The sequence below is a fragment of the Tachypleus tridentatus genome, chromosome 3, assembly GCF_004210375.1.
Source record: "Tachypleus tridentatus isolate NWPU-2018 chromosome 3, ASM421037v1, whole genome shotgun sequence".
Lineage (NCBI taxonomy): Eukaryota > Metazoa > Arthropoda > Merostomata > Xiphosura > Limulidae > Tachypleus > Tachypleus tridentatus.
The window spans coordinates 21,034,393-21,178,571 of record NC_134827.1 but is presented as its reverse complement, the minus strand read 5'-3'; the positions used below and the strand labels follow the sequence as shown (position 1 = coordinate 21,178,571).

Below are 144,179 nucleotides of genomic sequence, written 5' to 3'. Positions count from 1 at the left end.
CTTTAGAAATACAATCCTAGGATGTACTTGTATTGTACCTGTTAATTTTAATTTCATCAAAATTTTACCTAGAAACATGTAGTAAGTTGTAAACATTGCGCAGCATTTGTTAATAAAGGGCTACGGTATAAATATTCTCACTTCATTGGCCAGTAGAGGTTTTATTAAATGTTATTATACATTTAAAAAAGACATAAAGTTCGATAAAACGTTTTTTTTGAATGCTGGGATGTTTATGTGCATAAATATTAAAAAGTAGAACAATACAATGGATAACAGGTTTGGAAGAACACAATGAAAATTTTCTAAGTTTGTTTTACATATTGAAATTATATATATTCATTCTTAGGACGAAACAAAAATCGCCGAAAAGGAAATCCAGATAACAGTCGATGAACCTAAGGTAAGAAACAAATTGATGTAGAGATATTACAAAATAGTTCACAAATGGAATAGTTTTTATACAATTTGATTAAATGTTTTAGCTCTAACAGAGATTATCAACTATAATAATTCCAAGTTATATTTGACAAGTTTTTCTAATAGCTTATTTGTTTTTTGTTTGTTTAGGAAAGAATATTAAAAAAAAATAATTGAATTAACTTTCAGCCAATCGTATGCTTTCTTCCTAACGAAACGAAAAGACACGCATGTTAAAGTAATTGGTTTGGTTTGTTTTGAATTTCGCAAAAAGCTACACGAGGGCTATCTGAAAATTGATACACACAGTTTTTGTAATAAAAATATATTTTAATATACAATCAATTACAAAATGTGCAATAATTGGTATTACAAATAATTATTAACCTACAAAGATTTTCAAAACTTGCAAATAACAGCGAGACTTTCAGACCATGATAAAAGAACTAAGATCAAGTTGATGTAGATACGATTCACTTGATATAAAGCTAATTCTTTGTTATTCGCTTTTCACACGTCGGGTTTTTCACCTCTGAGAAATATATTATGTGTAAGTAAAAAATAGTTATGTCCGATGTGAATCCCCTGAAGTTAAATGATTTTTAATATTCAAAATCTATAAACATTCCTTTTCAGATATCTGAAGTTACCGATTAATAAGTGTCAATCATAGTTTTAGTTTACGAGGTTTATATTACACCAACCCTAGCAAAACAGTACCGTATACTGTCTTATGACGTGACACGTTTGTTACATTTATAGGCGTGACGTGAGTTTATGAACAATACATTAATGTTCAAGTACATACATATATTGTTGAATCTTACTGTCGAGAATCAACTACACATTTAGTGAATTGGCGGGAATTTCGCAATACAGATTTAACAGTATCAGTTGTGTACATTTTAAATATAAATTTAAATAGGTATATTGTAGTAAATCTCTCACAAGAAGTTATAGAAACACAGAATTAGCTTTGAGAAATATGAGTTTCTTTATGTAAAAGTGGAACATATAACACTAATGTTACTTCAAATCACTTCATTGTTTAAGTTTTAAGAATTCCAATTCATTATTTTACAATAAATAGGAGTATGTAGTGCAGCCCAAAGACGAAGGAAGATTCAGGGGTGACATCTTATACACAGTGGATGAAGTTCCTCGTTGGTACCTGTGTTTCGTACTTGGGATCCAGGTGAGAATACGAATTTTAATGTAGTTATCTTATTATGTAGTATTACTTGAATAAATAATATTTAACGTGATTAAACACATATAAAATCTTATTATATGTTATAATTATTATTTTTCATTAAACAATTCCACATTTATTCATCCTCACAAGACTCACCTGTTGATGATACTCGTCATGTTTAACGATGATGATGAGGTTTATTAACACAAATTATCTAAATATTTCGTATTATTTTTACAGTACCATATGTTATTGATAGCGAATTTCACTTAGTGAATCGTTTATTTTTTTTTCCAATACTGCTTTAAAAGAATATCTCAGCTGTAAATATGATGTTTCCACTGCAACATTTCACTTTAACATTAGTATTTCCTTAATTAATGCAATTCTTCATTCCGACTTTAACATTGTTTTTCTTTGTAAATAGAGTTTGAAACCAACTTTATTTTGAAAAGTCACTTTCCTCTGTATTCTTACTACCGGTTTCTATATTTTAGTTTTCTGCTTCTTAACTTTACTATAAACTTATAAACCATAAAGAAGTGAAACATTCTACTGTTTCCCGTTACTACAGAGCTTATATTGATCTTTTCTTTGTTTCTCTTTAGTGTTACCAGACTTCACACAAATAATTTTTTAATACAAAACGTTTTACTTTGTGTTTTAATAGAGATTTTTTAGTGAAACATCTATCTTTAACTGAAGATATACTAATATTTTAATTGTTTGTGTTTATGAAGGTATCTCGTTGAATGATTGTCCTTTGTCAGATAACAGGATATAATTAGTTCTTTGACATATCAAATAAAACACGCATAGATATAATTATAATGAACTACACGTATCACAAAACATGATCTTAGTACGGGCCTTATTCTTCGTTGATGTGAGTTTCTTTGTTTCAACTCATAAAAGCGTGTCATACACTGAGCTCTCTCAACTATTACATACACTGTGCACTATTTTAAGTGCAATTACTATACTTTACTATTTATTTTATACGTAGTTTTATTAAACGAAGTTATGTGTACGTTAATTTGTTTGTTTAATCGCGTAAACATTTTTTTTTTCCAAAGGGTGTGTGTTTTTTAATAGCAAAGCCACATCGGGCTATATACTGAGCGCACAGAGGGAAATCGATCTCTTGATTGTATCGTTGTAAATCCGAAGACTTACTGCTGTACTAGCGTGGAGATGTTTTCAAATAAACCAGGATTTATTTATCTAGTATGCAAAGCCCCTAAGAAAGCTTAGTTTAAACGCCAATTGTGGAAATGAGAAAATAAGGAAAATTCGAGCAAAGATCACAGAATATACTGCAAATGTTTTATAATTACAGATCTTCAACTGTACTATTTTCGTCGTATTTGTTGAAGATTACGAGTTTCGTTCAATCAAAGGATGGTCGACTGTGGATATGGGATTGAAATAATGTTCTTATATACTCACCTAGTTTGTAATAATCCATAAAGGTCTATATTAAGAATGCAATTTTATAAAATATAATAGGCTTAACGTAATATCTTATACCAGTGTAACTGATTATTATTATATTTCTTGAGCTACTGAAAGATGGTTAAACTGTATTAGTTAACATTATAATGCAAACAACCAACGTAACAGTTGCCATTTTAATTATAATATATATAAATTAGTTTGTTTATTGTTACATGATGTTGAAACACCAACATAAAAATAGTGTAGTTCTCTTCACTAGAGTTTAATTAAAGTACCTTACACTTTTCTCTATTCCTAGGAACGGTTCTGAAATAGTATTTCATTGAAATATGAATAAAAAACGGTGTTTATTGGTTTTGTAATAATAGCAATATCTGATGATGTTCGGGTCGATTGTGGCATATTCTTACTTAGTCACACCAAAGCTCTGCATCCAAGAATCTGACCCTGCTAGAGGCTACATAACATCAACATTATTCTTTGTGTCAGGTTTAGGGTCCCTAATCCAGTCAACATTCGGTACAAGGTAAGAGTCTAAGTCATATATCTAACTTTATAGGCATAAAGTTTGAGACATTTGAAATGTCATAAAACTGTAGTATTATGGAATGATGTCCTTGTTATGTACTTACACTGACGTATTGAATCGCGAAATTATATTACAACACTATTTATTAACTTATATTCAAATATATAAATGAGAGAAATTCGGCCAATACTTTCTAAAGAAATGCAGTTATTTTATGCTACAGAATGTGTTATGTTACAATAAAGTTTTATTAAATTTACTTTAACCTTCATGTGCAATCCCCTGACAAAGTCCATTTTGTATCAGAGACGTTTGCAACGTAGATATTTATACGTTTAGTTTATTCAGTTATTTGCGGTTTAAGGATCTGGAATTAATAAGATGGGAATATTATCATCAGTTGATGACCTTGATAAAGTTTTCTTTATTTATTTGGAATATCTCACAAAGCTGCACGAGCGCTATTTTCGCTGAGGGTGTGAGAGGAGGCAACTACTCATCATCACCATTCGCAGATTATTGAGCTACTTTTTTACTAACGAATAGCGGAATTGACCGTTACCTTATAGCGCAACGATAGCTGAATGAAGAAGTATATTTGATGTGACGAAGATTCGAACCCGCGACCCTCAGACTGCCAGTCGAGCTCACTATCTAACTGAAAATTTAGTTAACAATGAAAAATAGACATTTCAAATGTTGGAAGTGGAGTAGTGGTGTATTCCAATAATTCAATTTTTCAGTCAAAAAACTCCAAGTAACACAGCAGTACATCTGTGTATTCGCACCACTAGAAATCAGGTTTCGATACCCGTGGAAGGTACAACACTGATAACCTATTGTGTAGCTTTGAACTTAATTCTAAATAAAAAAAACAAAATTATTGAAAATGTATTGGCGAGAGGGTTTTTAATTAGTAACAAACACAAAACGTGTGTTAGAAATGCTATGAAATGTAACATACTTACACAAGTACCTTATTTAACATATCATTTCTACTATCACGTGCAGTAGAAAATTAAAATTGCGTTAAAGATATTCCTTACGAAGACGTATATATTAAGACGGGTAACGTACCGTCTATGAATTTCCACGTTTTCAGATTGCTTAAAGAAACGTTAATATCCTACCATCTACTCTAGATGGAATATGGTAAGAAACGAGGAAGAATAGAGAGCTTTGAACACGGAATCTTTGATAACTTTGGGAGAAATTCAAACGAAACAAACAAAGCAAAATGTATAGCTTTATATTCGTCACATTCTATAAACTACGCTACATGATTACTTACAATATCCAATGTCATTTGATAAAATATAATTAAATAAACTGTTGAAATTTGAAACCCTTTTTGATGTAACGTTTACAAAATGCGTATTTGAAAGAAGCTGTCTAGTGAAAGGTTAATAGAGAAAAATATAGTTTTATATAGAACCCTGCACCTGTTTTATATCTTTTTCTATAAATATACATATGTTAAAGATAGTTTTGATATTGTTTATAGTCGCTTGAACTCTCTGTGCAATTATAAACAGAACTGATTCAGTATTTACATGTAAAAACTTACTCAGTGTTTTTTAATAGACTTCCGATAATTCAAGGCCCGTCTTCTGTCTTTCTGGCTCCGATATTTGCTATTTTGAGTTTACCTCAGTGGAAGTGTCCCAGTAAAGAAGAAATGTTGTCGGCTACAGAGGAAGAGCTACAGGAAATCTGGCAACTCCGGATGAGAGAGGTGAGAAATTATATCAAAACGGCTTGTTGGAATATTGTGTATCCGACATAACAAATAAGGAGTTTATTAATTAACGTTAGAAAACTTATCACTAAAATAATATATTCTTATATTCATTTTTTACTCATTAGTCAGTACTGTCAAAAATTCGGCGGGCAGTAATATTGACAATCACTAGTATTTTATATTTACATGTCGTACAGTGTTGATTCTTATGATCGAGAATCTTTTAAAAAATTAGTGACAATACAGGTTATTCGCATTACATATTTAACAATATATGTTACATGCACTGAAGTGAAACAGTCATAAATGTAAAAGTAAATGTATACCAGTAATTCCGTTATTCGCTTTAAATTCAATAAGTAATGGCCTGGCATGGGTACGTGGTTAGGGAGCGTGACTCGCAATCTGAGGGATGCAGGTTTGAATCCTCCTTTCACCAAACATGCTGGTTCCTTCAGCTATTTGATTATTATAATGTGGCAATGAATCCCACTATTCGTAGATAAAAGAGTATCCCAAGGGTTTTCAGTGGGTGGTGATGAATATCGGTCTTCCCTCTCGTCTTTCAAAATTAAATTTATGAAATCTAGTGCACATAACTTTGGTAGAAATTCAAACGAAACAAACAAAGCAAAATGTAAAGCTCTAAATTCGTCACATTCTATATTTTTATATATTTTTTATATATTAGCAAAATCATTAAGCAGTCTATTAAATAATGAAATAAAAATCCTGTTTAAGTCTCTGTGACGGATTTAAACCCAGATTTAAATATGGATTTCAGACTTTTTTTTATTAAATGAAGTTGTTATAAGCACTTACTTTAGAAAACACAAAAATTAATCACGTTGGTCATGCAGTTATTTTCTGATAAAATTACGATTTCCTTTTCAGAGAGAGAGAACGACAAATTATTTTTTTTTAGATTTTTGAATAATTCCTAAAATAAACCTGAGAGACACTTCACTAATTACTTATATGAAATGAACTATAATATATCTTTGCAGATATTAAAATATCGTTTTTCATATATTTTTCTAGATACAAGGCGCTATCACTGCGGCATCAATCTTTGAAATAGTTATTGGATTTTCAGGCGTAATAGGAATAATGCTTCAGTGGTTAACACCATTAGTTATCGTCCCTACCATCTCGTTGATAGGACTTTCACTCTTTGAAGAAGCAGCTTCTACAGCTAGTAAGAACTGGGGAATAGCAATATTGTACGTCTTGTACTACAATGGACTTTTTTCTTATTGACAGTTTACGTATTTTAATTTTATTTTATCTGTTATTGTATATTTAAGACTTAATAAACAAATGAAACATGAAGTGTGATAACATTAAATTGTAATAAGTAAATCATGAGAGTATTCTAGTAATAAGTATAAATTGTCGATCTTTTTGGGAGCTAATACTTTTCGGAATTCCAGTGGTCTGGTGTGACCCTAAAAACCACAGCAATGACTGCTATCTTTGATCATGTATCGTTCAAGTCTACAACAATTGAAATTTAAAGGAAATTTCTCATCCGAATCTTCATTCTGCTTTAAGGCCAACAAGTGATGTTGATGGACCTGTTTGTCCTTCATCAGAGACTCTTCATACAGTTTCATGTGATTCTGAATCCGATGTCCATAGAAATGATGATAGGGACGCTATTCAAACTGAAATATCTGGTTATGTTAGTGATTTCACGAGGGAATTGGGCCTTTAGAGATTCTGGATATATGTTTGCAGGTACAGAATTCGTGAGAAAACGATTATACCATTCTTTTCGCAAGAAGGCTCACTTCTTAATCGCAACAATATTACTGAATTAATACCAATGTTAGGAGCTGCACTCTATGATCTAAGTGAGTGGGGACTGTTTATTAATTGCACCAAAAGAAATCTACAAGATGTTCTCCTATACAATGGTAACATATATGCTTCTGTTCTTATTTCTGATTCAGTTGAGGGAAACATATGAAAATGTCGAACTTTGTTATAAGGTGAAGTACAAAGAACATGGATGAAAACATTGTGGATATAAAAATTATTTGAATGTTGCTGGGTCAAGAAACCGTTCAAACAAAGTTCCGATATTTTTTTTTCTGTTAATGTTACAGCAGAGCACGATATCAGCACAGTATAAAGAAGCAATGCTCAATCTGTCTGATTCCAAAACCGAAAAACATCAGGGAAAGTGGAATAACAGTATGAAGGCTGATCGTTGAAATGAAATGCTCCAGACGCCATACATATAAAAGACCACAAAACATGTTGTTTTATAATCACTAGAAAAATAGAAATTTCTCTCTAAAAAACGACATACAGACAATCAAGGCAAATACTGTTTTGGAGGGATACAGATAAAGATAATCATTAACTTACCATACGCTTAACACTGTATTAAATGCTAAAATCAAACTTATATTAATTATTGCTGTTAAACAATCAAATAAAATACGTTACAGTAAGTGATTTTTCCAGTTTAGTATTCAGTGATCTAACAACACTGTATTAAGATAACCGCATCTTGTTGTTGTTTGTTTTCAGAACAATTTTCCTTCTTGTGCTATTTTCCCAATACCTCGAAAATATTAATATTCCTGGATGTAGCTACAGTAGAGAAAGAGGATGGAAGATCGAACATCTGCCAGTTTTCAAGCTTTTTTCAGTAAGTATTGGCTTAAAACACGGTTCACACACATTTCAGTTTTATATAAAAACACACTAAAGCCTCAATTATAAAGAGTATTGTCAAAAAAGAAACATTATCCAAATAACTAAGAGTTACTTAGAAATGTTTTGTTGCAAGATTCCTCCCCCCCCCATAAAAAAACCTTTTAAGAAAATGAACCTAAACATAGATGACTGTTACTGTTGTTAGGTAGCGCAATAAAACAGGTGGAAAACACAACAAACGTATCATGAAACACGTGCCACAAGGGAAAGATACAAAAATTTGTACTTGATGTACGAAAAAAGTATTAAAGCAACATTTGAAAATAAGTAACTTTAACTTCATTTAATTTTTATGTATCACGTATTTGTATTATAAAACACTGTAAATTTGACATTAGTTTTACTACGTACTAAAGTGTTCATGTGAGCCTCCTATTAAATGTCAACTATTTTATTTTTTACACATTCAGTAGGCATTGTTCCTAGTCTTCTATCTACACCAATATCAACTGGCATAAATTTAAATGCTAATATAATGGTTTATGGTTTATTTGAGAGATTAATACTAAAAGTAAAAATACAACAAATGTATAATGGTTAGCGAATTAATCTTAATGATGAATAAGAAGTAACTCCAAGACTACTTGCAGGTCATACTTACAGTAGTTACTGCGTGGGTTATTTGCTTCATACTAACTGCTGCAGATGCTCTGGGACCAACTAACTCAGCCAGAACTGATCTTCGTGTACAGACGATGAACTCCAGTCCTTGGTTTAGATTTCCTTATCCTGGTAAGTAGTTAAAAATATAACCATTCATATTTAGATTTTTTTTTATTTACGTGGGGAATTTATAAAATTATCCGTTGCTCAATTCCTTTAAAATACGACCTTGTTATTCCTTCAGTTATAATGAAACTAATTTGTTTAAATCCCTTCTAAACATTTATTACGTTGAAATCAATATTATACTAATAAAAAGTGACAATGTGAAAGATGTATCAGTTTTATGTTCTACTGTACATATGTTTTATTAAAGCAGTCGATACGTATTTTAAGAATGTTACATTTCAAAAAAGGGTAGACAATTTATATTTTTATTTTGGTCATGCAGGACAGTGGGGTTTACCAACAGTCACCATCAGTGCTATTTTGGGAATGTTTGCAGGAATATTAGCATCGGTATTGGAATCAATAGGAGATTACTACGCATGCGTCCGACTAGCTTGTGCACTTCCTCCTCCACCTAGCGCAATAAATCGTGGAATATTTGCAGAGGGAATTTCCTGTATCATCTCTGGAATTTGGGGATCTGGATGTGGAATGACTTCTTATAGTCAAAATATTGGAGCAATCGGGATAACCAAAGTATACCCATGTGCTGCTCTTCCAGAGTAGATTTGTATTTCAATTTTGTATATGACTGTTAATTGCTTAAACTTATTCTATTATTGTGATATATGTATGTATAACATAACTGCTGATATTTTATATGTGTATATGTTGTAACGGGAGATATTTTAGAATCTTAGAACTCGGTACACTTTTTCATTTGTTTGATTTTCACACTGATAGGTGGCTAGTCGTCGGGTTATTCAGTATGGTGCTGTCACCATGATGATTTTTGCAGTTCTGGGGAAGTTTGGAGCCTTTTTAAACATAATTCCTGAGCCCATCATTGGTGGAATCATATGTGTTATGTTTGCATTGGTTACGGGAGCTGGACTATCCAATATCCAATTTATCGACCTTCACTCATCGAGAAATATTTTTATCCTTGGAATTTCTTTATTTATGGGGATTACCATTCCAAAGTGGTTTAGTGGCCATCCTGGTACTATTGATGTAGGTACGTACACTTATTAATGTGATTGGGAGTTTGGTGAAAGAAATTTGTTGAACGTTATGAAACAGTTTCTGAAATCATCTGTTAGATAATACAGACTGTTGAATATTACACAAATTACAAAATATAGAGTATCTAATGTGAAAAAATTTATGAGAGTGGTTTGTGTCACACCAACTGGAAGATTCTTATAACATTAAAAGATGGTTGAGAGTTATCTAAATATTAGAGAACCAGATCACTAGTTTATAAACTATTCTTTAAGTTACAACGGATTGGTAAACCTTAATGTAACTTATTTTTAAATTATTTATTTTGTTTTATTTAGGGAATGACGTAGCAAACCAACTCATTACAGTTTGAACACCAGTGTATTTGTTGGTGGACTCATTGCGTTTGTGTTAGACAATTCTATACCAGGTAAGGGATCATTTTGTCGAGAGCTCATGAATAAACCAAACACATGGCAATGTGATATGTAACTCAGTTAAAATATTATGTTAGGGGTTTATATTATATTAAGCCTCAAAATAATCAGTTATTTTTGTAGCTTATACTAGCTGTATAAAACATTACAATTTTATACTGCATAACTTTAAAAAAAAAAAGGTTCCATTTGTAACATGACTTTTCTGACAATTCATTAATCTAGTTCCATGTTAGCTGGTTCCCCATCTAGTACAGTGGTACGTTTACGGATTTAGAATGTTAATATTAGGGGTTTGATTACTCTGGGTGGACTCAGCAGATAGCTCGATGCAGCTTTGCTATAAGAAATACACACTCCCTCCAAGTCCCACAGGGAAGATTAATGCCTTTTAATATTACAATAAGAACGACCACAATGGCTGCAGAAACGAAACGTCTTGGAAACGTTAAAAATTTCTACAATTTATAAAGCCTAAACAGATAACACATCAACTGAAAATCCACTATGATTAAATATGTATAAACATATTACCATTGTCTAGAAATTTGTTTCCGTTACTGATGTCAATCACTAAGGTACATAATGGGCCTTCTATGTAGTAGTTGTTATGAGTATCAAATCAGGAGTTTTAGCAACTTAGATTTGTTTCAACCTCTGGGAGGCTTTATATAAAGCCATGTTAACACGGCGTAAAACATTGATCATACTCCAACTTGAGAAGACATCAACCAAAGGGCAGATTGTAACACATGAACAAAAAGTTAATAATAGGAATACACATCAGTACTAATTGAAGGTTCTGTAATTTGTATTTATGGTCCAGAATAAGAATGAAATCCTCACTGGAGGAATACAGAAGTGAACATCACATGACGATCACTGAAACAAAACAATAAGTTATAACTGATTCCTTTTTTAATTTGACATTAGACAATTTAGAAACATTCCTTATAAAAGTTAGTACAATGGAATACTGTATGTTTTACTCGTTGTTTCGTATTGTTTAATATATTGTTCTGTATTTGTAGTTCTTCGCTAACAGTAATTTTGCTTCTTATATTTTTTCATCGAAAATATATCCTTTGAAAACATCAACAAAAGTGTTTAAAAATCTTTACGAATCCTCTTCACCATTGTTTCACATAATATTCATTTTATGTTACAGTAAAATAGAACTTGAAAGGCCCAAAGACTCAACATTAAGCCTGATAGTTAATAGAGCTAAAAATCAGGTTTAAATATGTTTAGTAGACACACTGCAGACAGTTTATTGTATAGCTTTGTACATAATAATAAAGAAAATTAAAAGTTAAAATAACCTCTCTCATATAAGAAACTAATTTTCCTCCATATTTCTATTTTTTGTCTATTATGTCGTATTTGTACTGACCACAGATATAGAATCTAAAAAGAGTCTGTTTCGTTCTTTTTTGTTGCCAAGTGTCAAATGTATAGAACGACCTATATATCGTGTGTTTAATATTCACAACCTACATATGAGTAATAGGAGATAATATTATGTCTTTTAAAAATAAATGTAATATTAGATATAAATCAATAAACATCTTTTTCAAATACATCAATGAAAACAAATAACACATTTAAATTACTCTCAAAGCTAAAAATATATAATAAGAATGTATGAATTTCAGGAACAGACGAAGAAAGAAGACTTATGAAATGGAGAGAGCAAGGCTTTGAATATAATGGGTATGAAGATGATCAGATGGCATTGTCGTCACCTTCAACCTATGACCTCCCATTCGGCATGAACCTAATTAAAAGATATAAAATTTTGAAGTACATTCCTATCAGTCCAACATACGATCAGAATAGTTTATTTGGTAGTGTAAGATCATTGTTTAAAAAAATTACACCTCAAATCAATTGTAATCGTAACATCGACTGATTGTCGAAAGGACATGAAAACGTTATCATCCTTTTATAATTTACAACACTTGCAACAAGAACTGTTGAAAGTAAAAACATGTCGTGATCGTCTCTTCACTTACAATATTTACAGAAATGTCGTCATAAGTGTGTATTAGTTTGGGTATCTTCCATGATTTGATACGTTGTTCACAGACAAGACTCAAACAAAACGCAATAATTACTTAGTAAATCGCTTCTACTGAATAAAGACGACTTTCATTTTACTTTCATTAGTTTGATTAACAGTTATTTTAATAATATTTACTTGGTTATTCTTTGCAATATTTTGTTTGTTTGTTTTTGAATTTTGCACAAAGCTACTCGAGGGCTATCTGTGCTAGCCGTCCCCAATTTAGCAATGTAAGACTAGAAGGAAGGCAGCTAGTCATCACCACCCACCGCCAACTCTTGGGCTACTCTTTTACCAACGAATAGTGGGATTGACCGTCACATTATAACGCCCCCACGGCTGAAAGGGCGAGAATGTTTGTCGTGAACGGGATGCGAACCCGCGACCCTCAGATTACGAGTCGCACGCCTTAACATGCTTGGCCATGCCGGGCCTCTTTGTAATAAAACAACACGAAAAGCAAAATGAAAAGACATAATTGAGGTTATTTCATATTATTTGATATATTCCTTTTAAACCTTTGGAAGGTTTAACTCTCTGTCACCAGTTTCACACCACGTGTAACAAATCCTAATGAATAGTTTTCTGCTTCCAAGACAAACTTTATATCTGTTACTATTGCATGACCATTAGATCGTTTTTAGTATAATCACGATATACAGCTATCTTTTAAACTCTAACAACTCTTTATAAATTTTTGGTTTAACACTTGAAAATCGGAACTATAAATCTAATCATTTTACTTATATAATGTTTGCTTTATAATATTGTTTTGAATGTAGTGTACTTTGATCATATTAATAAGTTTAAATATAAACTGATCTACGCGATTGAATATAACTAATTTGATCATTAAGTACTATATATGTCTTCATTTTGTGTTAAATAAAGGGCTTTTGATTTTAAAAAAATGTTAAAACCTTTGTCAGCATATGTAGCCGCAATAATGGGAGTGACAGTTTAGTTCATTATCTTACGTTAGTTTATATAGAAAAACATTTGAAACCATTTGCACTTATTTTTAATGTAATTTAAAGTGAACATTGGAGATCATTTAAAGCAATAAAGAAGGTAGAAGTGGTTCATGTGCTAACCACATGACTACGGCCGTTAATATATGGATATTTAGTACCAACATCTAGAGTGCTTCCTTTTAGTGATATCAGGCAGCATTAATAGTACTATGATGTAAGAACTAAATAGATGAAAAATAGTGAAATAAACAAATTTAAATATAATTCATTCAATAAATTAAAAGTTTGCAAAAATAAAATATTTTTAGTTCAAATAAAGGATTATGTCATTCTATAATATCTCATATTTAAGATATATTCAGGCCTCTACGAACTTGACCTTATTAACAAAAATTATAAAACGTTTCAAAACTTATTATTTCTATATTAATAAGTATATTATTTACAAACGTAAATATCAGTGTGTTATTCCTAAAACATCATAACCAAACTGAACTCACAAGTATGCCTTGCAAGATTTTCTAATAATTCACACGTTTTACAGTACAATAATTATTCTGAAATAATTCATGTAATTTTATTTTACCGTCTAAAAGTAAATGGCCAACACTATTGTTATAATAGTAAATCAAGATATTTAGGGGAAGGGACAGTTTTAAACAAATGATTATGACTTCAAAGGAACTAATGAATTTCGGATATATTTCATAATACATTAAGCTTATGTACTTTCAGGAAAAGAGATAATACAGAAAATATTCTTTTTATCAAACATTTAATAATCTCAAAACTTTTCAATGATGTATTTTTGTTGTTTGTTTGTTTTTTCTAATCACAAGCAAGCAAGAGAGGTTTAACAAAGTATTTAAGATTATGTTTTAAGTAAGTTCCGTTCTAAAACATTGAAAATGTGAAAAAACACAACTGAAATATTTAGAAATAGTGATAGAATATTGTTATATTGGACTAACTGCATATCTTCGTTGTAAAACTACTTTACTGGCAAATTAAAATACACTGAAAGCTACGCAACTGTAAATGTCTTATGCGTGTATGTAAAAAATATTTTTTAGAAACAACTTCAGAGAAAATATTTTCCAATACTACTTTCCTCGCCATTTAAAGTACAATAAAACTAAGCATACGAGCAAGTGTTACAAATAAAGACAGCACATTCTCCAAAAAAACAAACTGAAAGTAAGAGTCAAGATACTTCATTTGCCTCAGAGCTTTTAACATGTGAAGAAAGAAATCAAAGTGCTTACAAATTACACTATGATAGCGAATTGAGTTATTAATTTCATGTGTCATTGGTATACTCGATCATAACGTTATTTATATCTAAATAAACTGTATTTTGAATTACCTTTATGCATTACCGAAGACAGTTAACCTGAAGATAATCTAAGAATTGTTTGTTTGTTTTGGAATTTCGCACAAAGCTACTCGAGGGCTATCTGTGCTAGCCGTCCCTAATTTAGCAGTGTAAGACTAGAGGGAAGGCAGCTAGTCATCACCACCCACCGCCAACTCTTGGGCTACTCTTTTACCAACGAATATTGGGATTGATCGTCACATTATAACGCCCCCACGGCTGGGAGGGCGAGCATGTTTGGTGCGACGGGGATGCGAACCCGCGATTCTCGGATTACGAGTCGCACGCCTTAACGCGCTAGGCCATGCCGGGCCCTCTGATTTAAGAAGGTCGAAACGTTGTTCTCTGCTTTATTAGTATAAATGTTAATACCCATACCAACCGTCAAGAGATATTTATACCATAGATATTTTGTTGAAAATTTCTGAGTGATAGTTAGTAACTGCTTTTAGAAACAACTTTTTAGAACTTCACTGAAAATGTTTTTCTTACAACTATTTCGCAAAAAAAAATCAAATTGCAACTCTATTAAACAGAAGTCGAGATCACACATCACATTAAAAGTAAAAGTAAATGTTAATAAATTAATTACCTCTTTATATTTCAGTCACGTAATATCAAACATAAGGTTTATCATCTTTTGAAAGAAAAATAAATTTCAAAGTACAACTTCTACGTCGCGAAAAATTTATTTGCTGAGATCAAACATTTTTTGTTGTTTCCTTCTTTGTCTAACATAAGGTTTGATGTCTTAACATTAAGTAGGTATCTTATACATACAGTTTATATATGAATTTTTACTCCCTCTAATATTGTTAATTTATTAATTTACGAACTGCGATGCTATCTCACGTAGCTTTCTAGAGTTTCTAAAAATTAATTGTGATATTAAATGATTAGACACAGAGTTCAAGCTAAAAGTTGTTGTGGCAGTAAACATGATTTGTTTATAAAAAATACGTTAACTACCTCATCTGTTTTGTCTCATTTCGTTCGAGTAAGTTATATTTTCGATCAAACAAAATACGACTGTGGATGTCTTATTTAAAAAACCAGCGAATGTTAGTTATTAGAAAAGTGAAAATTATTATATCTATGAATATCTTTTAGATATATTAAAAACAACACGTATCAGTTAACTTTGCGAATCCAGATACTTTTTGTTTGCATAGTGTCGATATTACTAACTTAACAGTCTCTTAATACAGCTGAGAACCTTGTGAAATATATTACATGTCATCATTAGTTATTCTAGAACATTTGTTTGTTGATTTATTATTTGCTTTTTCTTTGTTTTAATACCATAAAGCCTTCAACAAAAGTTTAAGGCATATTTTTAAAATTAGATGTACTTTCGCAGAGTCATCGGAATTGGTCTGTTTCAAGAGAAAATTATTTTTATTTCTTGCTTTTGAAGTTCATATGACACGCCGTATGGTAACTTACATTTTGTGATAATTATTCTCGTGATGAGTGGCATTTGCATATTTATTGTCCTCATGACAGTTTTAAGCAATTTTAAGCGTCGTTTACTTGGTGTCATTTTAGGGTGTACTTACTGATTTACCGACAACACACTATTATATATCAGTGCAAATGTTAAAAATGGATTACTCCTCCAGAACCCTTTGTACTTTTTCTGGTAAATTAAAACTTAAAGGTTTTCATAAAGCATTGAATATTGATACAATGAACAAACCAAAAAATAGAATTACGTGATCAGGGTTGTTTTAATACTTAGAAATTAACTAATAAATCTAAGGTTTACCGAGACATCGGTTTACAAAAGTGAAGAGCAAGATATTTGTATTGAATATCATGTCTCCAAAAGAATTGCATAGAACCCTGCCTTATAAATACAGGTGTGGGATATACTTCTGTTACAAATTATAATTTTAATATAATCACAAATTTTATATAAACTTGCTTATGTATATATATTCATATATAGAACAAACCAAACAAAAGAGTAAAAGAAAATCCAGAAAAAATTATGAACCAAAAGTGAAAAGCGACATATGAACTTGTTTTTAGTTTACAAATACCCCTCGCGTACAAATTAAAAGTCATACAAATTATAGGAGTATAAAATATTGAATTATATGATACTAATAAAATGTACAAAAAATTCTTTAGAAATGTTATCGTCTCTCAGACAATTTGTTGAGATACCTCACTTATAACAGCCATCATGAACTTATATTTTAAGGGTAATCAATACAGAGTAATGTTTGCTTAAATTTTTCTCATATTTTATCGATGTTTTCGGTATGGTCCAGGTGGTTAAGGTGCTCGAATCTTAATGTGAGTGTCGCAGGTTCAAATCACCATTACACCGAACATGCTCGCGCGTTTACCCGTTGGGGAGCTATAATGTGTCGGTCAATCCCACTATTCGTTTGTATAAAGTAGCCAAAGAGTTAGGTGGTGATGACTAGCTGCCTTCCCTCTAGTCTTCCACTGCTAAATTAGGGACGGCTAGCTCAGATAGCCCTCGTGTAGCTTTGTGTGAAATTCAAAAACACACAAACAATCAATCGGCATGACCAGGCTACTTGGGCGCTTGACCTGTTGTCTCAAGATCGCGAATTCGAACCCCCATCCCAACAAACATGCTCGTATTTTCATCCGTGGTGACGTCATAATGTGCAGTCAATTCTACTATTCGTTGGTAAAACAGTAGCCCAAGAGTTGGCGGTGAGTGGTGAAGACTAGTTGGTGTCCTTTTACTATTACACTACTCCTGTGTAAGCTATTCAGAAATTTCTTAGACAAGAAAGAAGCTGCTGGAGTCATTTAAATGATGCAATGGCCCCCACAGAGCAGATCTGGATTTCATATATCAAAAATTACTTCCAAATTAAGTTTATGGGAATGTAACAGAAACATTTAGTTAAATGTATGCAATTAAAAAAGCAAAAAGGGGACCCACAAAATATTAACTGTTTTATGAACTCAAGCACTTCCAATTAGTTTCTATTGTTCTAAAGATAAAAATTAACAACATTCTGATGTTTCACCTGTGATTTACCTTCAATTGTTCTTTGAAAGGAACCTGAAATCTAATTTTTAGTTTTGTTCTAACACTTCTTCATAGAACTTAATATATCAGGAAGTTACATGAAACATTCAACCACTGGATCATCATTCCCTTCACGTATCATACAAGAGTATTAAAATTTTTTAAATTAAATGGAAATCCGACTTCAGAAAATAAAGAAATATGAATTTAAACCACAATTACAGTTATGTACACTTAACTCTGACGGGCAAGGTGCATATATCGTTTGTTTCAAAGTATGTTTTTTATACAACGCTATGCAGTTGTGGTATGATACATGTATTCTGCTCGGCCGACGTAATAGAATGGATCTTTGTTTCTTCTCCTTATTATATTAACAATTCTGCAACTTGGAAATTACGTTACTTTAGTTATTTTGTTTACTGAGCAGTAACGAAGAATAAATAAGTTACGTTATAGCGTTAGTGTCTCATATTCTTTGAATACTTGTACAGAAATAGTTTAGTTTTGTTTAATAAAATCTACATAAACACCATAAACGTAAATCTTTATCATCATAAGAACTGACGATGTTTGGGACGTCTGTGGCATGTCCTTACTTGGTCACGTCATAGCTCAGATTGAAAGACTCTGAGACTACATAATATCAACAATACCTTTTTGTCTCAAGTTAAGGTAGTTAACATTTGATGCAAGATAAGATTCTATAATATTCATTTAACTTTAATTGGCTTAGAAATGTGGAGCACTTCAACTCTCCTAGAACTGTGATATCCTTAGATTACTTTAACCACAAGGAACAAATTGAATTCGTTATTTTACACTTTCACTCGTCATACACTATTATAAATTACTCTATTTCAATAGTTTAGTTAATTTTATGGCTTTGTCTTACTTTTCATAAATCACAGAATTCTATACGCAATATTCAACACATCCATATATTTCATAAATAGGTGTAATGTTCCAAACAATGTGGGAAAGTTTTTCTTTAACCTATGTTCGTTGTCGAATGATAACTTCTTACGTAAATAGTGATACAAATTCAATATTTCAATGAAATATCAGTTCTGTTCATATGATATTTCAAAAAAAGTAATATGGTTTTAGTTTGTCTGATTTTAATTTCGCCCCAAGCTACATGAGGACTCTCTGTTCTTCACCCACGATGGGTATCGAAATCCGGATTCAAGCGTTGTAAGTTTGCAGACATACCAATGTGCCACTGGGGCCATTTTGAAGTCTCAATGAAAAGCTGGTGACTGATGTTGTTTTTGATAATGAAGGTATAAAATAACTAATTATAGTGAAAAGAAAAGCAAGTTTGAAGGGATACTATCCTTTCTGTACATGGTATTAATAAACTAGAGAATATGAATAAACTTGTGGCTCGAAGGACATCTTCAGAAAGATCTGTAACGAGTCGTACCCTTGCTGTTGTAAGAAAGATGCAGCGTCTTGTAACAGATGACAATCCCGAAAATAAAGCTTCTTCGTGTAGAAACGTTGTGAAAAGAAACACGTTACGTTTACACAAGCAAGTTATATGACCTACCATATCAACTATCAAATGCATCTTGACAATAAATCCTGTGTGCTTTGGATATGTAATCCGTGCGAGGAATCCTTTTACAACGAACACTACGTTAAAGAACTTTTGTCAAAATGCAGAATTGTCAAATAAAGCCAGGCCAGAGGTAGCGACATGGATGATAACGACACAGGTGAGGCTCCAACGTCACATTTATAATATGTCCTCAACTTTTGTATATGAAAGAAGTTGTCGGACAAGTAATGAACTTGTTGTGTGGAAGGTTACTACAAATAAGTTTTATGTGGAACCTTGAACCTGTCTCAAATTTTTTATATAAATATATATATTGAAAGTAATTCTATCATGATGTTAGTAAAACACGTAGCTTCAAGAAGTCTTGAGACACGTGTATAAAAACCCTATAACCCGAGCACTTTTAGTTTTATTTTGCTTATTGTTGTTTCGGCGCTACAGCGCATTCACCCACAGGGACAGCGATTAGTTTACGGATTAACAACGTTAAAATAAAGAGATCGATTTCCTTTAGTGGATACAGCTGATAACCTGATGTGGCTTAACTACAAGAAGACAAACAAACACATGCTGTAGCGCAATTTGGTTTGGACTGCATTTCGAATAAAGATACACGAGGATTTTCTGTGTAGCCGTTTCTAATTTAGCAGTATAAGACCAGATGAAAGACAGCTAGTCATCACCACCCACCGCTAACATTTAAGCTATTCTTTTACCAACGAATAATAGTAGGATTGAACGACACATTATAACGACCCTACGACTGGAAGAGTCTACAGCGCAATTATCCACAGAACTAATTTTAAACTTAGTCGAGAAAACGTACTTTGTGTTTTTATGTAGACTTTTGACAATTCAAGATTCGTGGCCTGGCATGGCCAAGCGCGTAAGGCGTGCGACTCGTAATTCGAGGGTCGCGGGTTCGCGCCCGCGTCGCGCTAAACATGCTCGCCCTCCCAGCCGTGGGGGCGTATAATGTGATGGTCAATCCCACTGTTCGTTGGTAAAAGAGTAGCCCAAGAGTTGGCGGTGGGTGGTGATGACTAGCTGCCTTCCCTCTAGTTTTACACTGCTAAATTAGGGACGGCTAGCACAGATAGCCCTCGAGTAGCTTTGTGCGAAATTCCAAAACAAAACAAATTCAAGATTCGTCTTTTATCTTTCTGGCTCCGATATTTGTTATTTTGAGCTTACCTTGGCAGAAAGGACCTAATGAAGAAGAAATGTTATCAGCAACAGAAGAAGAGCTACAAGAAATCTGACAATCCCGAATGAGATTGGTGAGAAATTATATAAAAACAGTTTGTTGAAATATTATGTATCCGATATAAAAATTACGGTGTTCATATCTATACTAGTTCAATAAACTAATCTTTTCTCTCATAGAGCAATAAATGTTTCATAAATTAAAGAAAACTAAAAAAAAATTGTGTTTTGAAAAACTTTAGCTTATTCCTGTCTTATTCATTAGGTAATGAATCCATTTGTGAGCTAACAACAATTTTAATGTCGAGAATGGAGATTTGAAGATCCAATTATCACTTTACTAATGAGAAATATTTCAGTGTTCAATTTCAGTGTTCATGGTTTAATACTGTACACCTGAATTTAATATATCCTAATTATATTATGAAACTTAACATGTAGCAAGTTGATCTCTAGCAACTTATGTCATCTATGTGTGTTTTATTCATCTTTAAATTTTAACAGCGTGATAACAAGTTCATATACCCAGTGTATTTTAAAATTTAGAATAGTTGTTTGTAGCATCATAGCTAACATAACTAATAATTTTTACAGACAGGAACATTCAAAAATGTAAAAGTTACTTAGTTCTTAAAGTGACACAATTAGTGGCAGAGCAATTATATTCTCAACAAATTAAGATTTGTTTTCAGTGAGAACAGAACTAACATTGACAATTCATATGACCTAACGGCTCCTAGGATAACTTTAAAGAGCACGTCAACAATTTATCAAGTAAAGTTGTATATAATATCTCTTTCAAACAGTTTAAAAATTAACTCTTGATATATTTTCCTGGATCCAAACTACTGTACATGGTTAACTCCTTTCGTAATTGTTCCTACCGTATAGTTAACGGGATTTTCTCCTTATCTCAGAACGGCTGGTATGGGTATTAAGACTTTAATTGATCAGCAGAGAACAACGTTTCGACCTTCCTAGGTCATCTTTAGATAAAAAAAACACAGAGTTTGTAACTGACCGTTGGACTTTCTCTCTTCGAAGAAGCAACTTCTAAAGCTAGTAGAAATGTTTAAGTTCATTCAATCAAATAATTTTACAGGTACAAATACCTTGTACAAAGATATTATAGAGGCAATAAATAAAAGGAAAGGCATCAAACAACCAAAATGTTTTCCTGAAATAATTTTCATTCATCAGGGACAATTTCCAATTGTAATTATGAAACTATATCTCATTGTAGTGACCGAGTTTGTTTGTTTTTATTAGGAGCTATTTACTTGTTTTATTCTAGTAGTTTCACAATTAAAAAAGAATAGAAAATTCATAATACAATTTCAGAAAACTCGAACAATACTTTTCTAAACACTGTTTTAATAGTATATGAAAAGTCAAATAAAATTACTTCTGTTGTTATCTCTTATGTAGAGTTCAACAAGCGTTTCCAAAATTTGGAAAATAATATATTTATTTATGGCAATATACTACCGTTTTGAAAGAATTCTTCTCATGAATATTTTGTCTGCTCTTGGAACAACAGAAATTATGAATTTATTATGACTGATACCAAAAGTTCGACCTTAGATTTTATAAAACATGTCTACACTTTCTCCTTCAAACAGGGAATTGAAAGGAATATCAACTCACCAAGTAGTTTGCTTACACCTGAAACAACTTCAAGAAACGTGAGAAACCTAAATAACAAATAAAGGCAGAATTTAGCAACATGCCAAGGAGTTTAAATTAAACTTCTTTGTTGTGCAATGGGAAACTGGCACTTCAAGTGAACATGATTTCCACAACTTACACTACATTCACTTCATTATGTCCGTCAGTAAATTAAGTGCATTGCTATGATTCTTCTGGGAACTTCATTTTCAAGTGAAAAAATAGTTGATTCTGTCCTTGTTTTCATATTTATTTTAGTAAAACAGTGATATACTGCAAATCACACAAATCTCACGAGTTATCACAAAAATCGATAAACTTAAAATTTTACCCTGATGTAGATATGCTGCAGGAATGACACTTTCTTATGTAATGTACACAAAATATTTATATTACACTCACTATGGACCTTTCAGATTCCCCTGGAAGGCATCATATGCAAAAAAGGTACGAATAGGCCATACAAAACAATGCAGAAAACGGGTTTATCTCGAGAATATTAGCTTCCAAAATCACACATATTAATTGTTACTGTGAAACAGTCATATAAAATACGTTGTGCCAAGTAGATTTTTCAGATTTGTATTCAGTGTTCTAACAACTCGATATTAAGCTAACTGTATCTTGTTGCTATTTGTTTCTCAGAACAATTTTCATTCTTGTGCTCTTCTCCCAGTATCTTGGAAACATTAATATTCCTGGTTGTAGCTACAGTAGAGAAAGTGGATGGAAGATTAAATAACTGCCCGTTTTCAAGCTTTTTCCAGTGAGTATACACTTAAAACACGGTTCACACACATTTCACTTTAGATAAACACACACTAAACCCTCAATTATAAATATTATACTTAAAAAGGTTCTCTAAGTAACAGAGCGTTACTGAGAAAAAAATTTGTTGCAGAATTGTAAAAATTGTTTTACTTCAAAAAAAAAGTTAAATACGGCCAACCGTTACTGTTCTAAGGTGGCGCTATAAAGCAAAGTGAAAACCACGTATTATAAAATAGGTATCATAAATGTAAGAATACATATATTAGTATTTTATATATAAAATAAAGATTACAACAGCACTTTAAGATAAATAACTTTAAATTTGTTTTTTTCACGAAACACACTTGAACGTATCTTTAAATTGCTTTTGTTAACTAACTGAAAAGTCAACGCCCACCAAAGCGAAATTTGTTTTTAACAATATTCAATAAAGATTATTCCAACGCTTGTATCTAAACCAGTTTCCAGTCACAAATTTACTGCAATTACTTTGTGGATTTTTTTTCAACATATATAATAAAAGTGAAATAAACAAATATGTTATGATTAGAAAATTCATTTTAATATTAAATAACAACTAATTTTAACAATTTTACTTCCCGGTTCTACTTACCATAGGAAATCCATGGTTTATTTGTTTCATACTAACTGCTGTAGATGTCCTAAGACCGACCAACTAATCCAGATATTATCTGCGTGTTTTGACGATGTACTTTAGTCCCTGATTTTGACTTCATTAACCATGTATTTACAGAAGCTTTCATTATTTTATAGCTCAGGTTTTCATTTATCTCAATTTAGTACTTTGTGAAATTATATTTTGATAGATTTTTATTCTAATATTCTCTATACGACGTAAAACTCATTTAAACATATATTATTTTCAAACAAGTCTACACCAAATGTAATTCTAGATAACAGCATGGAGGCAAAATATGGGTCTGTTGTTTCAGCAAATAATGGTTACGTTATCTCTAGCCGTGTTTACTTACTTCTCTTATGATCTCTTCTTGTAGACTTTTAAATTCCTAATTTTTTTATTTATCTTGATTGCTGGGTTTCTATACTCAACTGTGGGCAAAGGATTACTTGAGATGGTAGATAACTTTATACATTGTAATGATAATAAATACAGCTAGTAGCTAACTGACACGGTTTATGATGAGTTACTGTAGTTATTGACTATTTGATCGCATTAGTTCGAGACATGAATTGTTAAGTTGCAGATGGATTTTATCGTAGAGGTTTGTTTAAGAATAATGTGAGCATATATCGCTTCTGCATAACCAAATTATCTATATATAAAGCAGAGAAATTGGCAAATATATGTCTTAGCCTAATACGCAATCCCTACTAAGCGTGTATAAAACTTTGCCTTTAAATAAAACTTCAAAACTTTTAATGTAATTTTTCTACGAATGTGTATAATAACATTTAACACGATGTATATTGAGTTTATCGTACTTCTTCACGTCATACATAATATAAGGAATGGCTTCCTGAAAACACCAATTGTATAATATACAAAGCATTAAGAATATACGTGTTACAGTCATATAATACTTATCTACTATAGGCTGGTAGTCCCTGTTTCACCCTGTACGTAAACTTTTTAAGAAAGAAAGAAAGTTTATAAGAAAACTAACTACCAGGGGTATTGATAACTTCGGTTTCATTAGAACTATATTTTAATACAGAATTTTTTTTTAAAATATAGAATAAACAAACTGACTTTCAGTCTTATGTTAACTGTTTCAGCGTCCCTAATACATTTTGTAAATCATCTACAACCTGTAGGAATTCTTTCATAGTTGAAGCATTTTAAACGCTTTATGGTGTTGTTTCTTTTTCACCTGTGTAAGGGTGAATATGTTACCAATAATAATTAGTTAGTAATGAATTGGTTTACTTTAACCATAAAAGTTTACAGTTAGGTTTTTCAACTTTAAACATACACATATGTATATATATGTGTGTATCATTTTCGTGTTTTGATGTATTGGAAGACAAATATTTTTGTACCATTTTAAAGGATCATTTTAAGATATTATATGTTAGATTACACAGGCTTGCAATGGATTTATTGTAAGAAAAGGTTTACAAGTTCTTCGGCAATTCTTACACGTTGAATCCGAAAATGATGCCCCCAAGTGGCACAGCGGAATGTCTGCGGACTCACACTGCTAGAATTAGGGTTTTGATATTCATATGGGGCAGAACACAGATACCACAGAGTGTTGCTTTGTGTTTAATTCCACATAAACAAACAACATCAAAAATGATATCCATATTTACCACAAAACGTCGTATGTCATAATTGAAAAAAATTAATTGAAATCGGGTTCTATTTTGTTATGATTGAAATGGTTACAGCCTCTGGATGTGGATGCAAATTCGTTTGACATCAATGTTTCATGTTCTTCAGTTTGTTCGTATTTTTATTACAAATATAACAATAAAAATATTCATTTGAATAAACGAAATAATAATTAGATCTAAGTAAATTTTTTTTCTTTCTTATCCGATTCGATTTGTAAAAAATCCTTGCGTGATAGAAAAAAAAAATATTATTTTTGAAACTTACGTCGCTGCATTGTAGAAAATATGTTATTAAAACCAAAACAATTTTTACGAAGTTTAATTTCAGTGAATTAACTACGGACGTTACTATTTGTATGACGATATAATATATTCTCGTTGGTAAAATCTTACATGTGCTCAGTGAATCAAATAGAATTAGAATTAATTCGCTCTCCGTTGAACGTCAATAAAATATTCAGTTCCAGATCAGACAGAAAATTGAGAATTGTTTGCAAGTTTGTATACTTTTATACATAAATTATTAACAGTAATAACCGTCATTGTAAATTGTATTATTGTTTGTATATTTTAAAAACATATTTGTCTTAAGAAAGAAATTTGTGTGTATTAATCTTGTTGGTAAATGTCCTAAATCTGATATATATCGACGACGTCAAATTAACTTCTAATTTCAAATTTCTGGCTATTTTAAATCATAATGTGTTAACATACGTAACATAATAAATCGCAGACTTGGGTGGGATAAACTACAATACATAACAGGTTGCTAGACTAGAAGATGAAATATTTGTGCCAAGAAGTCACTTTCAGGAGAGTAAAGCTTATCTGAAACTTTGGGCTTGTATCGTTGGTAAAAAGAATTGTTTTTTTTTTTCTCTCCTGCTTAACGCAAAGTACAGGTTAAACTGAACAGTGACCTTTTCTAGTTTTGAATTTCTTTGTTGCACCAAGTTTGTAACTTTACTTCAAATCTGCATTAGTTGATTTTAGAAAGTTTTATTTATTTATACGAAAAGACACTTGTTTCAGCCGACTACACTTTGTACATTATATAACGTTATAAACCTGTTAAGCAACGCATTTTACTTTTGAAATGTTAACAATATGAACAAATAAAACTTGAATGTGTATTTTATTTTTTCGTTATTTCAAGACAGTATAACATTCTTGAAAAGTAATTTGATTGTTGTTAAGCAATCTATTTACAGTCATTTAAGTAATTTTCTGAATTTCTTTACAAAACTGTAAAAACTGTATAAATTGAGAAAGAGAATTAGGCTTAACACGAAGAGACTGTAATACTTCCAACTGCTTCTGTGCTGGTTTGTAAGTTTTGCTTAACTTCCCAACATCTTTGTTCTGTTTACAAGTCACGACCATCTTCGTACTTCATTCTCATAAACCGTCTAACGTACATTTTATAATGTTTACAGCTCATGTTAAGTAGTGTACTGCTCCTACTGATTGTTGCCAAATATTCTTTCAAAATGTCTATTATGTGAAATTCGCGTTTCGGAATTTGTGATATCTGATGACGAGGTTTTAGAGTGCTAGATCTGTAGTTACGAAGAAAACTGTTTTGTAATGGGCCGTTGTATAAATCAGCCTGACTTATTAGTACAGCTAATTTCTGTGTGAGAAAGAAATGTGCTGTAAACAGAAGGCTCATGGTTCGTGACCCTCTACAACAAGTCGATTACAAAATGATCAGTTATATTTAATATTACCCATGCTTTAAAAGGTGCAATGAAATAAAAAAATCCGCTTTACCTGCTATTATAGATTTTAAATTTCTGTTTGTCAAACTTTGTGAAGATGAGTCTTGTTTAAACTTAGGAACTCCAGAAATAAAGGACCTTCAAATTTTAAAGAAAATCAGTCCTCATTAAGCCATCTGAAGTAGCATAATTTCAACGTAAATGCATGGTTTAATATATGGTAACATTTCTCATACTTACAGAAAACAAGATAAATCTATTTAATGTCATTCATAAGTTATTATTATTAATAATTTATATAAATACATAAAAACATTTTAGTTTCATATTAAAAAAATGTATTTGTTTGAAGTTAAGCACAAAGCTATACAATGGGCTATCTGTGCTCTACCCATCACAGATATTGAAACCGGATTTCTAGTATTTTAACACTGCTGTGCAACCGAGAAACTGAAAAATACACCTGATTTGCAAGTGACACATATTTTAATTATTTATTTACAAGCTTAAAGCTACAGAACGGAACTAACTGTGCTGTGCTCATCATGTGTATAGACCGTTATATCATATAAATAGATAACTAGATATGCAAAATTGTGAAATATTACACTATCCTGACTAGACTACCCAGTATGTGGGTCATCATCTCGATTGAGTTTAGTCACAAAAGGTTAATATATTCCTTTTCACAGTTTTTCTAGAGGCGAAGCGGAAAACAGCGTTTGTCTTTTTAAACTGAGGCTATTCATGTGAAAAGTCATTGAAAATTTTTTATCAAAGCTACACGCTTAAATGCCATAAAATAACTCCGAGTTACTTCTACCTTCATAGCGTTAACTTAGAAAATTTGGTTTAAAAACAACGATGACAGTTAACACTTCAAACTTTGATGTCTAAAAGTTATAAGTCCATGTTTCTGAGAACTTACTTCTTAACGTAAATAGAAAGTAATTAATTTCTTCCTTATTCGATACTATTCTGATATCTAATAATAATAGAAGTCAGATATTCTTTTTTACATTACTCTGAATTACTTTATACGGTTATTAAATTATAGGAGTGTAAAAATAACACTTTCAACACTTATTTGTTTTTCGTCTACCAAATTCTATTCCATACAAGATCTTTCTTTGAATGTCTGACTCGTCATCTGAACAAGTTCACCAGAGAAAAAGTGTGTTCAAAATTCCATTTCAAATGTTACAATTAATGTTATAGTTTTAAACGTCAAACGCTGAAGAAACGATAAAACCAATAGGCCTAATAATAGTGACAAAAATTGACATGAGACTGTATATATTTTCTCAGATTTTTCCTAATCATATTTATTATAGGATTCGTGAGAGAGGGATGTAGTCAGTTTTCTGGTGGGACAGCGGTAAGTCACAGGATTCACAACAGTAGGATTAGCGGTTTGAGTCCTCTCATTAGACAGAGTAGATAGCTACAAGAAAACACCTACTTAAATAGTCTCGGCATTGCCAGATGGTTAGGGCACTGGACTCACAATATGAGGGGAGGGGCTAGACACCATATCTCGCCAAACATACTTGCCCTTTCATCCATGGGGATGTTATTACATAACGGGCGGTGTGTGTTGATGTCTAACTGTCTTTTCACTGTGAAAGTTGAAGTAGGTGTCAAAAATATCCGTGGTGTAGTTTTCCGTAAAATTCACAATAAAAGCTGACCGTAATTAAATAAAAAACTTCAATATCTCTGATGTAAAATTTGTATAACAATAACTCTTTTAAGCTATCAAACTTTATTATTATTTCCTTACCGCTTTGTGCAATTTAACACTACCGTATGGGGTTTCAATGTCATCATTATGCAAGAAGTTTAACATACGCAAACGACGAACGTGAAGCAATAGAAACAGTCAAGACGTAAAATTATGAAAATAAAATAGAAATATATCTGAAGAAGACATAAGTTTAAAATATTTCAAATAATATTCACCTCAAACTTCCGGACATTTCAGCTTTACAAATTTATGGTATTGTTAGTCCTAATTCAAATTTTATCACAGCTACTCATTACATGGGCTTTTCAAATTCTAAAAGTTCATCGATGACTGCTTTTATAAAACATTCAACTGAACAAAACAGGTGGAAAGAGACTTCGTGACTCGTCTCGAAACCAACTGATATCAGGTGTGTATTGTTTGTGTTTGCGTGTTTATGTACAGGATACTTCTATGTTAAGAGTTTTGTTTTACAGATTTTACAAACATGTAGGCTCGCCATCGCCAGATAGTTAAGGCAGTCGACTCATAATCCGAAGGTCGCGGGTACAAATCTCGGTCGCACTAAACATGCTCACCATATCAGGCGTAATTTATTTCACAATTTCAAATCATTTGATACAAACCATACAGATTTCCCCCTTCATAATCAAGCATATTTTGTGATATGAAGTATATTTTTATCCATTAATGTATTTTCAGAAACCTCATTTTCTAATTTGCTTCGTCCGGCTAGCTGTGACCTGATTCTTTATTTGTTTGAAATTAAGCACAAAGCTACATAATGGACTATCTGTGCTCTGCTCACCACGATTATCAAAACGCAGTTTCAAGCGGCGTGAGTCTCCAGACATATCACTGTACCATTGGGGGTCATGACCTGATTCATCAATAAATTTGAATATAAACTTTATGATATTTTTGCAGCAGTCTGTGTTCAAAGTATACTAATACAATTCTCATAATTTCATCATTGTTTAGTTTAATGTATAAAGCCTTGTTAATTATACTTTTCATTTTTGTATATCTCTGTATGTTATTGTTTGAACGTTTTTGTGGGTATCTAAGGTGAGAGCCCGACATAACCAAGTGTGTTAAGGCGTTTGACTCGTAATCCGAGGGTCGCGGGTTTGAATCCCTGTCGCACCAAGCATGCTCGTTCTATCAGCCCTGGGGTCGTTATAATCTGATCGTCAATCCAACTATTCGTTCGTAAAAGAGTAGTCCAAGAGTTGGCAGTGGGTGGTGATGACTAGATGTCTTCCCTCTAGTCTTAAACTGCTAAATTAGAAACGGCTATCGCAGATAGCTCTCGAGTAGCTTTGCGAGAAATTCAAAACAAACAAACAATCTATCTTTGGTGTGAGTTTAAGTTTTCTGTAACGCACTTGCGTATGATTGTTTTCTTATAGCAAATCCACATAAGACTATCTGCTGATTCCACCGAGGGGAATCGAACTCCCTGATTATAATGTTGTAAATAAGTAGATTTACCGCTGTACTTGTGGGGAACTTTCTGTAACGCACTTTAAAATGTTTTCAGTTGATGACTTGAAACCTGAAAATCTTCAATGAGATAATAGTTATGGAGAAATGCTTTTTAATTTAATATAAGCAATATTCGTAGAATAATGATATGTAATTACTTCCAAAACTGTCTGTCTGGATATTTTTTTCCGTCTTTCCTGTTCCCAGTCGCGCAGCAGTATTTCTGTGGACTTACAACATTGGAAACTGCATTTCGATATAAGTGGAGGGCATAGCACAAATAGCCCACTCTGTAGCTTTGAGCTCAACTGTAAACAAATAATCATCGTTCCTATTGAGCTTTAGTGAAGATTAATTCTTCAAGTCATTAAAGCGGTCGTTAAGGGCTACGTTCCAAATATGGGCGATGTTAATTTAACAGAGATCAATATTCTGTTATCTTTAAACGTTCTTTACATACCTGATCCTTAAATCTTGCTTGTGGCAAAAGAATACGAAATATGTTTTTAAGAATCTAAATTATGAGAAATTGGTTTTACAAACCAGTTTCCTTCTTTATAAAAAAAATGATTTCATATGTTAGGTGTGATGAAAACGTTGGAAGATAGGTGTTACTTAAAGCCATTTTATGTTCACTTTTTAAAGACCTACTATTTAAAGTCTTCTTCGTACAAAACGTATGAACAAGGAATTTTTGAGAAGTTGTCATGTATAACCAGATTTATCTACATACTGTTACTCTCTGAAGTGCTGCGGGTACAACATGAGCACCAAAGTGACGTCAAAATAGGCTGTTTTCTAAAAACTACACATTACTCAGTACTTAACATTTAATTCGTAGTAATGGCTGTATTATATATATTTTTCTGTGGCATATAGTTTATATGCATAAGAAAAGACAAACCAAATAATAAAAGAAATTTCGTAATTGCCAACTCAAAACTTTAGTTCACAGCAAGAACCCGTGAGCTCAAAAAGACCATTACATTAAAATAATTAATTCATTCATTAATTTATTATATCTGTTATCTAATTATTTTCTATCTCATTATCCATTTACGTGTTTAGAAGGTTATTCGTGATTGTTCTTAATTTTTATTCCAAGGGTTGAACATGTGTAATACATTGTAGTGGGTAAGAATATATAAAGATTTACTTCTAATAATTATTTTCTCAATCGTATTGCAATAAGAAAATTATGTTAACATTAAATCACCTACACAGGACCATTTTGTTAATGTCTTTTACCCCACTAAGTACAAAGGGTATTAAGGATGTGTGATGTAATTCAAAACTATTTGCCCCGTAACTTTGTTTCTTAGTCTTTATGAGTAAAACTTAACATGTACTATCTGCACACACTCTCGAATAATTTTCAATTGATATAATATAATCTAATCAGTCTGATGCTATACCTACCAATAAATTCCAATACTAATGAAATGAGCATTAATTCTGCCCGCATTTCATAACAAAATTGCATATCAAAAGTCAACCAAAATCAAAGTAGTGGAACATTGTAAAAAATCTGTTATTTATAGCTTGGAAATTCATCTACATATGCCGATATTTATTTTAAGGGTAGGATTTGTTTTGTTTTGTTTTGTTTTGAATTCGCAAAGCTACACGATGACTACCTGCGTGAGCCGTTCCTAATTTAGCAGTGCACGACTAGAGGTAAGGTAGCTAGTCATCACCACCCACCGCCAACTATTGGGCTACTCTTTCACCAACGAATACTGGGATTGACCGAACCTTTAACGCCCCCACTGCTAAAAGGACGAGCATGTTTGTTGTGATGGGGATTCGAATTTATCTAAATTTTTAATAAAATGACGATTACGACAAATCAAATCAAATCTAATTGTGTTTATATATATATATTTACTGAATGATACAAAACGAGTTAATTATATATAAAAGCTAAATTATAACAAGTGATCAATATGCTTAGATTTTCGGGTACGGTTGCCCCACCGATGACACCCTGGTCGCTGCGAAGATAAACTAGTTTTAAGATTAACCTTACAAGATGTTTATATTTTAAGGTTTTCTGCATATCAGAGAACCACCCTTTTATTTTGCAACTTATCCGTTAAATAACAACAGGCAGATAAAGCTTAAAGTATGTTGACATATTATTAGAAAAGTGAACTACTTATACACTTTGCCATACCAGTTCGATGAACTTTGAAAACATAAGAGACAGCGAGAATGATATACAGTTTCAAATACTAACGCTTCACTTGGAGAACGAAGCATTTACGTTGTGAGTTTGTGTCATTTCATAGCATAGTCACATCAGGCTATCTCATGAGTCCACCAAAGGAAGTTGAAACCATTTTCTAGCGTTGCAAATCCATAGACTAATCGCTCTACCACTGGAAAACTTTAGGTTGTGTTTACTGGCAGTCAGATTTATGGTTCACCAGTCGTAAGAAGACAAACACACATACAGACTTTGAGTACTAACGATTTAATATTCAATTTTAGAGTGTTTGATATTTATCTTATTTATTTATATATCACTCGTTTTTATATTTATTATAGTTTTTATTAATCACATGTTTGTAACCTCTTTGTCTTTTCATCTGATGAACTACAGCTGTGCTTAAAAGTGATGTAACATACCAAGCTACAAAAAAAACGTTTAGAAGTTACTATCTTGTAGTAGTCACTGTGTACGATGGTAGCCATTAATAAAAACAAAAAAAACATGCGCAAAAAGAAATACAAATTTATTTCGTTTAGGGAACGACGTAACAAACCAACTCATCACAGTTTTCTTGAGCACCAGTATGTTTATTGGTGGACTCACTGCGTTTTTCTTAGACAATTCCATACTAGGTAAGGATTATTTGTTTGAATTCAAGCATAAAGCAACTCTGGGCTATCTATTCTCTGCCCACCACGTGTATCGAAACCTGGTTTCTTGTGCTGTGAGTCCGCTGTCATATCACTGTGCCAGTGGTGGGCACATGTCTGATAAGGAGACATTCCTTTGAGAGTTTGTGATAAAAGAGAATGTATTTCAACGTTACAAGTAATTCCGTTAAAGTATTATCCTAGATGTTTATTAGTTTTTAAGTTACAAATATTCAACTACTCGGATTTTCCAAAGTAGATATGTGATATATTATATTTTTCTTGTCTGATGAGTTCACGAAACACCTTGCAATATGAATGTTTCTGAATATCCACCCAAGTATTTAGTTTTTATTTTTCTGAGTTCAGAACTTTACTTTCGTGCAATGAAATCAGGTTATAATGACACATTGTTATGTTTATTACAACTACTAGCAACAAATATTCCCTCTCAACTGCATCTTCTTCCTCATGATTCACATCTTACACATACCCCCAGTTATTTCTATACCTACCTCAGTGGTACCCGAGAATATCTACCAAAGTTTGTATCCTGCTCGCTTGTGAGCTTAGACATAACAGTGTCAAACGTGTCGCCCTAAAATCCCAGGAAGGAACAACAGCACAAAAAAGTGATGCCCATATTTGTCTCAACGACCCTAGAGACCAAATCTTAGATCCTCATCATGTTTGGGTGATTTTAAGCTGGCGTTTTAGTCCCTCTTTTCAAAGGCGACGAAATATAGCTAACGAATTCCCTCCCGAGCTCTCCTATCACGTTTCACCTTGTTAACTCCAGAACTGTGTGAAAAGCTGAATTAACATATGATAGACAAAAATACTAGATATTTATAAACACACACACACCCTAAAGAGAAATTTCAGGACTGGGACAAACAATTTCTGGGCTCCTTTAAAAAGTGGTTTATGTGAAATTTGTTGAGCCTGTTTGTTTTGTTTGTATGTTGTTTTTTTTTTAATTTTGCGCAAAGCTATTCGAGGGCTATCTGCGCTAGCCGTCCCTAATTTAGCAGTTTAAGACTAGAGGGAAGGCAGCTAGTCATCACCACCCACTCTTGGGCTACTCTTTTACAAACGATCCTGTTTAACTGCTTTATAAACATACTAATTTACCAAATGGTACTATTAAAGTACTTTAGAAATATTTAATATCGTTTAACTATTAAATACAGTATTTTTAGTAGTTTAACAGCATCAGATTTATATTTATAAGTGTTCATATTAGAAAGCAGATATTTGTAATACAGAGAAATAGCAGAATATGATATTTGCGATATGGAGCCGCAAAGAACGGAAGGTTTAACTTATGTTTGCCACACATTAGCAAAGATAAAACTTTCTTCGAACGTGATTTTAAATTATGTATTTTGTCAATAAATTGTAAATTTACCGAAATTTGTTGCTCATAAAATCACAAGTTTCCAACTTTTAAATTTGGACTTCCTAGGTGGCCTGAAGCCACATTTTCCACAATTATCTCCCCTTCCCATCTCATGGAAACTAAACATATGCACAATTAATAAGTTTTAATATGCATTTGTAACTTACTCTGTCATCTGAAGCTCTAAATATTTTTAGTATTGCAATAATAGCGACAAAGATTGCTTTAAATAGAAAATTTATCGTCTTCCATTAATAATGGATAAATAGGATATACAAAATCATAGAATTCGGTATTATTAGTTATTTATAAACAAATTACACTTGTATACAGATAGACTATTACACACTGGAAAACGTTAAACATATTTAAATTTCTAAAGACATCAACTAAAAGACTGATTGTTAGTAAGACTAAATGACAGGAATATTTGAAAGTAAAATACATGTCAGTACTGAATCAAGGTTTTACTGTATCCTGTATTAATGGTCCAGAATAAGAATGAAATCCTTACTGGTAGAATACAAATGTGAACATCACAAGACGATCACTAAAATAAAACCCAGTGTGCGATAAGCTATATCTGATTCCTTCTTTAATTTGACATGAGACAATTTAGAAATATTCCTTACAAAAGTTTATAAATGTGATACAGTACTGATACCTTGTTTCCTTTCGCTTAAAAAATGTTCATTTCAAGTTACGTCAAAATAAAACCCTCAAAAGCTCAGCCTACGTTATGCTCATAACATCTTTACGTATTAATATTAATTTATCAAAGAAAAGTTAGCCTAACCTCTATCATATCAAATACTGATAATAGTCCATACGTTTTCATTAATATGATATACAATGTTACGCATTCGCCACACCTAAATAATTAAAGAGAGTAGATATATATGTATGTGTGTAAAACTGGCGGTTTGTTTTTAAGGGTCGCATTAGCATACTGATAAGAGACGGAATTGGAACAATCGATAAATGAGGAACATATCAAAAGTTAATTTATTAAAATAATAAATACGGAAGTATTTATAAACGAACCGAACACTTTCCAAAATAAGTCAACAAAATAATAAAACATTTAAATTTCTCTCAAAACCAATAAATTATAACATAAATGTATTTCAGGGACAGACAAAGAAAGAGGACTTATCAAATGAGGAGAGCAAGACTTTAAACATAATATTACTGAAGGTGACCAGTTGACACAGTCATCACCTTCAACATATGACCTCCCATTCGGCATGAATGTAATTAAATGATATGAAATTTCCAAGTACATTCCTAGCAGTCCAACATACGACCAGAATATTTTTCTTCGTAAATTGAGACCAGTACTTAAAAGATTTAAACCTCAAAGTAATAATAACAATAACATCGATTCAGAAAAGTAACAATGCTGTTGTATTTAGTTTATTTACAACTGTTAATATATAAGTCAGTATAAACGTATAATTAGTTTGATACCATAAGACTTGGTTATTGTTATACACTTTATATTAGAATGTTCACTAATGTCACTAGGAAATATTCATAAACTGAAGTATTATTATCGTGTTTCTCCTAAGGCAGATCTAAATATAATCAGTGTTCGAGGTCATTGCACAACCAGCAGCGTGATAGATTTTGTCAACTATTATCCAGTTTCGGTGTATTACCACTTTAGACAAACAATAATCGACAAGATGTGTCGAAACCTTCGGTTGTTACATGTTGTACGAAAAATAGTTCTTGGACTACGACTGAAAATATTAAAATTTAAAATTGTTAAGTATGTTACTTAATGATGTATTTAATAAAGATGTAAGATTCTCTCAACATCTTCCATAATCTAAGTTTGTTATTCAAAGAAAGAACTGCTAAATAAAACGTTATAATTATCAATTTAGTAAAATACCTTCTTCCATTCATTGCACTTTCGTTGGTACTACATTCGTATTTTAAGTTTCCTTATAGGAATTTTGTTGTTCTATATATATCATATATCTACATATATAACTAGCTGTCACCAGTTTCACAACACGTGTAACAAAACCTAATGAATGATTTCCTGCTTCAAAGACAAACTTTATTCGTATTACGATTCCTTGACAATGTTGTCGTTGCTGCTATAATCCCGAAATACAACTAACTAAAAGTTTTTGGTTTAATAGTTGAAAATTGAAACTGTAAATCTTATAATGATAGTTCAGTTACTCTGTTTTTGTTTGTTTTGTTTTTTCTTTATCGTTTTGAAACTAAGTGTGCTTTTAAATAATGAAATAAGTTTAAACCTATACCGATCTACGTCATTCAGTGAAACTGATTTCACTTTTAAGTACTATATTGTCTTCATGTTCCATTTATTAAACATGTTCAAAACTAAAACGAAATTTACTATAATAAATACGTTTTATGTTTAGTTTATGCCTAAGAACTATCGTTTGAAAACGTTTAATATTTTAAATATTTGGATTTAAAGAAGTAAATGTATCACTGATATAAAGTTTCATAAATGATACAAACTAAAACGTGAAAAAAGTTGAACTAGTAAACGTCTAAAAGTCAGCTACCGATTTTGTCATTTCTAACTCTATATTTGTTCATAAACATTTAAGGTCGAGTGACTTGTGGACTGCTGCACGATTATATTAACGAAAAGTGTCTTATACACGTCAAGAATTATGTGACACTTTTACCAACGGTTTCTATATTCCTTAAATACAATAATTATTTAATCCTTCAAAGTTGTAGTCGCGAAATTACAACAACAACATGTAGATACCATTATAGATAATGTTTAAAACTGTGTCACTAGAGGTCGGTGCAATAATTTTAATGCCACTTTAGTCAGTATCAGTATTTAGTTTCCAGAACATCATTTAACATTAGTTACACTAAATTTTAATATCACGTATTATACTAAGTTACACTGAACATTGAAAAAACTTGCATGACTGAATTGCTGGTGTTAAGTTAATCATTTAATAAAATAACAAATATTAATCCAGAATGATTTATGTTATTAGCTGCAAAACTAGTGTGTCTTCCCGCTGGTATTGTATAAGTCTACGGAATTACAACGCTAAAATTAGTGGTTTGATTCCCCTCGGTGAACTCAGTAGATAGCCCCGTGAAACTTTGATAAAAGGAAATACACACACACAAAACTAGTGCTTCTGAATAATACAGAAGTTTTATTAAAATTTTTTTGTTTCACACGACGTGTAACATAAACGAATCAACAAGTTTCTTACTTGAAATGAGTAATTGTGACTATGATAATCACTGAATTAGTTCAGAAATTCAAACATTCAGTACATGAAGATTTACTTTCAAACAATTAGAACAACTTATTAGAATTCTTCTGGCCAGTAACACTTAAAAATTAGATCATTTTAATACATTTAAGTGTTAACTGATCAACGTCATTCGTCTTTAAACGTTACGTTGTGTTCGTATTTCATTCAATAAAAGAATTTCAAAGCTGAAAATAGATACAACGATAAATATTTTATGAAAGCAGTTGTTCATTAAAGTTTACTTTTGCAAACATGACATATTTGAAGGTATTTTACTTATAACATATAAGATTTCGCATATGGAATTAGTTTAACCATTTAAAAGTTGAATTTAATAAAAATTTTCAATAGAATTTCAAAGCTGATATTTCCTAAATTAATTTATTATTGTATGCTCTGAACGATTCATATGAAATAAAATACACTATTTTTCAAATCCATGGTTGGTTGATTTATTAAAATTGCTCTACGCATGATCAAGAATTTTGTATTTTTCTTGATGTTAAAACAAAAACGTTTATAAAATATTATTTAATACATCAAATGCTTTACTTCGAACATATACAAGGTGGCCCGTAAGTCCCTACCCATCCATATATCTTATGTATCCAGTGTATCTGTGTGCTGTCCCTCATTCTCGCTGCATAATATTATGTACAATACGCTCTTTAAGTGTAAATGGACTTACATCGGCCATATTTCTCTGAAAAAAAAGAAACAAATTTATAATGCATGCGTAATTGAATATAACATAATAACGTATGGATGTATTGTAACTTACGGGTCACCCTGTACAACAGTATTAATTAAACATGTTAGATCATTTGACACTAGATGCTGCGCCAATAGTATAGCATTTGTTGTAAAATGCTTTAGCACAAATACAATAGAGTTATATAGTTTAGAATGCTACCAAAAAAAAAAAAAGACAACTAGTCTAATAGCACCAATTGCCAATTTATAGAGTATTTTTATTTGATAAGTAATTGGAATTTGGCAATCACTCATATTGCGTACCCAACACTCCAAAGAGCAAAGTTCGTTTCTGTGGTAACTAAGTATAAACCATAAAACCTCAGGTTTAAGGAATGGCAATACCACAGATATTTTCAAATCGGAGTTTTCTAACATTAACTGTTTACTAGGTAGTTAAACCAATATGACATATCCTGCAGTTATCACTCTCTGTATCTGTGCACATGTGGAAACAATATTCTTCGCAATCTTTAAATTTAATTACAATCAAATTTGTACAACGGTTTAGTGCCACTCAAGAATCAATTGTTTAACTATTAGTCAAGGAAGGTCAATGTTCGAGGTCAAATTGTACGTCAACAATTTAATTTGAAATGTTTCTCATGCACTTTTGATCGAATTTGTTACAAATTTTGAGTATCCCGCAAAACTAATTGGTTAATTATTGTGAACGTAGCTCAAAGGTCAAGGTCACACAGAATAATTGATAAAAATTATATTTAACCATAATTCGAGCTAAACAGCAAAGAGAAACAGTTTATGTCGACAATCCTTACAGAGTTGTTTCTAATTTGTCGAATTATAATGTAAGGGATTGAGAGAAGGGTTTTCCAAAAAGAATAAAATTTAAAATCCCAAAAAAAAACACATCTGAGTTTGTGATTAATTCATTCTTTGCTGATACAACTTAATATTTTATGAGTGGTAAAACTATCAGTTGTAGAAGAAACTCGTATCAATAGCATTGGCCTCTCAAGGTAAAAGGAACAAAGATGCCTTGAAAAAAATTAAATCCAAATCCAGGTAAGGATAACAGTGTTTAAATCTTAGATTAAGGAAACTAGCTGCATAACTTCTACTTTTGAACTGCTAAATTAGTGACGGCTAGCACAAATAGCCTTAGTGTAGCTTAGGTCAAAAATTCTAAACAAACACTTGTCTTATTAATATTTCAATTAAATCACAAAGCAAATGCGTATTAGCAGAGAATATGATGTGAGTGAATATTCGTTTAGATACAAGAGAATGAATAATGGTTATTGAATATGATACTACGAGTCCCAAATAAAAAACTAATTAATTTATTAACATTTATTTTTACTCTCTATGTGATGTGTGATTTTGACCTTTTGTTAATAAAGTTGCAATTTGATTTTTTTTTGCAAAATAGTTGCAAGAAAAACATTTTCAGTGAAGTTCTAAAAAGTTGTTTTTAAAGGCAATTACTTTATATCGCCCAGCAATTTTCAACAAAATATATCTATGGTATAAATATTTCTTGACGGCTCGTATGGATATTATCATTTTTACTAATAAAACAAAGAACAATGTTCCGAACTTCTCTGGTCATCTTCAGGTTAACTGTTTTTATTAAGGCATAAAGGAAATTCAGAATACAGTTTGTTCAGATATAAATAACTTTATGATCCATTATATCAGTGACACTCAAAATAATTAAATAAATCCGTTATCATAGTGTAACTTGTAAAGCACATTGATTTTTTACTTCACTGGTTAAAGGATTTGGGGCAAATGAAGTATCTTGACTATTACTTTCAGTTACTTTTTGGAGAATGTGCTGTCTTTATTTATAACACTTGCTCGATTACTTAGTTTTATCGTATTTTAACTGGCGAGGAAAGTAGTGTTCGAAAATGATATTTTCTCTGAAGTTGTTCCTTAAAAATAATGTTTACATAAACGTTTAAAACATATACAGTTGCGTAGTTTTAGTGTATTTTAGTTTGCCAGTAAGGTAGTTTTACTACGAGGATATTTAGTTAGTCAAATATAACAATCTTCTATCATTATTTCTAATTATTTCAGTTGTGTTTTTCCACATGTTAAATGTTTTAGAACGGATGTTATTTCAAACAGATTCTTAAATACTTCGATAAACCTCTCTTGCTGGCTTGTGATTAAAAAAAAAGCCAACAAAAATACATTATTGAAGTGTTTTTGTGATTATTAAATGTTTGATAAAAGAACATTTTTTGTGTTGTTTCTTTTCCTCAAAGTATATAAACCTAATGTATTTTGAAATATATCTGAAATTCATTAGTTCCTTTAAAGTCATAAACATTTTGTTTAAAACTGTCCCTTCCCCTAAATATCTTGATTTACTATTATAACAATAGTGTTAGCCATTTACTTTAAGACGGTAAAATAAAATGACATGATTTATTTCAGAAGAATAATTGCACTATAAAACGTGTGAACTAAATGAAAATCTTGCAAGGCATAGTTGCGAGTTCAGTTTGGTTATTAATATAGAAATAATAAGTTTGAAACATCTTATAATTTCTGTTAATAAGGTCAAGTTCGTAGAGGCCTGAATATGTCTTAAAAACAAAATATTATAGAACGACATAATCCTTAAATGAACTAAAAATATTTTATTTTTGCAAAAGTTTAATTTATTGAGTGAATTATATTTAAATTTGTTTATTTCAGTATTTTTTCATCTATCTAGTTCTTACATCAGAGTTTTATTATTGCTGCCTGATATCACTAAACGAAAGTACTCCAGATGTTGGTACTAAAACTTTGTACCCCAGTGGCTCAGCGACATGTCTGCGAACTTATAACGCTAAAAACTGGGATTCGATACCCGTGATGGGCAGAGCACAGATAGCCTATTGTGTAGCTTTATGCTTAATTCAAAAAAAAAAAATAAAACTTCATATATTAACGGCCGCAGTCATGTAGATAATCACATGAAGCACTTCTTTATTGCTTTAAATGATGTCCAATGTTCACTTTAAATTACATTAAAAATAAGTGCAAATGGTTTCAAATGTTTTTCTATTTAAACTAACGTAAGATAATGAACTACACTGTTACTCCCATTGCGGCTACATATGCTGACAAAGGTTTTAACATTTCTTTAAAATCAAAAGCCCTTTATTTAACGAAACAAGAAGATACATATAGTACTTAATGATCAAATTAGTTATATTCAATTGCGTAGAACAGTTTATATTTAAACTTAGTAATATGATCAAAGTACACTACATTCAAAACAATATTATAAAGCAAAAAATTAGATTAAAGAAGTAAAATGATTAGATTTATAGTTCCGATTTTCAAGTATTAAACCCAAAATTTATAATGAGTTGTTAGAGTTTAAAAGATAGCTGTATATCGTGATTATACTAAAAACGATCAAAATGTCATGAAATAGTAACAGATATAAAGTTTGTCTTGGAAGCAGGAAATTAGGTTTTGTTACACGTGGTGTGAAACTGGTGACAGAGAGTTAAACCTTCCAAAGGTTTTATAGGAATATATCAAATAATATGAAATAACCTCAATTATGTCTTTTCATTTTGCTTTTCGTGTTGTTTTATTGCAAAGAATAACCAAGTAAATATTATTAAAATAACTGTTAATCAAATAATGAAGGTAAAATGATAGTCGTTTTTATTCAGTACAAGATATTTACTAAGTAATTATTGCGTTTTGTTTGAGTCTTGTCTGTGAACAACGTATCAAATCATGGAAGATACCCAAACTAATACACACTTATGGTGACATTTCTGTAAATATTGTAAGTGAAGAGACGATCACGACATGTTTTTACTTTCAACAGTTCTTGTTGCAAGTGTTGTAAATTATAAAAGGATGATAACGTTTTCATGTCCTTTCGACAATCAGTCGATGTTACGATTACAATTGATTTGAGGTGTAATTTTTTTAAACAATGATCTTACACTACCAAATAAACTATTCTGATCGTATGTTGGACTGACAGGAATGTACTTCAAAATTTTATATCTCTTAATTAGGTTCATGCCGAATGAGAGGTCATAGGTTGAAGGTGACGACAATGTCAACTGATCACCTTCAGACCCATTATGTTCAAGGCCTTGCTCTCTCCATTTCATAAGCCTTATTTCTTCTTCTGTTCCTGAAATGGATACATTCTTATTATATATTTTTAGCTTTGAGAGTAATTTAAATGTGTTATTGTTTTCATTGATGTATTTGAAAAAGATGTTTATTGTTTTATGTCTAATATTACATTTATTTTTGAAAGACATAATATTTTCTCCTGTTTTTTATATGTAGGTTGTAAATATTAAACACACGAAAAATAGGTCGTTCTATAGACTTGACACTTGGTAACAAAAAAGAACGAAATAGACTTTTTTCGATTCTATATCTGTGGTCAGTACAAATACGACATAATAGACGAAAAATAGAAATATTGAGGAAAATTAGTTTCTTATATGAAAGAGGTTATTTTAACTTTTAATTTTCTTTATTATTATGTACAAAGCTATACAATAAACTGTCTGCAGTGTGTCTACTAAACATATTTAAACCTGATTTTTAGTTCTATTAACTATCAGACTTAGTGTTGAGTCTTTGGGCCTTTCAAGTTCTATTTTACTGTAACATAAAATGAATATTATGTGAAACAATGGAGCAGAAGATTCGTAAAGATTTTTTAAACACTTTTGTTGATGTTTTCAAAGGATATATTTTCAATGAAAAAATATAAGAAGCAAAATTACTGTTAGCGAAGAACTACAAATACAGAACAATATATTAAACAATACGAAACAACGAGTAAAACACACAGTATTCCATTGTACAAACTTTTATAAGGAATATTTCTAAATTGTCTAATGTCAAATTAAAAAAGGAATCAGTTATAAGTTATTGTTTTGTTTTAGTGATCGTCTTGTGATGTTCACATCTGTATTCCACCAGTCAGGATTTCATTCTTATTTTGGACCATAAACACAAATTACAGAAGAACCTTCAATTTGTACCGATGTGTATTCTTATCATTATCTTTTTGTTCATGTGTTACAATCTCCCCTTTGGTTGATGTCTTCTCAAGTTGGAATATGATCGATGTTTTTCGCCGTGTTAACATCTATTTATATAAAGCCCCCAGAGGTTGAAACAAATCTAAGTTGCTAAAACTCCTGATTTGATACTCATAACAACTACTACATAGAAGGCCCATTATGTACCTTAGTGATTAACATCAGCAACGAAAACAAATTTCTAAACAATGGTAATATGTTTATACATATTTAATCATAGTGGATTACTAGTTGATGTGTTATCTGTTTAGGCTTTCTAAATTGCAGAAATTTTTAACGTTTCCAAGACGTTTCGTTTCTGCAGCCATTGTGGTCGTTCTAATTGTAATATAAAAAGGCATTAATCTCCCCGTAGAACTTTGAAAGACTTTGTTTGGAACTTAGCACAATGCTACACCACTGACATCGATACCCGGTTTCTTGCAGTAATTGAAAAGTAACTGAATATTTTATGGCTAAATATAATATAAACCTCTAACATAAATATTTTAACGGAGTTACATATCTCATTGCCATTTGTTTGGTTTATTCTCGAACTCTCGACAGAATGATCCCTTACCTGGTATGGAATTGTCTAAGAGAAACGCAAAGAGTCCGCAGCCACACATTAGGATACTTTTGAAATAATAAACATTTAAATATTTTGAGAATTTAATTATTATTTTCAGAGCAGTTCGTTTGTTTGTTTTTGAATTTCGCACAAAGCTACTCGAGGACTATCTGTGCTAGCCGTCCATAATTTAGCAGTGTAAGACTAGAGGGAAGGCAGCTAGTCATCACCACCCACCGCCAACTCTTGGGCTACTCTTTTACCAACGAATGGTGGGATTGACCGTCACATTATAACGCCCTCACGGCTGGGAGGGCGAGCATGTTTGGCACGACTCGGGCGCGAACCCGAGATCTTCGGATTACGAAGCACACACCTTAACGCGCTTGGCCATGGCGGGCCCATTTTCAGAGCAAATTAACTGAGGTGTATATAATTATCCCATTGTCTATCATTATACTATATGTCATACCATTACATCATAACTTGATATAAACAGCCCGGAGACAGTATTCTGAAGTTAGTAAGCTAAAATGGAGGGAGTGTGTATTTCTTATAGCCAAGCTGCATTTTAACGTTGTAAGTTTGTAAGCCTACCGATGTATTAGATGAAAACCGGTTAAAATGGAAATAGATGAATCAATTGTCAGAAAAGTCATGTTACAAATTGGAAGCTTTTTTTGTTATGAAACTATGCAGAATAAAATTTTAATGTTTTATACAGCTACTATAAGCTACAAAAATAACTAAATTTTTCGAGGCTTAATATAATAAAAACCCCTAACATAATATTTTAACGGAGTTACATATCACATTGCCATGTGTTCGGTTTATTCATGAGCTCTCGACAAAATGATCCCTTACCTGGTATAGAATTGTGTAACAGAAACGCATTGAGTCCACCAACAAATACACTGGTGTTCAAAAGAACTGTAATGAGTTGGTTTGCTACGTCATTCCCTAAACGAAACAAAATAAATAACTTAAAAATAAGTTACATTAAGGTTTACCAACCCGTTGTAACTTAAAGAATATTTTATAAACTGGTGATCTGGTTCTCTGATATTTAGATAACCCTCAACCATCTTTTAATGTTATAAGAATCTTCCATTTGGTGTGACACAAACCACTATTATACATTTTTCGATACTCTATATTTTGTAATTTGTGTAATATTCAACAGTCTGTATTATCTAACAGATGATTTCAGAAAATGTTTCATAACGTTCAACAAATTTCATTCACCAAACTTCAATCACCTTAATAAATGTACGTACCTGCATCAATAATACCAGGATGGCCACTAAACCACTTTGGAATGGTAATCCCCATAAATAAAAAAAATTCAAGGATAAAAATATTTCTCGATGAGTGAAAGTCGATAAATTGGATATTGGATAGTCCAACTCCCGTAACCAATGCAAACATAACACATATGATTCCACCAATGATGGGCTCAGGAATTATGTTTAAGAAGGCTCCAAACTTCCCCAGAACTGCAAAAATCATCATGGTGACAGCACCATACTGAATAACCCGACGACTAGCCACCTATCAGTGTGAAAATCAAACAAATGAAAAAATGTATCAAGTTTTACGATTCTAAAATATCTCCCGTTACAACATATACACGTGTTTAAGTTTCCGAAATATCAGCAGTTATGCTATACATAAATATATCACAATAATACAATAAGTTTAAGTAATTAACAGTGATATACAAAATTGAAATACAAATCTGCTTTGGAAGGGCAGCATATGGGTATACTTTTGATATCCCGATTGCTCCAATGTTTTGGCTGTAAAAAGTCATTTCACATCCAGACCCCCAAATTCCAGAGATGATACAGGAAATTCTTTCTGCAAATATTCCACGATTTATTGCTCTAGGTGGAGGAGGAAGTGCACAAGCTAGTCGAGAGCATGCGTAGTAATCTCCTACTGATTCCAATACCTGTGCTAATATTCCTGCAAACATTTCCAAAATAGCACTGATGGTGACTGTTGGTAAACCCCACTGTCCTGAAAGACCAAAATGAAATTATAAATTGTGTACCCTTTTATAAATGTAACATTTTTAATATACGTATCGACTGCTTTAATAAAACACATGTACAGAAGAACGTAAAACTTATACATGTTGCACATTATTACTTTTTATTAGTATAATATTGATTTCAACGTAATATATGTTGCACATTATTACTTTTTATTAGTATAATATTGATTTCAACGTAATATATGTTTAGAAGGGATTTAAACAAATTATTTTGATTATCACTGAACGAATAACACGGTTGTATATTAAAAGAATTGTGCAACGGATAATTTCATAAATTTCTCACGTAAATAAAAAAAAATCTACATTTGAATGGTTATATTTATAACTACTTTCCAGGATAAGGAAATTTAAACCAAGATAACGAAGATCATTTCTGGCTGAGTTAGTTGGTCCCAGAGCATCTGCAGCAGTTAGTATGAAGCAAATAACCCACGCAGTAACTACTGTAAGTATGACTTGCAAGTAGTCTTGGAGTTACTTCTTATTCATCATTAAGATTAATTCGTTAACCATTATACATTTGTTGTATTTTTACTTTTAGTATTAATCTCTCATATAAACCATAAAGCATTATATTAGCGTTTAAATTTATACCAGTTGATATTGGTTTAAATAGAAGACTAGGAACAATGCCTACTGAATGTGTGAAAAATGAAATAGTTGACATTTAATAGAAGGCTCACATGAACACTTTAGTACGTTGTAAAAATAATTTCAAATTTACAGTGTTTTATAATACAAATACGTGATACATAAAAATTAAATAAAGTTACTTATTTTCAAATGTTGCTTTAATACTTTTTCGTATATCAAATACAAATTTTTGTATCATTCCCTTGTGGTACTTGTTTCATAATACGTTTGTTGTGTTTTTCACCTGTTTTATCTCGCTACCTAAGAACAGTAACAATCGTCTATGATTAGGTTCATTTTTTAAAATGAATTTTTGGGTGGACGAGTCTTGCAACAAAACATTTTTAAGTAACTCTTAATAATTAAGATGTTTCTTTTTTGACAATACTATTTATAATTGAGGCTTTAGTGTGTTTTTAGAAAAGCTGATATGTGTGTGAACAGTATTTTAAGCCTTTACTCACTGGAAAAAGCTTGAAAACTGGGAGTTTTTCGATCTTCCATCCTCTTTCTCTACTGTAGCTACATCCAGGAATATTAATATTTTCGAGGTACTGAGAGAAGAGCACAAGAAGTAAAATTGTCCTGAAAACAAACAACAACAAGATACAGTTATCTTAATACTGTGTTGTTAGAATACTGAATACTAAACTGGAAAAACCACTTACTGTAACGTATTTTATATGATTGTTTAACAGCAATAATTAATATATGTTTGAATTTAGCAGTTAATATTTTGATTATTAACCCTTTCACAGGTAAGTAGGGTAGGTTAGTGATTATCTATAATTTTAGGGTAAAATCATCTTTCTCTGTATCCCTTCAAAACAGTATTTGCCTTGATTGTCTGTATGTTGTTTTCAGAAAAAAAATTATATTTTTCTAGTGATTATAAAACAACATTTCGTACGTGAAATATGTTTTGTGGTCTTTTATATGTATGGCGTCTGGAGCATCTCATTTAAACAATTAGCCTTTATACTGATATTCCATTTTCCCTGATGTTTTTCGGTCTTGGAATCAGACAGATTGAGCATTGCGTCTTTATACAGTGTTGATATCATGCTCTGCTGTACCATTCACACAAAAAAATATGGGAACTTTGTTTAAACGGTTTGCTGACCAAGCAACATTCAAATATTTTTTATTATCCACAATGTTTCCATCCATGTTCTTTGTACTTCACCTTATAAAAAAGTTCGACATTTTCATGTTTCCTTCAAGTAAATCAGAAATAGGAACAGAAACATATATGTTACCATTGTATAGGAGAACATCTTGTAGATTTATTTTGGTAGAATTAATAAACAATCGCCACTCACTTAGATCATAGAGTGCAACTCCTAACATTGGTATTAATTCAGCAATATTGTTGCAATTAAGAAGTAAGTCTTCTTGCGAAAAGAATGGTATAATCGTTTTCTCACGAATTCTGTACCTGCAAACATATATCCAGAATCTCTAAAGGCCCAAATCTCTCGTGAAATCACTAACATAACCAAATATTTCAGGTTGAATAGCGTCCTTATCATCATTTCTATTGACATCGGATTCAGAATCACATGAAACTGTATGAAGAGTCTCTGATGGAGGACAAAGAGGTCCATCAACATCACTTGTTGGCCTTAAAGCAGAATGAAGATTCGGATTAGAAATTTCCTTTAAATTTCAATTGTTGTAGACTTGTACGATACATGATTAAAAATAGCAGTCATTACTGTGGTTTTTAGGCTCACACCAGACCACTGGAATTCCGAAAGGTAAAGACTTTCTCTTACTTTTAATTCATTATCTCAGCTCTTCGACACAAATAGCGAAAATTTTTCTTAGGACCCATTATTTGTCGTAAAATGCCTCTTTGACGAATTCTGTGATGTTTCTTCTTAGTGTTTTTCCTACACCTTTACCACAAATATCTTTGAGTGATTTACACAACCTCTTGTTTCCATAGAGACGAATAAGTAATATTCAAAATAAAAAATAATGTATCAGTGCACGCACAATTAAATAATATACAGAAATGGTACGATATGCTCTCTGTTTATAGGGTATATATTAATGGTGTGTTTCTTTTGGGTTCTAGAATGATATATAAAACTTTAATATCGAGATTAATCTAAGAAACGTCATACGCAGTAGTTGTCGCTACTTTAACATAAATACCCGATTTATATGAAAATTATTCATTACATGTTTATATGACGTTTTGTGAAAAGTCAGTATGTGATAGAGAAATATGGATATCATGTTGGTATTCAGAATAAGTGAATCAATGTAAAAAATAAAAAATCCAAAAATTTACAATATTGCAAATTATAGAAAACAAATTAGCTTCTAAAAAGATCGACCATTTATACTTATTACTAGAATACTCTCATGATTTACTTATTACAATTTAATGTTATCACACTTCATGTTTAATTTACTAAGTTTTAAATGAACAATAACAGATAAAATAAAATTAAAATACGTAAACTATCAATAAGAAAAAAGTCCATTGTAGTACAAGACTTACATAAATGCTATTCCCCAGTTCTTACTAGCTGTAGAAGCTGCTTCTTCAAAGAGTGATAGTCCTATCAACGAGATGGTAGGAACGATAACTAATGGTGTTAACCACTGAAGCATTATTCCTATTAAGCCTGAAAGTCAAATAACTATTTCAAAGATTCATACCGCAATGATAGCGCCTTGTATCTATAAAAATACAGGAAAAACGATATTTTAATATCTGCAAAGATATATTATAGTTTATTTCAGATAAGTAATTAGTTAAGTTTAATAAAACCTCTACTGGCCAATGAAGTGAGAATATTTATACCGTGGCCCTTTATTAACAAATTCAACGCAATGTTTACAACGAACTACATTTTTTAATGTAAAATTTTGATGAAATTAAAATTAAAAGGTACAACACAAGTACATCCCAGGCTTGTATTTCTAAAGCAGGTGTTTTAACATTTCTTTGGGAGGCATAATACTCAATTTAAATGTTTGATTATCAGCATTTTAAATATAAATAGATACAAACTTTTGATTTGTAAGTTAATATTTAAGTATTAAAATAACCTTAATATCATACTTGTATTTTTTTTTCAATTTGTTCATAGTTTCAACTTTTAACACTTCATAACACTCCTCATTTCTAATTAACCGAATCATTTGCAATACCATGCAGTAGTGCGTTATCAGTCAGTAGACTCTAAAATGACGTTAAGAGAGAAAGCTAAAAGTTATAGGTTGATGCTGTTGCGACGTCAGATAAAAGTACATATGCCATGAAATATAAAAATACTTACAAACTTTGTAAGTTACTAGGGTGAGATGAGAATTTCAAAAACTAGATATATATACTTGTTACTATTCATTTTCGTCTAATTTATTTTTAAAACAGACTGATTCAGATGACGCTGCAAATGTACATTTATTTTTTAAAATATATCTTAATCATTTACTGAAGTTTTTATGATATTAAAATAAAAAAAGTAAAATAACAAAGTTCCTAACAAATGCTCTAGGGTAACATATGATGACATGTAATAAACATGATAAGGTTCTCAGTTTTATTAACAGATTGCTAAATTAATGTCAACACTACGCAAACGTAAAAGTATCTAAATTCGTAAAGTTAACTACTACATATTGTTGATTTTCAAAATGTTTAGAAAATATTGTTATATGGGATAATGTTCGGTTCTTTACTAACTTACCTTTGCTGATTTTCAAATAGAGTAACTAGAAAAGTATTTAGTTTCTTGGAAAATATAAATACTCAAACAAATTGCGATAAAAAACAGTTGAGGTGGCAGGTGTATCTTTATTTTGAAAACTAATCCTCTCACATCTTACGAAAGCTGTGAACAGAATACTAAACACTGTAAACCGTATTGTATATCATTGTTGAACACGCAATACAAAGAACTACATAACAAATTAAAAAGCCTTACTTGTACAACAACTCAAGCCCAAAATAAACCAAAACAAAGGAACGCCTTTAAACCAATATTTATAAATATAATCCAACATCGAAGCACGCCCTCTACATTCCTACTTTCAGTTACACAATCGCCTTAAAACATGTGGTCAGCTATCGGTCAGTTACCTCTTCCTTTCTTTGTGGACCTAATGATGACCGAAGAAGGTCGAAACGTTGTTCGCTCTTCTACATTGTACTTTCTCTGTCCATATCAACCGTTTTTACATATATATTTTTCTGTATAAGTGAGTTTTTCTCGTCTTCACAAACAAATTATTTGTAGTCTTGTTCATACTATTTAGATGTACTACTACGCATTCATACTTTTAAATTTTCAAAACCTGTTTTTCCGGTTCTTGAATCAACGTTCTTTACAGAGTTATAGCTCGTCATTTCTGCACATTTTTGATTTCATCGAAATACAGGCGTAGTTTTCAGTTGAATTGTTAAAATAATTTTAAGCGAGATTTGAAAGTATAATAATTATATCAAGGGTATTTGTGTAAATAATCCTTGAAGATTTTTTTTTCGTGTATTTAAATTTTCATTTAAACTAAACATCCAATAATATTTAACAAAATTCACATGATGTTTGTAAAATGCTATTCATTTTAAATTACGAAAACAAAGTTGGAAATAAATATTCAAATTATCTATAACATCTTATTAGTTCATGCCAGGAATATACACCGAATAAAATTATATACATAACTCTCAGTGATGTCGATATAACCCACTTGTAGAGAAAAATATATGAGTGAAAACGGCTCGTTTGGGTTGAGAAAATGTTTTATTTAGAAGAACGAACAACGTTTCGACCTTCATCGGTCATCGTCAGGTTCACAAAGAAAGGAAGAAGTAACTGACCAGAAGCTGACCACATGTTTGAAAGGGGTTGTGTAACCGAGTGTCGGAATGTAGAGGGTGTGCTTAGATATTTGAATGTGTCAGGTCGAAACGTTGTTCGCTTTTCTATGTAAAAAATTTTCTCAACCGAAACGATCCGTTTTTACATATATACGCTAGTCTCGTTTGTTAACAGCCTTACAACGTTGTATAACACACATGGTGTAATGGTTTGATATTTGAAATTTTATCAACATACCTTCAATTCAAAAGCCGGATTATCCTGTTCCATGCTTACGAAATATTTTCTGAACGATTTCAGAAGTAATAAATACAGATACTGACAGGATACGTTGACAACAACTGTCGAACTGTGTACAAAAGTTCCTACCAATCTTCGCGCTGTTGTTCACTGAAACACGTGTACTACGTGTGTTTCATATACTAAGTTGGTGAATCGCTACAAGGTAGGAGGAGCTATAAAAACGTAACATCAAAAGATGTGACAAAACTCACAAAATTTAAATTTTGTTTAACTTAGAAACAATTGTATGTTGTGGTGATAATTAAAGATTGTATTTTTTTATTGATTTATTTTTATATATTTATTTTAATATCGATGGTTGTTTTAGTTAAACATAGATTTAAAAATTATTTAACTTGTATTGTTAAATGTGTAATGGGAATTTTAACCTCCTCTTTTAAAAGATTCTCGACTGTAAGAATAAACAATGTACTGTAAATACTAGTGACTGCCAGTTTTGTTGCCAACTTAAATAAACTTCTCTGAACATTCAACGTCACTTGAATCTTGTTAAGTAATTTGGGTTGTTTAGCATTAATTAAACATTGAAATAGAAGGTAAAAATATTCAAGTATTATTTACATAAATATTACTCTCAATATTATTATTATACTTTCAAATGTTTTGAATTTCGTGCAAAGGTGCACAAGAGTGATCTATGGTAGCCATCCCTAATTTAGTAGTGTAACACTAGAGAAAGGCAGTTCGTCATCACCGCCCACCGCCAACTGTTGAACTCTCTTTTACCAACGAATAATGAAATTAACATAATCAAATTATGTAAATAGTAGTAGATGGAGCAACGTTATATCATCAGAAGTCACGAAACTCTTTCTGTCAGAATGAAAAATTTAAACATAAAATAGATTTAGTTTTTGATGAGCATAAAAATTGTATTTTTACTTATTTACTGTTATATATTTATTTTCAAATTTACATTTGTTGTAGTTAAATATATATTTAAAAATGCTGTAACTTATATTATCAAATGTGTATTTCGAAATGTCCGCCTCTTCTTTAAATCTGTAAAAGATTCTCGAGTGTAAGAATCATCGATGTACTATGTGCGAATTTAATGTTCTCGTCACTACCAGTATTGTTGGCAGATGTGCCTTTGAGAATATCTCCCGTAGTTTATATATCCACACGTTAAAAACAGTTGTAAATTGTTGGTTTTATACAGTTTGTATACTATAAACCTCGATAGCTGTGAGTGTGATAAACGTTTATCAATTGGAACCCTGCAAATATTTAGGCATGAACATTCATAGAATTCGGACATCGCAAACAGTCTACTACAGTGAGTTAACTTTGGACGTTAGTATTTTACGAGGACATTGTATAATATCGACTGTTAATAAATCACGTGAAAGCAGCCAAGAACATTGAATTAGCTTCTACCCGTTAAATCAAGTGTACTGATATAACTCGAAATTAACTTGTTCATCGAAAACCATCGATAAAATATTTAGTTTCAGACTAGAGAGAAGGTTCTTTATTCTTTGCAACTTGGTAAAAATATTATATATAAATTATCATTTCTAATTAATATTTGTAATAACTGATATTATGAATTGTGTTATTGTTTGTATATTGAAGTATGTATGTGTTGAGAAAGAAATATGTGTCGGTTACTCTTCCTGTAATATATCATAAATTTGACATATATCTACATTTAATTAATACTTAAAATTTAATTACAATTTGACACGGGTTCTACATGTATGTTTCCTCGTGGTTCAGCGGCAATGCTAAAAACTGGGTTTCGATACCCGTGGTGAGCAGAGCACAAAGAGACCAACAACAACTGTATTTATGAAATCGTAATGCTTAAATTAATAAATCAGATACTCATTCGAGATAAATGATAACGCATAACTCAAAATATTCCCTTTACACGCGCTCAATTCGAAATCTCTAACAAACAAACTAAGAAATATGACAGACAAATGTTCAGTCTAGTGTTTTTTATCATTATAATTAGTTTTATTAATATTGTTGTTTCTGTTAAAATTGTAGATTTAAAATTTAGTATATTGCCTATAAAAGTAGGATTTTGAATACTTTTTTTCTGCTTAACATTACCTTACCTAGACGATAACACACACTTTAGTAGTGTAGCAGAACTGGAATCAGTGTAGAGCAGCTTAGAAAATAAGGTCAGAAACACACATTCACATAAACAAAATAACGAAAATAACAACAGAGTAGTACTATACCAAAGATTATACCATGTACTGATTTTACTACCTTGTAATTCTTAACAGAAATGTTAATATATGACATTGTTCTTCTCTGAATGAAGTTATTCAAGGTATATATGTAATAGTTACAAAAACACATTTCACACTGTGGGATCTTGGGTGTGATAGAACAGCGATTATCAAAGCGTACTATTTGATTAATAGAAAATACTTCAAGAGTTGGTAGTGAGGTCTGCCCTTTACTTATATGTTAGTTAAAAAGTAGTGATGGCTTGCAGAGATAGTAATTTTGTAGAAATACAAGAAACTTGTAAAATAAGTTGCAGCGACATCTAGTGTTTAATAATAGAGTATATCATTAAGTTTTGACTATTTCCTGTTGTTATTTCTTGTAGAACTTTTGATGTATTAAATAATGATTTCACTTTGTGACTTCTACTTCTTTTACGTTATTAACTATAATACAATATTTATTTTCAAACATAAAACACTTAATTTCAGAAATAAAGTTTCAAACTTTTTATAATTTCTGTTAATACGGTAAAGATGGTTGAAGCTTGAAAGTTCTCAAACACGAAATCTTCTATCAACGACATAACCCTCTATCGAAAGTAAACAGTCTAAAATATTTTATATTTTCAAAAGTTCAGATTATTGAATAAATTGCATTTAAAATTGTTTATCTTGGTATATTTCTTACGCTGTTCTTCTACCAACGCAAAGTGGGATTGACTGTCACGTTACAACGCCCCTACGGCTAAAAGGGCGAGTATGTTTGGCGTGACGGAGAGTCTAACCCGCGACCTTAAGAAAGTCGAAACCCTTAACCAGCTGGTCATGCCGTGCTGTTTTGAAAAAGAAATAAATTCTAAGTACAACTTCTGCTTATTGATAAATTCATTTGCTGAGATCATGCGTTAATGTTGTTTCTTTCTTTGTCTTACATATGGTGTCATGTTTTCGCATCAATTAGATATGTCAAACATACAGTTTATATATGAATATTTATTCCTTCTAATATTGTTAATTTCTTAACTTAGAGATAATGTTGCCAATTCACGTAGGTTTCTAAAGAGTTTCTACAAAATAATCATGATATTTAGTAACACAGAGTTCAAATTAAAGTTTTTCTGGGAATAAACATGGTTAGTTTATAAAATTGTTTTTTAAATTTCGCGCAAAGCTACTCGAGGGCTATTTGCGCTAGCCGTCCCTAATTTTGCAGTGTGAGACTAGAGGGACGGCAGCTAGTCATCACTACCCACCGCCAACTTTTGGGTTACTGTTTTAGCAACGAATAGGTGGATTGACCGTAATATTATAACGCCCCCATGGCTGAAAGGGCAAGCATGTTTGGCGCGACGGGGATGTAAACCCACGACCATCAGATTACGAGTCGCATGCCTTAACCCACCTGGCCATGCTAAGCCAGTTTATAGAATGAACATGTCAACTACCTCATCCGTTTTGTCTCATTTCATTCGAGTGATTTATATTTTCCAAGAAACTAAATACCCTTTTGGATATATATTTAAAAAAAGAAAACAGTGAATGTAAATTATTAGGAAACTGAAAAGTATTTCGTATACCAATAGTTTATATTTATATTAAAAATAACACAGAACAGTTAACTTTGCGAATTTACATACTTTTGTTTGGCATAGCGTTGGAAGTATTGTATTCAGCAGTCTGTTAATATTGATGAAACGGAAACCCTATGACCGGAGCGTTTTAGAATTGTGGACCTTCTTTCTTCATTGGCGAATTGAAGAAAAAAGGTCCACCCTTCAAAATCTCTTGTGTTAAAGAGTTTCTATTCCACTGTTATCAAAAGTGCTTGAACATCATTGATCATATGTTATTCCAGGGCATTTGTTTGGTAGTTTGTTATTTTCTTTCTTTTGTTTTAATAGTCAGAAAACATTCAAAAAAGTTCAAGGTGTATTTTAAAAATTATATGTAATTTCGTAGCATCGTCGGAATTGATCTGTGGGAAGATAAATTATTTTTATTTCTTGCTCTGGAAGTTCATATGAAATGCTGTATTGTAACTTAAGAGTTTACCGGTTTAGAAATACAAGCGTATGATATTTTTATGTTGTGATATTTCATTTCAACTTCATCACAAATTTTACCGAAAATTGGTGCTTCCTTAATTAAATATCCAGTCTTACACTACTAAATTAGGGACGGCTAGCGCAGATAACCTTCGAGTAGCTTTGCGCGAATTTGAAAACCAAAACAATCTTCCAGATTTGAGATGTTGTTAATAGACAAAACAGTGAAACAAGACCCAATAATTACTTAGTAACTATCTTCTTCTGAATAAAGTTCACTTTAAATTGACGGTCATTCGCATTATTTTTTGGTAAAAAAGTATCACAAGAGATGACAGTGAGTGGGTAGTGATAACTAGCTGCCTTCCTTCCACTCTTACATTAATAAATTAGGTTTGATTTTTGGTTTGTTTTGAATTTCGCGCAAATCTACACGAGGGCTGTTTGCGCTAACCGTCCATAATTATGCATTGTAAGACTAGACGAAAGACAACTAATCATCACCAACCGCCGCCAACTGTTGGGCTACTATCTTACAAACAAATAATGGGATTGATCGTAATATTATAACGCCCCCACGGTCGAAAGGGCGAGCATGTTTGGTATGACGGGGATTAGGACCCGCACACTTCAGATTATAAGTCGAGTGCATTACCCACGTGACCATGCCGGGAAATAAAATTAGGGACGGGTAGCGCAGGTGACCCTTGTGTAGCCTTGCGCGAAATTCAAAACAAACAAATAAAACTCAGTCATTGAGTCAAAATAACTGATAAAAATTCAATATGCTTTCTATATGTTGCATTTTAAGTAAAATCACATTAATGAGTACACTGGAATGGGCGACAACTGCCTGAACTAGAAAAACAAAATTTTAGAATACGACATCTTCTTCTACATATATATTTTTTTCAACAGGCAATACCTTCCAATTCAAATATACGCATCATAAATATTCTGCCTAAACAATCTACCAAACGAGATATAAACATACACCTTAAGAAACAAAAACATTCTCATTTAGATATTTCGAGCATAAGCTTTATTTCGGGCTTAATTGTAATTCTAATGATTATTGGGGAAGAATTTAAATACGTGAAATAAAGAAGACACTCTATCTAGTAATTAACTGGTGATTAATTATGAAAACACATAACATGGATAACTGTTGTTACTTCACGCATAATAATATTAAGTAAACACTTTGGAAACATGAAACAACCAAACATATTTACTGTGTCAAGAGTATGTACACAAATTACAGCAAAATACATAAATAAAGTTTATAATAAACAACATTTGATATTTTGCTATTTGTATAAATGTATCTCATGATTTATGAAGATCTGAACCGTGCAGTAAAAGTATCACGTTACTGAAGAAAATAGTTATGTTACCCACTTGACAGGCTATTCTGTCATTCAAAGTTTATCCTAAAAGATACATATATTAATATAATTGTGTTTTAAATTGAGCAACATGCACTGTACTTAGTAAGATAACAGTGAAATATATATCTTCGTTCTCGGATCGACATATTCTATCAAAGTGAAAATTTGTCTGCTGAGAGCTAAGGATGTCCAATGTGGGAGTCCACGGTTAGTCGAGTTATAATTATTACTTGATACGTTTCTTGTTGAAAGTCACAAATAATTAAATGAACTGTGCAAGTGATAGATCTAGTTATAGGTATAGAAACTGAAAAAAAGAAACGTTAAGTAGGACTAAATCAAATTTACCATAAACTATATTTTAATACTTTGTTTTATTTCTATTGCTATTAATAAACAAAGACAAAATTCGAAAAATGAAGTTAAGTTACAAGAACAAGACTTTATTATGTTGAATAATGAGCACAATGACAAGATTGCAACATAGATGGCAGCACTATAATAAAGCAGTCAATTATAGACAAGTTATTTACAACAGCGAAAGCTTGTTTAATGTAAAACTGTTGACAATAAATTAATTTAGTAGAAATTTCACGCAGTAGTTAAGTTCGACCCTTATGTATCTGTATACAGAAAGAATCTTTAGACGATGTTCTCGACAGTATCTTGAATATTTTGGACCAGTTTATAACTACTAGATGAAATTGGCTTTAAATATCCTCGTGGTTTTGATTAAATTAACATTATTACTCGAGAGATTTTGCAGAAGTCATTTCTTTACCTAACTAAATAATTGCGTGTGACAAAAAGTTGAAGTTGCTGAAACTATTTTAAGACACATCGCTATGTGTTTTCAATGAATTTTCAAATTTCTAAAGTAAAATTTTCAACCTTTCGGTGTCCTCATTTCTGCTGTCAGGTCAAGTATGTTTAACGGATTTAACATAATATATTTATTTTAATTTCTGTATTTGTTTCAGTTTCATATACTTATTTAGAAATGCATGTAACTTATATTGTTAAATGTGTAATACGAAAGCCTTGCCTATTCTCTTCATAAGAATCAACAATATACGATGTGCGCATATAAAAAACCAGTAAAATTTAAAGAAAATCCCCTCTCAAGCTTATAAAAGGTAAGTAATGAAATGCAGGTAGACAGTTTAATATTGTTGGTTTGCTTTAGTTAGTATACTATTACCTCGGAAAATATAACTGTGATAAACGCTTATGAATCAGAAAACTACAGATATTTGACGAATAACGTTTATTGATTTCGAACGTAACAAACCGTTTAACTTCATTGAATTAACTTCGGACTTTAGCATGTTAACGAGGATACTTGATATTATTATGACTGGCAAAAGTTCTTGTGCTTATTGGAGCAGCAAGCTAACTTCCCCGTTGGTTATATTTTACCTGTGCGTCAATACAAAATTAATTCTCTCTCAGTGATCCGTAAATAAAAGATTGAGTTTTAGACCAGATATAAGACTTGGTACTGTTTACAACTTTTTGAACATAAATCATTATTTAGAGTAACAGTACTTATAAATTGTGTTGTTGTTTGTATATTAAAATATATTTGAGTAAAGATAGAAAATTGTATGTATCAATTTTTATAGTAAATATAAATTTGATACATAATGACATTCAATTAACGTTTAAATTAAAATTAAAATTTCCAGCTATTTGAAATCGTGATAAATTTATTTATGCTACACGTATGTAGCATAATAAATAGTTGACTCATCCGTGATAAATTATATAATACGTAACATGTTTTCAGCGTATTGTGGCTTAATTATCACCCCTTTAATGAATATTTGATTTACTCGCTTCTGGTTGCAACAGAACCTAAATGAAAATGTTCTGATATCAAACATTTTTGTAAAGTCATCGTATAGCAGTTTCTTGTGAGTACTCACAAGTGTAGCATAATATGTGAGCGCTCGTACATGTATGAAAGAAAGCATCGGCCTTTTTCAGTTCAGGGGGAGTTTGAGTAAAGGTAGAAAACATTGAGGGGGGATAGAAGGAGTACAAATGAAAGTTTCACGAAGTTTCTAAATTGTTATAACCTACAATAAGTCCTCACACAGAGAAGAAACGTAAATAGAAGTTCTCTGAGAAAGATTACATATTGCTATATTGGTCACATTCGGCTCAAGTTGCTGGTTCTGATGCAATATCCACATAACCCACGTTACTTCCCGGACAAAGTTCTATCTGTGAGTTGAGTCTGTGTTTGTAACTTTTCCAATGTGGCCAATGTGAATAAGGAACAGACCCACAGAGAGAGACACTTGCGCTTTTATATGTATATCAAGATAGATTGGTGAAGGAATCTGTAGAAATTCACACCATATATATAAAATTATACAAATATTTACATTATTCACCATTGTTCCATGGACAGATGAGCTTATAAAAAATAACTGCGTAACACAATTCTCATTTTCCAAATTTTGTCATGATATAGTGTTTAAAAATTAGATTGTCGTTCTATTAAATAAAACTAGTCGGTTAATTATCTATAGTAATGGCTTCGCTGTCGTTTCGTTAAAATATATAATTAAGTTCAATGTTTTTTTTTTCGTGAAGAGAAAGGAAAGAAAACACATCAACAATAAATTAAGCTGTTGTTAATAAAATTTTCCAGTCAGCATAAGGTTTTATGAAACATTAGGGCTTCCTGTTTACTTTTATTGGTCTCAAAAAGTTTTCTGTAACACGTTCGGCACGTGATAAAACTGAATAGATCAAGTCTTTCTGTTATAGGAATAAGTAAAAAGTTAAAATAGTACATAATTAACCACAAAACATTACATTACAAGCATATAATGCACCTTGTGTACTTACTATAAAAAGAAAGAAAATGGAATTAATATAAGACAAATACAAACAGATGCAAACTTTGATGTACTCTAATATTTTAGAGATATAAGACTGTGTAACATCCTATATCTTTTGATCAATATAAAAGCTGTCTGTTAAACATTCTGTAATAAAGTGGGTAACAACTCCAAAACAATGAAACTCCCATATCTCGCAGTGGTAAAAGCCTAGTTTGAATTGGAAAATGAGGGTCGCGGATTCGAATCCTTTTCACAGAATATGCTCGCCCTTCTAGTCGTGGGAGGTTTGGTTTGTTTTGAATTTCGCGCTAAGCTACTCGAGGGCAATCTGCGCTAGCTGTCCATAATTTAACATTGTAAGATAAGAAGGAAAACTGCTGGTCGTCAACACCCACCGCTAACTCTTGAACTACTATTTTACCAACGAATAGTGGGACTGATCGTAACATTATAACGTCTCCACGGCTGAGAGGACTACCATGTTTGGTGTGACTCGGGTCATGGGAGGTATTTTTAATAACGAAGAGAATTCTAGCGTATGTTTGTGCGACGTTCAAAACAAACAATCCCTGCGCTACATTACTTAGATGTTTTTGATATATTTTACCGATTGTTCAAAAATTATGTTTCGCATTAAATTTCATATGCCACATATTCAATGATAGTTCTATTTTCCGACTCCATCTTGAATAGCTTATCACGAATATGGGGCTAAGCAAATTATAGTATTTACAAATCTTATGATTTAAATAATATGTCTTACCTTTTAACTATGGAGAAAAACAGCCTTACATATTTGGATGAACGACCTACACTTTATTAATGTTTAAAATCTCATTAAAGTAAAATATTTCACTTTTACACAAATGTAAAAATAATTAACATGGTGGTAATTAATATTAAGGATCATGATGAAACAAAACAATGACCTCAAAAATATCCCGTTTGAAAGCACTTTTAAAACATCTGAATATTAAAAATCACCTTTTCACAGTATTAGTTCAGTAAAACTGAAGCTTAGTGTGTTTATGAAGTCGTCTAAATCGTACTCTAAGTGTTTATTGAGTAAATCAAATTTTCACTCTTTCAACGAATTTTCATCGAAGTAAGTGAATAAGTTTTCCAGACAAGCGTTAAGAAAAAATTAACGAATCTTGTCGCTGTAATTATTTGAAAAAACTATTCAAACTGATTTTCAATAATTTCTTTATTTTACTGAAACGTGTGTTTGTGTGTGTGCATTTTTTGTGGCAAAACCACATCGGGCTATCTTCTGTGTCCATCAAAGGGAATTTAACCAATTATTTATAGCGTTTGAAATCCATATTTATGGTGTCCCAACGAATTCCTTTCTGAAACGGATACTTGTATATACTTATATATATGATGTGCTACATTGAGCATCTAATTATAATGAGGGGTAAGCTGATAGAAATCTTCATAAGTAAAAATATTGAATCGGGTGTAAACGTGCCCAAGTTTGATATTGTTGGTGCCCAAAAATATAACTAACGAAAGGAAAATGAACAAGTACAACAAAAAATACGTTTTATGAAGATAAGTGGGGTTCAATATATATAACTCACCTATATAGCTATAGTAATACAGAAAGTTTTAATGCTACAAAAAAAATTGAAACAAGATAGTTCAGACTAAAAAATGGAGTTACTTAAAATTTGAAAAAAAATCATTTAATTCTTCACTGTTATCTGCAACAGATTGGAAAGGTATCAAAACTTAAAATTTCGCACAAAGCTACTCGAGGGCTATCTGTGCTGGGTCCCCATGATTTCACAGAAGCCAACATCAGAGTGAGAGTGAACAATTGCACTTCTATGCACTCTCGTGAATGTAACTCACCTTTTGTGGACAGGTTAGTGACTGGAGATGAAAAATGGATATATTATAAAAATGGTAAGCGTCGCAGACAATGACTGAGTGCAGGTAAACTGGCTAAAGCATAGCCCAAAATGATCCTCCATCCTAGGAGTATCTTGCTACGTGTTTGGTGGGATATTGTTGGTGTGATCCACTTTGAGTTGCTGCCACTCAATGTAACGATTACGTCAGACTTCTATTGTCAACAGTTCGTGCGCCTGAATGTTGCACTGAAAGAAAGAAAGCGATCTTTGAGCAATCGTAAAGGTGTTGTGTTACGCCAGGATAATGCACGACCCCATACAGCAAGGATCACATATGCAATGACTAAGGATTTAGACTGAGAAAAATTCCACACCCTCCTTAACTTCCAGACCTTTCCTCATCTGATTATTATCTATTTTAAAGTTTACAGATCTGTCTGATGGAAAAGAGCTTTGAACACATGAAGTTGTCAAAAGTATCCTCTCTTCATTCTTTTTCTCGAAATCCTAAGAATTTTATAGAAGTGACACTCAGAAGCTTATGAATTGTTGGCAGGAAGTAATTAATAATAATTGAACATACATATTGATTAAATAACATAAAATTCGTCTGAAATCTTTTCTCTTTTTCTGAACTTAAAATCGTGCGTTACTTAAGGGATGACTTTATATTAGTAGTTATTAATATAGCATTATTAATTAGCACTGGATCAATACTAAATTCGATCAATACTCCGTCTTCTATGTAAAGATATTGACCTAAAATAGGTTAGAGTTGATTGGTAGTTCTTCAAGCGAATAATGTTTTACACGTGGATTGTTTGTTTCGGATTTCACACGAAACTACACGAGCTATATCTGTGCCAGCAGTTTTTAATTTGACAGTGAAAGATTAAAGGAAAGGGAGCTAGTCATTAACATCCAACGACAACTTTTAGGCTACTCTTTTACAAGTAGTAATGGGTTTAAATATCTTATTATAACGCCTCCATGGTTGAAAGGACGAGCATGCTCTGTGGGACTAGAATTCTAGCCAGCGATCGTCAAATTGCGAATGAAACGTTATAATCACCTGGTCATGTCGAGTGAAAGCAAGATTATAGGTCCAAAATGCAACAATGTACGACAAACATGTTCGGAATCAGAATGTGAATTCACGACCCTCATCGCAAGAAAAGTACCCTAACCACCGAGCCATGTGAGCTCCACTTCTCTATTCATTACATTTTGTATTTTATTTGTAATTCACAATAACTGTAACTCTGAATTCGTTTTTTTTTTTTTTGCCTGTAAACCTAAGATTTCCCAACACAACTGTGAGCAAGGGCTTAAACTAATATTGTGCTTGTAAGTACATTTAGCATTGTGTACACTTTCGTAGTTGATCGGTAATGCTATAAAAATTAAACATACTATATTTTTATAACGAAAGTAAAAATAAACTTAAGGTTACCAATAACAGCTAAAATAATCTACGTACTAATCTTTACCACACAAGAACAACGCTGGGTTATCACAGGTAAATAAAGTTTGTAAATTTTCTTTTTTGATTAGACAGAACATCTGAGTAATAAATAAGTTTAAAGTATTCTACTTATCCAAAGAATTCATACAGATCTAAACTATCCCTTGTTTTATGTTGTCAAGAACAGGAACATTAAGTCATGTGATTGTTAATCATTTTCAACGGTTCACCACGAGCGAATTATTAAGCGAATTCCATATTGTTAAATCTCTTGTAAACAGAAAAAGAAAGTACAGATATCTCATCAGATTATTTTTAATTAGTCCATGAGAGATGACGGTCCACCATGGCCAGGTGGGTAAGCACTCGATTCATAATCTGCGGATAAAAGATTCGAATCCTATAACACAAAACATGCTCTCTTTTTTAGCCGTGTGTGTGTTATTATGTTGTTGTCAATCCTATTATTTGTTGATAAAAGTAGCTCATGAATTTGTGGTGAGTGTTGATGACTAGCTGTCTTCTCTCTATTCTTTCACTGTTAAATTAGTGACAGGTGGAGCATGTCGTGTTTTTCGTACTGTCAGCCCACCGAGGAGAATCGAAATTTTAGCGTTGTAAATCCGGAGACATACCGCTGTACTAGGGGGGGGCCAGGTGGAGCATATAACCCTCGTATATCTTTGCAGAGATTCCTAAAACAAAAAATTGATTGTATATTTTATTGAATGTGTTAAAAAGAATAATTGGAATGGAGTTGGCGAGACAAAAATCTACTTAATTTTTTTCTTTTTTGTCTGCAGTTAACTGTACAAAGTTTTATTATGAGATATCTATGCTGTAATGACCACTGGTATCGAAACTCAGGTTTTAGTATTATCAGTCTCCAAAGTTATTGCTGAACCATTTAAATTCCGTCTCTGATTTAACAATTAATTTAATATTAGCTCTTTTAAAACAACAAAATATAAATAACTTATGAATTCAATATATCATAATTCATACCAGTGCTTTGTTGTTGAAATTCAATAATACTCAAATATAATAAAAAATTGAAGAAAAATTGGAACAAACTGACCGTAAATAAAAAATATAAAACACAAAATAAAATACATTTGAGCTTAGACGATGATTAAATTTACAATAATTAAAGTAAAATTAACCTAGAACCACTTGGCTCTGCTGTATCACAAATTTAAGGCATAGTGAGATTTAATTGAAATTAATTATAGGTGGTGATTACATGTGCTTTCAAGAAAATAATTATTTTTTTCCCCAAAATCTGGTTGAAACCAAGTGCTAGAATTCTTTAGTGTAAAGGAATACATCTGTTGATTGCATAATGGTTTCCTAAATATAACCATTTGAATTTGGGTGGATTGACAGGGCAAGCAGAGGTCACTTCAACTGTTTCTTTCGAACAGCCGAGTTTGTCAGATAGATGCATAATTTTTAAATATATTATCTGGATAATACTAAAACTTACGTTCAGGGAATATACTTTAGCAATGTTAAAAGTTGTTTGTTTTTTATCACGAAACTACACAAAATGCTCTTTGTATGTGCTCTGCCAATCATGGCTATTGAAACCCGGTTTTCAGCGTTTTAAGTCCGCTGTATAGAAAAAATAGTGAATCTTCAGAGCTTCTTTCGATACCCGCTGTTAGAAGATGGAATTACGTGTGTAGGTGTGCTTGTGTGGACTAGATTTTTCTGTTAAACGTTTCAACCTTTACATTAAGGCTCTCAAAATAGCTACATGCTGAATCTCCAACACTTGAAACATTGTGAACGTTTTTTGGCTTGATATTTATGTGCTTAACGAGTTAGCTTTAAATATATTGCTACATCTGTAGATTCTAAGAGTTTTGTTTGTTTTAAACGAAAATCACACTAACTTGTCTGTTGTGCCTTCTGCGGGTTATCCAATTGCAGTGTTGTTATTCCAGGAACTTACCGCTAACTCACCAGGTTTCTTGTTGTTATTATTATTTTGATTTTCGGCTGAAAGGTTGAGCATGTTTGGTGTGATAAGGATTCGAACCCACGACCCTCGGAGAACGAGTCGAGTGCCTTAACCACGTGGTCATGCCGGGTCATGAGTTATGTTTTTATAACAATAAAAAACAAATAACACACTTAATTCTATAGCTATTCACGCAGTCGTGTTGTAAGCAATTTCGTTCACTTATAATATGCTGTAACTTTTCAATCACATGTTCACGTGCTGTATGCAGGCTTAAGTTCTATTACATTGTTGTTCTCTCGCACTCTTTATGCGAGTGGAACAGTAGAGGCTCGTTGAAAAAGAAAATTGAAGTTAGGCCTTTGGAAGTCTATTCGACCGGTGAAATATTCCTTATATTTGTTCTTACATTTTACTTGTTTTAGACAAAAGTATTCTTGATGAATTGCGTGTATTGTTGTAGAACTCTCAAATATTTTATGTCATTTATCGAGTTCACATCTGGTTGTGTGAAGTACAGAACCGTTGCGTTGCATGACACTTTTTCTAAATATACATCTTCTCTATACTTTCGAAAAAAACGTTCATAGTAGTGAGCGTTTCATCAGATTCAACAAAGATTTTTAAGAAGGCAGCATGGCTAATATACAGTCAGAATCTATCTTCAAAAAAAAGTGTGACCAACCTTTGATTAACCCTGATGATAACGAAACTAAAGTAAGGAGCCGTAGAAATAAAACTAAACAGTAATATTAAATATTTTGGGATCACTTCACTCGCCTCACTAGGAGAAAGAATATTAAAAACCTTTATTCTCGTTATAAACCGTATTAGTTACATTAAACTCATCGCTGGTGAGGACAGTGACTGCTAACCGGACACAATTCTTAAAATATATAAAACATTTATACGTTCAATATGGTTGGTAGATAACAATCTCAGAAAGTTACCACTTCAAGGACGGTGTTTCTGAACCTGTTGTGCATGTACTGCCAGTTATTACCCAGCAGGGACAATTAATAAATAAGGATACCAACATTAAAAGGTTTTTGTTCCTCAACACTAATTTGTCTTGTTGACGTGGAACCAAAACTTCGTTTTAGGCTCACCAACATCAAGCCAGAAATCCCTGTCCTGTTGTTTGGCCACAAGCAGTTCAACCCTTAGTACTGAACAATCATCAACTTGTTTATTTCCAGACACATATGGAAGTTTTAATGTAATCATTATTACTTTAAATTTAATGAACGTGGCCAAGCATTGCCAGGTGGTCAAGTTGCTCGACTCGTAATCCGAGGGTCGTTGGTTCGAATCTCCGTCACACCAAGCCTGCTCGCCCTTTCAGCCGTGGGAGCGTTATTATATGACGGTCGATCCCACTAGTCGTTGGTAAAAGAGTAGCCCAAGAGTTGGCGGTAGGTGGTAATGACTAGCTGCTTCGCCTCATTCCTTACATTGCTAAATTAAGGATGGATGGCATAGATAGCCATTGTGTAGCTTTGCACGAAATTCAAAAACAAACTTAACAGGCGGGGATAAAGGAGAACGATTGTTCCGCCCCTCAGAAGAACAGAGATGTGTCTACATACATTAAAATACATATTATCGACCTTTAATAATATTTTTACAAACACCACAATGTTTTTCACCCTATTTGTAGTATAAAGGGGCAGTATATAAGGATGTAATAAAAAGGGAGTAAATTCTACCTTAATTTATTTAACATAAAATTATCAGAGTAAAAATGCAAAACTGAAGTTCGTTTTCTTGGTTTCTTTTGAGAAAGATTATTTTTTTTTAGTTTCAGCTTAGCATGTATGAGTTTATGTTGTGTTCTTTTCAAGTAAAAACTTTTAACTAATAGCTCTGTCATCTCTTGACAGATTTGAGATGAAATTACAGTTTTAAACACAGAAAGTCATTCCATTTCAACTGATATATTTAACCACGCCCGAGGACTCACAATTTGAAATTGCAAGTAAGTTGGGAGAGATCTTGATAAGTACAAAAATCAAATCGTGACTACGCGGTGAAACGCTCGGTATTGCTGACACACAAAAATGTAGGAAATAAAAAGAAAAGAGAAAAGATGTCATAGATTATTTTGCTCTAAACCTGTCTGTAGAAATTTCAAGTGCCTCGACAACTGGGATTATCTCTTGTTACTAATATGTGAAGTTGTTTTTATATATATGATATTTACATTTCTGTATACATCATTTGCTCTGTCTAGCTTGATGCGCAAAAAGTAACCTTTCAAAAGTGCCCAAAAATTATTTGACTGCACTGATTAGCGACGATTAATCGTAGCTGGGAGATAATTTTATATTTCTCCAATAGTTAGGTCTTGTTTGGTTTGCAGACTATTGATATTGGTCATTAGTTTATATAAAAAAACACACCGATCAATCGACTATAAATAATCGTATAAATAATTCCTATAAATATACTAAGACTCCTAAAGTAATAAAAGAACTGTTATCAGTTGTCAAAGTGCATGGTGATATATCTTTGTCGAAAGGCTTGTTTTTACAGAATAGGGTTTACCTGAAAGAAAGGTTTAGTACTGCTAGTAAATTATATATTTCTTTTCCAGTATAACAAACGTACGGTCTAACTAAAAAGTATCTAGTATCTAATCATAAATATGTTAAAGTAAAAACAGTAAATGTAGTAGTTGCTGTTTAAACGTTGCACAACATTTCTATAGAACCATTAAGATAAACTAACCAAAATTATGTAAATAAATTATCTAATAAAACTAACACAAATAACACTGAATATGTTAACATTCGTAAAATTATACGTGTAATAATGCGAGTATGGGACTCTTAAACATTCTAACGGAGTTTGTTTTTAAGGATGTGTGTGAATTGTTTTGATAAAGTTGTTTCATGTAGAATTAAGGGAGTAAACATGTTTTATCATTCAGTCTGTTCATTTCATTTTGACACAGCAAGACCAGTTGGTTAGGGCACTGGACTTATCATCTGAGGGTCGTGGGTTCGAATCTCCGTCACACCAAACATGCTTACCCATTCTGTCGTGGGAAGATTATAATATATGGCTCAATCGCACTATTCGTTTGTGAAAGAGTAACTCAGTAGTTGGCGGTGGGTGGTTATGACTAGCTTCCCTCCCTCTTATATTTCGATACTAAATTTGGTACGGGTAGCGCAGATAGCCCTTGTATAAATGATTAAACATTCTAAGAGGCCCGGCATGGCCAGGTGGTTAAGGCACTCGACTCGTAATCCGAGAGTTACGGGTTCGACTCCCTGTCTTACAAAACATTCTCGCCCTTTCAGCCGTGGGGACGTTATAATGTGATTGTTGAATCCCACTATTCGTTAGTAAAAGAGTAGCCCAAGAGTTGACGGTGAGTGGTGATGACTGGCTGCTTTTCCTCTAGTCTTATACTGCTAAATTAGGGACGGTTAGTGCAGATAGCCCTCGATTAGTTTTGCGCGAAATTCAAAACAAACCAAACCATTCTAGAAGCTAAATAAATAATAATCCAGTTTAAGGTTTACAACAAATTTAAACCCAGATAGAACTTGGACTTGAAATTTATTGTTATTGTTTGAGCATCATCAGTTATATTAATAGAAGTTATTACAAACTGGAATATTGGAAAACTTGAAAATCAGTTGCTAAAATCATGTAGATTGTGCAGTTTTTTTCTCAACAATTTAGGGTTTTATTTTTAGAGAGAATGAGTAGAATGAATATTCTTTACATGTTCGAATAATTCCTGAAGTAAGCTTTAGAGACACGTAAACAATATCTTATCTGAAATAATCTATATTTTATCTTTTTTTCGTTTAAAATATAGCTTTTGATATATTTGTCTAGATACAAGGCGCTATCATTGGGGCATCTCTCTTTCTTTGAAATGGTTATTGGACTCTCAGGTGTAATAGGAATTACATCGTTGGTTGGACTTTCTCTCTTCGAAAAAGCAGCCTTTAAAGCTAGTAAAAACTGGGGAATAGCAATTATGTAAGTCTTGTTTTGTAATAATCTTATTAATGGTGTTTTGTTATTATTATAAAGAAACTTATGGTTAAGGCACTCGAGTCGTAATCTAAGGGTCGCGGGCTCGAATCCCCGTCATACCTAACATGTTTGCTATTTCAATCGTCGGGAAATTATAATGTGGCCGTTCATCGAACTATTCTTTGGTAAAAGGGTTGCCCAAGATTTGGCGGTGGTGGTGATGATTAGCTACCTCCCTCTAGTCTTACCCTGGTAAATTAGGGACGGCTAGCACAGATAGCCCTCGTGTAACTTTGCGCGAAATTTAAAACAAACCTAAACTGATACGTCAGGTGAGAAACTTTAGCGCCATTTGACAGAAAGGGAGAATTCTTTGTTTCTAGTACAAAGCTATACAGTTGACAATTGAAAGTATTTTGTCCAATCTGCAAACATATGAAATGTACTTTTACTTTCTCCGTCAAACACACAAATCACTGTAGAGATTGACTATTGCCCAAACAACTCTATTTACCTCTTACGTATCAAAACTTCAATAGTAAATCACTAGAAACTCCTAAACAACCTTAGTGATAGCCTTGCTTTTCCATTTATCACAACTACATTTTCCCCCTGCAAATATTCAATGAAACTAGCCATTCTCATAATAATGACTTTCAAAATGAAAACTTTATTTGGAACCAAATCAAATTAAGGTGAAACTATTCTATAATAGTGTCAACAATGTTTATCTTTATGCAAGAGCATTATTTCGTAATCATGTGTCGTATATCTTGATCTTTCAATTTATTATTTTCTACGGTTAGTAGATAATCGTCGCATTTTGCATCACATTTAGAAAAAAAATATTTAGAGAAAAAGGTTTTCCTATGATCTTTTAAAAAGTGAATGAATATAAATGGTGAATAAAACCGATTTACAGAAGTTTGCAATATAATACTATATAACATACACTAGAAGCTTGACATGGCCTGGTGGTTGATGCGTTTAAAATTGCAGGTTGTGGGTTCGAATCCCTTTACTTAACATTTTCTCCCTTTAAGATGAAACAACGACATAAAATTATTGCCTAAAAATTAACAAGAAAACTCTTTTTTTTTCCCTGCAAACCGAGATGTGAACATTCATGACAAATACATTTTTAATAGTTTGTTTGTTTTTGAATTTCGTGCAAAGTTACACAAGGGCTATTTGCGCTAGCCGTCCCTAATTTAGTAGTGTAAGACTAGAGAGAAGGCAGCCACCCACCGCTAACCGTTGGGCTAATCTTTTACGAAAGAAGAGTGGGAGTGACCGCTCATTATAACGCCCCCACGGCTGAAATGGCGAGCATATTTTATGTGACAGGGATTCGAACCCGCGACTCTCAGATTACAAGTCAAACGCCTTAACTCACCTGGCCATACAGGGCCGTATACTGTTGAAGGAATATAGGGAGTGATCACTGCTAAAGATGTAGATAATCTAAGGGTAGCCCTACACAAAACTTTGTTAAAAGATTAACTTTGATAACGTTATCTGATAAGATCAAACTGATATTAATTACTATGTTCTGTTAAACATTCATATAAAATCTGTTACACTTAATAGCTTTTCCAGTTTTGCATTCAGAGTTCTATCAAGCCAGTATTAAAATATCTATATCTTGTTGTTATTTGTTTTCAGAACAGTTTTACTTCTTGTGCTCTTCTCTCAGTACCTCGAAAATATTAATATTCCAGGTTGTAGCTACAGTAGAGAAAGAGAGTGGAAGATCAAACAACTGCCATTTTTCAAGCTTTTTCCAGTGAGTATGGATTTTAAACACCGCTCATTTCACCTATAGATAAATATACACCAAAACTTCAATTATTAACTTTAATTTTTAAAAAAATCCCAAAATAATTTAGGGCTACTGAGAAATGTTTTTTTCTGAACAGTTGTAAAAACATAAGAAATTAAATACAGCCAAATTTAACTGTTGTAACGTTACAAGATATAACAAAATGGAAACCAAAAATAACGTATTACAAAACAGGTACCCCAAAGGCAAGATCATACATGTATATATTGTATGTGTGAAATAATTATTACAGCATTACTTCATAATAAGTAACTTTATAGTTGTGTTAATGTTTTGTGTTACGTTATACTATTTTAAATGTATTTTTAAATATCTTTTGCAAAGTAACTATAGAGTGAACGTCCATCTTCAGTTAATGTTTACTATTTGGTTTCAAACATATTCAATAAGCATTATTTCTGCGCTTGTATGTAAACCAATTTCCACTCACAAAATATTCACTGCTAATATAAATTACTGAAACATTTTTAATAAAAGTAATATACATATATATATATATAGTGGTTAGAAAAACCATTTGATCATTGAATAACAAATAACTCTAAGCCTACTTTCAGGTTTTACTTACTATAGTTACTGCGTGGGTTATTTGCTTGATACTAACTGCAGCAGGTGCCCTGGGACCAACCGACTCAGCCAGAACTGATCTTCGTGTACAGACGATGTACTCCAGTCCTTGGTTTATATTTCCTTATCCAGGAAAGTAGTTATATAAATATTCATTAAAATTTAGATTTTTTTTTTAGTTAAGTAAGTAGTTTACGTAATTATCTGTTGATCGGTTTTGTCAATGTAGAAACTTGTTATCACTTCAACTGTTATGAAACTAAACTGATTGTGAAGTTCACTGTGCAATGTAAAATCACTATAATCATACATTAACTTCAAGTACAAAATTATAATAATTAAAAGTTATAATCTGAAAGAAGCTGAGGTGTTTTATCTTTTACTTGATGTGTGTTTTGTTAAAGCAGTCGATATGTATGTTACGAATATTACGTTTGAAATAAAGGTAGACCATTTACATCTTCATTTTTGTCTTTCAGGACAGTGGGGTTTACCAACAGTTACTATCAGTGCTGTTTTGGGAATATTTGCTGGAATAATAGCTTCGGTATTGGAATCAATAGGAGATTACTACGCATGCGCACGACTAGCTTCCGCACCTCCTCATCTACCTAGCGTCATAAACTGGGGAATATTTGCAAAAGGAATTTGCTGTATCGTTTCTGGAATTTGGGGATCTGGAAGTGGAATGACTTCTTACAGTCAAATTATTGCAGCAATCAGAATAACAAAAGTATGACCCTGTGCTGTTTCTCAAATAGAGACTAGAGCACTACTATTACAATTTTCAATGTTATTGTTAATTGTTTAGATTTATTGTGTTATTATACATGCGTATGTATATCATAACTGCTGATATTTAAAAAATTAACATGTGTAAATATAGTAACCTCTGGTATTGCAGAAACGTAAAACTTATTTAACTTTTTAGTTTCCTCAATTTTTCCACCAGCAGGTGGCTAGTCGACGTGTAACTCAGTATGGTGCTATTACCATGTTGATTTTTGCAGTTCTTGGAATGTTTGGAGCCTTTTTAAACACTATTCCTGAGCCAATTGTTGGAGGAATTATATTTGTTATGTTTGCAATGGTTACGGGAGTTGGACTGTCCAATGTCAGATTTATCAACCTTGAATAATCGAGAAATATTTTTATCCTTCGATTATCTTTATTTATGGGCATTGCCATTCCAAAGTGGTTCAAGGGACACCCAGGTGCTATTAATATAGGTGCGTACAGTTTTGAGTGTGACTGGAGTTTGGAGAAGGAAATTTTATGAACGTAATGAAACAGTTTCTAAAACCATCAATAAGATAATACTGACATTTCAATGCTCCACAATTTACAAAACATACAGAATACCAAATGTAGAAAAATATTTTTATTATTTCGTTTAGGTAATGACGTAGCAAACCAACTCATTACAGTTCTATTGAACACTAGTGTATTTGTTAGTAAACTCATTACCTTTGTGTTAGACAATTCCATACCAGGTAAGAGAACATTCCTTCGAGGGTTCGTTAATAAACCGAATACATTGCAATGTGATTTGTAACACCGTTAAAGTATTGCGTTAGGTGTTTTATTAGATTGTTAGCCACTTAATATTCAGGAAGTTTTATTTTTTTTAGAATCTGTACAAAACATGATAATTTTGTTTTGCTTTACTTTCGAATACAAAAAATCAACTTGCACATGTAACATGACTTTTTTGATAACTCATCTATCTCTTTCCATTTCTCATTCTTACATATATTATTTGATAACATCAAACAAAGTCTGGTTATAAAATCTTTATGAATCATATTCTCTCTCGTTTCACAAAATTATAATTTTATGTCATGTAAAAGTCAAACAGTCTTAGCACAAAGTCTGATAGCTTATAGCGCTAAAAATCAGATTTCAATATCTGGAGTGGATACAGCGTAGATAGTTCATTGTATAGCATTGTACGTGACAATAAACAAAATTTAAACTTAAAATAACCTCTTCATTAAAGAATCTATTTTCTTTCATATATCTATCTTTTATGTATTATATCACCACAGCTGTAAAATTGAGGAAAGTTTGTTTCGTTTCCGTTTGGTTAACTATCGAGAAGTATCAAATATTTTATTCAAAGCTGAGCAACAAAGAAGTATCAGGAAAAAACAACTGTATAAGAAAATGGAAAGTTCTATTCAGAATATCTTTATGATTCTGATAGGGATGTAATATCCACAACCTACTCATGGAAAATATGTGAAAATATTATCTCATTTTAACTACAAATGTAATATTAGATATAAATGAATAAACACTTTGATCAACGGAAATAATAACACATTTAAATTAGTCTCAAAGCTAAAAATATATAATAAGAATATATGAATTTTAGGTTCAGAAGAAGAAAGAGAACATATGAAATGGAGAGAGCAAGGCCTTGAACATAATGAGTCTTCAACCTATGACCTCTCATTCCGCATGAACCTAATTAAAAGATTTAAAATTTTCAATTACATTCCTATCAGTCCAACATACGATCAGAATGTTTTTCTCCGTATAGTGAGACCATTATTTAAAATATTTAAATCTCAAAAGAAAAATAATCATAATATTGACTCTGTAATGTAACGATACAGTCGTCTTTTGTTTACTTACAACAATTAACATGTAAATCAGTCTAAACGTCTAATCGTTTTGATATAAGACGCATGGTATAATCGTTCCTGTTTTACGACTGAGTATATTAAAGTTTCGAACTATCAAGTCTTTTACTTAATGACTCATTTAATAGTATTTAATAATATCTTAACATCAAACATCTAAGTTTGTTATTCATAAGTAGAACTGAGGAATAAAACACTATCAAATGGTCTTCTACCCAATAAAGATGACACTCGTATCTTTAATATCATGCTTTTACTGTATCATTTCTATCAGAGTAATTATTATTATCTACTTTATATGTACATATATATATATATATATAACACTATTTTTATATGAATACTTAATTGCCATGGAGCAAGTAGAAAATAACGCTCGTGTATCAAATAGCTAAATCTCGTCTTGTATATTTACAAAGTTAAATCACGTAATAAAAACTATACCAACATCGAAAACAAGGTTAGGATTCTGAGTATCTTACATTTTATTATATTTATAAAGAACTTCTAACATCTTTCGAAAATTTATCCCGGTGTTAGCAGTTTCACCGGACGTGCAACAGAAATCTATGAATGATTCGGTGAGAGACAAACTTTACACTTATAATTATACGTTGTATTGTGGCCGTTGCTAGTCTAATCCTAAAATATGGCTAACTTTCAAACTTTAGTAAATCGTTCCAAATTATTATTTGGTTTCAAACCTATAGAAAACTTTGATTAAGCAGTTTTTAATTTAATACCTGAAAATCAAAAATATAAACCTCAAATAATATTTTAACATGTTTATTTTGCTTTATAGTATTATTTTCAAAAGCAGTGTACTTTGAACAACTGAGTACGTTTGGAAGTGATTTATGTTTGAAGTAATAAGCAGTTCAAAACTGATATGAACATTTTGTAACCATTGTCACTAAATGTCGCTATATTGGTAGGATTTTCAGTATAAAATTTTATATTACATTAGTTTCTGGATATGGAAGAACATTGTTATAATATGAATCGCAGGACAATTTTATAAGCTATTTATTTATCCTTTAGTATGGCTGAGCGGTATCAATGCGGACTTACAATGCTAGAAACCAGTTTTGATATCTGTGATGGACTGAGCACAGACAGTCTGTTTTGTTAATTTGTTCTCATAATCAAAACAATTAAACACTCAATCAACCTTTGATATATAATATCTTTTATAGTACCGTTAATATATGAAGATTTATCAATAGTATTAAACGTCTAGAGTGTTTTGTTTTAGTGCTTCGAAGCAGAAAAACTATTAACTAAGAATAATAAAGTTTAAGAAATATACTAAGATAAACACTTTTAAATGTCTTTCATTCAATAAATTAAACTTTTGCAAACATAAAATATTTTAAAATATTTACTTTCAGTAGAGGATTATGTCATTGACACAACATTTCCTGTGTTAGACAAATTCAGACTTCAACGATCTTTACCGTATTAATAGAAATTTAGGTTAAAGCGTTCGGCTCGTAATATGAGGGTCGCGAATTCGAATCCCCGTCGCACCAAACATTCTCGCCCTTTCAGCCGTGGCGGCGTTATAATATGACGGTCAATTCCACTATCCGTTGGTGAAAGACTAGTGCATGAGTTGGCGGTGGGTGGTGATAACTAGCTGCCTTCTCTCTAGTCGTACACTTCTGAATTAGTGACGGCTGGCGCAGATAGCTGTCGCGTAGCTTTGCTCGAAATTCAAAAAACAAACAACAACATAAATTATAGAAAGTTTCAAGCTTGTTATTTTTGAAATTAAGTGTTTTCTGTATGAAAATAATGATTATGTTGTTGTTTATAACGTAAAAGAATGAGATTTCACAAAGTGCAATCTCTATTTAAGACATCAAAGGTTCTACAAAAAATGAAAACAGCAAATAGTCAATAGTTTATTAAATACTCGATTATTAATCATTAGATGTCGCTGCAGTTTATATAACAAATTTCTTGTAAATCTACAGAATAACTATCTACACCAGCCATAAGTACTTTTTAACTAACAGAGAAGTAGAGGGCATGACTCACTAATAACATCTTAGTGGAATATGACATTTGCTCTTGTTTCCCTCCAAAGACCACACAGTGTGGAAAGCGTTTCAGTGACTACTACATATATACCATGAGTTATTTAATTCATATATGCAAATGTCACATATTAACATTTTTACTTGGAATTACTAGACAGTAACATCATTAAGTGGTATCTTCCTTGGTATGGTACTATTCCATGGTTATTTTTGTTATTTTATTTACGGGTATGTGTGTTTCTGACCATATTTTCTAAACTGCTGTAACTAGGCACGTACGTATGTATATAGTTTTGACTAAAACTACAATGACATTAGGATACTTGTACAGTGAAAGGATTTCTAAGACAATGAATACATATTACACTTTTCAATATATAGATCTTATGTTCCTCTTGTAAAACCACAAAACGTACCTTGAATATATACTTTGAAGTTCATCCCGTGAACTCTGAATGTTTCAGTTTCAAGCCACTCTCGAGATGTACTGCAGAGTGTCTACAGACATACAACGCTAGAATCTAGTTTTCAATACCCGTGGTGGGCAAAGCACAGATAGTCCACTGTGTCTCCTTGTGCTGAATTCTAAACCAGCATATTGTATTAACAAGAGAAGTTACTAATTATTAATATACACAATAAGAAAAGCGTTGAAATTCAATGCATATTTATACAAGGATGTTAAATAACAAATTCATTCAACTATCATATGCAGCCGAAAATTTAACGTTCGTTAAAGATATTCGTTACTAAGACGTATAAAAAATACTAGTGACGCATCAGACATTATCTTTGTCGTTTGGACTTTCTGCGCAATTATACAAAGAGCAGACGCGAAACCTTATTTTCTTTTGATGTTTCCGATATTTGCTATTTTGTGTTTATCTCAGTGGAAGATCCTAGTGAAGAAGAAATGTTGGCAACAGAAGTTATGCTACAATAAATCTGGCAACTCAGAATGATAGAGGTGAGGTCAACAGTTATATGTATCCGATACAAGAAATAAGCGTTTCGTTTATTAACAGAAAAATAAAAACAATTATTATCACGAAATCTTAAATTATTTTAAACTGATTCGCTACAAAAGAGTACACCTGGAAATTAATAACAATGTGAATCTTAACAACAGAGTTTTAGATAAATAATAACAAATTGTTACTGTAATAATAAGAACTATTGAAATAGTTGAATCATTTAATTCATATATGCAAATGCCACATATTAACATTTTTACTTGGAATTACTAGACAGTAACATCATTAAGTGGTATCTTCCTTGGTATGGTACTACTCCATGGTTATTTTTCGTTATTTTGTTTATGTGTATTGTGTTTCTGACCACGTTTTCTAAACTGCTGTAACTAGGCACGTACGTATGTATATAGTTTTGACTAAAACTACAATGAGATTAGGATACTTGTACAGTGAAAGGATTTCTAAGACAATGAATACATATGACACTTTTCAATATATTCTTAATTGAAACTTGAACGATTTTATTAATTTTTTTAAAGGTGTAGAGATTTTTACTCAATGCGATGATGCAAAAGAATCTAATAAAAAGGTCTTGTTACGTTTTATGATTTATCTCGCACGAGTCTCCGATTTATTATCTAACGTACGTTAATTATTACGATTTCAAATGGCTGAAAATTTTAATTTTAATTTAGAAGTTAATTGAATATCAATATGTATCAAATTTATCAACAAGATTGCTCCACATAATTTTCCTTTTAACATAAATATATTTTAATATACAAATAACAATATAATTTATAAAACCACTTATTGAAAATAAAGGTTTATACACAACAGTTTTTATACTTACAAAAATTACGAGTTTTCTATCTGGTATGGAACTCAGTCTTTTATTGACGTTCAACTGGGAGTGAATTAATTTTATGTTGATACACAGGTAAAATGCACTTGACGGAGAAGGTAACTAGATCCTTCTTAAAACACAAGTAAGTTTTTGATGACGAAAATATGTAATATACTTGTAGAAATAGTAACGTCCAAATTAAATTCTATGAGGTCAAAGAGTTTGTAATTTTCAAAACATATGAAAGTTTTTCATCAAATATCTTTAGTTTTTCGATTAATAAGCATTTATTACAATTATTCGAAGGTTTTATAATATACTGACTGTATCCAACATTTTTTACACATTAGGCAAGATTCGGCTGGCAGTAACACTGGTAATTACTGCTATTTAACATACACACATCGAGCCTTCAGTCTGCTATAAAACCAACAGGAGATGCTCATGAACCTCATGTACCCACTCTATCAGAGACTCTTCCTACAGTTTTATGCAATTCTGAGTCTGATGTCAATACGAACGATGATAATAATTCTTTTCAACTTTAAATGTCCCGACAGGTACGTACTTTTACACGTACAGAAGTCGTGAGAAATAGTTTATACTATATTAATCGCAAGAAGGTTCACTTTATATTGCAATAATATTGCTGAATTGATATCAATCCTATGAGCTTCAGTCTATGTACAAAGAGAGTGATTATTGTTCATTGATTTCCTCTAAAACAAGTTTCCTTTACTATGGTAACATATATACTTCTGTTCCTATTTTTCATTTGGTTCACTTGAAGAAAACGTTCGAAAATGTGGAACTTATTAATAAGGTCAAACACAAAAACATAATAAGCAACACTGTAGATACAAAATAGCCCTTTCCATGTTGTTGGGTCAACAATTCGTTTAAAATAAGTTTTCATATTGTTTTTTATGTGTGTGTTTGTGAATGGGACAGAAGAGCACGATATCAGCACTGGATAAAGAAGAAATGTTCACACAGAGTCAGCCTGATACCAAATCGAAAAACATCAGGAAAAGTTGAAAATCAGCATAATAGCTGATCACTGAAACCATATGCTACAGACATCATACATAAAAAACACCATAAAGCTTAGTTTCGAGACTAAAGTATGTATATTTCAACAAACACACCAATCGCGATGAATAATGATATATATTCGTTTAACAGCAATATTCTTCCAAGATCTTCACTTTGCTTATATTTATTTCAACAAAAATAATGATAAAAAAATGTTCATGGTTGAAAGCCAAATAATTATTTTATCTAAGAAAGAGGTGTTTTATTTCCGATAGGTAAAAAATATCCAAACTGATAAGAATAAAAATGGATATTATTTCCTTATATCTGCGTATCTTAATTGTGGACTTTTATCTTTTTATTTATCTTTTTCTTGATAAATAAATATCTAGGTCATAGATTACAGTCATCCAGTACTGGAATCTTATTTGAAATAAATCTCACGTTTCTTCAACATTCAAAGCTTTGATTTGTTTGAATAAACAGAAACCTTTAAGAAAAGTGTTTATATGGTTCATTCTGTTTTAGTTTTGAAGTTTAATAGATCTAACAATGAAATACAACTGATGATGTAGAATATGTAAGTGAAGTAACAATACTTATCTCTAAACGTCAGTAAAAACATCTTATTCTGCTGAAGATATGCAGTAGTTGCACGACTTTGTTATATTACCTAAGAATATTGTTGTTCTACAATCAAAAGAAAACTTGAAAATTATCCCTGAAAAGCGACGTATGTACATACAAAACTAATACTTTGTGAGGGAATAGAGAAAAAAATATTACTGCTGAAAATAGAGATAATTTAAGAGTAGCCCGACACAAAACACTGCAAAATATTAACTGATAAAATCAAACTGATATTAATTATTACTGTTAAACAGTCACATGAAATGCATTTTACCAAATAGCTTTACTAGTTCAGTATTCAGTGCTCTAACAAAACAGTATTAAGATTGTTGTATCTTGTTGTTTGTTTTTCAGAACAATTTTCCTTCTTGCGCTCTTCTTCCAGTATCTTGGAAACATTAATATTGTTAGTTGTAACTACAGTAGAGAAAAAGGATGTAAGATCAAACAAATGCCTTTTTCAAGCTTTTTTCAGTGAGTATAGATTTAAAACACGATTCACACACATTTTACTTTCAGATTAAAATGGTTTAAATTCGTGATTTTGTAAGCAAAAAGTTTGATAAATTTTCAACTTATTAAAGAAATACTTAATTTAAAATCACGTTCCAAGAAAGTTTTTATCTTCGCTGGTGTGTGGCAACCATAGATTAAACCAGCTGTGCGTTGCGGCTCCATATATAGGAGTTCGCTAATTGACGTATTTCGCAAGTATCGTCTTCTGTTATTTATCTGTATTAAAAATATCTGCTTTCTAATATGAACACTTATAAATATAACTTTGATGCTATTAAACTACTAGAAATACTGTATTGAATAATTAAATGATATTAAATATTTCTAAAGTACTTTAATAGTACCATTTTGTAAATTAGTTTGTTCATATGATTCATAACATGTGAATCATGAGGAAGAAGAAGCAGCTGAGAGGGAATATTGTTTGCTAGTAGTTGTAATAAACATAACATTGTAGCATTATAACTTAATTTCATTTGCACGAAAGCAAAGTTATGAACTGAAAATCAGAGTAGTTGAATATTTGTAACTAAAATACTGATAAAAATCTAAGATCATACTTTAACATAATTTCATTAATTATAACTAAATACTTGGGTGGATATTCAGAACCATTATTTCATATTCTAAGATGTTTCGTGAACTCATCAGACAATAAAATTATAATATATCACATATCTACTTTAGAAAATCAGAGTAGTTGAATATTTGTAACTAAAATACTGATAAATATCTAAGATAATACTTTAACTTAATTACTCGTAACGTTGAAATGCGTTCTCTTTGATTACAAACTCTCAAAGGAATGTCTCCTTACCTGATATGTATCCACCAGTGGCACAGTGAAATGACAGCGGACTCACACCGCTAAAAACCAGGTTTCGATACGCGTGGTGAGCAGAGCATAGATAGTCAGTTGTGTAGCTTTATGCTTGAATTCAAACAAACAATCCTTACCTGGTATGGAATTGTCTAACAATAACACAAGGAGTCCACCAATAAACATACTGGTATTCAAAAGAACTGTGATGAGTTGGTTTGTTGCGTCATTCCCTTAACGAAATAAATTTGTATGTCTTTTTGTGCATATTTTTCTTGTTTTTATTAATGGCTACCATCGTACATAGTGAGTACTACAAGATAGGAAGTTCTAAACGTTTGTTTTGTAGTTTGTTATGTTATATCACTTTAAGGCATGGCTGTATTTCATCAGATGAAAAGACAAAGAGGTTACAAACATGTGATTGATCAAAAACATATAATAAACATTAAAATAAAGACGAAACATCGATGTACTTTTGTTTCTCCGATTGCTTCAACATTTTCATCTTGTGAAGTCAGTCAGGCTCCTCTAGATTCCAGAGAGGATACAGGAAATTCCTTCCGAAAACATTCCACGATTTATGGCGCTTGTTTGAGGAGGAGGTGCACATGCTAGTCGCATGCATGCCTAGTGACCTCCCACTGATTCAACAATCGACGCTGACATTCCTGCAAATATTCCAAAAACTGCACCGATACTGACTGTTGGTAAACCCCACTGTCCTGAGAGAAAACAATGAAATTTCATCTTCCCTTTTCTTAAATATATCATTGTAAAATACACATCAGCAAGTTTTACAAAATACATGTGCAATAAAACATAAAACATTTCCACATCTTTCACATTGTCGCTTTTAATTAGTCTAACTTATAATACAAGAAAGTATAAATCTAAAAGAGTTTTAAGTTGTCTTGTGAATTCCATAATCTAATTTCATTCTCTATAACTGTACAGATAAATCGGTTCTACATTAAAAAACCGACCAATAGATAACTTTCTATGCTACTAACTGGGAAAGAGAATCTGCTTTATATAGAATGATAAAAAAAATCAGTTTCTGTAACTGATTAACTGGATAAAAAAACCTGAACCAGGGACAGGAGTAAATTGTCTGCACACGAAGATCAGTTTTGGCTGCGTTGGTTGGTCCTAGGGCTCCTGCAGCAGTTGGTATGAAACAAATAACCCACGCTGTAATTATGGTGAGTAACACCTGAAATAAATCTTGGAGTTATTTTTCCCTCGGCATTAGAAAGAGTGCTCTAAGCAATATACATTTTCCTTTTTTTAAAATTGGTTCAAGTAAACCATTAATTGTAAAGTATTGTGAGCGAAATTAGATTTATATATAAGCATAAAAATAATGCTCATTTATTAACAACGTGGACATGTTTAAAAAGAAATTGGTAAATTGTTCAATGAGGGGAACATTCACTCGTTAGTTAGTTATTTTATTGGGCTTGTCATTTTCTACCCCCCCCCAAAAAATAAGGGGCTCTACTAGGATAATACAGTCAATTCTTCATAGCATTAAAAGCTGTTAGATATATTTTGGGGGGAGTGATTTGTGTGACAGCTTTTCTAGTTGTTATATTAAGTGTAAGAAGAGGTGTTTTCCTTTGGAAGATACAAAGAAATAAATAATTCATACTGTTCGTCAAGATGAAGTGTGGGTTGACTCTGTGGTAGAACTATTTATTTATCAACTATCGTATTTGCGCAACACCATAAAATGTTATTTCCTCAAATAAAAGATTTAGTTGAATCTTACAGGTTTATGTATAATAATAACAAAACACCATCAATAAGTTCATGGTAGAACAAGACTTACATAATTGCTGATCCCCAGTTTTTACTAGCTGTACATGTTACTTCTTCGAAGAGAGAAAGTCCTACTAACGATGTGGTAGGGAAAACAACTAAAAGTGTTAACCACTGCAGCATTACTCCGATAATACCTGTGAGTCCAATAACCATTTCAAAGATGGATGCCACAATCATAGCGCCTTGTATCTAGTAGAATATATTGGGAAATACATTATAAACAATATATAAATAAATCATGCATAATAAGTCTGTTATGTGACCAATTAAAGTTGTTTTTACTTTTTTCACAGTTTTTTATTTAGATAATACAAAAGTACAGACTGTTTTGGTATCATTTGTATCTATACATCTTCATGATAATTGTCTAGATTGATAAAGTTAAAATAATTTAATACAACGTTTACTTTCAGTGGAGTAGATTATTTTATTTTTAAATATAAACAGCAATGCTCCAGATAGGAACTCTTTCATTTACATACATATATTTTTATATTACAAATACCTCAGAAATAGAAACTATGTGTATCAAGTTGACAAAATATTCCCCCGTAGGTTTTGGCCCCTGTAGCACAGTGATATGTCTGCGGACTTAGAACCTGGGTTTCGATGCACGTGGTGGGCGGAACTCAGATAGTCCATTGTATTGCTTTGTACTTGATAACGAACAAATGAACCTTAACTCAATGCTATAAAATAAGTAAAAGGTATAAACTCGTGTGATTAAGATTTATGGAAAGGATAAACCCTGTTGATTAAAACGGAAATAACTTATGATTTATTGATAACTATTTTTATTGTGTGATTCATAACCGTACACCCACTTTCTGACAGGGAAGCTGTAGTTACATTAATATTAATACCATAAGTTTAAATAGAATATTGATTATTTTAATAAACGATGTTTATATAATTCCTCACCTCTCAATTCGAACTTTCTACATTTCTTGTAGTTTTTATTCTGCTGCTGACAACATTTATTCTTCACTAGGACAGTTCCACTGAGATAAACTCAAAATAGTAAATATCAGAGCCAGAAAGATAGAAGACGGACCCTGAATTTTCGGAAATCTACGTGAAAAACATAAAGTCAGCTTTTCATCTCTGAATATTAGAGTAGCTTTGTCCGTAATTGTGCTGAATGGTTTAAGTATATACCAACAAATCGAAGTAACAATAAGCTATATAAGAACGATCCTGAAGTATATATTACAGTGTAAAACTTGAAATAGTATCAGAGTTGTATAAAATATTGTAGTATTTTTTGTAAGTGTTTATGGTCGCTCTTTTAGCTGTCATAAAATGACGGTAAATTCCCCTATACTTTAGTAAAAGAGTTGCCCAATAATTGGCTGAGGTTGGTGATGACTTGCTGCCTTTTCACTGCTAAATTAGGGACAGAAAGCTTAGATTACGCTACTATAGTTTAGTTGCAGGGTTTCAGTCTATCACCTGTGAAAAGTTGGACTTCCAGCCTCGCTAGACACTGTTGATTGTACTGTTAACACAGAGTGGAGTATTTTCTTACGTTTCTGGTCTCATTTTTTATCGTTGTCAAAAATGGTGCAGGTAATCCATAAAGGCACCTATTCTGGAACAGCGCACATAATTTTCCTACTTATGATCGACCTTGGCCCTACGAATCTCTTTTATATCTACTCTAACGTGTAATCCATTGGTAACCATATGGTATGATGTAATACCCAATTATAGCTGATGGAAAGCACTGATAATTGTGAAATGTCAACACGATGGCAGCGAATTTCACGATATTATTCTAAGGTTTAGAAGTCTGCGTACAATAATGACTTTGTTTCGATGTATCAGCCACATCATGGCTGGGTATGGTTGTCTGAAATGTGTCTTGGAGCAGTCTTATGCCAGCAATACTGTGAGTTACATACTAACTTGTAAGGATTATGACAGTGCAGTGCATGTGCCCCTGCTTGTTGCAATAGCCATTCATACATGATGGCTGACACATCACTAATCATACAACTCCCAGTCACATACCACTAGCTGTTGTAGAACAGCTCAGCGAGAAACTGATTGATGCAGCTGATGAACATGATGATGACAATATTATCTTCATCTACTGGTCTTCCAGGAGATGCTGCCTTACATTTACAAAGAATCCATAGATATTTATTTGCAGTAAATAGCACAGTTATCTACTAAGTACCTTGAAGGTACACAACACTTTCTCAGACTGTCTCCATGAGGTAAGAAGATGAAATTAGTACTGGGATAGCCAGTCTATATGTCTTGTTATAGGACAGGTTTTGATGAGGATCCTCCAGACAGCTGGTGAACTAGCCAGAGACGAGGGATGAACGATTGTTTGACTACTGTTAAGTCCAGTATACACAGAAGTAAACCATTCTAATTCAGTATTTTAATCCAGTGAACTTCTGCACTAGCGACCAACAGAAGAAAACGACAAGAGAACATTAGAAACGACACATTCATGATACAATAGAGCTCACCTTCTTTTGAGCTTAATGACCGCCATCTTAACAAGTAACCACACCTCACAGCACTGACACTATCGAGAACGATTTGAATGTGGATAAGGGTCCGACATGGCCAGGTGGTTAAGGCACTGGACTCGTAATCCGAGTACCACAGGTTTCAGTTTCTGTCATATCAAACATGCTCGCCGTTTTAGCCGTGGAGGCGTTATAATTTGACGGTCAATTCCCCTATTCCTCGGTAGAAAAGTAGCCAAAGAGTTGGCGGTTGCTGGTGATGACTGGCTGACTTCACTCTACTTTTACGCAACTATATTAGGAACTGTAAGCGTAGATAGCCATCGTGTACCTCATTTTCTCAATTTCACACGTAGTGTTTAAAGTAAGCTTTCTGAGAGGCTTTACATGTTAGATAGATAAATTCTGGTCTATTTGAGAAAAATATTTACGCTATTAAACAAATAAATTAACGTAGACATAACTTCGTTCAGTAAACTACATGTAAAATAAATAATAAAGTGCAGTAATTGTACTTAGAATAGTGTACAGTGTATGCAATAGTTGAGAAAGCTCAGCTTATGACACGCTTTTACGAGTTCAAACAAAGAAACTCACATAAACGAAGATTACGGCCCATTGTAAAGTAATATTTTGTGACAAGTGTAGTTTATTATGATTATATATGTGTGTCTTTTTTCGACAGATCAGAGAACTAATTATATCCTGTCATCTGAGAAAGGATAATTATTCAAGAAGATACCTTTAGAAACAGGAACAAATCAAAATATTAGTATATCTTTAGGTAAATATAAATGTTTCAGTAAATAATTTATTTTAAAACTCAAGAAAAACGTTTTGTATTTTCCAATAATTTGTATGAAATCTGGTAACCGTAGAGATGGACAAACCAAGAATCAAAATAAGCTTTCTTATAGTGGGAAACAGTAGAAGGTATAATGTTTGACTTCCTTACCATCAAAACTAATCACTGGACGTCTCACTAAACTCTCGAATTTAATGGTACAGCTAAGAAACAGAAAACTAAAATATTGGGACTAGTAGTAAGAATACACTGTGAAGTGACTTTTGGAAATAAAGTTGGTTTCAAACTATAAGTAGATATTAAAACAATGCCAATATTGGAAAGAAGAATTGCATTAATAATCCACTGTGTATAAGATGTCAACCCTGGCTCTTCCTTTGTCTGTGGACTGCTCTATATACTCCTATTTATTGCAAAATAATGAATTGGATTCCTTAAAACAGAGACAATAAAGTAATGTAAAGTAGGTTTTGAGGTTCATGTATTACTTTTACGTAAAGAAACACATTTATCAAAGATAGTTCTGTGTTTGTATAACTTTTTGTCAGAGATATACTATAGTATACCTATTTAAAGTTATATTTAGAAATGTACATAACTTATACTGTTAAATCTGTATTGCCTAATTCTCGCCTATTCACTAAACGTGTAGATGAGTCTCGACTGTAAGAGTAAAAACTACATGTGTGTACTTGAACATTTAATGTGTCGTGTATACTGTTATGTATGATTAAATTTCTAGAATCTCTCTTCACGCCACGTCTACAAAGTGTAACAAACGCGTCGCGTTATAACACAGTATACAGTACTGTTTTGCTATGGTTGGTGTAAAACAAACTTCGTAAACTAAAACTGTGGTTGATGCTTATTAATCGATGACTTCAGATATCTGACCAAGAATGTTTATATATTTTGAACATTATAAACCACTTAACTTCAGGGGTTTCACATCGTACATTAGTATTTTTACCTACACGTTATTTATTTTCAGCGGTGAAAAACTCGATGTATGAAAAATCGAACAAAGAAGAGCGAGCTGGCTTTCTCTTAAGTAGATCGTATCCAACTCGAACTTATTTCGTTCATCATGGTCTGGATGTCTCGCTATTATTTGCAAATTTTGAAAACCTTTGTACGTATTTAATTATTTGTAATTATTATTATTTGTAATTAAAATATAGTTTTATTACAAAAATTATTATAAATTTTGTTATTTTTGTAATAGTTTAAATATATATATTAAAATATAGTTTTATTACAAAAAATATCTGTATCAATTTTCAAATTGCCCTCGTTTAGCTTTGAGCAAAAATCAAAACAAACAAAACCAAGTACTTTAACATGCGTGTCATTTCGTTTCGTTACGAAGAAAGCATTCGTTTGGATGAAAGTTAATTAAAGTATTTTTTCAATATATTCTTTTCTAAGCAAACATGAAAAACACAAACTATTAAAAAAACTAAACAAATATAACTTGGAATAATTATAGTTAGTAATGTCTGTTATAGCTAATATATTTAATCAAGTTGTATGTGAAAACTACCATTCTGCAAATATTTTACATCTCTACATCAGATTGTTTCTTACCTTAGGTTCATCGATTGTTATCTGGATTTCCTTTTCTGCAATTTATAGTTATGTACAGTATGTAATTTTAATATGTAAAACAAGTTTAGAAAATTTTCGTTGTGTTCTTCCAAACCTGTTATCCATTGTCTTGTTCTACTTTTTAATATATATGCAAATAAACATCCCAGCATTCAAAGCAAATGTTTTTTAAACTTTATGTCTTTTTTTTAAATGTACAATAACATTTAACAAAACCTCCACTGGTCCATGAAGTGAGAACATTTATACCGTGGTCATTTATTAACAAATGCCACTCAATACTTACAACGTACTACATTCATTTAGGTAAAATTTTGATGAAATTAAAAATAAAAGGTTATAACGCAAGTACATTACAGGCTTGTATTTCTAAAGCAGGTGTTTTTACATTTATTTGGGAGAAATATTATTTAGTACAAGTGCTTTGAATTTCAGCCTTTTAAATATATGTCCTTACAAACATTAGATTTATAAGTTAATCTTTAAGTATTAAAATAACCTTAATGTCATACTTTTATTTTTTTTTTCAATTTCTTCATGGTTTGAACTTTTAATACTTCATATCACTCCTCAGTTCTTATTAACCCAAATCATTTTCAGTACCATGTGACAGTGAGTTGTCAGTCAGTAGGATCTAAAATGACGAAAATAGGGAAAGTTAAAAGTAACACGTTGATGATGTAGCGACGTCAGATAAAAGTACACACGCCACGATTTACGAAAATACTAACGAACTCTGTAAGTTACTTGTGTGACATGAGAATTTCAAAATCAAGAAAAATGTATTTGTTACTATTAATTTTGGTCTATTTTATTTTTGTAACAGAACATTTCCGATGACGCTGTAAATGGACATTTAATTCTTAAAATATATCTTAATATTTTATTGAAGTTTATATGATATTAAAATAAGCAAAAAAGCGAAATAACAATATTCCCAACAAATCCTTTAGTGTAACGTATGATAACATGTAATAAACTTCATAATGTATCTAACAAATTGCTAAATTATTAATGTCAACACTACGCAAAACTAAAAGTATCTGGATTCGTAAAGTTAACTAATACATGTTGTTGATTTTCAAAATATTGATATATGTGATAAGTTTCGATTCTCTACTAACATACCTTCGCTGATTTTCAAATAAAATAATTATAAAAGTATTTAGTTTCTTAGAAAAATAAACACAATAAAACAAATTGCGATAAAAACAGTTGAGGTGGAAGGTGTCGTGTCGTATCTTACAAAAGCTATAAACACTGTAAATTGTATTATATATTATCAAACGCCACGCCCAGACCCTGAAAACACCAAATTAAACATTTAGTACATTCAAATAACTCAGAATGGAGCGTCTGTTATAAAATCATTTTTCACATCATAAATACAGATCCGATCATCAATGTGTATAAAATTTCAAATGAAACGAGTTTTTATATGTTCTAACGATTTGTAAATGTATCAAAACACTTAATAGAAAGTAATGTAAGAATGTTCTGTGAAACCTAAATGTAACATGAATAAATCCATTGACTTTACATTTGAAAACAAGTTAATCACTAGTAAAACAACAAACAGATTATTTGCAGTTTTGCACATAATATTTAGATGTACTTCTACGTATTCATTATTTTAAAACCTGCAAAACCTGTTTATCACGTTCCTTAATCAACGTTCTTTACAGAGTTATAGCTCGTCATTTTTTGCACATTTTTGATTTCATCGAAATACAGTCGTAGTTTTCAGTTGAATTGATAAGATAATTTTAAGCGAGATTTGAAAGAATAATAATTATAACAAGGGTATTTGTGTAAATAATCCTCAAAGATTTTTGTCGTGTATTTTAATTGCTCAATTAGAACTAAACATCCAATAATAATTAACAAGATTCATATGATGTTCTTAAAATGCTATTCTAATCATTTTAAATTACGAAAACAAAGTTGGAAATAAACATTCAAATTATCTATCACGATCTTATTTGTTCGTGTCAGGAATATACACCGAATAAAATTTTATAGGTAAGACATACATAGTGTAATGGTTTATATATGAAATAAATATGTCTTTTTGTGTAAGTAAACAAACTTTCTAAACATACCTTAAATCTCAAAGCCGGATTATCTTGCACCGTGCTGACAAAATATTTTATGAAGGATTTCAAAAGTAATAAATACAGATAGGATACTTTGACAACAAATTGTACAAATTTTGCGACCAATCTTAGTGCAGTTGTTGACTGAACAAAGTGTACTGCGTGTGTTTCATATACTACGTTCTTGAGTCGTTTCGTGGTAGGAGGAGCTATAAAAATGTAATATCAGCAGATGTGAAAAACCACCTTTCACAAAATTTAAATTATGTTTTGGTGATGATTAGAGATTTTATTTTTTTTACTGATTTGCTCTGATATATTTATTTTAATATCGATGGTTCCTTTAGTTAAACAGATATATTAAAATGTATCTAATTTGTATTGTTAAATACGTATTGCTAATTTTCGTCTCTTCTCTAAGTCTTTAAAAGTATTTCAACTGCTAGAATAAACAATGTACTGTGTGTGTGTGTAAACTCTAGTGACTGGCAGTATTCTTGCCAATTTGAATTTACATCTCTGAACATTCAACGTCAGGTGAATCTTGTTAAGTAATATGGGTTGTTTGTATTAATTTAACATCGAAATAGAGGGAGAAATATGCAAGGATTATTTACACAAATATTACCCTTGATATAATTATTATGTTTCAAATCTCTTTAACTTAAAAATATATTTATTTTAATGAGCATTAAAAATTGTATTTTTTTATTATTTACTGTAACATATTTATTTTCAAATTGACATTGACTTAAATTAAACATATATTTAAAAATACATGTAACTTTTGTTATAAAATGTGTATATCGAAATGTACTCCTTTTCTCTAAATTTGTAAAAGGTTTTTGAGTGTAAGAATCAAAAATGTACTCTGAGCGTATTTAATATACTCGAAATTTAACAAACCTCGAAAGCTGTGCGTGTGATAAACGTGTACCAATTAGAACACTGCGTATATTTGAGCAGGAACATTTATAGAATTCAGACGTTACAAACTGTCTAACATCAGTGAATTAACTTCAAACGTTAGTATTTTTACAATGGCATTGTGTAACTTCGGCTGTCAATAAATCACATGAAAGCCACCCGTTAAATGAATTGTACTGGTATGATTCAAAATTAATTTATTCATCGTAAACCATCGATAAAATATTTATTTTCAGACCAGATAAAAGTGTTTTTATTGTTTGCAACTTTGTAAAACTATTATGTATAAACTATCAATTCTAATTAATATTTGTAGTAATTGTTATTATTTATTGTTTGTATATTAAAATATGTAGCTGTTAAGAAAGAAATATATGACGTTCAGTCTTGTTGTAAAATATCATAAACTTGTCATAAATCGAAATTTAATTAATTTTCAAAATTTAATTACTGTTTGACACTGGTTTTGGATATGTGAAATCGTAATAATTAATATAATAACTCGGATATTCGTTCGAAATAAATGATAATATACAACTTAAAATATTATTTTTACTCGCGCTCAATTCGAAATCTCTAGTAGAAAAACTAAGAAATATAAAAGACAAATGTGCAGTCTAGTGTGGTTTTATCTTTATAATTATGTTTATAAATTTTGCTACTTCTGCTTAAAATTGTTATTTTAAACATTCAATAGTACCTAAAAAGTAGAATTTTGAAAACACTTTTCTGCTTAATTTTACCTAACCAAGATGATAACCCATACTTTATGTAGTGTAGCCAGCCTGGAACGAGTGTACAATAGTTAAGAAAACAAGGTCAGAGACACATACACGAGAACAAAATAACGAAAATAACTACAGAGTAGTACCATACTAATGATGAGAACATGTACTGATTTTACTGCCCAGTAATTTCCAATAAAAATGATCATATATGAAATTGTTAACTTCTGAATTAAGTGATTCACGGTATATATGTAATAGTTACTAAAACGCATTCCACACTGTGGCGTCTTGGGAGGGAAACAAGAGCAATTGTCATATTCCACTATATCATTTGTGGAAAGTAACCCAAGAGCACTTCCTTCTACTTCTCTCTGAGTTAAAACGTAGAGATGATCAGCGTAGATTGTAACTCTGTAGATTTGCAAGAATTTTTTCAAATAAATTGCAGCGAAATCTAGTGATTAATAATCGAGTATATTATTAAGTATTGACTATTTCCTGTTGTTATTTCTTGTAGAACTTTTGATGTATTAAATAATGTTTACACTTTGTGAATTCTCCTTCCTTTACCTTATTAACAATAACATAATATTTATTTTCATACATAAAACACTTAATTTTAGAAATAACAAGTATGAATTTTTTTAATAATTTCTATTAAAACGGTAAAGATAGTTGAAGTCTGAATGTGTCTCAAACACGAAATCTTGTATCAACGACATAATCTTCTACTGAAAGTAAATAGTCTAACATATTTTATGTTTCCAATAGTTTAGATTATTGAGTGAATTACATTTAAAAGTGTTTATCTTGATAAATTTCTTAAGCTTTATAGTTCTTAGTTTAGAGATTTTCTGCCAAGAAGTACTAAACGAAAACACTCTAGACGTTTAATGTTAAATTGTCATATATTAATGACAGTACAATAGTTGTGTAGCTAATAACAAGAATCACTTACAGCTTTATTGGTTTTATCATAATATGAATTCTTAAGTGCTATGAAAGATATTACATACTAAAGATTGATTGAGTGTTTGATTGTTTAAAAGTTAAGCACAAAGTAATAAAATAGGTTTTCTATACTCTGTCACGAAAACGGGATTCTAGCATTGTAAGTCCGCAATCATTCCGCTGTGCTACTACAGGGCCATACCACATGACAAATAAATAATTTATAAAAATGCATTATGATTAATATTGTAACAATATTTATTTTATGTTTCCTGACGTTAAATGATCGATTTAACACCATCTTTAGTAATACTCACATAAAATGATCTCTAATGTTCACAATAATTTATATGATAAATAAGTGCAACTGGTTTCAAATGTATTTCAATCGATAGAAACTAATTATAAGATAATGTTTCACACTGACAACTGCAATAATACAGCGCCAATTAACGACAAAGGCTACTAAATTTTCATATCAGTTATAAACTGTTTACTGCTATGAACATAAACATGTATACAGTACTTAACAGTGAATCCAGTTCCAAACGTACTCAGTTGTTCAAAGTACACTGCATTTGAAAATAATAATATAAATCAAAACACCTGTAAGTATTAAAATATTATTATTAGATTTATAGTGGTGATTTTGAAGTATTAAAACTGCTCATTCAGAGTTCGATTCCCATCGGTGGACTCAGTAGATAATCGGATGTGGCTTTGCTATGAGAAAAACATATTACACTATGTAACACAAATTTTTTTCCTGGATAGTATGTGTTATTTCTTATATTGTAAAAGTACAGAAAATGGCCATTATTCCTTTCAAAACTTGCTTTTATGACCTGAGTAATGAAATTTAGAAATTAACCTATTTTACATGTAAAAACGGGTCACATTTTCACATTTTCATTTGAATACGGTCTGAATAAAACAACATATGAATCAAGATTTATATGTATTTACACTAAAGTTATACAAAAATGTCTAGAAGTGAGTAGTTTTTCGAGATTTGCGACTGCAAAGTAAATCACTTTCACGTACCAGCCCCCAAATATAGACTCCAATCATGATTTCATTCCACGCTCCCAGGTCACAAAAGCAAAGTTTGAAGAGAAAAAATAGGTCTTTCCCATTTACTTTAGGCATAAGCAGATGGGAAATAACTTTTTCTGCCCAGGAACAAGAAAAGTAAAAATTTGTTACATAGTGCTAAAGGTATAAAGTTTGTCTTGAAAGCACAAAATCATTCATCGAATTTTGCTGTACGTCCATTGAAATTGGTAAGACTTGTGTAAATATTCTAAAGGTTGTAAAAGCTCAGGGTGTATATTATATAACATGAAATTATATGAATTATTACCTTGTTGTCACTGTTGGTATAGTTTGTATTACATTGTTTAACTATGTAAATGTAACAACGAAATGATTTAGCTAATTCATATACAAACGATATTTTATACTTGCTCCTTTGCAATTAAGTATTCATGTAAAATTTAGTGTTATATACATATACATGTATATATAAAGTAGATGATAATCATAACTATTATGACAGAAGTGAAACACAAATAGCGTAGTATTAATTTCAGTAAAAAGAGTGTCGTCTTTATTGGACATATCTTTTACTGATGTTTTGTTTCTCAGTTCAATCTATGAATAACAAACCTAGAACATGGAAGATGTTCAGAGAATCTTATATGCTATTAAACGAGTCATGAAGTAAAATACCTGACAATTCTAATCGTTAATATTTTCAGTCATAATTCAAGATCGACTTTTTAAAGAAATTATTACAACTGAAGGTTTCAATACATATTTTGTGTTGTTTAATTAAAGTGATTATACACTTAAACTGGACAGTAGGTGACGAAAACTACAAAGTGTTATTTTATGTTTCAGTTATACATGAACTTAGCATAAACTATCACAATATAGGTTATGCAATGACATCGAATAATGATTTGATTTGTATCGACGTCTGTAGAAACATGATTGTAATATTTTTGTTTATGTATCTTTTCTCGTGAAATTAATTAATTTTCGGGTCTCATTGTATCAAACCAATCATACGTTCATACTGACTTATATGTTAAATGTTATAAATAAACAAAAGACGACCGTATCGTTACATTACAAAGTCAATGTTTCTACTGTATATCTTAAGCAGGATAAGATGTTTTCACACACTTTTAAGGATAAGACTTGGTAATATCTGATATACTCTACATCATCAGTTGTGTATCAATGTTAGCTCTAATAAATTTGAAAATTAAAACACTATCGGTTATACTTACACTTATATCAAGGGTTTCTTTTATAATGTCACAAAGAAAACAAAATAGTGAATGTTGAAGAAGCCCAAGATTCATCCAAAATAAATTTGTAAGTTTTCATTTTGCCACCAAAACTGTAAACATTGGTGATAAAATACACAAAAAAAACAGTAAAACCCATCTATCTTTAACTTATAATTGATGTATTACGGATTGATAGAGTGTTACCCTTCATCACCATCCTGATAAAAAAAGAAACCAAAAACAATGTATTGTAGAAAGGTTTTTGCATTAAGTTCATTGTGATTAGGTTATCCATTATTTGTGAGAGAGATTGTCTCTTATTACATAGAATATTTTTCATAATATTTCAACAGATATAGATCAAATAAAAGAGCTGCAGATTAATATTTCCTCATATTCCAAGCCATAAAGTAATTATTGACAGGAATTTACGGTGTTACAAGACTACAAAAAATCTGTGGGTGGTAACAGAGAACACAAATCCTTTACTTGATTTACATTAAGTAAGCGAGAAATAAATATTTAAAAGTATAACTTTCATATATTATCTCTAAAACGTTTTTCTTCAAAGCTACTTCTACAATTATATTCATAACACAGTTTCGAGACTTATATTAATAAAATGTCTATATGCCGCTGAGAACAAACTTGGGTTTTACAACTTCATTATATTTTTGTGTTAAAAATGTTTCATATACGTATATCGGATATTACATAGAAACTCATATTATAAAACTACCTCAAGACCTTATTAAATGTAAGATTTCTGTATAAAATATTCAATTCTCTTGATGTCCTAGCTTTCAAAGAGTGTGAAAAGTCCGGATATTTTCAGACTTTTCTCAGGAATTTACCACATTTGGCATAACATTTTGAGTTTTTTTTTCAAAACCTGTAAGGAGGAATTACTTAATTATTTCAAATATTTACCTATTTTTATTAAGAAAAAAATCTTGATAAATCATACAGTTACATGTCATTCTAAATCTGAAGTCAATAGAATTATGGTAGGAATTCATTTCAGCCTGAAATGTCAGGGGAAGTTAATGACTCGGTGAGAGATTTGGATCTTCAGAGATTTTAGAGACCAGACTTCTGGCTAAGGATTTAATTTCTCCAGGGACATACTTTCACTGGAACAGAAGTCGTGAGAAATAGTTTATTCCATACTTTCTGCAAGAAGGTTAACTTTTTTTAATGCAATAATATTGCTGAATTAAACCAATGCTGCTGTCTATAAATAAAGAGAGTGATTATTGCTCACTGATTCCTACAAAACAAGTTTCCTTTACCATGATAACGTATATTCATCTGTTCCTATTTTTCATTCCGTTCAATTGAAGAAAACGTACAAAAATGTTGAACTTCTTGATAAGGTCAAATACAAAACGTGGTTGGAAACTTTGTGGATATTAAATAATCCTTTGCATGTTTTTGGGTCAACAAACCATTTAAACTGAGTTTACTTGTTAATTTTGTTTATTTTATTAATGGGACAGCACTGGAAAAGATAGTAATGTTCACACAGTCTGATACTAAGATCGAAAAACATCAGGGAAGGTGTAATATCGGTATGAAGGCTGACTTTGAAATAAGATGCTCCAGAAGCCATAAATAAAAAAAACTCTACAACACGTGGTTTCGGGACTCAAATCACGATGAATGATGACGCATATTCGTTTAACATCAATGATCTTTCATTTTCTTTAGTTTGTTTGTATTTATTTAAACAAATATGATAAAAATATTGTTCATTGTGGGAAGCGAATTAATAATTTAATATAAGTAGGAGATGTTCTCTTCCCGATTTATAAGAAAAATCTACACGTGATAAAATAAAAATGAATATTATTTTCGAAATTTCCGTTGCATAATTATAGAAAATCCGTTATTAAAAGGAAAACAACTTTACAAAGTTTAAATTCTAAGAGCAGTGAAATTAATCATTTTATATTAGTAAATTAATGTTAAAAAATCGATTTGGAAATTTATTTATTTACACTTATGTCTCCCGGGGGAACAGTGGTAAGTTTTACAATGATAAAACCAGAGAGTGTGTTATCTTTGATAAACCGATGTGGCTTTACTATAAAAAACACACACACGTGCTTCCGTTAATTTGTTATAAATAAATAATAACTTTTTTACTGGATAAGGAAATCTATAAAATAAAATCGATGATTTCGGAAGTTAATTTCTTTTCACTAAATAATCCATTACTTTGTTCTAAAAGATAAGTAGAAAGCATATTTTTATCGAATTTAATCAGCTTAAGTTGCTGAATGAAGAATCAAACATATTTCTATTAAGTTTTTAAAAAATATCCTGAACAATTACTTTATCCACGAGATCACATTCATTCTTCTTTTGATATTACTTACAAAATGGGCAAATGTAATGATAATATACTGCTTTTGGTGTATCTGAAACATTAATATTAAAAGGGAAAATACAATAAATGTATATTAATTTTAATGATGAAAAAAAAACTTCAACACTACTTGCAGGTGTTACTTACAATAGTTATTGCGTGGGTTATTTGTTTCATAAAAACTGCTGCAGATGCCCTGTGACCAAACAACGCAGCCAGAACAAATCGTTGCGTGCAGATGATGTACTCATATCCCTGGTTTAGGTTCCCTTATCCATGTAACCTTTTCCAAAATATAATTATAAAAATATTTGTTAAAATTTAGATTTTTTTAATTAATTATCTAGCTTACGAAATTATCTGTTGATCCGTTCTTTCAATGTAGATCCTTGTTATGCGTTTAGTTATAATGAAACTAAGTTGATTGTGAAGTTAACTGTACGTAAAACACTTCTTAACACACATTATCCTGAAATAAAAGTTACATTTATCAAAAGTAATAATGATAAGAGTATCAGAGTTTTATGTTCTATTACACAAGTATTTTGTTAAAGCAGTCGATACGTATTTTAAGAATTAACGTTTGAAAAAAGGGTAGACCGGTTACATCTTCATTTTTATCTTTCAAGACAGTGGGGTTCACCAACAGTCAGTATCGGTACAATTTTAGGAATAATTGCAGGAATATTAGTTTCAGTATTGGAGTCAGTATGATAATATTACGCATGCGCGGAGCTATCATGCGCACCACCTCTTTCACCTGGTGCTATGAATCGTGGAATATTTGCAGAAAGAATTTCTTGTATCTTCTCTGGAATTTGAGAATCTAAAGGTGGAATGACTTCTTACAGTCAAAACATTGGAGCAATCGGAATAACAAAAGTATACCCAAGTGCTACCCTACTAAAATAGATTAGGATCACTTGCATCAGAATTTTAATATTATTGTTAATTGCGTAGATTTATAATGTCAATATACATTTGTATGTATGACATATCTGCTGACATTTCAGAAACTTAAACATTTGTATATATAGTAACCGCTGATATTTCAGTTCACTTTTTCACTTGCTTGATTTTCACACCAATAGGTGGCTAGTCGATGAGTTATTCAGTTTGGTACTGTTAACCTGATGATATTTGCAGTTCTGAGGAAGTTTGGAGCCTTCCTAAACACTATTTTTGAACCAATTATTGGTGGAATCATATGTGTTTTGTTTAAAATTATAATATGAGTTTGACTGTTCAATGTCCAATTCATCGACCTTTACTCATTGAGAAATATTTTTCCTTGGATTATTTTTCTTTATGTTCATTGCCATACCAAAGTGGTTCAAGGGACGCCCAGCTACTATTGATATAGGTACATACAGTTTTGAGTGTGACTGGAGTTTGGTGAGGGAAACTTTTTGAACGTCATGAAACAGTTTCTGAAACCATCTATCAGATAATACTGACGGTTCAATGCCCTACAATTTACCAAACATACAGAGTACCAAATGTAGAAAACTATATAACAGCGGTTTATCTCACAGAAATTGGAAGATTATTATAAACTTATATGATGGTTGAGACTTTTCCTAGTTACAAAAGAACCAGATTATCAATTTGTAAAATATTCTTTATATCACAACAAGCTGGTAACTTATTATTAACATTGAGGGAATGACATAGCAAACCAGCTCATTACAGTTTCTTTGAGCACCAGTGGATTCATTGCATTTGTGTTAGACAATTCTATACCAGGTAAGGGAACATTCCTTCGAGGATTCGTGAAAAACCGAATATATTTCAATGTGATTTGTTGCACCGTTAAAGTATTATGTTTGGTGTTTTATCCATAAAATATTCATTTGCTTTTATTATCTATATTAGCGACATAAAATATTACAGTTTTATCCAGCATAACTTTCGAAACAAGAACAAAAAACAGCTTACATTTATAACTTCACGTTTCTGATCATTTGTCCACCTATTTCCATTTTAACCTACTAATATCAGAATATTGTCATCGGACTGTTCAAATCAAGCTATGATGTGATGAGTTTACATTTATTACAATAATACACAAAGTGATATTTATATATACCTCAGTTAATTCTCAAAATATATATTAAAGATAAAACTTTAATATTAAAATATTGAAAAATTAAGCTGGGAATCCACTGCGATAAAATAGACATAAACATATTACGTTTCTTTCTGTTGATGTTTTTATCACCAAGGTACACAGTTGTCCATCTATACTGTGATTGTTATGGTTATGAAACCACGATAATTATCGTCTCGGATTATGTGTAAGCCACTGTGGGGACTTTTTATAAATAGATGTTAATACGGCGGAAATCATCGAACATTCTCCAACACTCATGAAGATTCTGAGAAGACATCAACAAAAAGATTGATTGTTAGTCAGACCACATGACATGAATATATATCAGTACTGAATGAAGGCTCTACTGTACCCTGTATTTACGGTGAAGAATAAGAATGAAATACTTACTGGTAGAATACAAATGTGAACATCATAAGACGGTCTCTAAAGTTAAACGATAAGTTATAACTGATTCCTTCTTTAAGTTCACATAATGTACAATTTAAAACATTCTTTATAAACGTTGGACAATGTGATACTGTGTGTTTTACTCGTTTTTCGTATTGTTCAATATATTGTTCTGTTTTTATTAATTCTTCACTAACAATAATTTTGCTTCTTATATTATTCACTGTTACATATATCCTTTGAAAACATAAACAAAATATGTTTATAAAATCTTTACGAATCCTCTTCACCGTCTTCTGACGTAATATTCATTTTATGTTACAATAAAGTAGAACGTAAAAGTCCCAGAGACTCAGCCCTATGTTTGAGAGATTATAGAGCTAAAAATCACGTTTCAATATGTGTAGTAGACACAGCGTAGATAGGTTATTGTATAACTCTGAACATAACAACAAAGAAAATTAAAACTTATCATAACCTATTTAATATAAGAAACTAATTTTCCTTGATATTTCTATCTTTTATGTTTTACAGCATGTTTTTATTAACCACAGGTGTACAATCGAAGAAAGTCTGTTTTGTTTTATTTTTTCTTACCAAGTATCAAATCTATACAACGGCCCTTCTATCCTGTGTCATTCGCTGGTATCGTATTCTTTATTTAGCTCTGAACAACTAGAAAAATAAAAAAAACAACCATATATGAATAATTCCAAGTTATATTTACAATATCCTTATCATTCTGATAGGGGATATAATATTCAAAACCTGCACAAGAGAATCGGGAGAAATATTATGTTTCTCCAAAATAAATGTTATATTGTATATATAAATGAATAAATAAAGAGATGAATGAAATAATAACACATTCGAAATACTCTCAAAATTAAATATATATATATGTTTGTGTGTCAGTTTGAGGGACAGACGAAGAAAGAGGACTAATCAAATGGAGAAAGCAAGGCCTTGATCATAATATTTCTGTCGTTGATTAGTTTACATTTACGTCACCTTTAACCTATGACCTCCTCTTCGACATGAACGTAATTAAAAGATATAAAATTTTCAACTACACTCCTATCAGTCCAACATACGACCAGAACATTGTTCTTTATAAAGTGAGACCATTATTTAAAAGATTTAAACCTAAAAATGAATAATTATTGTAACATCGTCTGATTCTCGAAAGTACAAAACAAAACAAAAACTTATTATCCTTTTTTAATTTTTGTAACATTAACTGTGATCGTCTTTCCACTTTTAACATTTGAAGAATAGTCACTATAACTGTGTATTAGTTTGGACATCTTCCATGATTTGATATGTTGTTCATGGACAAGACTGTGAAACAAAACGCATTAATTTACTGAATAAGGACGACTTTCATTTTACCTTCATTAGTGTGATTAAAATTATTTAATATAATATTTACGCAGTTATACTTTGTAATAAAACTATACAAAAAGCGAAAAGTAAAGACATAATTCAGAGTATTTCGTATTATTTGATATACCTAGTACTATAGTCTATAAAGCCTGTAGAAAGTTTAACTACCTGTCACCAGTTTCACAGAACGTGTAACAAAACCTAAGGAATGATTTCCAGCTTCAAAGACAGACTTTATACCTACTATGATTCATTGGCATTGTGGTCGTTCCTTGTGTAATCCTGAGTTGTATCTACTTTACAACTTGAAAAATCGGAACTATAAATCCAATAATTATACTTAGATAGTTTCTCCTTTATAATACTGTTTTTAAATGTAGTGTATATTTATTATTTGATAAAGTTTAAATATAAACTGATCTACGTAATTCGATGGAAGTAAGCATATTCGCTGTTTATACATTTTCATTTTACATTTAATGAACGGTTGTAAATCTGATAAACTTTGTCAACATATACCACCACAGTAATGGGAGTGTCATTGTAAGTAATTATCTTACGTTAGTTGTGAGAAGGCAGAAAACCATTTCAAACAATTTATACTTATTTTCAATGTAATTTATTGTGAACATTAGATATTTAACGTAACAAAGAAGGTAGACGTGATTCATGTGATTAGCTACATGACTACGGCCGTTAATATGTAAAGATGTATTACCAAAAATCTAGAAGGCTTTCGTTTAGTTATTCAAGGCAGCAATAATAATACACTAAACTAAGAGTATAAAGATGAAAAAATACTGAGATAAACAAATATAAATGTAATTGATTAAAGAAATTAAATGTGCAAACATTTAAATATTTTAGGATATTTAGTTTAAATAGAGGATTATTTCGTTCTACAATATTTCGTGTTTAAGACATATTTAGACCTCTACGAACTTGATCTTATTAATAGAAATTATAAATTGTTTCAAAACTTATTATTTCTACATTATTAAGTATACTATATATAAATATAAATATTATTATGTTTTTTGTAAGATCATCATAACCAAACTGAACTCACAACTATGCCATGCAAGATTTTTAATAAATCCACACATTTTACAGAGCAATAATTTTTTTGAAATAAATCATGTAATTTTATTTTACTGTCTTAAAGTAAATGACCAACACTATTGTCACAATACTATTACAAGACATTTAGGCGAAAGGACTACTTTAAACAGATGACTATGACTTTAACGCAACTGATATATTTTAGAGACATTTCAAAATTCATTAGGCTTACATACTTTCAGAAAACGAGATAGTATAGAAAATATTCTTTTTATAAAACATTAAATACTCACAAAATACTGCAATTATGCATTTTTGTTTTGTTTTTTTAAATCACAAGCCAGCAATAGAAAATCTTAAAGTATTCTAAAACATTGAAAATGTGGAGAAATACAACTGTATTATTTAGTTGTATAAAATAAAACAAAAATACATTATAAATACACAGGTAATGAATCATTTATCGGGCACTTGCTGTATGGACCAGATAATGTTTTTCACAAGATTATGTATTTCATAAAGTGTCATGGTAAAAGAAATATATTATTGATACATTTACCCTTTTTTGTGTTCTTTGGTTTCTATATACATAATTTAATACAAGTATTTGTCTAATCACAGATATGATGATACTTAATTTTTTTAACTGATGCACAAAGAGTTTGATTTATTTTTTCTGGACAATTAATTGATTATAATTCCTTTGATATCCAGGAATCACACAGACGAATCAAGTTATCGTGAATCCAACGCCGGCAACCCATCAAATGCAAACCTCTATGTATATAAACGTTTCCGATTCTTATCGTAAACATTGAGAATGAAATTAATTGACTGAAAAATTATATTAATTATTTTACGGTTTAGACAATGTAACGAAGGCCAGATGAGTGGCTTGATTAGGCCGAGAGGTTATTTCGGCTCAGCCGTTGGAGCTCAGACTAATACTACCTGTTGTTACAAGATGTATTTGTTTTTAAGTGAGGATGTAGTGCTCGAATGGAGCACACAGGCACTAACTCGATGGTTTATAGTTAAAACAAAGACATTTGAGACAAAGATTTGCAATAACACTTTTTATTTAAGGTTTCAGACACTTGGTATTTACAACCATATGTATAGTTTGACTTTAACATTGTTTATTCTAGACAATCATTTAATTTTATTAACATGATGACCAATATTAAGGAATAATGGTATTATAAATACTTAGATAAAGCTTGGGTGAGAAATGACCTGGTTTATTCTGGTAGCAAGAGAGCTGTCTCTACGTCGTAACTATCTATCTTTTATGCCGTCCTAGTTCTACTTGTTACGTTCTTATCCTAATTTGTCGTCTGCGAAACTAAGGGATGTGGTTGATTGCCAGCTGGCTTCCCATTTACAAACTCCTAAGCTTGTTAATTAATCAATCGCTCGAAAACAATAGCCCATAGTGTAACTTCGTCAAGCTATGAAAGGTTCTTCCTGGTTCCACTTGCTAATTGCAGCTCTAGAGTTTGCATAACCCATTTTAACCTTGATAGCGTTACCTCATTTAGGTCCAAATATACAGCGGACAATTTCTCAACTGCTTTATTTTAGTATAAGGTTAAATAACCCCTTTTAACATTGATAGCGTCTATTTCTTCCAATCTGAACACATAATGGAAGTTTCTCAGCAGGGTTCTTTTAGTCTATAGCTTGAATAACCATTTTTAACCTTAATAGCGTCTATTTGTTGGAATCTAAACACACAGAGGAAGTTTCTAGGCTGGTTTTTCTTAGTTTATAACTTAAATAACTCTTATATTGTTCGATAGTGTTACTTTTTCATAGACTAGACAAACACATGTTTACTTATATTTCACTCTTTTCTGTATGTAACTTATTATTACAAATAATTATACGAGGCATCTAAATATCCAGTGATGCCTCACTGCTCCTAACCTAAAATTATTTTGATCTCTGATAAAAATTTCATCTCCAAAACTCTTTCTTTCTATCCTTCCACTTATACATCAGTCAGCATTTTCTATTATTTTGTAAATACTGCGTTAATTACACATACATACATCATCTGTTATATGCTCTACACCTTTTAATATTTTTATAAGCAACACACACAAAATTACACACACAATATTTTTAACCATATCATTTAACTATATAATATTTCATAATACAGAAAAACTCTATTGAAAAAGAGTAATATTAGTACATTTTATATTACCTTAAGTTCAATTAATACATACACTTTGGAGTTCGTTTTAACAGTTAACGACGTCATCATTTCTTCTGATATTAATATTCCTCTTCTGTTTTCTTTGAAATTCATGTCCGAAATGATGGAATGTTGCCTCATCACTGTTAATAATTCATTCATACAGAGCCGTCAATTTCCATTTTGCACTATGTTCATGTGGATACACTTTGATAGATACATGTTACGACGTGGTAGATGTTCATCCTCTTGAATGCTGGACACCCAAAGTTCTCCATATTTATACGTGTTAATACCATTACCTTACTGATTTACCTTGTATGTTCTATACCCTTAATATGCAGTTTATCATAGGTTTTACAGACGTCTTTACATATGGCTAACAGGTAAGAAAAGTCGTGTTCACATTCCTTCCACGCCAGTCCATGAAGGTAGATGGTACAAGTCTTTGATCTTCCTGATTCAATAGTTCTTTCAGAAACGGAGCTTTATATCTATCATTAGCCGTCCAACTAGTTGAACAGTCCAGAATAGTCAATTACTTAAGGAAATACTTATCTTTCTCTCGAAATCCCTCTCTTTCCACTATAGCTGTCTTGATTTTTCTTGTCCTGTTAACGTAACACTTGGTTAAGTGCAATAACTTTACTAAGCTACAGTGTTTCTAACGCAATCTCGACTACATTCTTGTCAACGACATATCGAGTTATGACGATTACTCGAGTTACTCTGGTTTTTTGTCACAAACTGAGGACGTTGTAATCGCTCGCGCACTAACTATTCAATACGCACTTCGATTTGTAGCTTTACACATCTCTGCTTACGTTGTCGTAATTTAATGTCAGTTTCCTTTGTTATTTGTTATAAATTAATTAATTATATGTCATTAATGAATTGTTCCGCAGTATTAATTCCCAGCTTCTTTTGTTATTGCTTGCAGATAAATAATCTTGTATTTCTACACCAGTTCTTGAATTTTTCATTTCTGTATTCTCGAACTTTTATCTTTTATTATAAATCTTATTAATTTTCCTTATAATTTTGCTCTACAAGTCTATTTTATGACTAACTAGTTTCACTAATTGTTTGTACTAAATCAGTTTTGACATCATCTATCATTAACCACTCTACTTTCTAATTTGATGGGTTCTCATCAATTAATTCAATCACCTCAGTGGCCTTTGAATAAGATAACTGTATATTGTTGCCTGGCCTTTTATTCAAATTTACTCAGCCCATCTAATTTCCTAAATGTCAGTAAAACCAATCTTTCACGTTCTGTATATAACACAATTCTGACTCAGTGATGTAAAGAAAACCCCTTGTAGAGAAATATATATGTAAAAACGGCTCGTTTGGGTTGAGAAAACGTTTTACGTAGAGGAGTGAACAACGTTTCGACCTCCTTCGATCATCGTCTGGTTGACTAGTATTACTACCAAGCATAATGTTATCTTAACTGAATTAATAAACTTCCACTTCTCTAACCCACTTTATTCAGCTGTAGCTCTCATGTGGTTAACATGCTGTTGAAATTCCTTGATATTACCTTGCTCTCGAACGAGGCAAGTTTCGGAGTTCATCCAATATATTTGACAGACCTTTAAGATCGTAATATACATTTATATTCTGAATTAATTGTGACTCTTTTAAAGTCAACAGCTCTTGCCACTCGGGTATTCTTATGTTTAACAGGATTAACCCCCTTGAGGTAAGTTCAACTTTACATGAAATAACCAAGTGCCTGGAGTCTTTGTCTTATTGAAGTAAAGTAGTTTAAAGATAATTTTCTCCTTTTACATAGTTCAGCTATCCTATCTTTTATTCCTGCAAATAGTGCACAACTATAATTCATAATAGCTACTGAATAAATTCCTAAATTAGGGTCACATACTCTTATGGGTCCTCCTATACAACTTAGCATGTCTTCTTCTGTCATTTCGACATAAGTATGTTGATCACTTGATACTGCAATGTATGAATTGTTATTTGTACAGTTAAAGCTAATTATATAGAATTGTATCCTATATAATTTAAACATTCTATCTGTTTCTTTCAAAGGTATATCAATAAATATTCTGTGTATCCCTCACTGCAGCTGTACATCAGCCCATGTATAATACACGCAAATCTCTTCAGGATGTATATGAATTACGAATTGTACATGAGGAAGTAATTTTCTTTCAATTTCGTTTACTTGTTTGTTTGTTTTTTTTTAAATTTCGCGTAAAGCTGTTCAAGGACTATCTGCGCTAGCCGTCCTAATTTAGCAATGTAAGACTAGAGGGAAGGCAACTATTCATCATCACCAACCAAAGAATAGTGGGATTGGCTGTAAATTATAACGACCCCACGACTAAAAGAGCAAGCATGTTTGGTGCGACGGGAATTCAAAACGAGTCGAACGCCTTAACCCTCTCGGCTATGCCGGGCCATTTCGTCTAATGCTTTCTCTACTTGAGGTATAAAGTATAAATACAACTTTCTGTCTGCAGCTACATACAATGCTTGTACTAAGTTAGCTCACTCAGTCCTACTATTTCTTACTGTAAATTATAATTTGGCCATAAGTACATGAAATATAATCGTTTTGAGGTCCTGCATCACATCTTAACACGTCTTTACAAATTATGTGTATGCATATCTGCGTTACGTCTATTTCATAAAGAAATAAATTTTCATTTCCATCACATTATTTAAGACATGACAAACAATATAGAAATGTTGTTTAAAAAACACTTTCTTGCTGCTACTTTGCAAGAACTGTGGCTGTTTCGTTACATTTTCAAGAATGTTTTAGTATAACGTAATGCCCCCCGCTAGTACAGCAGTAAGTTTACGGATTTACAACACTAAAATCAGGTGACACGAAATTTTTATAACGGAACCTCTGGCAATGTATACTACGCTACACGGCTCTTCATAACACTCAAAGTTGGATAAACCACAACTAGACTTAGCAGCATACAGAAACTGGTGAAATTCCAATATCATTATCTTGTAACGTCTTTAAACTGTGTATATTAAAGAAGCTGCCTAGTAAATAATGAAGTCGTTCGTGTGCAAGGCTAGTACACAAAAATACAGCTTTATATGGAACCCTGAACCTGTTTCAAGTTTTTAAAATTAATATATATATACATTCAGGATAGTTTTGGTATTGTTTATTGTCACTTGAACTCTCTGCGCAATTATAAGCAGAGCTGATTTAATATTTAGACGTGAAAACTTATTTTGTATTTTAATGTAGACTTCGATAATTTAGGGCCCGTCATCTGTCTTTCTGGCTCCGATATTTGCTATTTTGAGTTTACAGTGGAAGTGTCTAAGTGAAGAAGAAATGTTGTCAGCAACAGAAGAAGACCTACAAGAAAACTGGCAAATCCGAATGCGAGAGGTGAGAACTTATATTAAAACAGTTTGTTGAAATATTATATATCCGATATCAGAAGTGGGGATTTTTTTTTTTGTTATTGAATGAGTCAACCTAAAAATTCATAACAATGTTGTGTTAATGACAGAGATTTCCTCATTGAATAATTATTACTAATTATTATTGTAGTAATAAGAACTTCATTAATTTCATTAAAGTCGAAGGTTTTGACTCTGAGCGTTAACGTAACAAATATCAAAAAAAAAAGTTTATTACGTGTGCGTGCGTGTTTTCTTATAGCAAAGCCACAAAGGGCTATCAGTTTCTTTGACCGTACGTAAGTTTTTACCGATGAAAATACCTGATATCCTCGTAGAAACACTAACGTTCAAATTTGATTCTCTACAGTCAAACGACTTGTAATATTCGAAACATATGAACGTTTGTCGTCAAAAATCTGTAGTTTTTTGATTAATAAGCGTTTATCATAATTACAGCTTCCGAGTTTTATTGTATGCTGATTGTGAAAAACCAACAATAGGGATGGCGACATTTTGTACTACATGGCTACATTAGGCGAGTTTATCAAAAATCTGGTTAGCAATTACTAGTATTTTATACACACATCAAACTTTGATGATTCTTAAATGTATAACAGTAAATCCGTTACACACTTTAAGTTCAACAAGTAAGACCCCTTCATGGCCACGTGAGCGCTTGACTCGCAATCTGAAGGTCGCAGGTTTGAATCATCCTCCCACCAAACATGTTCACCCTTACAGTCGTGGAAACGTTAACGAATCCCACTGTGCGTTAACGAAACAGTAGCTCAGAGTTCAAGCGTTTAAAACCAATGAAACAACAAAACTAATGAAGCTAATAACAATGATACAATCACACCAGACTGCACGTTCGTCTTAGTTCACTCATCACAGATTTCGAATTAGACGAGTGTTAAAATAACTTTTAAAATGGGTCAAACAACATGTGCGTTTGTGATAAAATATTTAATCTTCACCAAAACGGAAACACATTTTTCAGATGAATGAAAACATAATCGTACAATATTTTATTTAACAATTAATTCAATCTTAACTCTATAGTTTCTTTTCTAAATATATTGTTGACTCAATTATAGCTTTAATTTTTATCTTGCATAAGTTGATATTTCTTTTATAGCAGCGACTTTGTAATTTCGGGTCAAAATACTTGAATTATCTTGGGCAGTTTTACATAAAATCAGAGTTTTAACAAATGAGTGTTTTGTTTTTTTTCTCATATATAAACTAATAACGGTCCCGGCATGGCTAGGTGGGTTAAGGCGTTCGACTCGTAATCTGAGGATCGTGGATTCGAATCTCCGTCGCACAAAACATGCTCTCCCTTTCATTCACGGGAGCGTTATAATGTGAGGGTCAATCCCACTATTCATTAGTAAAAAAGTAGCCCAAGAGTTGGCGGTGGGGGGTGATGACTAGCTGCCTTCTCTCCAGTCTTACACTGCTAAATTAGGGACGGCTTTCACAGATAGCTCCGAGTAGCTTTGTGCAAAATTCAAAAACAAAAAACAAACTAAAAATATGTAGCGCACAACGCAAAACGTATTACATGATGAAAAATTGAGCTTTTACTGTATAAATGTAGAATGGTAAACACTTGGAATCGTTGTTAACAAAAATAATTTTTCTATTACCCACACGCATTACATTACTTTTTATAACATCAAACAATTATATTTTCATGAGAATATAATGTAATATGTGATGATATATAACATAAAATAGTTATATATATATAATAAATATATTGGCCCGGCATGGCCAGATGGGTTAAGGCGTGCGACTCGTAATCTGAGGGTCTCAGATTTGTATCCCCGTTGCTTCAAACATGTTCGCCTTTTCAGCAGTGGGGGCGTTATAATTTACGGTCAATCCCACTAATGGTTAGTAAAAGAGTAGCCCAAGAGTTGGCGGTAGGTGGTGATGACTAGCTGCCTTTCCTCTAGTCTTTCACTGCTAAATTAGGGACGGCTAGCGCAGATAGTCCTCGAGTAGCTTTGCGCGGAATTCACAAACAAACAATAAATATATTATACAATTAAATAATAATATATAATTAAAATACCAAAATGTAAGAAAACATATCGTTAAAAATACACTACTGCCACTGATCTCAAGGATAAGATGAGCAACCATGTACCAAATAATATAAAAGTGATCAGATCTATAGTATTAAGAATTCTCAATGAGGATGGAATATTTGACTGTGTAACAGCTCTGAAAAAAACAACTTTACTTCGGTCTCCAAATATTGTCAAGAATCTAACACTTATTTAGAAATAGAAAAACTGAACTGTTGAGGATTAGAAAAACGTGTTATGGACAGATGAGTCCAAGTTTGAAATATTTGGTTTAAAGGATAGGTTGTACGTCTGACGGAAAAATGTGGAAGATACTTACCTTTAGGCATAGCACCTACCATGAAGCATGGGGTGGGAGGGGACAGTGAAATGATGTGGGATTGTTTTTGTGCTGAGATGAAAACAGATATTTGCAAAATAGATAGAATAATGGACCAACACTAGTACCATCAGATACTGATTCACTATTAAACATCCAATGGTTTGTGTATTATCAGTAAATGATTTTACTGCGAAGCTTACAACATACTAACATTCACCCATATTTACTAGAAACAGATTGAATGGATTTATAATCATAGATATATTAGTAATTTCTACAGCATAAACAAATATATAACCACGTGTTATATAAATAACACTTCTTTTGATTTTGCCACATTATACAAATTATACCTCACTTAATTATAACGAATTTACCTGAGTGTGCAGCGGAGAACTAGGATCAAATCTCAAATGTGATGTATTATAATATATTTTTGATTTTCTGAATTACAAAATTATTACAGTTACACAAATACATGTGTAGTACCGGATTTGTTTAACTTTTGAAAATATTCTAAAGTATGAACCAGTCGGGTTGTCGGTGTAAACGTATTTGTTTATTATCCACACGGTCACACGAAAATGCCCAAGGTTATTACCTCCAAACCTAGATCAGAATATTTTGGTTAAAAGAATACCTGTGAGGTTAAAAGGTCATAGGACATAGATGAATATAATGTCAACATGTTACATGACATTCCGGTACTTATTTTCGAAATCGCTGTCTATAGGCATGTAAATCTTTCTAGCCTGATAACTCTGCCTAAAGCAGTTATTATCACCTCGACTAATCACAAGTATAAAACGTCTGTTCAGGTTGCTGCTTTATATGTAATTGTAAACATTTAATGTCATAGTTTAAAACGTCAAAAGTCATCGAATCAACAAAGGCAGTAGGCTTAAAAGTAATGATGAAATTACACTATACTGCATATTGTCTTTCACGTTCCTCTTAATTAGCCCATTACAGATTTCCGGTTGAGTGTGTGTAAAAATAATATTTTAAATGGTGCAAAGAAAATACAGAGTAAAAATTTAACTTTTAAACTAACCCCCAAAAATCTATTATTAACTTAAGTGAATTATGATTCCATATTATTTGACTTAATAATTAATTTAATGCTAACACCATAAATTTGAATACGTGCAGGCAAATTCTTGAAGACCACACTGGTTATTTGACTACAATTATTTCGCGCAAGTAAATAAAAAGAAAAAGTTAAATCTTTAAAGAAAAAACACGTCTTATTTTGATCAGTTAACGTAAATATAAAATTATTTGTAAATATCTCCTGAACTTTATTTGTCCTTATAAAATCCCGTTTCCTCTACTTTTCAGAAAGGTTTAAGTGACTTTGAAAGATAATGGAAAACCAGATACAGATGAATTACTTGAACACGAATAGATATTGCTTTACCTTTAACAGACAGTTTATCTTCACTGACTATTTGAACTGACTAGCTCAGATTATGACCTCAGGAATTTCTCTGATTTCTGCTTTGTTATGGGGAAGAGTAAACTAGTATTGCTACTAAAAGTGAAATCAAACAAAGTGTTGTGTTTGTACAAAACAGTTTTGGTTAGCCATATTTTCTTATCAATAAAAAAGAAAAGAGCACTGAGTAAAAAACCTAAGAAACAGGTTTTACAGCTTCAAAGTAATTGAATACATAGTAGTACATCTAAATATTATGAGCAAGACTGCTAATTTTTTTTTTTACTGGTGATTAATTTATTTTCAAGTGTAAAATCAAAAGATTTATTCGTGTCAGATTTCTATTTAAGAGAAAATGGCCCGGCATGGCCAAGTGTATTAAGTAATCCGAGGATGGCAGGTTCGAATCCTGGTCGCACTAATTATGCTCGCCTTCCCAGCCGTGAGGACGTTATAATGTGACGATCAATCCCACTATTCGTTGGTAAAAGAGTAGCCCAAGAGTTGGCGGTGGGTGGTGATGACTAGCTGCCTTCCCTCTAGTCTTACACTGCTAAATTAGGGACGGCTAGCACAGATAGCCCTCGAGTAGCTTTGTGCGAAATTCAAAACAAACAAACAAACAGAGAACATTTTTAGACTATTTTTTATTAAGTGTTTTGACGCGTTTACGAATTGTCAAAATACACGAAAACTCGTTTTAATTGAAAAATTTTATCACATTTATGATCAGTTTTGTATTTAAGATGTGAAAAATGATTTTATAGCAGACTCTCCATTCTCACTTACCTGAATCTACTAAATATGTAATTTAGTGTTTTCAAGTTTTTAAGTTCAATACTTAAAGATTATCTTATAAAGTTTGCCTAGACATATGTTGAAAAGGCTGAAAATCAAAGCGCTTCTACTGAATAATATGTCTTCAAAAGAAGAACAAGTGTTCAGTAGAAGATAATGAAAATTTTGGGAATTTAATTTACGTATTGAAATATGTATATACTTATACGTAGGATGAAACAAACATCGCAGAAAAGGAAATCCATACAACAGTTGATGAACTAAAGGTAAGAAAGAATCGGGTGTAGAGATATCGCAACATATCAGTTAGACGTTCTTTGTTTAGTTTATAAACAGTTTATGCGTAGGAAGCAAAAACTGATAAAATTATAACAATCAGAAGGGTATGAAATATTACAAATATGACATAAAAATAAATTTTACAAAAACTATTTTCAAAAATTATATAGTATTTCTAACCATTTGTTTAAATATCTTAGCTATGCCAGCAACCATAAACTATAATAACACTGGTTTACAAAGAAATTGAGGCAAGCACAAAAATAGCTGTTTTAACCTAATTTGGGGGTGCTGAATTCAGATTTGAAATCCGTTTTTACTCATCACCTCTATATTTTTAGATATGCATACTGTACATTTTGTACACATACTGTACATAAAGGCGTATATGCATTCAGGGTTAATTTCTAATATTGTGTGAGTTATGTCCTCTTTTTTAGTTATTATGCAATAAATGTAAGTGATAGCATTACATTATATATATATATATATATATATCAAGACGGATTTTGGCAGTTAAGCGTAGCCAACACGTCTCAATCAACAGCCAGTAGTGCACTGGCAGTCAGCGCAGGAGGTTGGTGTCCCTCGACAATTGTGTTATACAATCTTTTGGGTATATATTTGTATTACAATTTCCAACGATGCACGTAATTATTATTGCCTTACATATGATTTAATTTTACTTTGATTTCTCGGCTTAAACAGTGGAACCTAGTCCTGGAAGATGTAAGGATCACCAGTTTCAGGAATCGGAACAAAGACCTTGCTTCATTTTTCGACATGGAAAACAAGTTGTGCTACTGCACAAATGTACCTGGCTTGTTCACTTTCCTTGGTTTGCCACATAATCCTTCAGACTGGCGTCTTTTCATAGACTCTTCCAAGCGAAGTCTCAAGGCTGTGCTACTGCACAAATGTACCTGGCTTGTTCACTTTCCTTGGTTTGCCACATAATCCTTCAGACTGGCGTCTTTTCATAGACTCTTCCAAGCGAAGTCTCAAGGCTGTGCTTCTGCACAACGGGAATAAATATCCCAGCATTCCCACTGCACACTCTGTCCATCTAAAGGAGTCCTATGACAATATGGAGCTTCTTTCAGAAGCTGTTAAGTACAACCAGTACCAGTGGAGTCTGTGTGGGGACCTCAAGGTCATTGGTCTTCTTATGGGTATGCAAGTGGGCTTCACAAAGTACTGTTGCTTTCTCTGTCTCTGGGATAGTCGAGCTGTATCCCAGCATTACAAGCAGAAAGACTGGGGGTCTAGAAGCACTTTCGTTCCTGGCGAACACAGCGTCAAGGAGAATCCTCTGGTTGACATGAAGAAAGTGCTTCTTCCTCCTCTTCACATCAAGCTTGGTTTGATGAAGAATGTCGTGAAGGCCATAGACAAAAATGGTGCTGCCTTCCAACACTTGTCTACTGTGTTCCCAGGTCTCAGTGCTGCTAAGCTCAAAGAGGGCATCTTTGTCGGACCTCAAATCCGAGAAGTGCTGAAGGATACTGATTTTGAGGAGCTTCTTACCTTAAAGTAACTGAGAGCATGGGAAGCATTTAAGTCAGTCTGTAGTGGCTTCCTTGGTAACACACGCGTACCAAATTACCAAGCCTGTATTGAGAAGTTGCTAAAGACTTATGAGGATATGGGATGCCGAATGTCACTCAAAATTCATTTTCTCCATTCCCACCTCAACTTCTTCCCTCCAAACCTTGGAGCAGTGAGTGATGAGCACGGAGAAAGATTCCACCAAGACATTACGAAGATGGAGAGCAACTACCAAGGCAAGTGGAACCCCAGCATGATGGGAGACTTCTGCTGGATGCTCTTGCGTGACATCCCGGAGGCAAAATACACCAGATCATCTAAGAAAACACACTTCTAACTGTCTGCGGTACTATGAATTGTGTACATTGTGTCATCCAAGTATATTTATTCCGTCAATGTTCTTTATCTATCCTGTTTTTTCTGTAATAAGCTGCTGCAACTGTTGAAATAAGCACGTATATACTCTGTATATACTAAAATGAGACTATTTAAAAGCCAGAAAACTAGAGGTGATAGAGCAAAACTGTTTATAAATTTGAATTCAGCACACCCAAATTAGTAAAAAACACCTATTCACATTCTTGCCTCAGACAAAAAATATTTTTTTGTAAACCAGTGTAATTTCAGAGTAATGGTTGTTTAGATTTTTCTGACAGTTGATATGTGTTTGTCTATTTGTTTAGAAATGAATATAAGAATTAAATAAATTTGCTTTAAGCCAATCGTATATCGTCTTTCTTCCGAAAGGAAATGACTCACGTGTTCATATTGTCGTCATTTCATTGTACTTGTTCGTTAAAATATGCTTTCTATGCAAATAAACAAAAAAAATACATTAAAACATTTTCATAGAACAACACTCTCTTTTATACTATAATAGAATACTTACAGGTCTAATGAATCATATAATCAATTTGTGAGCCAACATTTTAAAACAAACTTTTAAAACTAAGAAAACAGTTACACATGCTAATAAACACCATTTTGAACAGTAGCAAAACATTAACTATACTGTCTTTTGACGTGACGTGATTGTTACATTTATAGGCGTGAGGGAAATGTCTAAAAAATATCATCGTGCATAGCAGTATACACGATACACCAATTTTTAAGTACACACATATATTGTTGACTTTTAGAGTCAAGAATCATCTACACATTTACTGACTAGGCGGGAATTTTGCAATATAGATTGAACAATAAAAATTATGTACATTTCTAATTATAAATTTAAATAAATATTTTATACCAAATTTCTGACAAAAAGTTATACAAACACATAATTAACTTTGAGAAATATGGGTTTCATTACGTAAAAGTAACACATGTATCTCTGGAGTTACTTTAAACCACTTTTTTGTCTGTGTTTTAAGCCATCAATTCCATTATTTTACAATAATTAGGAGTCCATAGTGCAATCCAAAGACAAAGGAAGAGTCAGGGGTGACATATTATACACAGTGGATGAAGTTCCTCGTTGGTACCTGTGTGTTGTACTAGGGATTCAGGTGAGAACATGGTGTTTAATGTTGTTGTTTTATCATATGATATTACTTCAGTCGGTAATATTTAACGTTATTACATACGTATAAAATCTTATTATATATTATAATTATTATTTTTCATTACACTCTTCCATAAGTCTCACCAGTTGATGACACTCGTCATATTTAACAATGATGACAAGATTTATGAACACAAATTATCCAAATATTTCATATTATTTTTGCATTACAGTATGTTATTTGTAGTGGGCTCCACTCTAAAAGTCGTTTACTTCATTTTTCCAATCCTGCTTTAAAAGAATATCACAGCTCTAAATATGATGTTTCTACTACAACATTTCACTTCAACATTAGTATTTCCTTAATTCTTGCAATTCTTCATTCCGACTTTAACATTGTTTTTGTTTGTAAATAGAGTTCGAAACCAACTTTATTTGCAATAGTCACTTTTACCCTGTATTCTTACTACTAGTCTCCATATTTTAGTTTTGTATTTTTTACCTATACCACCAAATTAGAGATATCAGTGAATAGTCCAGTGAGTAGTTTTTACCGCAAATAAGCCAAACGATAGAGTGCTTATTTTGATCTTTGGTTTGATTCTCTTCAAGGTTATAATATTTCAAATTAATTATTGATCAATACAAAACGTTTTACTTCGTATTTTAATTTAAGTTATGAATTAAAACATTTATTCTTAACTGAGGACTAAGCAATAATTAGTCTGAGGGTATCGCGTTGAATAATTGTCCTAATAAAAGAATATCATTAATACTTTGATTTATCGAAATAAAGACTCGCGTAGATATGATTACAATAAACTATATAACCACTATGTAAATAACGTAAACAAAAATTCGTTTTCGACAAACTTAATAGTTAATCTTCTTACCTTTCTTAATAATAACGTCAATACACCTTTTTTGCATACTTTCAGTGAGTTTTCAAAAGTTAGTCACATCAACTTCATCTCATGCCTTCAAAATGGCCTTTTTGAGAGATTCAAAGTATTTATATTGCTTCCCATTTGCATAAACTTGCTGGAGCATCCACCCCCAAACATTCTCAATTGGTTAGTCCATAACGTCAACATTCCATTCTTGAAATCAACCATTAGCTGCCTTTGAAGAATGTATAGATGCATTGTCTTGCTGAAATATGAACCCAGTCCCATAATGCAGGTGCGCAAACGGTAATCGATATTCGGATAACGTATAAATGTAGTCCTCGGAGTTCTGGTTCCCCTCCAGAAACACCAACTTTCTCTTTTCAACGAATGAGAATACACCTCATAAAATAATGGGTTTTCCACCGAAACGTCTTCTTGTATCGCTCTGCCTTGCCGCACCTTTTCAATACCAATACTTCTGCAAGCAATCTGGCCCATCTAGGTTCCATTTATTCTCGTTTGAAAAGATAACTGACTTCCATTTGTCTCCCAAATCGACGTTCTTGGTCGCATATTCCAACTGCTTCAACATGTGACTTTTGGAGAGGGGCGGGGTACTGTTTCGTTTGATGTACTTCAATTCTGGATCATTCCAAAGGATTTGATGGACTCTTCTAACCGAAACATCAACATTAACGTTGTCTTTGATCTGCGTGGCCGTATCTTTCCCTGAGGATGTTTCTTTGATGAGGCGCCTCTTGGTTCTTCTGCTGACCTTTGATGACCTTCCAGGTCTTTTCTTTGTCCCATATGATTTTATATCACTCAAAAACACATTAATAACACCAGGAGATTGATTTACATGGTCAGCAATCTTAATGTTATTCATTTCTGTGCTTTTAAGTGCTTTTATTTAACCTTTCTCATCTTCAGTCAGTTTTTTACCTCTAGGCATGGCTAGACCTCCATAGAAAGCAAAATACAGCATAAATTAATATAGGATAAGCAATAAATAAAGCATAAAAGCATATTTAATGAGGAAAATCAGATCAAACATAAAAATACAGCGCCATACTTTAATTGACTTTATACTTTTTTCACTTATTCTTTGTATGAGGGTGGAAATTAATGAATGATATATATGGTAGGAAATTTATTTTGGCGACAAAAACTACAGTCATGGAAAAACAAGTGTCGAATTTTTATTCGCTAATATTTTTAATTTCTCAACATCTAATTGGTAAATATTATAACGATTTACAACGTGGCTTTATACTTTTTTCTCGGACTGTACATACACTGTGCACTATTATGAGTACAATTATCATACTTTACTACTCATTTTACATGCAGTTTTATTAGTTGAAGTTTTGTCAATACGAATTTGTTTATTTGATCGCGTAAATACGTTTCAAATAGACCAGGATTTATCTGTTTAACATGTAAAGCCTGTAAGAACGCTTAGTTCTTAAACGCAAAGTGTGAAAATTAGAAAATAAAAAAAATTCAAGAAAAGATCCCAGAATAAACTGCAAATGTTTTATACGTCGCAATTATTGTATACAAATGGAATTTAAACTATACTATTTTCGTCATATCTGTTGAAGACGACTCGTTTCATTCAATCAAATGATTGTCGGCTACGAATATACTATTAAAATAATATTTTTATAAAGTTATCTAGTTTGTAGAAACTCCTAAAGGTCTGTCCTAAGAACGTAGTTTTAAAAAATATAATAGGCATAACTTAATATCTTATGACAAGTATAACTGATTATTATCTTGCTTCTCGAGCTCATGAAAAGTGTTAAAACCGTAGCAGTTAATATTGTGATATACATATCTGACATAACAGTTACCATTTTAACGTATATAGCTTTACTGAAAAATAGATTTATATCAGGTTACTTTTACTTTGAAAAGTTGTGAAGATACTTAGTGCAAATTATACTTTTCAATATTTAGATCTTAACTGTTTTGTGTAAATCTACAAAACTTTATTTAAATTATATAATTTTATTTTAAACAATACCTTTACATGCACAGCAGCTTGTCTATAGGCTTACAACGCTAGAATTCTAGTTTCGATACCGGTGGTGACCAGAGCACAGATTGGTCATTGTCTTTCTATGTGCTTAATTTCAAACAGCTTAAAAGAAATTAAATCATATATGAGGACAAATCACAGTATCTGAAACGTGTAATTAAACTACTTATATTACTGTTAACTTAGAAATATTAATCTTTCACTAACTAACGTTGATGTCTTGACTTGAGTTAACACATTTCCTTTTCTCTAAGTGTTTTATTTGACTTAACGATAAACGCAACTCAGTAATATTTCACGTCACAGATATCGGTGAAATTCACAGGAATTATTCAGTTGCACATCATTAAATACGTTTTTTTCTTCAAATAAATCGTCCACTGAAGAGAGTGGAAGAATAAATTAGTATGGTATTGTTGAAATATCTATATAAAATTGGAATATATCCTTTCTTTAGAACGTAATTAAAGCAACTTACACTTACCTATAATGCATATAACACATTTTAAGTGTTTTTTAAATTGAAATATGAATAAAAAACTATGTTTTTATTCATTTTATAATGATAGCAATATCTGATGATGCTCGGATCGACTGTGGCCTGTTCTTATTTACTCACACCAAAGCTTTGCATCCAAGAATCTGACCCGGCTAGGGGCTACATAACATCAACAATATTTTTTGTATCAGGTTTAGGAACTCTAATCCAGTCAACATTCGGTACAAGGTAAGAACCTTTATCATATATCAAGCTTTATAGGCTTAAAGTGGTGAACATTTGAAATATAATAAAACTCTAATACTCTGAAATGAAATGCTTGTTACGTACTTACGCTGACGTATAGAATCGCGAAAATATTTGACCAAACAACAATTTACACATACAATATTTAATGTCTTCTCTGCAAGGAACGTGAAAACAGTAAAAACTGCATCTGGTTTCACAACTCCTTTCTCAACATCCAGCTCCCTCAGAAATTTATCCGCTCTGATTTCGGCGAATTAACGGTTATGTTTTTGTGAAGAAAAAACATGAATATGTTGTTGCTTCTTCATCTGTTTCTGGTAATAGTTGAACAGAACAAATATGTCATAGAAACAGTTTTAAATATGTCTTATATAATGTATCAATAAGGAATTCCACTTGATAATATTGATTGCTGTTGCTAGGCGCACGTGGAATGATTTTTCCCTTATTCTTTGTATTTGTGGGTTCTCTTTTATAAAATAATGTTGTACCTTACACGTAAGATACGACTTTATAAAGGTCTCTTTGTTGATGGTCTTTCAAACTCATGCTGTTCTGTTTTTGTTTTTTGAACAACAACACTAATTACAGGAAACATAATCTTTTTGAAGTCCTACATCACATCTGAACACATCTTTCTGATCTCTGAGTATACATAAATATGTAGTTCATAAACAGTTCTTTTACCGCGACTGTGTAGGACTGTGGTTGCTTCGTTACTTGGTGATTTTTATGTTTAAGATTATTTTAGTATAACACACTTCATTCTTGCTATACATCAGGTAAATTGATTCAAAGTAAATGTTTTGCTTGGAGTTTTATTATTATACAACAATTATAAAAAAGATGCGTAAATTTATTAACTCATGTTAAAATATATAAATGAGAGCATTACGGACAAGAGTTTATATAGTTATTTTAGACAACTGAAAGTGTTAGTCTAGAATCTGATTCAATTAAATTTGTTTTAACCGTGGTGCGCAACCTCTTACAACGTCCCTGGTTTATTAAAGCCATTTGCAACATCAATATTTATATGCTTAGTTTGGTTTGGTTTGCTTTGAATTTCGCGCAGAGTTACACGAGATGTATCTGCGCTAGCCGTCCACAATTTTGCAGTGTAAGCGAGAGGGAAAGCAGCTAGTCATAACCATCCATCGTCAACTCTTGGACTACTTTTACACAAACAAATAATTGGATTGACCGTCTCATTATAACGCCCCAACGTCTGAAAGGGCGAGCATATTTGGTGTGAGAGGGAATCGAACACGCTACCCACAGATTACGAGTCCAGTGCCTTATCCAGTGCCGGGCCTATACGTTTAGATTATTCAGTATTTTTAAGATTAGTGATTCAGAATTTATAAGATGAGAATATTCCCTTAAATTGATGATCTTGATAAAGTTTGTTTACCAAGGGCTATCTTCGCTAACCGTCCCTAATTTATCATTGTAAGACTTGAGAGAAGGCAGCTGGTGGTCACCACGCTCGCCAAATGCTGTGTTACTCTTTTACCAATAAAGAGTAAGATTGGCCATTGCCTTATAATTTCCCATCACTGATGTGATAAAGATTCGATCCTGCGACATTCAGATTGCAAGTCGAATGCCCTAACGAACTGGAAATTTAGTTAACAGCCAAAAATAGACAATTGAAATGGTGGAAATAGAGCAGTGGTCCCATAAGTTGATTGTTAGTCGAAAAGCACCTAAGGGCACGCACAGCAGTATGTTTGTGGACTCAGGCCGTTAGAAATCAGGTTTCGATACCCATGGTGGTTAGAGCACAGATAGCCCATTGTGTTGCTTGTGCTTAATTCTAAACAAACAAAACAAAATCAGTGGGAAACGTGTTGACAAGTCGAGGTATTAATTAATAACATATACAATAAGTGTGTTAGAAAAGCTCTAATATGCAACAGATGTTTACACAAACATCTTAATTGACATAAACTTTTAAGAATTATATGCAGTTGGAAAATTAAACATGCATTAAATATATTCGTTAAGAAGACATATTTATATATAAATACGCCTCACGCACCGACTGTAAACTTCCACTTATTTATATTGTTGAAAAAGATATTGAAATCTTACTATCCTAATTCTCCAGATGGAGTATGGTAAGAAATAGGGAAGAATGAAGGGCTTTGGACTTTGAATATTTATAACGAATCCTCTAGCAATGTAAATTACGCTACTTGGTTGTTGACAATATCCAAGATTATCAGATAAAGCATAACTAAAGGTAGCAACTTAAGTGAAACTGGTGAAATTCGAAAATCATTTTGATCTATTGTTTTGAAACTGTTTATGCGAAAGAAGGTGTCTAATAAATAATGAAGTTATTCCTGTTAAAGATTACTCTACAGAAATATAGTTTTATATAGAACACCGAACCTGTTTCAATTCTTTGTGCATAAATATACATATATTGAAGATAGTTTTGCTATTGTTTATTGTCGCTTGAACTCTCTGCGCACTTATAAGCAGACCTGATTTAATATTTAGACGTGAAAACTTACTTTGTGTTTTTATATAGACTACCGATAATTCAGGGTCCGTCATTTATCTTTCTGGCTCCGATATTTGCTATTTTGAGTTTACCTCAGTGGAAGTGTCCAAGTGAGGAAGAAATGTTGTCAGCAACAGAAGAAGAGGTACAAGAAATCTGGCAAATCCGAATGAGAGAGGTGAAAAATTATGTTAAAACATTTTGTAGAAATATTATGTATCCGACATATCTTTCCCTGTAGTCTTACACTGTTAAATTAGAGAAGGTTTGTGCAGACAGCCCTCTTGTTGTTTTGGGAGAAATTCAAATGAAACAAACAAAGCAAAATGTAAAGCTACACCTTTGTCATGTTCTATGTTTCTATACATCTTTATATTTTAGCGAAATCATTAAACATTCTAGTAGTTAAATAAATAATAATCAACTTTAATGCTATGCGACGGATTTAAATCTAGATAGTAGTTAGTTGATATAAAAGTGGGCTTCAAATTTCTAAGTGTTGTTTGAGCATCATCTCTTATATTAATGTAAGTTGTTATAAACTCGTACGTTGGAAAACCACTTGTTAAAACCATTTAGACTGTGCAGTTATTTTCTTAAATATTTAGAATTATTTTTTAAAAATAATACACATAATTAATATTCTCTACAAATAATTCCTAAAATAAACTTCACCAATTACTTGTCTGAAATAAACTATATTATATTTTTGTAGAGTTTAAAATATCGTTTTTTGAAGCATTTTCTTTGATACAAGGCGCTGTAACTGGGGTGTCAATCTTTGAAATAGTTACCTAACAGAAAGTGAGTGTCATGCTCTGAATGACACCACAAAAAATAGTTATCGAAAGATCATGAGATATTTCTGTCTTATTCATCCAGATTTATACTTTCCATTTATTTTATACCATTGACTTAAGGTTCATTTGTTCGCTGTCAAGTGCAAAGCTACAAAATGGACTATCTGTGTTCTGCCCATCACGTGTATCGAATCCCAGATTCTAAGTCCGTAGACACATTGCTGTGCTCTAGGGGGCAAAAAGTACGGGGGGAATAATATGTCTACTTGATACACACAGTTTTTTATTTTAAGACAATTATCAAGAACATGTATAAATATAACTGATAGCAAAACCGTCTGTACTTTTGTATTATTTTAATAAAAATATCATAAAAATAACTACTGTAGCAGTTTTCTTTTCCATAAAAATATATATATGTGTACCTATTAATTTTAAATATACAAGAACTATGATTTATACTTAGAAAAATAAACTTTAATAGGCACATAACATACTTATTAAGTATAATTTCTCTATGTGTTGTTTATAATGAAGATTCTGATATATTTCACTAGATACAAGGCGCTATAATTGTGGCATCCATCTTTGAAATGGTTATTGGACTCACAGGTGTTATTGGAATAATGCTTCAGTGGTTAACACCTTTAGTTATCGTCCCAACCATCGCGTTGATAGGACTTTCACTTTTGAAGAACCAGCTTCTACAGCTAGTAAGAACTGGGAAATAGCAATTATGTAAGTCTTGTTGTATAATAGTCTTTTTTTCTCATTGATAGTTTACGTGTTTTTTTATTTTGTTTGATCTGTATTGTTTATTTAAGACTTAGTAAACAAATGAAACATGAAGTGTTCTAAAATTAAAATTAAATAAATAAATCATGAGCTTATTCTGGAAATAAGTAAAAAAGAGTCGTTTTTTTGGAGGTTAATTTGTTTTCCCTGATTTGTAATAAATGGCAAGGCCTTAGATAGCTTGAAATAATTACAGAAATTTACGTCTTCTGAATAGGAAATTTTCCATTTTTCTCAATCACGTACAGACTTTTCACAAAACGTCATATGAATAATTTCCGTTTAATTGGGGATACATTTTGTTGTGCTTAAAATAGTGAAAAATACTGATTGTAAACTTCTTTATACCAATTTTGACGTGAGAATCTTATGGATTATTCTAGAACACGTGAGAAACACACTGCTAGTATATACACGATTAACAGGCAGCATGACAAACAATTTTTTTCTGTATAATAATTAATGGTACGTGCACTTATTCATTATTTGTTTACAAATTTGAATATTACTTATCTCTCTCACCGGAAACAAGAGGTTGTGTAAATGTTCTAAAGATATCTGTGGTAATTATATATTAAAAAAACAAAGAGAAAAAATACATTATTAGTCAAAGATAGATATTATGCATATTTTATAATAATACTTGGAAACCAAGACAAATAATGGGCTCCGAAAAAAAAATCACAATTTGTGTTAAAGAGTTAAGACAATGGACTTATGGTAAGAGAAAGTATTTGTCTTTTAAAATTCTAGCGGTCATACTAAATCATAAAAATCACGGTAATGACTGCTATTTTGATCATGTATCTAAATAAAAAGGAAATTTCATATCCAATCCTTCAGTCTGCTACAAGACCAACAGGTGATGCTCATGGACCATATGTACTTGTACCTACTCCATCACAGGATTTTCATATAGTTGCATCTGAATCAGAATCCAATGTCAATAGAAATTATGATAGGAATTCTTTTCAATTGTATGGTGAAGTTTATGATTTGGTGAGAGGTTTGGGTCTGAAGAGATTCTGGTTTCCATGCTCCTGACAAAGAACTTACTTCCTTCAGGTACATACTTTTACAGGTACAGAAGTTGTGAGAAAGAGATTTTTATGATTTGCAAGAGATTATGCAATATTTTTTGCAAGAAATTTCACATGTTTACGATATTTCTGAATTCATGGCAATGCTTCGAGCTGCAGAGTATGAGCTACGTGAGTGATGACTGTTTATTAATTCCGCCAAAATAAGTCCAGAAGATGTTCTCCTTCAAAATTGTTAACATACATGCTTCTGTTGATATTGTTGATTCGGTTCATTTCAAGGAAATGTATGAAAATGTCAAACTTCTTAATCAGGTCAAATACATTAAACACTGTTGGCAACATTGTGGATACTAAATAATCATTTGCATGTTGTCAGGTCAACAAATCGTTTAAAATAAGTTTCCATGTTGTTGTTGTTTTTTGTGTAAATGCGACAGCTGAGTACAATATCAGCACTACATAAAGAAGCAATGTTCAAACAGAGTCAACCTGATACCAAGATCGCAAAACATCAGTAAAGTAGGTCTGCGACGATTACGGACTTTTGTAACCGGTTAATCTTTGCCTCGTAACCGAACCGTAACCGGTTAATCGTGTAATCGTCACAGCCCTAGAAATTTGCGCGTGACGGCCGCACCGAACGTTAACAAAACCTCTAAATCTTTTCAACAACAACAACAACGAAAATTCAACCAAACAAAAAGGCAAGCAGTTCGTAAAATCGCGATAGGCAAACATACCAATATCAAGGTCAAATAATCGAATATTTACATGTCGATAATCGTATTGTTTTCCCTCGTTTATTTTTCTCGGAAAAAAATCTTAGATTAACCAGTTAGGAAATCCGTAACCGGTTAAGAGCAGTAACCGAATAGTAAGCGGTTAATCGTGTAATCGTCACAGCCCTAGAGTAAAGGCGGAATATCAGCTTAATGGCTGACAGTTGAAAGAAAATATTCGAAACGTTATACATTAAAAAGGACCTTTAAAAGTTCTTTCGAAACAAAAAGATGTAGATTTCAACACTCACACAAATCACGATGAATTATGATGCATATTCGATAAAGAGCAACATTTTTTTCCATTTTAATATTTTGATCTAATTATGAAGTGTTTACTTCCCGATGTGTAAAAGAAATTCATGTGTTATAAAATATTATTTTCGAAATCTGCGTAGCTTAATCCTTTATCAAAAGCAAGACAACGTTTATGAAGTTTAAATTCTGAGACCTGTGTAATTACTTTCTCTCGGGAAACTGATATTAAAAAGTCGATGTGAAAGTTATTTTTTTAATTTACATTTCTTTTGTTATAGCGGTAACTCTAGTCTACGGACTTATAATGCTAAAATCGGGGGTTCAATTCCAGTCGTTGGATTCAACAGATGATCGAATGTGGCTTTGCTACAAGAAAACAACTATATGCTCGCATTCATTTGTTATGAAAAAAAAAACATTCATCTAGAAAATGAAAACCATAAAAAGTCACCGTTTTCGAAAGTTAATTATCGTTAACTTATTTTAAACAAGTGACTTTATTTTTGGAAGATAAGTAGAAAACGTTTTGTTTAATTTAATCTGCTTACGTTGCTGAATGACGTGTCTAATACATTTCTATTAAGGTTTTAAAAAATATCTACAATACTTATTTGATCCACGCGATCACATTCATTATTCCCTTCAAATCACTTACAAAATGGTTTACGTGACATTTATGAATTTGTTTCTGTCAATTATGTAATTTATTTATCTTATTAATTGTGGAAACTTATTTGGAATAAATTTCATACTTCTTCGACATTCAATGATTTGATTTGTTTGTACAAACAGAAACCTTTGAGAAAAGTGTTAATATGGTTCATCCTGTTTTAGTTTTGATGCTTAATAGAACTAAAAGTAATACAAAACTGATGATGTAGAGTACGTCAGAGAAGTACCAAGATATGCAGTAGTTACACGACTTTCTTATATTATCTAAGAAATATCGTTGTTCTATCATCACTAGAAAACTACAAAATTTTCTCTGAAAGCGACTTATGTACAATCAAGTAAAATACGATTTTGAGAAAATACAGCGAAAGAAATTTACTGCCCAATATTATAAATAATCATACAGTAGCCTCTTACGTAACACCGTAAAAGGATTAACCTGTAGAATATTAAATGCCAAAATCAAATTTCTGTTAATTATCACCCTTTAACACACATGTAAAATCCTTGTAAGAAGATTTTTCTCAGTTCAGTATTTAGTGTTCTTACAACACAGCATTAAGGTAGCTGTGTCTTTTTTGTTTGTTTTTCAGAACAATTTTCCTTCTTGTGCTATTTTCCCAATACCTTGGAAATATTAATATTCCTGGTTGTAGCTACAGTAGAGAAAGAGGATAGAAATTCAAACAAATTCCGTTTTTCAAGATTTTCCAGTGAGTAAAGACTTGAAACACAGTTCAAACACATTTCACGTTTAAATAAATACACACCAAAGATTAATGTCAAAAAACATTATCCAAATAATTGAGTGTTAGTGAGAAATGTTTGCTGTAGGATTAGAAAAAAAAAACACCTTAAAATGAATTTAAATACGGCCAACTGTTACTTTAGTAGTAATGAGATAAAACAAAGTAGAAACTTAAACGAAATTATTGTGAAACAAGTACTACCAAGTAATGATATAAATATTTCTGTTTGATGTACGAAATAAATAACACAGCAACAATTCAAAATGAATAACTTTAATTTTGTTATATATTTGTGTATCACGCATTTGTATTATTACAACTGTAATGTTTAACTTATTTTTACTGGTTAACTGAAGAGGTAGTGTCTACCTCACACTAACTGTTAACTTTTTGCTTTGTAATATATTCAGTAAGCATTATTACTGTGCGAAGGACAAAACCAAATTCAGCTAACATCACATTCACAGCAAATACACAAATGCTTTTAGGTTTATCTGCAACATTAATAACAAAAGTGAAAAAGAACAAATGTATAATAATCAGAAAATTCATTTGAATATCGAATAATAAATAACTGTAAGCCTACTTCCAGGTGTTACTTACCATAGTTACTGCGTGGGTTATTTGCTTTATACTAACTGCTGCAGGAGCTTTGAGACCAACCAACTCAGCCAGAACTGATCTTCATGCACAGACGATGTACTCCAGTCCCTGGTTTAGGTTTCCTTATCCAGAAAAGGAGTTATACAAATATACATTAAAATGTAGATTTTTTTTATTTACGTTATGAATTTATGAATTTATCTTTGATCAGTTCTTTTTTTTATAAAACTTTGTTATCCGTTCAGTTATAGTAAAACTAATTTGTTTATATCTTTTATAAATATATATTATGTCGAAATAAAAATTATACCAATATGAAGTAATAGTGTGAAAGATATAGAAGAGTTTTAAGATCTACTATACATTGTTTTGTTAAATCTGTCGATACGTATTTTAGAAACGTTGCGTTTGAAAAAGAAAAGATAATTACATTTTGATTTTGGTTTTTCAGGACAGTGGGGTTTACCAACGGTCAGAATCGGTGCTGTTTTGGGTATGTTTGCAGGTATATTAGCATCGGTATTGGAATCAGTAGGAGATTACTACGCATGCGCACGACTAGCTTGTGCACCTACTCCTCCACCTAGCGCTATAAATCGTGGAATATTTGCAGAAGGAATTTCCTGTATCATCTCCGGAATTTGGGGGTCTGGAGGTGAAATGACTTCTTACAGTCAAAACATTGGAGCAATCGGAATAACAAAAGTATACCCACTTGCTGCCCTTCTAAAACAGATAAATACCATTTGTATTTCATTTTTTATAATATTATGAACTCTTTAAATTTATTATCTTATGGTACATAACTGCTGATATTTTAGAAATTTAAACTTGTGTAAATATCGTAACCGATGATATTGCAGAAACGTAAAACTCACTTCACTTTTCCATTTGCTTGGTTTCTACACCAATAGGTGGCTAGTCGACGAGTTATTCAGTATGGTGCTGTTACCATGTTGATTTTTGCAGTTCTGGGGAAGTTTGGAGCTGTTTTAAACACTATTCCTGAGTCCATTATTGGAGAAATCATATGTGTTATGTTTGCAATGGTAACAGGAGCTGGACTATCCAATGTCCAATTTATCGACCTTCATTCATCGAGAAATATTTTTATCCTTGGATTATCTTTATTTATGGGGATCACCATTCCAAAGTAGTTTAAAGGCCACCCAGGTACTATTGATATAGGTACGTACGTACACTTATTAGAATGATTGAAGTTTGAGGAAGGTAATTTGCTGAAGGTTTCAAAATAGTTTCTGAATCACCTGTTAAATAATACAGACGGTTCAATGCTCAACAATTTAGAAAACATACAAAGTACCAAAAGTGTTACAATATCTCACAGCGGTTTGTCTCACACAAAATGGAAGATTCTTATGACATTAAAAGATTGTTGAGACTTATCTAGTTAATAATGAACCAGATTATCAGTTTTTAAAACGTTCTTTATATCACAACGGGTTAGCAAAACCTTAATGCATCTTATTATTAAATTATTTATTTTGTTCTATTTAGGGAATGACGTAGCAAACCAACTCATAACAGTTATTTTGAGCACCAGTGTATTTGTTGGTGGACTTATTTCGTTTGTGTTGGACAATTCCATACCAGGTAAGAGATAATTCTTTCGAGACATCGTGAATAAACCAAATACATTGCGATGTGATACGTAACTCCTTCAAAGTATGTTATTAGGTTTTGTGTTTTTTTTGCTTCTCAACCTAAAAATATTGAGTTACTTTTATACACTATTGTAGCTGTACAAAACATTACAATTTTTTTCTACATAATATTCAAAACAAAAAACAAAGCTTGAACTTCTTACATGACATTTAGAATAATTCATTTACTTATTTCTATTTTAATCTACTAACTTCAGATTACTGTCTTTGGGCTGTTTAAATCAAGTTATGATGTAATGGTGTTGTATTTATTATAATAATTTACAAAGTGATATTTTTTATACCTCAATTAATTTTCAAAATGTGCTTTCAACGGCGAAAAACATGAAACAACTTCTTACACTCGTAAAGACCTTGAGAAGACATCAACAAAAATGTTGATTCTTAGTCAGACCTCATGATAGGAATAATTTGAAGTAAAATACATGCCAAAACTGAATGAAGGTTCTATTGTATCCTGTGTTAATGGTAAAGAATAGCAATAAAATCCTTACTAGTAGAATACAAATCTGAACATCACAAGACGATCACGAAAATAAAAGGATAAGTTATAACTGATCCCTTCTCATGTGATACTATGTGTTTTACTTTACCACTTCTATTCATCATCGGTCTACCAAATATTCATTTTATGTTACATAAAGTAAAACCTAAAAGTCCCAGAGACTCAATTATGAGTCTGATGGTCTATAGTGATAAAAACAGGTTTCAGTATGTGTAGTAAATATAGTGTACAACCTTGTACATAACAACAAACAAAATTAAACCTTAACATCTTTTATATAAGAAACTTATTTTCCTTCATATTTCTGTTTTTTATATATTTTATCATTCACGTATCATGCACAGGTGTAGAATAAAAAAAATCTGATTTGTTTATTTTTTGTTACCAAATGTCAAATCTACACAACGACCTATTTATCCTTTGTATAATATTCACAACCTACACAGGAGAAAATACCATGTATTTTAACAATAAATATGATATTAGATATAAATCAGTAAACAAGTTATCAAGTCGATCAATTAAAATAATAACACATTCAAATTACTCTCAAAGCTAAAGATGTATGATAAGAATTTATGAATTTCAGAAATAGACGAAGAAAGAGGACTTATGAAATGGAGAGAGCAAGACCTTGAACATTATGGGTCTGAAGACGATCAGTGGACACTGTCGTCACCTTCAACCTATGACCTCTCGTTTGGCATGAATGTAATTAAAAGATACAACATTTTCAAGTACATTCCTATCAGTCCAACATACGATCAGAATATTTTCTATAGTAATGTAAGATCATTATTTAAAAAAAATTGTACCTCAAAGGGATAATAATCGTAACATCGACTGATTGTCGAAAGTATAAAAAAAGTTATTATCCTTTTATAATATGAACAGTTGAAAGTAAAAACATGCTGTGATCGTCTCTTACAATATTTGAAGAATTTGTTTGTTTGTTTTGGAATTTCGCACAAAGCTACTCGAGGGCTATCTGTGCTAGCCGTCCCTAATTTAGCAGTGTAAGACTAGAGGGAAGGCAGCTAGTCATCACCACCCACCGCCAACTCTTGGGCTACTCTTTTACCAACGAATAGTGGGATTGACCGTCACATTATACACCCCCACGGCTGGGAGGGCGAGCATGTTTAGCGCGACGCGGGCGCGAACCCGCGACCCTCGGATTACGAGTCGCACGCCTTACGCGCTAGGCCATGATATTTGAAGAAATGTCACTATAAGTGTATATTAGTTTTAAAATCTTCCATGATTTGATATGTTGTTCAAAGACAAGACTCAAAGAAAACGCAACAATTACTTGGTAACTTCTACTGAATAGACACGACTTTCATTTTACATGCATTAGTTTGATTAACAATTATTTTTTATAATATTCACACAGTTATACTATGTAATAAAATTATACCAAAAGCAAAGAGAAAACACATAATTCACAGTATTTCATATATACATAATACTGTATTCTATAAAACCTTTAGAAGGTTTAATTAACTGTCACCAGTTTTATTACATCTGTAGCGAAATCTAATGAGTGATTTCCTGCTTCAAAGACAAACTTTATACCTATTATGATTCCTTGACTTTGTGATCGTTGTTAGTATAATCTCGAATTACAACAAGCTTTTGAACTAATCACTCGCTGAAAGTCATTGGCTTAATACTTGAAAATTTGAACTATACTTTTAAAAATTATACTTAAAGAATTTATATTTTATAAAATTGTTTTAAATATAGCGTACAATAAATATTTGAATAATTTTAAATATAGACTGATCTGTAATTCAATGAAAGTAATTTGATCATTAGGGCCTGGCATGGCCTAGCACGTTAAGGCGTGAGGGTCGCGGGTTCGCGCCCGAGTCGCGCCAAACATGCTCGCCCTCCAAGCCGTGGGGGCGTTATAATGTAACGATCAATCCCACTATTCGTTGGTAAAAGAGTAGCCCAAGAGTTGGCGGTGGGTGGTGATCACTAGCTGCCTTCCTCTAGTTTTATACTGCTAAATTAGGGACGGCTAGCACAGATAGCCCTCGAGTTGCTTTGTGCGAAATTCCAAAACAAACAAACAATTTGATCATTAAAAATATGTAAATCTAATCAATAGAAATTACTAAACGTTTCAAAACTTATAATTTCTCCATAGGAACATCATCATCAATGCTTTATTCATTAAATGCAAAGCTTTAGTTGTTGTAACGTGTCCGATTCTTACTGTAAACAGTGAGAACAGAATTACACTGAAAAACTAAAAGTACCTGACACGTGACTGATACCTTAGTTAATAACAATAAAATTATCGGTCGAAGAATAAGATTAGATTTTAAAACGTGATGCGATATGCAAACTTCTTACCTATTTAACAACAAAAATAATAAAACGGTTAAATATACAAGTTAATTTTGTACCAATTTTAACCAAACAATAAAACACCAGCAGTCTTCTATTGTTTATATTTACTATTGAAAGGTTGAAGAAGGCGAGATGTAGGTGCTACGATCATCTCAGCATGGCCAAGTGCTCGACTCGCAATCTGAGGGTCGCAGGTTTTAATCCCACTCTCTACAAACATGCTCGTTCTTTCACCCATAAAGGGTGATATAATGTGGTAGTCAGTCTCACTATTCGTTGGTGTAAAAGCAGCCCATGAATTGGCGGTGGGTGGTCATGACTGTCTGCATTTCCCCTCGTCTTCACTGCTAAATTTCGGACGACTGGCGAAGATTGACCTCGTGTTGCTTTGCGTAATATTCACAACTTTGAGATAGTTTCGTCACTACCAATGATATTACATTTATCTAGTTTTTCCGTTCTAGTTTTATTTTTAAAATGTAATGCATCAAACATACACATCGAGGTCTCAGTATAAGTAGTTTAGTGACGTCTGGTAAGAGCTGCACTAATACTGGTAGAAAGTATAATAGTATTATATTGGTATAGAAAGTATACAGTTCTGCAGCCGTTTTCTACATGTACCATCCAGAGCTATGTCTGTTACTTTTCAAATTGTTCATAAAATATTTCGTCGTCATGGAGTTCAAAATTTAGGTAACTTTAGAAATTTTTATTTATTTATACTAATATACTTTCATATCAAACAATTTTACTATTACTCGCATGAATAAATGAAATCATTACAAATAATACGAATGTTTATTTCAACTTTCGTTTTTCGTAATTTGACAAGAGCACACCAACATTCTTCCAACGTTACGTAAATCTTGTTAAGTAATAATAATAATAATACAATAATATAAAATATTACATATGTGTATAATAAATATATAAGGTAAAGAAATAATAATATACAATTAAAACGCTAAAATATAATTAAAAATAAACAATCCACATCAATAAAAAATACAGTAGTGTGCAAAAATATTAAGATAAAACAATATTTTCTCATTCATTCCGTTTTAAAAGGCCAATCCTTTCATACCATTAGAGAATCTAAATTTCAACATGATGATAAAGTTTCACAGGTCGCTGTTGATATTTGAATATTCCAGGGTGAGAGAACTTATCATTATTTAGAATTCCCATACACTTGTGCCAAGGGCATGTCATAAAGTTTCTGTTTGAATTAACATGCTGTTCAGTTTAGGTCTGAAATAACTGTCTTAAGTATATAGAAGCTAAGAAGTAGCTAGCATAGGGTACCAATATACTTTAGAAGAAATCAATGTAACACCAGTCTACATATAAACAAACCTTCACAGAAACAAAGTTTAACATTATATATACTAAGTTTTGATGTGGTGCCATGAACCTGTGCAGAGTCACTCAAATGTTATGTTTAAAGAGTAACTAAAACAAAAATTAATAGTAACAAATATGTTCATTTATCAATTTTCAAATTCATACATCATGCTCTGTTGTAACCTACAGAGTGTATAATTCTTCTTATGATTCGTGGCATGCGTACATCTTACTCAAGCCAAGAAATAACAAACAAGGTAAAGTAATTTCAGTGTCTATTAACTGATAGATAGATAATACAATATAGTGGAGTAATACGAGTGGTAAAACAGGGGTTCCATCCAAGTGGTCTTCGGCTCCTTTCGCAGAAATAATATGATTTGAATTGCGCTTTAACACATGTTTTGGTAACTTTACAGTTTAACTTACAATCTAAAAATTATTAGTTTAATTACCTTTCATCGAATATGCTCGCCATTTCAGCTGGAGAGGCGTTAAAATGTCACGGTCAATATCACTATCCAGGGCCCCAATGATACAGCGATAAGTCTACGGATCAAAGACTCGATTCCCCTTGGTGGACACAACAGATAGCCCTATGTGGTTTTGCTATAAAGACACAAACATGCTCTATTTGCATCCAAGTGGCACAATGGAATGTCTAAGAACTCACACCGTTAGAAACCAATTTTCGATAATCGTGGTGGGCAGAGCACAGATAACCCATTTTTTAACTTTGTGCTTTATTCTAAACAAACAAACACTATCCGGTACTAAAAAAGAGTAGCTTGAGACATAGCGATGGGTGGTGTGTTGAATATATGCCCTTCTTTTAGCCTATCATTGCTATATAAGGAAATTCAAGCAAACCAGTCCCCTACTAGCACAGCGGCATATCTACGGATTTACAACGTTAAAATCAGGGGTTTGATTCCCCTCGATGAACTCAGAAGACAGCTTGATGTGGTTTAGCTATAAGAAAATACATACATTCAAAGCAAACTATTTGTTTCTAAGTCTAGCACATGCGTATTTTGAAAGAAATGTTTTCTTATATGATGTTATTTTCACTTCGCAAAAGCATATCACTGAGCATATAAACCTTTCTGTTGATAAAAATTAATCATTCTGTAGTGAAACAAATTATCGTTAATTACTCGATCTCGCTAGCGTCCCCAGAGTGTGCAACAATGATCCATGGTTCACGTCTCGCTTCCGTAAAAACGCGCTACTAAATTTGTGGCAATCTATTATTTAAAGAAGTAACGATCAAACTTTCTTTTTCAGTGAGACACTTATCATACAAAAGTTGGAAATAGATAATATTACTATTATCTTTTCCTACAGTTCGCTAATTCAAAACTAGCAAAATGATAAAATAATTGCACGCAGAGGTTATAGTAATTTTCATTCTGTACATAGAGGTTATAATAGTCTTCAGTTTGTACATAGAGGTTACCCTAATTTTAAGTCTTAAGAATATTGTCGAATAATGTTTAAAATATACATTTGTAAAGTATTTTAACGCACTAACATAAGTGCATTTTGTCCGTCAGGTTCGTTTTAAAGTGACTGTCATTCCCACTATTTTTTGGCAAAAGAGTATCCCAAGAAATGACAGTGAGTGGGTAGTGATGACTAGCTGCCATCCCTGTACTCTTACACTGGTAAATTAGGTTTTAATTTTGGTTTATTTTGAATTTTGCGCAAAGCTACATGAGGGCTATTTGCGCTAACCGTTACATTAAGCAATGTGATACTAGAAGGAAGACAACTAATCATCACCACCCACCACTAACAGTTGGGCTACTATTTTACTAAAAAATAATGAGATTGGTCGTCATATTACAACGCCTCCACCGTTGAAAGGGCGAGGATGTTTGGTATGACGATAATTCGTCCCTTAACGATCAGATTACGAATTGAGTACCTTAACCACGTGGCTATACCGGGTAATAAAATTAGTGACGGGTAGTGCAGATGACCCTTGTGTAGCTATGTGCGAAATTCAAAACAAACAAATAAAACTCTCAGTCATTGAGTCAAAATAATTGGTTTAAAATTCAATATACTTTTTATATGTTGTATTTTGGGTAAAATCACATTGATGAGTACAGTGGAGTGAGCGACAACTGCCTGAAGTAGAAAAAAAACATAATTTTAAAATACGACGTCTTCTTCAACAGGCAGTTACTGCCAATTCCGATGTACACATCACAAATATTCTTCCTAAATAATCTACTAAAGAAGATATAAACATACACCTTAAGTAACGAAAACGTTTTCATTTAAATGTTTCGAGTGTACGCTTTATTTCGGTCTTAATCGTAATTCTAATGATTATTGGGGAAGAATTTATTTACAGGAAATAAAGAAGACACTCTATCTAGTAATTAACTGGTGATTAATAATGAAGAGGCATAACATGGATAACTGTTGTTATTTCACGCATAATAATATTACGTAAAAAACGTAGGAAGCATGAAACAACAAAACATATTTACTGTTTAAAAAGTTTGTATACAAATTACATCAAACTACTTAAATAAAGTTTACAATAAAGAACATTTGATATTTTTTGTTCTTTTTATGAATGTATCTCATGAGTGATGAAGATCTGAACCTTGTAGTAAAAATTTCAGGTTATTGAAGAAAATAGTTATGGTTACCAACTTATCAGGATATTCTATCATTTGAAGTTTATCGTAAAAAATGCATATATTGATATAATTACGATTTAAATTGAGCAAAATGCGCTGTACTTTATAAGAAGTCAGTGAAAGATATATCTTCGTTCTCGGAGCAGCAGATTCTGATAAAGTAAAAATTTGTCTGATGCGAGTTAAGGTTGTTCAACATGAGAGTCCACAGTAAGTCGAGTTGTAATTATTATTTGATACGTTTCTTAATAAAAATCACAAAGAATTAAATAAAACTGTAAATAAAAGATTGAGTTCCAGACCAGGTATAAGACTCCGTACTGTTTACAAGTTTGTAAACGTTTTATACAAAAATCATTATTTAAAATAACTGTGTGTTTTTCTAATAGCAAAGCCACATTGAGCTATCTGCTCAACCCACGGAGGGGAATCAAACCGCTGGTTTTAGCGTTGTAAATCCGGAGACATACCGCTGTACTAGCGTGAGGCATTTATAATAACAGTTATTATAACTTGTATTGTTGTTTACATATTAAAATATATTTGTGTAAAGAAAGAAAATTGTGTGAACCCATCTTGTTGGTGAATATTACAAATTTGATACAAAATGACATTTAACTAACTTCTAAATTATAATTAAAATTTCCATAAATCGTTGACTCATCCGTGATAAATTATAATACGTTAAGAGTTTTCAGCATACTGTGACTTCATCATCATTCCGTTTAACGAATATTTGATTTATTCGCTTCTGGTTGCAACACGACTTAATTTAAAATTTTCTGATATCAAAACATTTTTGTAAAGTCATCGTATAGCAGTTTCTTGTGAGTACTCACAAGTGTAGCATAATATGTGACAGAAGAAAGCCTACGTAGTGACAGATGTGTGAAAGAAAGCACCAGCCTTTTTCCGTTAAGGTGGAGTTAGAGTGATTTCACATGTACATAGAAAATATTGAGGGGGAGAGAAGGTGTACAAATGAAGGCTCCACCAAGTTTTTAAATTGTTATCACCCGTAATAAATCTTTACACAGAGAATAAATATAAATAACAGCTCTCTCGAGAAAGATTACATAAAAATTCTGCATTTTCAATTTCAGCCCAATCAGTCGTTCATTTTTCCCAAATATCACTATATTGGTCACTTTCGGCTCATGCTGTTGGTTCTGTGGCAATAGCCACATAAACCTTGTTACTTCCCGAACCAAGATCTCTGAGTTCTATCTGTGACTTAAGTTTGGGCTAGTAACTTTTCCAATGTGGCCGTCTGTGGATAAGGAACAGACCCACAGAGAGAGACTTTTGCGCTTTTATATATATGCATATCTAGATAGATTGACGGAAGAGTCTGTAGAAATTTACACCACATATATAATATTATACAAATATTTACATTATTCACCATTGTTTTATAGAGAGTTGAACTTGAGAAAAATAACTGTTTAACACAATTCTTATTTTCCGAATTTTGTTCTGATTTTGAGTTTAAAAATTAGAATCTCGTTCTATTAGAAAAAACCAGTCGGTTATTTATCTGGGGAAATGGCGTCGCTATCGTTTCGTTAAAATATCTAAGTTAAGTTCAATGTTTTTATCGTAAAGAAAAAGAAAAAAAACACAATAAACTAAGTTGTTGCTAACAAAATTTTCCAGTCAGGTTTTATGAAATACTCTCAAGAATTTTTCTGTAACACGTTCGGCACGTGGTCAAACTGAATAGATCTGGTCTTACTGTTAGAGAATAAAGTAAATATTTCACAAATTTGAAAAAGTATATAATTAATCATTAAACATCACATAAGAAGCATATAATATACCTTGTGTACTTACTATAAAAAGGAATGAAAATAAAATGAATATAAAACAGATGCAAACAAGAATGTGTAATATCAATATAAAAGCTGTCTATTAATGTTTTTTATTTTCGCGCAAAGCTACTCGAGGGCTATCTGCGCTAGCCGTCACTAATTTAGCAGTGTAAGACAAGAAAGAAAGCAGCCAGTCATCACCACTCCCACCGCCAACTCTTCGGCTACTTTTTTACCAACGAATAGTGGGATTGACCGTTACATTATAACGCCCCCATGGCTGAAAGGGTGAAAATATTTGGTGTGACTGGGGTCGTGGGAGGTGTTATAAATAACGTATACAATCTTAGCGTACCTTTGTGCGACGTTCAAAACAAACAAGTCTTACGCTACATTACTTGAATGTTTTTGATATGTGTTACTGATCATTCAAAAATTACGATTGCCTCTGAATTTCATATGCCACATATTTAATAATAGTCCATTTTTCCGAATCCATCGTCAATAGCTTATCACAAAAGTGGAAGTCAGCAAATTGTTGTATTATAAAATCATATGATTTAAATAAAATGGCTTACGTTTTAACTTGGGAGAAAAAACAACTTTACATATTTGCAACGACCTACACTTTAGTAATGTTCAAAATCCAATAACTCATTAAAATAAAATATTTCACTTTTACACAAGTATAAAAATGATTAAGTTCGGTTGTAATTAATATTAGGGATCATGACGAAACAAAATGGTGGTCATAAAAACAGTTCTTTTAAAACAACTTTTAAAAATGTTTAAATACAGAGATGCCAACCATTACGATTTGAGCGAAATCATTACGATTTTGGTGTATATGTTACGACTCATGCAGACAAATATTACGAATTCTTGCAACTCACAAATTATTACATATTATATAAACCTATACAATAAAGTGATAAATTGTTACCCCAGGGCTTGAAAAGGGTGAAGAAAAAATTTCTAGTAAGATACAAATAATTTTGATAATAAATAAAAGACATAGTCCATTGGATACTTGCGATAATCATGTTTATGATTGAAATAATAAAAAATATTTGTATCTCTGACGTCTACCAATAGTTTGAGTGCTGTGTTCTCCATACTGGGTACGTGGGGGAATCCATAGTTACGTCATCAGTGCTTGTCAGCCAATCAGCGCTCGCGTAGATGGGTATTTCTCTTTTTTTTTTTAAGCGGCATAGAAACAGCAATGCGATCGTTCATAAGACAGAAAATAAGAGTCCTCGTTCACCAGATTGTCTTATTCCTGTCAAATCTAAAAGGACTAAAACTGTGAATCAAAAATTTAGGAAAGAGTATGGTGCATCAAAAGTCAGTGACAGTCATGCATTTTGTACAGTTTGTCACATCGATTTTCCTGTGGCGCATGGCGGGATAAACGATTGTTGCAGACATACAAAATCGGCATCTCACCAACAAAAGGCTGAGGCGAAGACTAAAACGATGCAGATAACGACATTTATGAATAAGAATTCCAAATATGAAACCATAAATGCAGAAATGGTGTTCACCAAATTCATCATTGCTCATAACTTACCCCTAGCTATAGCCGATCATGCAAGACATCTATTCAGAAAAATGTTCCGAGATTCCGATATAGCGAAAAAATATGGCTGTGCTAGAATCAAAACTACAGCCATTGTACAAATGTTGGATTATGACAGTTTTTACAGTTTAGCTGCAGATGGGTCCACAGAAATGGATGAATCAAAACTGTATCCAGTAGTTGTACGATATCTGTACGGGCTCTTTCTATAATTATTACGCTCAGTCATTTCAAATAGTTGGCATCTCTGTAAATATTAACAATAACCATTTTACACTACTGGTTCAGTAAAACTAGAGCTTAGTTTATTTACGAAGTCGCCTAAATCGTTATCTAAATGTTTATTGAGTGAATCAAAATTTCAATTTTTCAACGAATTTCCATCGAAGTAAATAAGTGAGTTTTCCAGACATGCGTTCAAAAGAAAATAACGAAATTTGTCGCTCTAATTATTTCACAAAACTCTTCCATCTGAATTTTCAATGATTTCTTTATTTAACTGAAACGTGTGTTTGTGTGTGTGTGCAGTTTTGTAGCGAAGCCACATCGGGCTATCTGCTGTGTCCATTGAAGGAAATTGAAACTCCCTTGTTTAGCGTTTAAAATTTATACTTACTGCTGTTCCAGTGAATGACTTTTTAAAATGGATATTAGTATATACATATATATATGATGTTCCACCTAGGGCACCTAATTATACATAAAGATAATCTGATAGAGATCTTCATGAGTAATGATATTGAACCGGGTATAAACATGTCCAAGTTTGGTATTGCTGGTACCCAAAAATACCGCTAATTCAAAAAAAATGAACAAGTAGAACTAAAATAAAAGTTTTATAAAGACAAGTGTGATTCGATATATATCTCATCTAGGTAGCTGTGGTAATAAAGATATTTTTAATGCTACAAAAAGTATTGAAACAGAATAGTCCAAACTGAGAACCCGAGTTACTTAAAATGTAAAAAAAAACATTTAGCCCTACTATGGCTCACACTAATGTTTATTAAAGCAGTCAATGGCCTCCACTCACAAAAATGAAAAGTTTTGGCGCTTTCTATGTAATCTTCAAAAGTTATTTATGAAACATTTGGTTTCGAGTTCTGTACGTACCACGCTGGTACAGCAGTAAGTTTTCGGATTTATAACATTAAAATGAAGAGTTCGATTCCCCTCAGTAGACACAGCATGTAGCCCAACGTGGCTTTGCTAAAATAAACACACACAATATGTACACTTCTAGCGAGTCATTTGGCATTATCGTTTGATAGTTAGTTGCACAACCCTGTGGCCAACATTTACAATATGTCACGCTACATATCACTGTAATGACTTGATGGACCTTTATCTGGTTTTAGCTTATTTCTATTTTTTAATTGTATTACTTTGGATGATTGTTGCGTACTAAAAATGTAATATATTGACGTTAAGCTAAAATTTTAGCTTTGACTCGTGAAATCGTGTTGTGTTATATGTACGTGTTCTGCTGTTGCAGAATTTTCAATTTAACTGTTTATTACTTGTATGTGTAGGTTTGTTTGACCAATTAAATCACATCTGTATCTTTCAACTGACTCATTTGTGTCAATCCTTAATATTTGCTTAATCTTATTCTTAAGATAAAAATGGGATAAATACATTGCTTGCTCTTAAAACATGAAATAATAATGGAATTGGCAATCGTAGAATACTAAATAAGTTTAAAGATCGTGTTTAATTTATTTTATCAGGTCATCCCACATATAATGTCCGAAAATTTAATACAAAAGTGCATTATCATTTCTGTCTCTGTAGAAGACTTGACTTAACTTTTTAGTAAGACGTGTATAAAAATGTTCAGACAAACAAAACAAACTAACCCAACTCCACTTTTTCAGATCATTAATCAAATAAACCATTATGAAGATGGATGTGTCTGAAGAGAACATTACACATATAATAATTTATGAGTTTAAAAGAACAGCAAAAGTGTAGCAGAAACTACATGAAACATTCAAGGTGTTTATGGTGTGGAGTTTGTTAATGAAAGAAAATGTCGAAGATGGTTTCAGAGGTTCAAATCAAATAACTACAGCTTAAGTAATGCGCTACGTTCAGGTCATCCTGTTGAGTTTAATGATGACTTACTGCTGGCTGCACTTGAAGAAGATTGTGCTGTAACAGTAAAATAACTAACACAGAAGCTTAATTCAACCCATTTAACAGTTCACCGTCATCTGCAACAGCTTAGAAAAATGTCAACACCTAGAAAATGTATCCCCCTTGAGTTGACAGAAGTCAACATTCGAGAAAGAGTGAACTTTGCACTTCTCTACACTCTCGTAAAGGTAACTCACCTTTTTTGGACAGGTTAGTGATTAGAGATAAAAAATGGAAATATTATGAAAATGTTGAACGCCGCATACAATGGCTAAGTGCAGATAAACTGGCTATAGAACAGCCCAAAATGGACCTCCACCATAGGAAAGTCTTGTTAAGTGTTCGGTGGGATATTGTTGATACGATCCATTTTGAGTTGCTGCCACTCAATGTAGCGATTACATCAGACTTCTATTGTCAACAGTCAGAGCACTTGAATGTTGCACTGAAATAAAAGAGGCCTGTTTTGATCAGTCTTTCGGGTGTTGTGTTACTCCAGGATAAAGCACGGCCTCACACATCAAGGTTCACATATTCAAAGATTGAAACAATAGACTGGGAAAACTTCCACATCTTCTTTATTTTTCAAACATTGTCTCCATCTGACTACAATCTATTTCGAAGTTTGGAGAACTATCTTGATGGAAAAGAGCTTGGAACACGTGAAGATGTCAAAACAACTCTCTCTACGTTGTTTTCCTCCAAATGCTAAGAATTTTATAGAAGTGGCATTCAGAAGCTTGTGAATCGTTGGCAGGAAGTAATTAATAATAATGGAAGGTACATTATTGATTAAATAACATTAAAAGCGTTTGAAATTATTTCTATTTTTCTGAACCGAAAATCCTGCGTTACTTAATGGATGACCTGATATAAGCAGATCTGAATATGATATTATTAATTGGCACTGGTGCAATATTAAATTCGTTCATTACACAATACAGTGCTCTACCTGTGCTAGCAATCTTGAAGTTAACAGTAAAAGATTAAAAGGGCTCGGCATGGACAAGCGTGTTAAGGCGTGCGACTCGTAATCCGAGGATCGCGGGTTCGCGCCCGCGTCGCGCCAAACATGCTCGCCCTCCCAGCCGTGGGGGCGTTATAATGTTACGGTCAATCTCACTATTCGTTGGTAAAAGAGTAGCCCAAGAATTGGCAGTGGGTGGTGATGACTAGCTTCCTTCCCTCTAGTCTTACACTACTAAATTAGGGACGGCTCGGTGCAGTGGACTAACAACCTACTCACTTAAAAACCTGTTAAAGAATCCGCAAGTGATTGCGGCCCTATGTTCCTTGATGGAGTCGAGTGGTGAATGAATGAATGAATGAATGAAAAGATTAAAAGAAAGGGAGCTAGTCATTAGCACCCACCAACAACTCTTGAGCTACTGTCTTACAATCAGAAATGGGATTGATCATGATTTTATAACGCCCCTATGGTTGAAAGGACGAGCATGTTCGGTGAGGCTAGGATTCTAGCCAGCGATTCTCAAATTGTGAATAAAGCGCTTTAAACACCTAATCATGATGGGCAAAAGCAAGATTACAGGCTCAAACTGCAACCAGATACGACGAGCATGTTCGGAAACAGGACTTGAATTCGCGTCCTTTCTCGCGAGTCCAGCATCCTAACCAACAAGTCATGTCAAGCTCAAATTCTCTATTTATTATATTTTGTGTTTTCTTTATTATTCACAGTAACTGTAACTCTGAATTTGTTTATTTTTGCCTGAAAACGTTAGATTTACCAACACAAATGTGAGTAAGAGCTAAGAGCTTAAACTAATATTGTGTTCGTCTTTCAAGTTCATCCAGCATTGGGTACACTTTCTTAGTTGATCGATAATGCTATAAA

General features: G+C 31.9%; 5 protein-coding genes and 2 long non-coding RNA genes across 13 annotated transcripts in view; 3 read left to right on the top strand and 4 right to left on the bottom strand.

Moving 5' to 3' along the window:
* The window catches only part of LOC143246510 (solute carrier family 23 member 2-like), a 392,872-nt gene extending 382,592 nt beyond the window's left edge, over positions 1-10,280 (top strand). For both annotated transcript variants that reach the window (XM_076493335.1, XM_076493334.1), the window contains exons 2-11: positions 350-403; positions 1,511-1,615; positions 3,442-3,599; positions 5,187-5,337; positions 6,385-6,566; positions 7,885-8,005; positions 8,664-8,805; positions 9,128-9,381; positions 9,589-9,862; positions 10,188-10,280. In XM_076493335.1, the coding sequence (XP_076349450.1) occupies positions 350-403; positions 1,511-1,615; positions 3,442-3,599; positions 5,187-5,337; positions 6,385-6,566; positions 7,885-8,005; positions 8,664-8,805; positions 9,128-9,381; positions 9,589-9,862; positions 10,188-10,222 (1,476 nt within the window). In that variant the 3' untranslated portion in view covers positions 10,223-10,280. The remainder of the gene's footprint in view (positions 1-349; positions 404-1,510; positions 1,616-3,441; positions 3,600-5,186; positions 5,338-6,384; positions 6,567-7,884; positions 8,006-8,663; positions 8,806-9,127; positions 9,382-9,588; positions 9,863-10,187) is intronic.
* Positions 299-23,675, bottom strand: LOC143246513 (uncharacterized). The gene is made up of 3 exons (XR_013026014.1): positions 23,548-23,675; positions 8,675-8,802; positions 299-398 (listed from the first exon to the last, which is right to left on the bottom strand). It is a non-coding gene; the product is annotated as an uncharacterized LOC143246513 (long non-coding RNA).
* Positions 23,676-41,630: 17,955 nt separating this feature from the next.
* On the bottom strand, positions 41,631-52,221 carry LOC143246511 (solute carrier family 23 member 1-like). 2 transcript variants are annotated; one of them, XM_076493336.1, is made up of 7 exons: positions 51,903-52,221; positions 49,337-49,518; positions 47,286-47,406; positions 45,895-46,148; positions 45,404-45,677; positions 44,991-45,086; positions 41,631-42,645 (listed from the first exon to the last, which is right to left on the bottom strand). In XM_076493336.1, the coding sequence occupies exons 3-7, from the start codon at positions 47,323-47,325 to the stop codon at positions 42,389-42,391; spliced, it is 921 nt and encodes a 306-aa protein (XP_076349451.1). In that variant the 5' UTR covers positions 47,326-47,406; positions 49,337-49,518; positions 51,903-52,221; the 3' UTR covers positions 41,631-42,388. The 2 variants fall into 2 exon arrangements, with proteins under 2 accessions (XP_076349451.1, XP_076349452.1); XM_076493337.1 differs by having other exon boundaries at positions 49,337-49,463.
* Positions 52,222-56,698: 4,477 nt separating this feature from the next.
* LOC143246507 (uncharacterized) lies at positions 56,699-81,354 on the bottom strand. Of its 3 annotated transcripts, none has more exons than XR_013026004.1 (4): positions 72,161-81,354; positions 71,449-71,568; positions 62,318-62,565; positions 56,699-60,371 (listed from the first exon to the last, which is right to left on the bottom strand). It is a non-coding gene; the product is annotated as an uncharacterized LOC143246507 (long non-coding RNA). The 3 variants fall into 3 exon arrangements; XR_013026003.1 differs by lacking the exon at positions 62,318-62,565 and having other exon boundaries at positions 56,708-60,371; positions 72,161-77,437; positions 78,680-81,354; XR_013026002.1 differs by lacking the exon at positions 62,318-62,565.
* A 577-nt stretch (positions 81,355-81,931) lies between these two features.
* LOC143246025 (solute carrier family 23 member 2-like) lies at positions 81,932-90,662 on the bottom strand. Of its 3 annotated transcripts, none has more exons than XR_013025729.1 (4): positions 90,506-90,661; positions 84,423-84,572; positions 83,509-83,690; positions 81,932-82,890 (listed from the first exon to the last, which is right to left on the bottom strand). XR_013025729.1 is itself a non-coding variant. In XM_076492268.1 (4 exons), exons 3-4 carry the CDS (start codon positions 83,676-83,678, stop codon positions 82,324-82,326), a joined length of 246 nt encoding a protein of 81 aa, XP_076348383.1. In that variant the 5' UTR covers positions 83,679-83,690; positions 84,423-84,572; positions 90,506-90,662; the 3' UTR covers positions 81,932-82,323. The 3 variants fall into 3 exon arrangements, 2 of the variants coding, with proteins under 2 accessions (XP_076348383.1, XP_076348384.1); XM_076492268.1 differs by having other exon boundaries at positions 81,932-82,399; positions 90,506-90,662; XM_076492269.1 differs by lacking the exons at positions 84,423-84,572; positions 90,506-90,661 and adding an exon at positions 84,007-84,394 and having other exon boundaries at positions 81,932-82,399.
* Positions 90,663-106,556: 15,894 nt separating this feature from the next.
* LOC143247935 (solute carrier family 23 member 2-like) lies at positions 106,557-125,171 on the top strand. Its single transcript, XM_076496485.1, has 8 exons — positions 106,557-106,641; positions 108,181-108,327; positions 113,214-113,267; positions 116,232-116,336; positions 119,839-119,996; positions 122,560-122,710; positions 123,890-124,045; positions 124,971-125,171. The coding sequence occupies exons 2-8, from the start codon at positions 108,271-108,273 to the stop codon at positions 125,169-125,171; spliced, it is 882 nt and encodes a 293-aa protein (XP_076352600.1). The 5' UTR covers positions 106,557-106,641; positions 108,181-108,270.
* Positions 125,172-128,726: 3,555 nt separating this feature from the next.
* On the top strand, positions 128,727-129,388 carry LOC143247934 (solute carrier family 23 member 2-like). Its single transcript, XM_076496484.1, has 2 exons — positions 128,727-128,936; positions 129,146-129,388. The coding sequence occupies exons 1-2, from the start codon at positions 128,727-128,729 to the stop codon at positions 129,386-129,388; spliced, it is 453 nt and encodes a 150-aa protein (XP_076352599.1).
* Positions 129,389-144,179: the final 14,791 nt, after the last annotated feature.

What these genes read in the sequence shown, in the direction of transcription:
- LOC143246511 (XM_076493336.1), bottom strand. Translation starts at nt 47,325, where the DNA reads ATGGAAGATCGAAAAACTCCCAGTTTTCAAGCTTTTTCCA. An exon ending in CAGTTTTCAAGCTTTTTCCA is followed by an intron (nt 46,149 to 47,285) that starts GTGAGTAAAGGC and finishes TTGGTCTTTCAG; the next exon opens with GACAGTGGGGTTTACCAACA. An exon ending in TCCTGGTATTATTGATGCAG is followed by an intron (nt 45,087 to 45,403) that starts GTACGTACATTT and finishes TGTTTCGTTTAG; the next exon opens with GGAATGACGTAGCAAACCAA.
- LOC143246025 (XM_076492268.1), bottom strand. Translation starts at nt 83,678, where the DNA reads ATGATTGTGGCATCCATCTTTGAAATGGTTATTGGACTCACAGGTATT. An exon ending in AACTGGGGATCAGCAATTAT is followed by an intron (nt 82,400 to 83,508) that starts GTAAGTCTTGTT and finishes GTTTTCTCTCAG; the next exon opens with GACAGTGGGGTTTACCAACA.
- LOC143247935 (XM_076496485.1), top strand. Translation starts at nt 108,271, where the DNA reads ATGTTGTCAGCAACAGAAGAAGACCTACAAGAAAACTGGCAAATCCGA. An exon ending in GGCAAATCCGAATGCGAGAG is followed by an intron (nt 108,328 to 113,213) that starts GTGAGAACTTAT and finishes ACTTATACGTAG; the next exon opens with GATGAAACAAACATCGCAGA. An exon ending in CAGTCAACATTCGGTACAAG is followed by an intron (nt 119,997 to 122,559) that starts GTAAGAACCTTT and finishes GTTTTTATATAG; the next exon opens with ACTACCGATAATTCAGGGTC.
- LOC143247934 (XM_076496484.1), top strand. Translation starts at nt 128,727, where the DNA reads ATGTTTGCAGGTATATTAGCATCGGTATTGGAATCAGTAGGAGATTAC. An exon ending in GAGCAATCGGAATAACAAAA is followed by an intron (nt 128,937 to 129,145) that starts GTATACCCACTT and finishes CTACACCAATAG; the next exon opens with GTGGCTAGTCGACGAGTTAT.